Here is a 144,179-nt window from a genome sequence, read left to right on the forward strand (position 1 = left end):
AGGTATGGAGGTATGTTTATTGGGGGGTGGGGGGGTGGAGGACACATAAATGACATAGAAGTTTCCAGTTTGTAATTGTCTAGGATAATTTTGCTAGTTAAGAGATTATATTTTCAATCTTCACATTATTTTGCATTTTAAAATATTTTGCTATTTACAATAGTATCAAACTATACTATGATTCATAGCATATTGAATAAAGTTGGATACTTTGTATAAAGTTGGGTTTCTCTCTCTCTCTCTCTCTCTCTCTCTCTCTCTCTCTCTCTCTCTCTCTCTCTCTCTCTTTCTCTCTCTTTTTGCCATACAGATGATCAATCCTGGGGCCTTGCCCATGCTATGCAAGTGCCCTACCTTGAGCTATTCCCCTAGCCCTTGCTTTGCCATTTTTATGGTTAGACATAAGAAAACCTAAGAAGTTAAAAATCACTGATCCAAAAACAACAAAAAAGGATTTTACCCACTCAGACTTTAATTAAAGTCATAGACCAAAAAAATAATATCTTTATTTCTTGCTAATTTTTGTCCAGTAAGTTTCACATATTTTTGATTAATTTATTGGTGGCAAAATATTCCTTAGAACACTTACCATATGCACTCCCATTTTCCAACTATTATGATAAACAACAAACTAAACACACTTCACCAGAAATAATGAGAAGATGTTGATGAAACATCTATGAAGCATCAGTAGCTTTCAATGTGAACCAGAAAAAAAAATGCCCTATAGTGCTAAGTAAATGAGCTAAAAAATACACATATAAACAAACAAATAAGTAAACAGCAGGGACCAGGGCAGAAGAGAGTTACAATCGAGTTTTTCAGTGTCTTCAGTGTCTTCCGACCTTCTGAAGACCCCAGTTTTTACTGAAGAATCACTATCTTTGGTGTACCATTTCTTAGAGGTCAGGAAGGGTACATGGCTGGGGATTCAAATTGTACTTAATTGAAAAAATTATCTTTGTTTGGTTCAACTGCTATACTCATCATTTAAAAAATAATCCACATGCTCATAAAGCAATCATGACATTATTTTTACAGCACTCATTTTTTGATTTATTTTATTTATAATTTCTCTAAATATAATAATATAGTGATGCAGATGATAGTTTGTTGAGTACTTCCTATGAGCCAGGATCTAGCTAGTGCTTTTCATATGTAATCTCAATTAATTCTTACAACAACAATACTACAAAGTAGATACTATTATTTTCTTATTTGATGGAGGAGTAATTTGCCTCAGGCTTTCTGATTAGTGAGTGGCAGAATCAAACCGAGAATAGGACTCAAATCAGGCACAGTCTAACAAGGCCACTAAAAACTACTGCCTCCCTGAAAGAACTGTTCATATCCTATATACTTTTTGTTGGTGTGATTAGAACATGCCTTTCATAAAATAAAATAAAAGGAAAATACACAAATTATCAAAACCTTTGACATGTGACATTTAGAAAGAGTAGAAAAAGTATTGAATTCTTGCTAAATAAGGATATATATATATATATATATATATATTATATATAAATATACATATGTATATATGTGTATGTCTACATATGCACATATATCAATTGACGAGTTATCAAGTGGTTTTTCTTTAGTCTTGTACTTTATAATCTGCTGTCTTGTCTTGTTCTTTCTTTCTTTTTCTTTTTTTCTTTCTTTTTTTAAATGGGAATTGATTCCCGGGTGTTTTACCACAGAGCTACACCCCAGTCCTTTTTATTTTGAGACAGAATCTCACTAAGTTGCTGATTGTGATCTTGTTTAATCGTTGAGGCTGGCCTTGAACTTCCAATCCTGCTGCTTCAACCTCCTGAGTCACTGGAATTATAGGCATGTGCCATCTTTCCTGGCTCTGCTGTCCTTTGTCGCTTTCCCCCATCCCCACTGTCCCTTCTTAAATCTAGTTTAGATGTTAGCTCAGATATCCCTACTCTGGAAAAGTCCTCACTTATGCCCTGGCACTAGGTTAGGTCAACATGTCCTTCCTGTGCACTTCCCTATCAAAGCACATGATACATTTTCATGATCTTAAAACTTTTGAAGATTATAAGTAACTTTGTAGAATGTCTCAGTTTTTATTTTTCACACTATTTTCATATGATTAGATTCAGATTACATATCTTCTGTGATACTCAGGATATCATAGTGCATAGCAATGCTGTGCTCTTTGTACATCATGTCATGAGGCACCCAATGTCAATGTATCAATATTTGATGATGTTAATTAATTACTTAAGGTAATATCTGCTTCACTATTTTAATGTTTAAATGCTATTTTAAAGACTTATGTTTTTTTCCATTGTAATTGTATTTCATAAGCAACTGTATAGTGAGAAATTGAAACCTCTGCCAACAGCAATGTGAGCTTAGAATTCAGTTCTCCAGCTCTTCCAACAACTGCACTACACATCTACTTTCTGTATGCCAAAAGTTTTTGTCACTTTTCATTTATTACAGTTTTCTTCCTTTTTTGTATTTGAGGGGCTTATTCTGTTTTTCCCCCTTTGCATGCTTCTCTCCCCTCCCCCAACATTTTAATAGCATTTGGGGGAAAATCAAGATTAAATGAGTGTATTTGATTCATCACATTTTAACAGAAGTTCAAGGAGTGCATCTCATGTACAGAGCTGAAGTAGGAATGGGATAGGACTTAAAAGGGATAGGTGGTGTTTTATAGCCCCAAACATTTAAGACAGAGGAAATACAAGATAAATACTAAGTAGCAGAGAAGGACATTAATTTTTTTTTTTTCAGCATTGAGGACTGAGTCCAGGATGCTTTCTCTCTGAGCAATGTCCCAATCCTTTTTTTAAATTTTTTTTTTTTATTTTGAGACAGGGTCTTGCTAATTGTGCAGGCTGGCCTCAAACTTGCCATTTTTCTTCCTCAGCCTCCTGAGTCACTGGGATTTACCAGGCATGCACCACCATAGTTGACTATGAAAGACGTTTTATAGAAAATAAAAAGCAACTGAAAAAGACACCTTTATTTCATATTTAATAAATCCAATTCTGATTTTTAAAAGACATAATCTTGCTTTGCTGACCAGGCTGGTTTTGAACTCCTGGAACCAAGTGGTCTTCCTGTCTTGGCCTTCTGTGCAGCTGAGACTATAGGTTCACCGCCACCCCCCAAGCCTGGCTTATTCTAATTTTAAAAAATGCAATTTTATGAACACTTGCTTTGTCTGCCCAGCACCCTCCCTGCCCCTTTTTCTGTAAATAAAACTATCCTCCTGCTGAGGGAACTGCTCTTTTTTAACCCCAACTGTATTGCTCTAATGGAGGCTGCCCATCCTAGAGTGGGTCTCCATGTTCCCAAAACAAGGTACATGACCTCAGCTGGACTTTGGATCCTTCCCCACAAATTTTCCAATGAGAATTTAGAGAAGAGAAACAGTCCTATTCATGATAATGAGATGAGTTGTCAAAAGCCAGGTTCTCCAAGGCAGAAGACAGCAGCCTCTGATAAGACAGGAAGTTGACTCAGAGAAGCACAAATGAGAGCTCAAGAGAGAAGGTCCTGGTGATGGTCAGGTTACTAGGATCCTTCAGGTCCAATCAAACTTGTGCCCTTTCTGAGATCTTGCTAGTCAGTCTAGGTCAGTAATTTCCTGTTTTTGCTAACTTCATTCAAATTGGGTTTCTGCCACTTTTTTTTGACAAAAAAGAGTTCCTGCTTTGATAGACTAATGGCCTTTTCTGTGTCTACAGTCTTGTCCCCTGCAGAGCATAAGGAGGGACTTTTGAAGCCATAGTAGACACTTTTCATCTTCTAATGGCCCTGGGCTAACACTGCCTGGGAGGTGAGGCAGGTGAGGTGCTGAGGAAGGAGGATTGTGGGTACACAAACAAACACAAACATGCAAGTACACACACACCTGTTAAGATTTTTTTTTTTTTACCATCAAAATATTACTTACTGAAGGTCTATTATATTTCAGGTGCTTTCACAAACATCTGCTCTACATTAGTTCAGGACACTAGATTTCCAGACTGCTCTTAATTATAGATAACATTTTGAAGATAAAATATATTAAATACTAGTTGCTACAAAATGGGAAAATTGTGAGGAAAGATCTTGTGCAGCTTTCCTCACCTTCTCCAGGCTCGGCTTACCACCACTTGAGTTATCTCTTGCTTTTTTATGAAAAGATTATTCCAAGGAACTTGGAAACAGGACTTCAAATGCAAGTGTTATTTCAGCATTACTGTTTGACGGGTTTGTTTCTAAAGACATTTTTGGGAAAGATTATAAAAAAAGAACCCCAAATCTGAATCAAACTATAACTAAATAGCATGACTTGCCTTGAAATTCTAGCTTTATTCATGTAAGTTTGTGTCCTACAAAGCAGATTGAAACAAGTCAGCCCAAATCTATATAAACAGACTTAAGTTTTGGGAGAGCTGCTGTGTGAAAGTTTAATTCCAGCTTTTATTATTACTTTGAAACTTAGACAAATAACATTTGTCCAGTCATTTCTCACATATTTTTCCTCCATGATCTTCCTGAAGAAAAATGGTTACAACAGCTCAGAGTACTACTCCAAAGAAATAGCCACACTGGCAATGGTACCAACTTTTTCCTTTTGCAGTGGGTGGTCCAGCACAAAAATTCCCCAGTGGTTCAGAATCTTCTAGCAGCTTATGGGAACCTGCCTTGGCTTCCCATCAGCTGCTGTATTTAAACATCTTTATATGCAACTTAAGATGCAAACTGTTAGAATTAATAACAGGTAATTTAATTTTTCCCCTTAGTAAATTTTAAGGAATTCTCAGCATATTCTGCAGAGAGAAAATTATGTTAGAAGTCTGTGTTGAAAATTAAATTTCTTCTTGCTTACTTTTTTATTGTAATGTCTTGACTCTATACTTTGTTCTACCATTTTTATCCTTCCCTTATATATTTCCAATGTTAATTGTTAAACATGCATGTGTATTTAAAATGGAATTCAGAATTCATAATACAAGTTTTTAATAATTCATTTATTATTAAAAAAAGTGATGGAAAAATATTGCAAGACTCTGCTAGGCACAATAGAGGATGGGAAGATAATAATTACTTATTAAGATAAGTGTTTTATACAGAATATCTCATTTAATTATGACAACAAATCCATGAAATAGGCACTGCCATTTTCTTTGACTGATGAAGACCAAGGCTGATGAGATTAATTATTTGCCCAAGATCATCCAGCTAGAAACCAGTAATGCTGAATTAAAATCTGGAATTATTTGACCTCTAAAGGTTTTTCTTTTAACCACACTACCTACCATTCCTAAATCAAGGTATAATACCTACCTAACTTGTTCCACGTCTAAGCAAAGCAGATATGCTAACTGCTACACATGGAAAGATATGACGCATATTCTCAGGAAGCTTAAAATCTACAAGAAGAGATAAAGCATGCTGAATTCTCAGAACTCAGCAAATAACTCTGGAGTGCTACAAAGTACCATGGACTTTCAGCAAAGAATGAAAAGTCTTCCAACTGAGAGGATCAGGACATCATGTTTGTGATTCCCTTTGATTTTAACTCGAAAAGCTGGGCATGATGGTGAGCATGTCTGCAATCCCAGCTGTTTGGGAGACTGAGGTGAGAGGACTGAGAGTTCAAGACCAGTCTAGGCATTATAGAGAGAACTTGCCTCAAAAAAATTAAATCAATGCAACATAAAAATCAAGCAGGGTTTTAACAAAAAGCAGAGGGGGAAAAAAAGCATACTAGAGACCTGACTGTAGATGTGGGATGAATTTAATGAACCAAAAATAATGTGGCATGGGAAGGGAGTGAAAGATAAGTCTGGTAAGCTAAATTGTGGCTAGAATGTGGCAGACACTGAAAATATGATTAAGAAATTTGGAGTTCATCTTGTCGTCAGCGAGGGGACAGGACTGAAGCTTCCAAGCAGTGGAATGAGTGGATAGATTCTGTGCCTTAATGACTTAATGTGGAAAGGAGGTGTGGCCAGAAGTTGACCAAAGGCTTTCAATTGGGATTATGGCAGAGAGAAAATGGAACTAAGAAATATAGCTAAAAGTCTGTTGGACAAGAAGTTTCAGGGAAAATTCAGGCAAACTTCAAGTTTTTGTGACTGGCTGGATGATGGGGCACTAATGAAAGTAGGAAAATGCTATTCATTTGTTAGTAGCAACAACATTCAAATTGCTTAATAGCAATTTGAAAATGCTATTAAGTTTCCTAAATTGGGTGAACAAGAAAAAGAATAATCCATGACAAGACAGATCTAGAGAAATAGAATCCCAGCATCAGAAAGCCCAGATTTTCCTGGTAAAGAATTCATCAACTGACATGTTCATCATCCAAGAGTAGTCCTACTGAAAGGTTGACTAGATGGCAAATTCTCATGGTTTGTATGGACAAACAAATCCACCACAAGAAAATCCACCACACTAGATACACTAATATGAATTAAGGCCTTGGTAATAAATGACTCCTCAATTTTATTAAATTGTCTAACTTTGTCCTTTTCAAATGGTCAATTTTGATTGGATAGAAGGAGAATAAAAAAGAGTCTCATCTTAGAACTCTAGGAAGCAACTTAGGGTACCGATTAGTAGAAGGAATTGCATACCAAGAGACTAGTGAGGAGGAATTTCATAATACTTCAACAACTTATTAGCCAATTTAACAATTAAGAAAATAAGAAATTATTTGTTGGGTTGGGGCTGTAACTCAGTGGTAGAGGACTTGCCTAGCATATGTGAGGCCCCAGATTTAATCCCCAGCACCACCACCAACCAACCAACAAATAAATAAATAAAGTAGAGATCTTTTTAAGAATCCATAACACAGAGGTTCATGTGAAGTCCAATGGGAGAAGATAAGAAGACCAACAAAAACTTATAATTTAGTGGGCAAAAGGTAATGAAATTATTCTATCTTATAATTTTGAAGAGGTAATTCAGTTATGTTTCTGATTTCCAAGTTAGAAATTTTAACTTTCACTCTTATTATTAAGTTCTTGAGGGTTTTGTCAGTCTAATTCAGTTTTTCAAAAGTATATAAGAGTTCCTGAAGGAATTGTAGCTACCCAGTGCAGAGCATATTATGTTATCATGGAGCATGGTAGAATTGGACCCTGTTTATATCTGACAGAAAATGAAATAATGGTTATTTCATTCTACAATGATGCAGGTAAAGAGATGTGTCCTTATTTTATAAACTTTAAATGTGTACATGGCCCTAGAGACATAAATACTTAGTATGACTTTTAATCAATAAATTGAATTTCTAAAATTCCATTATTTTGCACACTTCACAATAATTCAAAGTTCAGGAGTATTGTTGATATGACAGAAATAAAACTCAAAATTATTTGAATAGGTTGGAATATGAAACTGAAATACAATCAGAATTCAATGATAGAAGCCTGGGATTGTGGCTCAATGGCAGAGGGCTGCTTGCCTCACACATATGAGGCACTAGGTTCAATCCTCAGCACCACATAAAAATACATAAAAGAAAAGTATTGTGTCCATCTAAAACTTAAAAAAAAAAAAAAAAAGAATTTAATGATGGAGGGTTCGGGATGTTGCTCAATAGTAGAAGAGCAATTGCCTAGCCTGTATAAAGCCCAGCACTGAAAATAAATAAATAAACAAACAATCTAATGATGGATATGGGTAAATTTTAGATTAAAAAAATCAACAAAAACCAGAAGGAATGAATCTAGCTTGGTAGAAGCACGTAAAAATCAAATTATCAGAGATTTTAGTGGGTGTGGTAGCCAGTCTCCATGATAGGCCCAGTGATTCCAGACTCTTATCATTCACATTGTCTTGCATCTCCCTCCTGCGATGAATAAGTTGATCTGTAACTAATAAGACATTGAGGATGGGCTGGGGATGTGGTAGAGTTTAGCATGTGGTAGGCCATGAATTAAACCACTAGGTTAAAACAAAGATATTGAAGAAATAATGATATGTCACTTCCCAGGCTAGGGCACAAATGATATGGCAACCTCTACCTTACTTTCTTTTGGATCAATCTCTGACAGTGGTGTGGGGAAGAACTTTCATGTCATGAGAACTCTCAACTAGCCCATGGAGAAGCCCATGTTGTTGAGGAGCTGAGGTTGTTGACAACCAGAATGACAATGTACTCAACCACACACAGAAGCATCCTAGTCTTTGATGGCTCAGCCTCAGCCAATATCTTATATCCAATCTCGTGAAAGGCCCTGAATTAGAACCACTTAGATAAGCTGCTTCCAAATACCTGACTCACAGAAACTGAACCCCCCCACACCCAGAGAGAGAGAGAAAGAGAGAGAGAGAGAGAGAGAGAGAGAGAGAGAGAAATAGATATAGTGGGGGAGGGGAAGGAATACGTGGGGATTGAAACCTGAGCCACATTCCCAGCTCCTTTTATTTTAATTTTGAGATGGAGTCTTGCTAAGTTACTGAGGGTCTTACTAAGTTGCGTAGCCTGGTCTTAAACTTTCAATCCTCCTGTTCTAAGCCTCCAAAGCACCATGTGTGAGCCACTGCATCCCTTGATAGTTAATTTTTTGTTGTAGTTTTGAACCACCAAGTTTTGTGGTAATTTACTGTAAGTTAAAAGATAACTGATATATCTGGAAGTGGGTTGCTGCTATTTTAACAAATTCTAAAAATGTGGGCGAGTCATCAGAATTAGGCAGTGGCAGAAACTGGATATTGAAGAGGGTGTTAGTTAAATTTGAAAATGTCTTTTTTTTCCCCTGTACTGGGGATTGAACACAGGGCCTCACACATGTTAGCCAAGTCCTCTACCACTGAGCTATACCCCCAATCCATTTTTTTTTTTTTTGAGAGAGGGTCTTGCTAAATTACCTAGGCTGGCCTGGAACTTGCAATCCTCCTGTTTCAGCCTCTTGAATAACTAGGATTACAAGCATATGCTGCCCCATCAGACTGTGAAAAATGTGTTGAACAGGCTGTTATTAACAGCCTTTGAAGAGGCTGCTGCTAAGAAAGCTTATTGGCAACTGGAAAAAAAATGGGGAGACATTTTAATATAGCGGCAGAAAGTTAAGCAACCTTGTCACCTGCAGTCATGTTGTATTGGAAATGGTATCTAATGGTTTAGGTAAGGAATTTCCAGTTAGAATTTTGAAGATGTTTGGTTCCTTCTTGTGCGTGGTTTCTTCTTGTTGTTTATAGTAAAACTGGAGAGGAGAAAGAATAATTAAAGGAAGGCCTCTTAAATCAAAAGAATCCAAGACTTGTTGACCTTGAAAATTGCCAGCCTGTCAGGATGGAAAACAGTGCTAAAATAAAGAAATGGTTTCTAGGAAAAGATCAAAACCAGCTACAGCCAGATAATCATGATATGAAAATGAAGGTGAGGACTTGGTTCTAAAATCCTTCGTTTAGACTTTAGAACTGGGGTGTGGGGCAAATCTGTAATCCCAGCTACTCAGGATGCTAAGATAGAAGGATCTCAAATTCAAGGCCAACCTGGCAACTTAGTGAGATCCTGACTCAAAATAAATAATTAAAGGACTAGAGATGTGCTCAGGGGTGAAATGCTCTGAGTTCCATCCCTAGTACTAAAAACTAAGTAAACTAAACAATACTAAAATAAAATAAAAAATGACCGGGGGTGGGGCGGCTGGGATTGTGGCTCAGTGGCAGAGCGCTTGCCTAGCATGGGTTTGATTCTCAGCACCATGTATCAATAAATAAAACAAAGGTCCATTGACAACTAAAAAAATATTTAAAAAATGACTGGGGATGTAGCTTAGTGGTACAAAGTTTCCAGTATGGAAAAGAAGAAGAAAGAAAGAAAGAGAGAGAGAGAGAGAGAGAGAGAGAGAGAGAGAGAGAGAGAGAGAGAGAGAGAGAAAGGAAGGGAAGGAGGGAGGAGGGAAGGGGGAGGGAGGGAGGAAAGAAAGAAAGAAAGAAAGAAAGAAAGAAAGAAAGAAAGAAACCCTTAGAAAGATCTAATATTGTGCCTAAGAGGACAAATAGTACAATTAGAAAGCTAAAGGTACTGCCCTTTAGTAATCTCAGCAGAAAACCTAAATACAGAAGGTCTTATCTCAAAAGATTTATAGGTGTGGCTTTTATATAATGGAATCAATTCCATTAAAATTAACTGGAGACTCACAACATTTTTAAGAATATTTAATTGTTAAAAACAGCAGCAGGGTGAACTGAAAGGAACAGAGATAGAACAAAAAAAGAAAAGAGGCTTTGGGGCCTCCAAATTTTTATAGGTAGGAACCAGACTGGAAAAAAAAAAATTACAGCTACAAACCTAAGCTGCTTTTCATGGGAAAAGAAGTAACTCAAGAAGGTAGAACCAAAAGTCAAACAAAACAAAACAAAACAAAACAAACAAAAAAATACAGAGCAAAGAAAAAACAGAGCAAAGAGTCATAGAAAACCATTCCAAAAGCAGTAGGAATGAATATTAGTGAAGAGCCTTTAATATTTACCTAGCTGGATTCCAGAATTGCAATGGATTCCTGACTCCTACACACTTCTGGTTTTCTACATTTTGAATAGGAATGTCTATATTGGTTATCCATTTCTGACCTACCATTGTATGTGTGTGGACAGGGAGAACATAATCTTATCTCTGTAGTTCTCAGTCTTTGGATCAAAGGAGCTGTACCCAAGAAGCCATACTGAAAAGGCCTCATCCACACCTATGCCTGGTTGGGATGCAGGATTCTGGACTTTGAAATGGTGCTGTTGGACTGGGGATATAGCTCAGTTGGTAGAGTGCTAGCCTTGCATGCACAAGGCCCTGGGTTTAATTCCCAGCACCACCAAAAAAAGTAAAAAAAGAAATGGTGCTGTAATAGGGTAATACTTTAGGATGGGGAGGAATCCTAAGATGGAAGTATGCTTTGTGTGGGGTAGGGAGGTCACTCCTTGGAGGATAGAGGATGGATTCCTGCACCAACCACTAAAATGGCCTCCAAGTAATCCCTCCCTCCTCTGATGTAGTCCCTTCCCACACTGGATAAAGCTGACCTGTGCAACCAATAGTGTCCTCTAAAAATGATAGTGAGTGTCTTTCAGTGCCAGAACCTAAAAGATATTGTGGCTTCTGCCCAGTTCTCTCTTTAGATCATTGACTCTGGAGAAAGGCAGCACTCATACCATGTCAGGAGGATGATGAAGCAGACCTCTGAAGTCCACGTGGTGAGGAACTGAGCTAGAATGAATCTGACAAGCATTTGAGTGAGCCATCTTAGAAACAGACCTCCAGCCCCCGACAAGCTTCCAAAGGATGGAAACCTCAGCTGAGATCTTAACTGCAATTTCATGAGATATACTGAACCAGAATCACCCAGCTAACCTTCTCCCAAATCCTGCACCACGGAAACCATGTGAGATAATAAATGTTTATTGTTGTTGACAGGCACTAAATTTGGGAGTCATTTTTTATGTACTTACAGGAACTATTTTAGTATGTCTTTTCACTGCTGTGGCCAAAACACCCAACAAGAACAATGTTAGTGGAGGAAACGTTTATTTGGAGACTCACAATTTCAGAGGTCTCAGTCCATAGATGACCAACTCCATTACTTAGGGCCCAAGATAAGGCAAAGTATTGGAAAAGTATTGTAGAGGAAAGCCACTCAGTACGTGGCCACCAGAAAGCAGAGACTAAGCTCAGCTTACAAAATATAAACCCCAAAGCCATGCCCCAAATAACTCACTTCCTCCAGCCACACCCTACCTGCCTTCAATTACCACTCAGTTAATCCTTATCAGGGGATTCATTCACTGATTGGGTTAAGATTCTCCCAACCCAATAATTTCACCTCTAAACTTTCTTGCGTTGTCTCACAAATGAGCTTTTGGAGGTTACCTCACATCTAAACCATAACAAGAACTAAGACAATGAACTACAATCTCAGTATCAGGCAATGATATGACATGCTGTCTTTAAAATACTCTCCATTTTTTGGCTACATCAATTGAACAAAGATTCTATATCAGCCATGGACTTGTCCCACTTTAGGATGCTGTATACAGTTTAACTTATAAACTTTGAAAGATATTGGTAAAGACATTGATTAAGGGATTCTCAGGAAGGTGAAGACATAACAAAACATAGAGGATCCCAACTTAATGTTTCACTTTCGATTTTTTTTACATTGTGATGGTGCCAAAGCAATACACATTCTCTTAGTTTTTAGTTTTGATATTTTTCCTGGGCTACTAATAGTTGCTACGTTGCTCTCTTATGATACTGGACAGCAGCCGGCCGTGAGCCACAGCTCCCTATCAGTCAGATGTTACAAGGGTAAACAATAGACACTCTATAAGCTATGATGATCAGTAGGCTAAGTGTATTAAATGCAATTTTTACTTTTATCTTCAACTTACAATGGGTTTATTGATGTGTAACCCCATCATAAGTTGAAGAACATGTGTATAACATGAGGTGTTCTTTTTTGAGGGAGCAGGTACTGGAGATTGAACTCAGGGCACTCAACCATTGAGCCTCATCCTCAGCCCTATTTTGTATTTTATTTAGAGGTAGGATCTCACTGAGTTGCTTAGAACCTCACTTTTGCTGAGTCTGGCTTTGAATTCATGGTCCTCCTGCCTCAGCCTCCTGAGCCACTGGGATTACAGGTGTGTGCCACTGAGCGTGGCTATGAGGAGTTTGAGACAAGAAGTGTTATTTAACTTTGAATAGATTTAAGAGTGACATGGAATCTGTACATATGTTTAAACCAGAAGTGCAAGGAAGATGTAATGGATATATCCTGCATATCCTGTGTTCCTGAAGATAAAAAGGCTAAAAGTTATTCAATGGTAGATTTCCGCTAAATGTAATAAACCATTTTTTGGTGTTTCAGATTTTCTAAAAAATAATAATTTTCTTATTGGAAGTGTTGGAATATAGGAAGGATTGCCACCTATAAGAAATGTAGTATAGGGCTGGGGATGTGGCTCAAGTGGTAGCGTGCTCGCCTGGCATGCGTGCGGTCCGGGTTCGATCCTCAGCACCACATACAAGCAAAGATGTTGTGTCTGCCGAAAACTAAAAAAAAATAAACATTAAAAAAATTCTCTCTCTCACTCTCTCTTTAAAAAAAAAAAAAAAAAAAAAAAAAAAAGAAATGTAGTATAGCCACGCATGGTGGCACAGGTTTATAATTCCAGCAGCTCAGGAGGCTGAGGCAGGAGGATCACAAGTTCAAAGCCAGTCTCAGCAACTTAGTGAAGCCCTACGCAACTTAGACCCTCTCTCAAAATAAAGAATAAAAAAAGATGGGAATGCGGCTAAGTGTTAGGTGCTCCTGGGTTAAATCTCTAGTGCAAAAAAAAAAGTAGTACAGAAAAATCCTCAACAAGAAGTAATATGGGATGTATTTTGCAAATTGGCCACAAGGTTGCCATTCAATCTGACCAAAGATAGATATGTTAAGTTATTTCCAACAAAGACCAAATTTATAAGAACTCCTTTACACAAACTTCCAAATTGTTATGGATGTGTATGTTGGGTGACAGAGTGGATGTTCTACAGAGTAGATGTTCTACAGATCCACAGAATACATTACTGTTTCCCTAGCTGCATGAACATCGAGAGATAAAGAAGAGAGACAATCACAGAAGAAAGATTCTTTCATTCTTCTTATTCTGTCTAAATATGAAGAAGGAGGAGGAGGAAGAAAAGGAGAAAGAGAGTAGGAAGAGAAGGCTTCTCTAAGATAGATGTATTTTCTGAAGCTAAGACTCAGATTCAGCTTTGGCTTCATCTTAAAACCAGAGCCTGTGGATTAAAGCAATTCACAAGATTTAAAATTAACTTGCATATCACAAGACACAAAGAAGGTAAGCAGAGGTCATTGTCTTCACTGGAATCATTTTATTATCCACTGTTTGGGGTTTATCCAGAGGGTTCATTATGTTCCATACATGTAAGTATCCAACTTTTAACTAGCCATATTGAGGATTTTAAATTCTCAATGTAATACTCATAATTTTGGAGTCTCTTAAAGGACATGGCTTTCTCTGAATAACAAAAAGTTAAGAAAATGCGTTTATGTTCTTATTCTTAAAAATAATTTAGGAATTATTGGTAGAATAATATTTATAATTGTAAGAACAATGATATACCTAAAGTACTTTATTAGATAATTTTGCCTAATGTGAAAATATTTTCTTGAAAACAAAAATGTAGTCTTTTAGCAATTGCCTCTAAAGTTAAGAATCTTTTCTAAGATTTACCATTTGTAAATTGGGATTAAATATTTATGTAGAATATATGTAAATGTTATACAAGCATTGATTTGTTATCTATTGTGTTTTGAAGATGAAAAGCCTGATAACTGTGAAAATTTTTTAAGTTTCATATTTAAAAGTAAGATTCTGATCAAATTTTCACTGAAATAATGTTTTTTAAATATCGACCTTAAGTCTCAAGTACATCTTTTCTTTTAGTTTTATTTTAAATAAATTAAAAAAAATTTTTTAGATGTTGATGGACGTTTATTTTATTCACTTATTTATATGCGGTGCTGAGAATCAAACCCAGTGCCTCACACATGCTAGGCAAGTGCTCTACAACTGAGCCACAACCCTAGCCCCTTTAAATAAATTTATTTATTTATTTTAATTAGGTATATATGACAGCAGAATGTATTTTCATTGCATTCAAATTTGTGATTGCAGCACAACTTTTCATTTCTCTGATTGTAATGATGTAGCATCGCACCATATGTGCAGTTTATACATGTACCTAGGGTAATCATGTCCATCTAATTCTGCCATCTTTCCTGCCCCCATGCCTCTTTCTTTCCTCCCCCTCCTCTTTGCCCAATCACAGTTCCTCCATTTTCCCCATGCTTCCCCATTATGCATCAGCATCCACTTATCAGAGAGAACATTCGGCCTTTGTTTTTGGGGGAATTGGCTTACTTTGCTTGGCATGATATTCTCCAAGTCCATCCATTTACCTACAAATGCCATATTTTATTCTCTTTTGATGCTGAGTAATATTCCATTGTGTATATAAACCACAGGAATTTTTTTTATTATAATGGAGTCCCAATGTTCTTCCCCCCAAAATATGGCCATGTAAAACACATCTTTAAAGTGCTGTCCTGAAAAAAAACATAGGGTGAAAACCCTTTCTTAACATTCCTTCCCCAGGCTGAGCCCTCCAAGTTATTTTCTCATCATCATTATTTTTGTTTTATAATATTAGTATAGGTTAAGTAGAAAAAATACACAAGTAAGGCAAATTACGCATAAATATATCAACCTTTAAAATCTTAGTTACTATGCCAAGATTCTTAGATTATATTTCAAAGTTATTAAATTCTTGGCATTATAATTGAGGGGAAATGTCTACTTTTTTTCACTTCAACAAAGCATTTTCCTGGCCTGTGAGCCTTGTCCACTCCCTGTGATCCACTGGGATTAACATTTATAAACTGCAAATACAAAGAAAGCCAAGGGCCAAGGATTTCTAAATAGGTACAAATACGTTTTTCTTGCAGTGGTAAATGAGGTAATCCTAATCATCACTAAGGAGAAAGGACATCTCTCATTTTCAATGTACATGGCAATTAAATTCAGTTTTCCTAAAAACTGGTCTCAATTTAGAATCCAAAAAATTTCTAAGAAAGTACATTGCCAACAATAATAGTAGTACTCACTTTTCATATCAAATGGTTATATATGACTTAATGTTAAATATTAAAAAATATGTAAAAATTAACATATTTAGTTCTGTTCTTTGAAAGGCTAAGGGCTTTTAATTTGAAAGCCATTGTTAAACTCTGTTTGAAAATTTAGTTTTAAGGACAATATAGCATAATCAAAGTAAAATATTACCAGAATGTCTTTGACTATGGAATGTAAATTTTATTACCATTAATAAAATAAAAAAATAAAAATAAAAAAATAAAAAAAAAATTTATTACCATATACTTATTTTCAATAATGAGAGCTACTCTTATAATTTTATTTATTTATTTTTTGCAATGCTGGGGTATTAAACCCAGGATTTTGTGCATGTTAAGCAAGCACAAAATATAACTCAACCTCTGAGTTGTATCCCCAGCCCTGAGAATAAATTTTAAAACGTAAGGTAATTGAATATCAATTTTTCAACTCTCCCTACAAATTAATGCCAATATTAAAATATCTTATTGTTATTGGCATCTAGAACATTTAGGTAACCCAGTATTTCTTTCCTTTAAACCATGTAGCTTAAAGTGAGTTTTCAGTGTTTGACAAAAGAAAATTAATCCATCTCCAACCTGTATAATCCTTCAGCCCTAATATATTTTAGTCATGGTTTTTCCTCTGTGGCTCTGAAAGTTACACTTTTAGTCATAGAATAAAAAAGATTTGAAGTGACACTGTGAGCACAACAAAGAATACACATCTCCATATTATGGAATGTAATTTCATTGACATTTTGATACATTTCTACAGTTCATAAAAGCCCATAGTTTACTCAATGTATTACAACTGTAGAACAATACAATATTTTAGAGGATATAATGAGGAAAGAAGAGAGATTTACCATGATATACACTATTATCACCAAAGCTCCTTTGTCCTCTTCATTCCTAAGTAAAAATCAGATCAAAGCCATCAGTGTGCTAGGCGAGGTGGCACGAGCCTGTAGTCCCCTCTGCTCAGTGGGAGGATCACTAGAGCCCAGGAGATGGAGACTAGGCTGGGCAAGATCCTGTCTCAGCAAAACAACTAAAAACCATCAATACAATAACACAAGTACTCAGATTACTTTTTTTAAAAACTGGCATTTTAGGGAAAAGAGTTACACAAACAAATAACAGTAGGAAATACTTGACTTGAGAATAAAAAGGAAAATACTTGAGTTGGAACTGAGTTGACAGTTTATATTCTAAACATGTCTCATATGGAAGACTATAGAACTTTCTGTAAACTCAGCCCTTATCATGATTTTCCAGTGATTTAAAAACAGAAGAAATACCATTCCCTTCAATAAGAAACTTGAGGAAGCTTGAAAATACATAGTTGAGTTTCTTTTCTTCACTTAATTATAATTGAATTATTGAAAAATAATTTAATTTTTTAATTTTAATTTTTTAAAATTTATTTACTTATTTATTCTAATTAGGTATGTATGACAGCTGAATGCTATTTTGATTCATTGTACACAATTGCAGCACAACTTTTCATTTCTCTGGTTGTACACGATGCAGCCTTGCACCATATGTGCAGTCATACATGTATTTAGGGTAATGATGCCCATCTCATTTCACCATCTTTCCTGCCCCCATCTTCCCTCCCTCTCCTTTGCCCAAAGTTCATTTTCCCCATGCTTCCCCCCATTATGGATCAGCATCCACTTATCAGCGAGAACATTTGGCCTTTGGTTTTTTAGGATTGACTTACTTCACTTAGCATGATATTCCCCAACTCCATCCAATTACCTGCAAATGCCACAAGAAATATAATTTCATTTTTAAAGGTCTAGTTGGATTATCTTTAAATGCTCAGATCCTAACAGTTTCCTGCATCAAGTACTAATTCACTACAAATATATTAAATACTCATTAGGTAAGAAAATAAAACAGTAATTTTTGAAAAGTTAGCATCATGTATATTATTAAATTTGGCATTAATTAAACAGTAATAATTCAAATTTTATTTTATTTTATTTTAAAATTTCTATTATTTTACAAGTAATCAAAACAATAAAATTAGGATAGTAAGAGTACTATTTATCAATTCCATATTAATTTTTGCTTAGAAAATGTTTTTCTGCCTCAAATCCAGAGTAATGAAGTGCATCAAATAGGACAACAATCTAAATCAATTGTTGAGGTTAAGTCACAAAGAGCTAAAAAAGAGGAACATATAGCAAAAGTGTGAATAGGTCTGAACATCTGTCATGCTGCTTTAGTCAATTAAATCTGAGTTTGTCTGCATTTATACCAGACACTTGGAAACTAGCTATTGTCACTGAGATTGTTATTGGATTAGATGCTGTGTCAATTTTAGTGGACAAGTAATTTTTTATCTAACAGTACAAATGTGAAAATTAAAATGGCAATGTTGACAGATATTCAACTGATCTATCACTACCTTGGACTTATTCTATCTTATATTCTCAAGCTCTTTTCTCCTCAGATGTTTTAAGAAAAACTAAAAAGGACTTTTGAAATGACAGTACATATTCACTAAGATCTCTCCTATGAACCGTGCATATTTTTATTCTCACATTATGTTAAATGACCAGATCTACTCTAGGATTACTAAATATATAGAGCTAAGTAATACCAATTTACTAAAAAGAATTGCTCCCTCTAGTGAATTCACAACATTACTTCATTTTCTGGCACTCCTACACTGAGTAATTTAATATGTTATATAAATGATGATGATTATTATGTTGATGATAGTGGTCTGGCCTACTTTTGTGATATTAAATTTTAATGTTTTCTGTGCTTGAATATAGAGAAGTTTCGCAATGATTGATTAGTGCTGCTTGCCAGGTCTTTTAGAACATTACATTTTAAAACCCTGTGTTGAAAAAATAATTTATTTCTAAAACTCTTGAGATTACTTTGAAACATAATTGGTACCATATAATTTTGAGGGCTGTATCCAAGTGGACATTAGTGAAGTAAAGAGGAGAATTGAAGCAATTGTCTTAAAAATTAAAAAAAGAGTGCTTTGATGGAAACAAGTTTAAATGGAAATCTAATTCTAGATGTGATGCCTATCTTTGTTCTGGTTAACATGCACCTCTGAAAAATTAGATATGTCAACTCTACTCCTGTCTACTAGCCAGCAATATTGTGTAAGGAATGGTTGATGTAAAAATATTTGAAATTATTTGGAGATGTATTTAAATTTAAAAATAGTAGGGTTCCTGTGAAAGGAAAATAAGTATTTAATTCTCACTTTGTTAATTCATACTTGGTCTTAAAATAATTCATTTTAAATTGCAGAAAATATAAATAAAAATTGAGAATTTATCCACTTAGACAATAAAATACTATAACAAGAATTGAGCAAAAACAAAATAAAATCAGGAGACTCACTTTTCCCCTCAAAGTAGGATTCCATTTCCTGGGGAATTTAAATTACTCAATAATTATTCCTGTACTTCACCACTTGGCCTGAATAGGCAAAGCTTTTGCACAATGTGATTTCAGTTAACAGCAGATGGCCCGGGTTACCAGTCCCATCAAGTTATTGTTTTTCTGCATCAATAATAATAGAGTGATTCCGCCAAGTTTTATGTAATTTTCACTTCCAAGTGCTTAGCAAATATTAATTCATCATTGCAGCACTCCTATGAGGAAGTAGCAATTTTTAATAAATAAAATATAATAAAACATAATCTAGATTAATTTATTTGAAAGCACGTGTAAGACCAGTAGAGAAACACCAAAAAAAAAAATTAAATTATAATATTAATTATTCCCAAGAAGGTAATGTTGTTTTATGGTTCACTCTCCCTCGAAGTAATTTTAGGAGGAACTCATGGGAGTAGAGGGCTAGTCAAGGTTTATTTATTTATTTTTCCAGCCCCCTTTCGCAAGTGAAGGAACCATAGGTCATATTCCAGGGAGTCAGAACTAAGTCCCAGGCAGGGTACAACCCTTGCCCCATACGTGGGCCTGGGACTGTCCCGCTGGGGGTTCACGGGACCCGGCAGAGCAGACGTGCCCTTCCCGCCGGCGGGGCGCGCTTCCCGCCTCCCGGAGCGAGGAACCAGCTGGAGCCAGTCGGGTTTGGGTATCAGTCCGCCCTGCCGGAGGCCTCCTCCTTCCCCTCCAACACCAAGCGCGCCATTTATTTTGAAAAGTCTAAGGCTTCGTCCTCGTCCTCCTGGTCTCCCACGCGCATCTCTCGCTGCTGGCTCGGAGGTGGGGGAGCCACGCTGGGAACTGGAGGAGGCACCGGCCCCAAAGAGGGGGCTGCAACCCTGCGGAAGAGGCGGGCCCCGAGGCCGCGGCGCGGTGGAGGCGGCTGCCGGCTCCGGTCCCCGGGGGCGGAGGCGCGGGTGTGCGCCGGGTCGCCCAGGGCGCGGGGCCTCGCCTGCGCTGCGCTGCGCTGCTCTGGTGGCGCGTCGCGACCCCAGCGGGCCACCCGAGCAAGGCTCGGAGAGGGCGATCCCCGAGGCTCCCGAGAACCGTGAGGGGTGCGCCAGGTCTGCAGCCTTCCCCATTTCTACTCCTTCCCAGACGGTGGAACCTGATTCAGAGAGGAGATAGTAGGTGAAGCTCCCCGGTGTCTCTCTGGAAGGCTTGTGTTTTCACTCTGAATCCCCAGTTGGCATCCCAGCTCTCAACGATTTCCCGCCACCTCCCCGCTCCTGTCCTTTGTAGAAACAAACAGCGTTGGCCCTGGATGTTCATGAGGCTTCATGGTGGTTTTGTGAGTGTGCGGGGGTAGGGAGTTTGCAACACAGTCCAGCTGCCATTAAGATCGGTTCTCACATCTAGCCCCCCTTGTTGCGTTCATCCAAGGTAACAACAGTTTCTATAGCAATAAGTGATGAGGAACATTTTATTTATTATTCATTTTTAATATCGCAATTGGCAAGAATCCAAGGGTTTGGATGATAGAGTTTAGAGGAAGGAGAAATGCAGCTATGGGGGCGGGGATCATTCATTATTTGATGAGTTCACACAGTTGGAGAAAGGCACTGCTTTGGAGGATATGGACCCAGGGCCTCTGCCTGCCTGGGAGGCAAGTGGTGAAGCGCTACTACCCATCCCTGTCTTCCAAAGGCGATCCCTTTGAAAAAATGGTGAAATTCAAAGAAGGTTGCTTCTCAGAAATTTCTATTTTCCTCAGAGTTATTTGATTACTCCTTAAATAAGGAGACAGAGAAGGCTTAGCGAGAGCCGGACTTAAGTTCATCAAACCTGTCTTTATGAAAGTTTCAGTCAATCGCTTGTTCCTTAAAATATTTCCTCACCCTACCCTATCATGATTCAGATCCTGGCCCATTTGGCTAATAGCCCATCTTTGTAAGCGAGATATTCAGAGTAGCTTTTACAACACATATAAAAAAAAGAGTACAAATAAAATATATGTATTAAAGACATTCAGGTGAAATTATACATAATCGCTAAAGTTGATTAGCTGTTCTGGCTCTGAGCTTGCTCAGAGCAAGTAGTAAAAGAAAGAAAAGGAAGGGATTTGGGTTTCTGCAGGGCCACTTATAAAATCCTTAATCTGCCACCAGAGGCTGCTCTTCTTAACGTGAGGACTAATCTAGTGAAAAAAGAGCTTTTATCCCACAGCCAGGAAGGAACTGGAAATTATTTTGGAAGCTGCATTACTTTGTTATTCACATTTCCATATTTTTTCCTCACAAATAGCCTGTTTTCTTCTTTGTCTTTCTTTTCATTTGTTTCTCTTCTTTTTTCTCCTTCCTTCCTTTCTCCCTTTCTTTTTTGGCTCTTACTAGTTGTTTTGATTTTTGTTGGGATCCAAATAGAAAATAAAGACACTCTTACTTTTAGCTTATATTTTTGTATTTCAAAATTAAGACAGTATATACACCTGGGGTGTATATAACTAAATTTCCTTTTTGCTGCTAGAAAGAAAACCCACTTTTTATTAAGGGACAAGTCATGACCAAATGCATTGAGTCTATCACTTTTCTTATTAACCATTATTGGGGCCCCAGCAAACTTCCAGCTGCCAGCACATTATAGTGAATTAAATGGTTGTTCACTTTTCCCCATTCCCTTTTTAATAAAATAAGGGATATTCAGAAAGGATTTTTCAAATAGGCAAGACATAATTAGATCTCAAATAAGCAAATACAGGATGAGTACAAGGTGAAGATTTATGAAAAGTTCTAATAGCTGATGGAGGCTTTATCTCCTATCAAGGCATATTGCATTAAAAATATTTTAATTTCTGACAAGCAATACCCACCCCTCAAGTGTCAGATGGCAAAGTATTAATCTACAACATGAGACTTAAAATAAACATTCAGTGTTTTTACATGATATAGAAGACCTGCCTTTTTTGACTTCCATATCTCATTGTAACTTGCAAATGGGATGGATTCTAACATTTATCAATCTCCTGCTATGAGTCTATTACTGTGATAGGTGTTTTATGTATTCAATAAAGATTTTACAAGTCTTACGAAGCAAATATTGTCAACTTCTTAAAATGAGGAAATGGTCTTACTGAAGTTAAAAGTAACTTGCTCAAGATCCAGGTGAAACTGAGATCAGATCTGGATCAGATCTTAATACCAAAGTCCAACCCATTTCTAAAGCATCCTATTAGATGAAATTTAGGAAAGGGGGTACTGTTAAGGAATCAATACTACATTTGGTAAGTTGTTATTGAATTTTATTTTTATTGGCTTAGGTTAATACTTTATTCAAAATTCCTTGGTTTTTGTTTTTGCAGTACTGGGAGTTAAACAAATTTTCTTTGTTTATATTTAATGTCCTTTTTATGTTCTAGGATCTCAACCAGACTATCACATTATGCTTAATCATTATGTGTCCTTAGTCTCTTTGTTGGAAAGAGATCATTTCTTTGTTTTGAGATGATCTTGACAATTTTGAAGAATGGTCAGGCATTTTATTTATTTATTTTTCAGGTTGCTTTTTTAAAAATATTTTTTATTGGTGCATCATAATGGTGGGATTTGTTGTTACATATTTGTACATACACATAACAATCTAATTTGGCCAATATCATCCCAAGTATTTTGGACAGATATTTTGTAGAATGTCTCTTAATTGTGATTTATTTGATGTTTTTCTTATGATTGGTTTGGGGTTTAAGGTTTTGGGGGGCTAGGTGGCCACAGAATTAAAGTGCCATCCTCACATGCCATATCAAGAGCATACATTATTGATATGATTTATCACTGTTGATGTTGACTGGGAACACCTGGCTGAGGTAGTGTTGGTCAGGTTGGCCACATTACAGTTGTCCCTTTTTTCCTTTTCAATACTGTATTCTTTGCAAGGAAATCACTATGCATAGTCTACACTTATAGATGGGGAATCTGTGTTCTACCTCCTTGAAAAAAGGAGTATCTACATTAATTCTATGGCCTTCTCAACAAGAGATTTGTGTCCTCCATTTGTTAATTTACTTAATCATTTATTTATATCAGTGTGGTTGATATTTAAATATGTCTCCCTAATTTCATGTGTTGGAAACTTAATCCCTAAATGCCAATATTAATGTTTTTAGAGGTGGGATGTTTGGGAAATGAGTCATGAAGGCTTTGCCCTTATTAATGGATGAATCCACTCAAGGAGTAATGGACTAATAAATTATTGAGGGAGTGGCTTTGTTCTAAAAGTGAGCTCTGGCTGGCATGCTTGCTCTGTCTTGCCATGTGATGCCCTCCGCCATGTCATGACACAGCAGGAGGGCTGTCTCCAGATGCCAGCACCATGCTGTCTGATTTCCCAGCCTCTGGACCATGAGCTAAATAAATGGTTCCTCCTTATAAATTCATCAGCCAATAGTATTCAGTTATGGCAACAGAACACAGACAAAACCAAGTGTGGGATCTTAAGTAATTATTTTGTACTTTGGGTTATAACTCAATACCAATTTATTTTCTTGCTCAATGTGGTCTGGTTTTGGCAACTTGGAGCTCTTTCAATGGGCTCCTCTGTCCCTCTAACTTATCCCTATGATTGTGAGGTGGTTTGTTTTGTTTTTGAGCATTTCCTTACTTTCTGGCATTCTCTGATGCTACAGGTTCATCTTGTATATTTCTTGCCCCAGTTCTAGAATTAGTCATTTTCCCAAGGGGTCATAGTTACTTTTATTGGAGAATGATATTAGAAACTGAGATATGGGTGCTACATGTACTCAGTACTACTACAGTATTATTGCTTCTAGTCTTTATCAAATGACAGACCAGGGACATACATGAGTGTGTACTGACCCCCTACATATACACATTTCTGTAAATAACTCTTTGTCACAATCAGAATCTATATTAAGTTAAACATGACTGCATGCTGATGCCTCAAACTCTAATCCATTACAATGTAGATCATTCTAGCCTCCTTCCCTGCTTATCTGTAACCTTCGACTCCAATAGTGCAAAACCTGGCTCCCAGCCATCTACCTTCTATTTGCTTAATTGTTCAATTCCACCATATGTGCATAGCAGTATCAAAATTCTTAGTCAGTATTTCTCTAAGGAATAATTGTGTCAACAAAAGTACAGAGCTTGTGTATAGTTTCTTTTTGTGCTTAATCTTTTTTTTTTAGTTGTAGTTAGACATAATGCCTTCATTTTATTTATTTTTATGTGATGTTGAGGATCAAACCCAGGGTCTCGCACGTGCTAGGCGAGCGTTCTGCCGCTGAGCCCCAGCCCCAGCCCTTGTGTCCTTAATCTTATAGAGTGTACTTATTTTCACAGATGCAGAGGATAGCACCTTCCCCCGGCCCCATTTAGTAAGGTTGTAAATATACCTGTAAATATAGTTAGAATTCTGGTCATTTTTTCTAATTGGTTTAAGTTCCCCTGACCTCTTAACTGGATATTATTTTCTACTTTATGCTTCTTAAGGTTATTCTCTGTGGTATAAAATTCTATACTTTTTGGAAAACACAATGTCATATACTTATCATTAACAATGTCATTCAGTGGAGTTTGAATGCTCTAAAAAGTTCTGTGTTCTTCACCTTTTTACCCCTCTCCCAGTCTTGAGCCCTTGGCAGTCACTGATATTTTTACTGTTTCTGTCTACAGTTGCTTTCCAAAATGTTGTATGATTAGAATAATGCACCATGTAGCCTTTCAAACTGACTTCTTTCATTTATTAATATACATTCAAGATTAATTCATGCCGTCTTGTGACATGAATGAACCTTGAATGTATATTAATAAGTGATAGCTAATAAATTTTGAATGTATATTAATAATTGATAGCTAAATTCTATTTATTACTGAATAATATTCCATTGTGTGGAGTATCATAGTTTGTTATTCCACTCACCTATTGAAGGACATTTGGTTGCTTTCAATTTTTTGTCCATTAAACACAAATATGCTATAGATAGGCATGTGCAGGTATGTATGGACATAACATTTTAAATCATCTGGGTAAATGCCTAAAAGTACTATTGCTGGATCATATGGTAAGATTGTGTTTAGCTTTGTTAGAAAATGCCAAATTGATTTCAGAGTGGCTATACCATTGGTATTCCTAACAACAATGAAATGAAGAGTTTCTGTTTTCTACATCCTCACCAGCAATTGATAGTGCCACTTTCTGAGTTCCAAACATTTTAATGGATTTGTACTGGTATCTCATTTTAATTTTCAATTCCTAATGACTAATGAAGTTGAATATCTTTTCATATGTCATCTATCTTCATAGGTAGACTATCTTTCAGATCTCCTTCGGTGAACTGTTTTTTTTTTTTAATTTTTTAACTTTAGTACATCAAGTTTTATTTTGGTATTCATGTTAAACATACATTGAGGTATGGCTGAAAGCTTTATTTCACATCATCATTGTTCTTACTTCTCAAACTGGTAGATGAAGCAGTCACTATCTATAACTTTGGAAGTGGCTATCCCAGAATAAAAAGAGAGCATGTTGAAGTTCTACTGACTCTTCAAGCTTTTGTTTAAGAATGGCATATGATACAGTTCCATGATGAAACAAAGTCTAACAGTAATGTCTTGTTCATTGACATGGGGTGATACAGTTTTACCATGGGTCCAGAAGAAGAGAAGGAACCAAAAACTTGTGAACAATCCTAGTAAATACTTGACATAGAATATGGTCATAGATATAAGGGTATATATAAATATTCTTATTTTTTCATTGTGGTAATACATGTGTGTGAACTTATACATACATACTTGTAGATGTCACAAACATCTTTTGCCATTTTTAATATAGGCTAGTTGGGGGTTGTTATTGTTCTCTTTATATAATCTTAAGAATTTGTGTTCTTCCTCCATTTGTTGCTGGAAACCTTACTCATGCTAGGCAAAGTACTATACCATGTCATTAACCCTCTTTGTATATTTTGAATTCTAGACTTTCATCAGATATGTATTTTGTAAGTTTTTTTCTCAATCTGTGGCTTGTATTTTTATTGCTTTAACAGTATCTTTTCATATCTAAAGAGCAGAAGTTTTAATTTTCAGTTAAGTACAACAAATTTTTTTTCATGCATTTTGCTTTGGTGTTGTACATAAAGACTCATCATCAAATTCAGTCTTCTTTATCTTCTTCTAGAAATTTTATAGCTTTGTCTTTTTCATTTTGGCCTATATTCTATTTTGAATTAACTTTTGTGAAAGATTAAAGTGTGGTTCATTTTTTTCCCCTGTACATTTGGAAGTCCAATTTTCCCAGCACCATTTCCTACAAAGGGACTATACTCTCTCCACTGAATCACCTTTGCTCTTTTGTCAAATATTGGTTGATTATATTTGTGCAGTTTATTTCTGGACTAGTTGTTCTTTTGACCTAGGTATCTATTATTTCACAAACAGCATGGTCTCTTGAATATGTCTTTATTTTAAGTTTTGAAATCAGGTAATATTGAATCCTCCAACTTTCTTATTCTACTTCACTATTGTGTTGGTTATTTTCTAGGCATTTTGCTTTTTGTATAATCTTTAGAATCAGTTTATTGGTACTTACAAAAGCTTGCTGGGATTTAATTGGGATTACATTAAATCAATAGATCAAGTGTTGGAAAGAATTGACATATTAGCAATATCGAGTCTTCTAATCTATGAACATGGAATTGCTTTCCATTATTTTTTTAATTTCACCAGAGTTTTGTGGTTTCAGTTATTGAATTTTTATTGTGTTCTAGGAACTGTGTAAATAAAGTGATACAAAGATGCAGCTGACAAAGGCTCTGACCTTAAGAAGCTGGCAGTTTAACACATTGGAGCAAGTAGTGGTAATGGCTATGATGAATGATGTTAGTCTTGTGGGAACAAAAGTATGGAGTTCCGTAGGGACAGAGAGCAAACATCATCACAGAAATGATACAAGTATTTGCCAAGTGATTAAATTTGGAGAAGGCATTCTGGGCAGTAAAAGTCAGCTCACTTTTTTATTTTTTCTAGAGTATCAGTTTTATTTAGAATATGCAAGTATAAAAATGAAAATTTTATATCTATGACCATTATGAAAAAGTTGAAGCTAGAATACAATGGCTTGGTTGTGAGAGGATAAATTTGGAGCGATGCAGATTCTGGAAGGTTTTGAGTGATAGGCTCAGTGCTTTGAATTATATTGATGTGAAGGAGAGGGACTATTAGAACCAAAGAGCAGCATGCTCAGATTTTCATCAAGAAAACCTCATCTGCTAATAGGGTAGCTGGGTGGAAAGAGGCCATTGTGATAGGTGTAGTGACTAATTAATTAGATATGGGATAAGTGAAGTTCAGAAGTTCCTAGAAGAGTGCTTATATCATTGTCAAGATCAGAAATACTGTAAGAGCAGATTTGTGTGTGTGGGTGGGGGTGGACAATAAGTTTCATTTTAGGCTGAAATCTGAAAAAGTTTGGGATGCTTGTGGGTTGTATGGAGATATTCATTTGGCTTTTGGAGATCCAGATCTCTTTATTGTCTCTTTTCAAAGAGGACTTCCCTGGCAGGGTGTGGTGGTGCACACCTGTAATCCCAGCGACTCAGAAGGCTGAAAAAGTTCAAAGTCAGCCTCAGTAACTTCTTGAGACCCTAAGCAATTTAGGGAGATGCTGTCTCAAAATAAAATATAAAAAAAGCTGGGGATGTGGTTTGATTTCCTGGAATTAAACCCTGGCACACACACACACACAAAAAAAAGCCTTTCCTGACCACCATGTCTAAAATAGCATTTATTTACTCTGTCCCCTTTATTTTGCTACATTGTTTGCCATTGTTATTGTTTATTATAGTTCATCATTCTCTGACTTTATATATTTATTAGATGTTGCCTCTCCTCCATGGGAAGGCTAGCCAACATGAGCAGGGATACTGTGTATGTTTCCCACTGTGTAGAATAATTTATAACTCACATAAACACTCAGTAAGTATGCACTGAATAAAAGAATGAATAAACAGATATATAAGTCTAGTCTATATAGGGCATAGGCTAAACATGAGGCCTCAAATACATATTTTGGAGGTTTACCTACACAGACAAGAGTTAGCACCATGAAGACATGGAGCGCAAGAGATAGCATGTGGAATAAAAATGGAAGAGTAAGAAGGAACATGGAATATGATGAAATATCAACATTTAAGGAGTAGGTGGAGGAAGATAATGCAGAAAAAGAGAATGAGACATGGTCAGATATATATATGAGAAAAAGCCACAAGGAAGCCCCAAGGAACTGTAAGGAATGGAAAATTTCAGGAAGGAGGATGCTAAGGGCTGAATTGTGTCCCCTAAAATTCATATATTGTAGCTGTAACTCTCAGTACCTCAGAATGTGATAATTTTGGAGATGGGGGTCTTTATATAGATGTAATCAAGTCAAAATGAGTTCATTAGGGTGGGATCCAGTTCAGTGAGTGATATCCTTATAAAAGGGGGACTCTGGACACAGCTATACATGCAGAGAGAATTCCATGTGGACATGAAGCCAGCCACCTACAAGCCAAGGAGAGAGACCTGGAATAAATCCTTCCCACACAGCCCTCAAAAGGAACCACCCCTGCCAACACTTCCAACTCTCTAGCCTGCAGAACTGTAGGGCAATAAATTTCTCTTGTTTAAGCCACTGAGTTTGTGATACTCTGTTACAGCAGCCCTAGATAACTAATGGGAGAGAGTGGTCAGTCATCCTGGTTGTTAATGATTGTCAAGGTTAGATAACAAATGAATAAAATGGTCATTGGGTTAGTGATTAATAGGTCAGTAGTACATTTGTAAGAATCATTTAAGATGCAGAAATCATGCTGTGGTGATTGAGGAGTGAACAATAGGAGATTCAGGTTTTGCTGTACCTAGGTGTGGCGAGGCATAGAAAGGAAGGCAATTTGTTTCCTCCTTTGACTTTCTGCTTACTAGTATTTATTTGATTCTCTTACCTCTTCGATGCAGCCTGCTTTTAAAAAAAATCAAATTAGTCCATCTAATTCTGTATTTTCTACATTATTTCTCTGTTTCAAAAACTTTAGTGGGTTCCTTAATTGCTACAAGATAGAGGCCTCAGTTTAGTTCTCAACACTTATTCTGGATATCACCATACCAATTCAGATGTACCATTATGCACTGTGCTCCATAACTGTCACTCTCTATATTGGTGTCAAATTTATGTAAAACTACAGCCTTTTTACCCCTTTGGAGTTTCTCTCTAACTATGTACTACTATCCTTCACGTTAAAGCTTAAGCCTTATGTACATTAGGACCTTGCCAACTCTTCTAATTACTGATTAAGGCCAACTTCTGTTATTAATATGTGAGCTTAAAGCTCACTATTTAGTTTTATTTACAAATATGCACTGACAGATATCTACAGGGGCAAATCGTGGAAAATTGGGACTGAGTAATGTTTGTCAAACTGTTACTGAGCTGGTTTCCTTCTTTTTTTCTTTTCCTGAAACAAAGATTTAAGCGGAAAGATAGAAAAAGCATGGAGTGTTTATTTAATGAAATGGAAGTAGGCCCTGAGGTGCAAGAATTGGCCACCTCCAACACGGGAAACATCATGGGATTTCCCACCTGGCGAGTTTTTATATTTGGCCTGGGAACCTCCCTCCTGGCATATTCTGTACTTGGGGCCGGTTAGTCTGGCTTCCCGTCATGGCTTAGTGCGCCTGTGCACATCTCGCCAAATTGGAAATTTCCAGCATAGCCGGTATCCATTTTCTCCAGATTGACAGGGAGTTGTCTGACTGCAAGAGGGCAGTCCCTGGGCATTGTAATAGCTGCAGCCCTAGGGCAGAGTCTGAATTTCCCTTCTCCATCTCCCTTGTTCACGTCAAGCTACCCACTCAAAACAATCCTACCTTTATCCAAAAATCCCACGTAGTACATTAGTTAGCAAAAGGGGATAAGCAAATATGGCTCTTTGCAGTCTTACATGGACCTCCATATTGGTGTGGTTTTCAGTGCATCAATAGTTTATATGCATCCTTTTCTACCCCTGTCCCCAAATGAATTTCTAGCCAATGGAGAGTTAAATAAAGAGTTATTACAGATAAAAAACCAGGTTGGATGCCGCAGTCTGGCTGGGCACACAATCACGAGCCACCACACAGCTTGTAGATTCAAACAGCAACTCTTTATTCCCGAACTCACACCAGCCGTCTACAATCACGTTCTGGGGAAATCCACGTTCTCTTCCCAAATCCACGTTCTCTGCCCAAATCCACCTCCACTGGGCTTCTATCTCCAAAATATACTGTCTAAATCCCGTGAGAACTCAAGGGGAACTCAGGCAGCAGGATACGCCCTATTCCCAGCAGGAATAATCTTAAACCTTAAACCTGGAACCTAAACCGGGAACGCCCTAAACACGATTATCTTAAAACCGGGAACACCCTAATCTGCCTTGGTCCTTGAGCAAGGTCACTTACATTCAATGTCACTGCAACATGTCAGCAACATGGGGTACGCTGGCAAGGAAATTGTCATACCTACTTGGCTAATGGCTCCCAGCAGTTGGAAGACATAGTCCAGGTGTGTGGCAATGATGATGAACACAAGAGTTGGGTGGATTTATCATCCTGCACAGCCTCCTCAGCCCATTCATTCCCACTTCTCCTACCACAGGGGGAGCCTTTGTTGCTAAGCAAGCTTCCTTGTTAAAAGCATATCAGGACACATACTATCTAGACAGGTGAGTCCCTAGAAGGAGAAGGAAGGGAAAGGTTGAGTTATGTGTGCCTGGTTCCTTCTCCTGAGGAGGAGAAGAGAAGTGAGTGAGCAGGAGACAAGAGACAGAACATTTGCCCAGTTGAAAGATGCCTCCACTTTAAAGGGCACATTCGAGTTGGCAGTAAGTTCACCCCTAACATCAGAGAAGTTTCCTGTGGACTCAGAGTATAGACTATCACTTTCTATTTAAAAGAGAAAAAGAAAATTTAAAAAGCATACCCTTTTATCCCCCAATTATAGATCTGTTAACTTACCAGACATTTAATCTACATTTTTATGGCTTTCTTCTTGATAAACTTGAAGTTTTGACTTTTCTGAAAACTTGGAACATAGATTCTTCTTCTTATGTCACAGATAAATCTTTTACAAAGTGTATACATTTATTTGAGCTTTCATTGATCCCTAAATCTAGACCTTTAACTCCTTGGATCAGAATCAGTTATACCACTCAGGCATTGTTATAATTTTGAAATAGATCCTTCCAATTAGATTACATGTTCAATTTATCTTGAAGTGTTAATTGAAAAGATACATTGATTAAACATATAGATTTTATACTATTTAATCAGAGTTGTTTTATTTATTTATTTTCCTCCAAGGGGAAATGGTTCAACAGTATTTTATTAAAACTTTTTACAGATTGAAAAAAAAAATGGAGTCACCTTCTATGTCCTATAATTCTGGGAATTTTAAAAAATGGTGTATGTGTTAGAACAGATGGATGTGGGAAAATCTTACCCTTGCACAACTTTTGGAGTGGATTCTATTGACACAGCTGTCTCAACTTCCATGAGAATTCACCAACGATTCCCTCAGTTCATCTGATTATTAAAGTAACAAGAGAGAACATCTATATTCAAAAATCCTTACTTCTGTTTTAATAAAAATTATCAAAACTCCATTGAAAATAGACTTTCTGAAGGATGTAATTCATTTGTCTAGTTATTCTAAAATTTAACATTACATTAAACCAATATCAGTAAGGTCTGTACCTATTTATTATTATTATTTATTTTCTGTGTGTTTGCTTTGAGAATTGACTAGTGGATTTAGAAAGCTGACTACAGCAAGGGAAGTTTTAGTGAAATAGTAGGGGTGAAAGCCTTATTAGAATGAGCTCAAGAATGAAATTTTAGATAAGTATAATAACTCTTCAGAGAGACTTTACAGTAAAGATGAGGAGAGACCAGAAAAGGGGACCTAGAGAGTTCTGCTTTTTTGCCTTTTGGGGAAATAATATCATTTATTCTGTATTGATGCAAAGAGAAAGAGAGAAGGAAAGGTTGCTGATATAATAGGAAGAAGGTAGATTTACAAGCGCAATGCTCTGTGAAGTGGAGTAAAGATGGCGCCTAGCACATAAGAAAACATGGCCTGGGCACTAAAGAGAACATGTACTGAACTGTGGCTGGGTGCAGGGCTCTGTGCTTGCCTGTTAATGGTGTTTTCTTTTAATAATTATCCTTTTTGATATAAGAAAAGAAGTACTAGACTAAGAAAAACAAAGAGAGCAACTCTGGTTGAGAGGAATACTGATTAGATATGTTAAATGTATAGAAAACAAAAGTTGTCAGTGTCCCTTAAAAGCTATGCTGCCCTCATCCTCACCTCTAAACCTTATCCAATCTTACGAGAATATTGTAAGGTCCTGTTCTAATTGGATGAGTCTGTACATTCCAGAAAAGGGTGAGGATTCAAGGATAGGCAAGGAGGCTTTGCAGTTGACAACCTTTTTCCTTCTCATGGAAAAGCAACATATTATAAAACAATTTTTTATTGGTAACTGTCATAATTAAAATGCTCTCTAGGCATTTTAAAACGCATAATTTAATATGAGACATGACTAAATTAACTATCCAGTATCCTTTAGGCCATATGCTTTATCTTGCTTCCTTTGTTTTTATTTTTTTCCTTCCTGTATTTACATCTTCTCTCCCCAGTACTGTTCTGTTTATTGGGGGAGGGGGAGGGAAGTTATTTTATTTGTTTTACATATAACAATGTAAATGTTTGGAATTTGAAGGACTGATTGCCTTTGTTTTAATGATAATGAATATAACCTTGGTCTCACTTGCTGGGGCTATTACTTTTCTGTTTTCAATGGAGAAAAAAAAATCTGCCTGTGGTTTTCCCTTTAGAAAATGAATTATTGCAAGACAAATGTAAAGATTCCTTCCTATTCACGTGCTGATATGTGGTGAAAATTGTGATTTATTATCTTCCTTTCATTTTCAATAAAAATACTCCCTTATTCTCTTCTTCTCTCATTTTTCTTTTCTATTCCCTCTTTCCTTCCCTCCATTCTTCCTTCTTGCCAATAACCCTATTAGCCTTAACAATTTCTTTTTCATAACATACTCCCCCAAGCAATATAAAATTTTCTTGAGAGAATATAATGGGACCTTGCACTGGGGGACTCTTTTCACTGAAAATAAGAGAAACCCAATTTAAAATACCTTAAAGGTAGAGATTTATAGGCTCATTAGATTCCAAGAACAAGGTGATGTCTATGCAGTATGGAAGCAGTTAGATCTAGGTGCTCAAAAAATGTGGCCAGGACTCTCCTTCCCTTCTTCGCTTGCTTCTTTCCACTTAGCCTCTCTCCCCGTGGTAGTAAGAAAGCCAACAACAACTCAAATCCTGATAATGGAGAATGCAATGTAAGAACTAGTTTCACCTTTGAATCAGAATATAAGAATCTTTTTGCAAAGTCTCAAATCTGGAGGTAAAAACAGTCTTAAAAAGAGACACACTTTGTAAACACCTTGGCAAAAGGAAAATTGTCACTGTCCATTGCAGGGAAGATAGGGCTTCCTCAGGAGCCACTGCTCCTCTGTAATTTAGTTTAGTGAAGCTCCAAGAGAAGAAAGGCAATTTTTAAAATAATAGCTTTATTGAGAGAGAATTCTTATACCATAAAATTCACCCTTTTAAAGTGTATAATTAAGTGTTTTTGGTACATTCAGAGTTGTACGTTCATTACCATTGTCTGATTTTAGAACATTTTTATCACCTCACAAAAAAAGCTTCAGCAGTCACTCACCATATTCCCTTCCCAGACCTTCAAACGCCTATCTCTTTTCTGTCTCTGTGGATGTGCCTAGTCAGGACGTTTCACAGAAACAGAATCATATGAAATGTGGCCCATTGTAATTAGTTTCTTTCACTTAGTATAATGCTGTCAAGGCTCATCCATATTAAAATGTGTCATTGTATCATTCCTTTTTAGGGCCAAATAATATTGTGCTTTATGGCTTATTTTCAAGTTTAATAGTTGATGGACATTTGGGCTATTTCTACTTTTTGACTCTTATGAGTAATGTCTCTATGAACACTCAGGTGTAAGTTCTTGTGTGGTCATCGTTTTTCACTTCCCTTGGGTATAGTCTTAGGAGTGGAGCTGCAATCGTGCCTTCTAATATGCGTATGTATCATAATACAAAAGTGAAACACCTTCCTTTACCATGGGGAGGAACCCGTATTTGAAGTGCTGGCCATCACAATTTTTCCTATATTCTGGCAATTAGTAGAGCCAGAGTGGACTTTCTGAGTCAGTCCATTTCATTAATTCACACCAAGCAAAGGACCCAGATTGAAGCTTTTTTGGGGGGGGTAGGTACTGGGGATTGAAGCCAGGGGAGCTTAACCACTAAGCCACTTTACCAGCCCTTTTCTAGATTTTATTTGGAGACAGGGTCTCACTAAGTTGCTTAGGGCCTCACTGAATTGCTGAGTCTGCCTTTGAACTCATGATCCTACTGCATCAGTTTCTTGAGCTGCTGGGATTACAGCAATGCACCACCATGCCTGGCCAGCTTTTATTTTTTATTTTTTATTTTTTTTGAATTTTTTAATATTTATTTTTTTTTAGTTTTCGGCAGACACAACAGCTTTGTTTGTATGTGGTGCTAAGGATCGAACCCAGGCCACACGCATGCCAGGCGAGCACGCTACTGCTTGAGCCACATCCCCAGCCCCATGGCCAGCTTTTGAAAAAAAAAAAAATATATATATATATACACACACACACACACACACATACAAGGGACAATAGGCAGGAAAGGATCATTGAGCATTGAGTTAAATGAAAATACAAAACAAACTGGGCTGGGGGTGTGGCTCAGTTGGTAGAGTGCTTGCTTAGCATGTGTGAGGCACTGGGTTCGATTCCCAGCACCACATATAAGTAAATAAATAAAGGTCAATCAACAACTAAAATAAATAAATAAAATATAAAAAAAATAAAATCTGCATTTTCATTCTATATCATTCAGAGGTCAGTTCAAGAAATATTCTAAGTATATTCTCCAAATATAGAAGGATTTTCTTGAGAGAGAAACTTATATGCTATTAAAAGGGCTTAAGGGGGTCTGGGGCTGTGGCTCAAAGGTAGAGTGCTTGCCAAGCATGCATGGGGCATTAGGTTAGACCCTCAGCACCACATAAAAATAAAATGAAAGTATTGTGTACACTTATAACTAAAAAAATAAATATATATTTTTTACAAAAGGACTAGAGAAATAGAAATGAGTCAGTGCCAAGCTGCTGGTTCCAAGGTGACATATCCTTGTCTTTCTGATCCAGAAACTGAAAACTTACTAATGTCACCCAGAAATGAGAAAGCTATGAGAGTCATATTAGAACTTCTGTGCTACACAGAGATGGTACATAGGGACATGGAGTGCAAAGGCTGCCAACTCATGCCTTCCCACACAACTGTCTTTCCCTGCACTGTCATGGAAAGAAGGTGGGTTCTGCCTCTTCTCTCATTTCCTTCCAAATCTCACGAAAGTTCACATCATTGGTGGGACCTCAAACATGTGAAGTGTGGGAAGTGCTGTGTTTGGCATTTCAGCCGTGCAATACAGAAGGATGGGACATAAAGAATGTAGAAATGTTGTCCCCTGCCAGCGGGCAATATCTAGCACACCTTTAAATCACATAATCTAAATTGCTGTTAGTTCACAACATTTGGCCTATATATGTAGCCATGTTAACGTTTAAAGGTTCTCCAGGAGGAATATCAGGACAAAACACAAATTGCTGGTTAGTTGACATTCTCTGCCCTATTTCTCCCATCCTCCTCCATTATCCTCTCAACTCATTTTCTTCCCACTTGTCTTTTAAATCCATTTCTAATTTAAGATGACCAGAACATAAAATGGGATTTCTTATATGACTGAAACTTTATAAATATTAGTTATGTGAATGAATGATTAAATGAATGAATGAATGAATGAAGACCATAAGGTCAACTGTGATTGTTAATTTTATGTGACAATTTGACTGGACTTCAGGGTGTTCAGATTAAGTATCATTTCTGGTTTGTCTGTGAGGGAGTTTTTAGAAGAAGTTGGCCTTTGAATCACTTCCTTGGTAGAGTAGATTGCCCTCTCCAAAGTGGTGGCTCTATCTAATGCCTTGGGATCCTGAATAGAACAAAAGATGGAAGAAAAGAAATATTCTACTTCCCCTTTTCTACCTGACTGCTTGACCTGAGACATCTCATCTCATCATTTCCTGTCTTTGAACTTGGATTAGCTCTTCTGGTTCTCAGACCTTCAGAGTCAAGCTGAATTATACCACTGACTTTCCCAGATGTCCTTGCAGATGGCTGATGGTAACTGGTCTGTCTCCATGATCACATGAGCCAATTCCTCACAATAAATATCCTGTGTGTGTGTGTGTGTGTGTATACTAAATGAATTTCCATTTACATATGTATATGTATTTATTTGATAAGTTGGAATCTGTTTTATTTACCATCTTCTTCAAACTTATATTTTCATTTAAAATTTTTATTTATTTCACAAAGCAGAAGGATAAACCATCTTACATCTTTATTTGTCCCTTAAAACAATACATGGACTTTAAGTGCTGGTTCTGATTGGTGCCAGAATTTGAAGTTAGGATGTTAATCCCCATGAGTTTATTGGGGTTTTCTTGATGATTTATAAGGTTAAGGTGTTTTTCATTCTGAACTAATTTACAATAATATTTATAAAAAATTTGTCTGGAAGTGTTTTATTTTGTATCATTTTTGTCTTCAGTCTGCATTTGAATTTGCTAGTTGAGCTGTGTGAATTGAGAAGTGATAAGAAACAGTGGTAGCAAAATTCACAGTTTGGAGTACATGATTAGTGCATATTGTTGTGTAAATAAAGTAATTACTAAGATTTTGACTGTATCCCTGTGCTTCAATTTTTATCAAGCCATTCCTGAATTGCCCTATACTTCCAAAGGTTACAAATAAATTTAGATTTGCTAGATATAGCACTTTGGGACACAGACATTTATCAAAAGATAAATGCCTGTTGGACTTACATTGTGGATCTACTAGGCATCGAGTGCCACATTAAACATATTCTGGCCACCAGCTTCTATGAAATTGATGTCTTTAATCAAGTCATGCATATAAATTTGATCAGTGCTATTCTGTATGGATTACGATCTAAGGATTTATATATAAAACTTAACTATAAGAAGATATATCCTCAGATATGCAGAGTCATGTTGGAGGTGTCCATGAGTTTCCCCATTTTCACACTTAGATTGCTAGGTGAGGTCAAAGCTAAATTCTAATTCCATTTAGTTTTATGGAATAATCCACCTTTTCTCTTTCCTGAACAGTTTCCAATTATTTAGCTTTTTTGCTCTAAAATCCATGGAGCACAGTTAAGCACTATGTTCCCTCTAATTTCATAGCATATTTGAAGGAGCTCTGTAAAGAATGGAGAAAGAAGAGAGAGTACCAAGCATGAAAAAAGGCAGGTTCCTGAATCATATTTGCAACTTGAAAAATTATTTGGGTAATGATGCTGACATGTTTACTCAAGAGTAAAATGACATCAAAAAACAATATTCTCTTCAAGGTAATAATTTAGATTTATTTCTAAAAAAGAAAGAAGAGTTCTCTTGTTGATTTTATAAGAGCAATGGCAACATTCAGCCATTTCTTTGGCTAATTCATGCAATCCTCGAGCAAAACTTAAGCCCAGGTTACTTTGGTAGGATTTAAAGTAGTAAGACATATGTGAATAAAATGATATTAGGTCTGTGTAACTCTGAATAATAAAATAAAGATTAAGATGGTAATATGTCCCTCAAGTACTGGTATTTAAACTTTAAAAATCAATCAAGAGAGAAGATTAAGTGGTGTTTCTTTGGTACTAAAAATGTAAAGCTAAGACCAAATTGTTCTATTTTCACAGATTTAAGATACAAAGAATGATATTTAAAGACATTAAAATGACTATTAAATTCTCTTCAGTTTGTAAAGAATCTCCTATGAAGTACACTTAGAAGAAATCCCTGAGTATATTAAATACTCTATTAGTATCTTCCTTCATAAACAAAGAGGAACAATTTAAAAGCTTTGCAAGACATCAACACAGTACTTAGCAAAAGCAGTATCCATTCATAAGGCTCTCTCCTTAGTGCTTCTAAATTTAGACCATCAAATGCTTAATAGAAAAAACAACAACTTCACAAATTAAAAAAATATGACATTTGAACATATTAACTGTTATTTGATAAGTTAAAAAACCATTCTTTTATGGTCTCTCTATTCTGTTTTAGCCACTCAATATTGTTTTTCACTGTTTCCACCACTTGTTCCCTAGGTTTTTCTCCTGCTCCAGCTTCTGGATATTTTTCAAAAAAGCTCTGCATCTAGAAAAGACAGGGAAATAATTAGGAATGTCATTTTAATCCCAATTATTCTTCAAGAATTTCATTCACAAACTGGGTGTGCTTCCTTCCTACCTGGCCACTCAGTATCATTGCAAGGCACTGAGATCCGCCTCTCCATTAGGAAGCATGACCTGCGGCTTTTGGACCCCTGCCAGCTTGCCAAGCCAAGAGGCTCTGACAGGGTGGGGAAGGATGGCAGCATGCCAGTGGTTGGCATGCCCATTTCTGCTCATGCTCACTTTTCTATTTTCTGTGCATTCTTCAGGAGTTACCTGGAAAAACTGGCCAGTGGAATGGCGGTTTTATCTAGTTTCTCACTTTGAGAGTTTGGAGTTTTTTTAATGTTCTTTCAGTTTATTTATTTCAGCTCAATCATAAAAAAAGATCTCTGTTCAGCTTGGTTCTATTCTCCATTCTGTCCTCCAAACTCTCCCCCAAACTCAGTCATAGTAGTATTTTCCGTTAAAAAAAATAATTTTGTTTCTTAACATAAGCAAGAATCTTCAAATCTAAATAACATCAAACGATCTTTCTTTGTCCAATATTAATGGACACTTTTCCTCCCTGGAAATTCAGAAATTGGGGATTAGTTTTGAAATTCCAAAACAATGAATTCTGAATTGAATCAAATCTTGATCAGAGTTATAATTACCAGGAAAGGGGAAGCACACTGTTCAGGCTTTGGTGAACCTAAGGCTTCATATTTCTCAACTTTTAAAGTTTGTTTTTTCAGTTTATAAAAAAAAATAGGTGTACATTTTATTATATACAAGCATTCTCTTTCTTGTTTTATTTGAATGGAGATAATACCACTTCTATTTGAGAAAAAAGATATAATTATATTCCTTTCTAGACAAGTAGAGAGGAATTTATCTTCATACCTGCCAGAGTTGTACTTCAGTGTTGAATGGCTCTGCTATAGTGACAATCCGGCCAAGGTTTCTGTTATTGAGTGTAAATCTGAAGAGAAAAGTAGAGGAATAAAAGGGAGTATAAGTGCCTGAGCTTTCAATCTTTTTCTAGAAATAAAGATCTCCTTTTTATTTTTTGTGTTTTTTTAAAGTAATTTTCAAAGTAAGTTAAACACAGTAAGAAAACACATTTAACTGAAAATAGTTCTATTCAGGAGAAATGCTTAGTAACTTTTGTGGGCTTTTGTTGTTGTTATTGTTTTGTTTTGTTTCTTTGTAGACAGATTCACACCACTTCCTTAGATATGGTGGACTATTTGCTTTATTCTCCAATTAGGCACTTTTTTTCCTGCACACAGAAGCACTCAGCTAATGACCACATTTCTCAGTCTTCCTTGCAGCTAGGTGTAGACACTGGGCCCAGTTCTTATCAATAGAGCAGAAACTCAGCTACTCCATGCATCTTCTTGTGGGAGCAGAACTTTGAACATAGGCCATTAACTCTGCTTCTGGAAAGCAGAAGCTTTAGTAGCTATCTGCATTTTGGGGGTTATGATCTGTATGTTTTCAAAGTAAGTTTCAAAGTAAGTTAAACAGTAAGAAAACAAATTAAAGTAAAAATAATTCTATTCAAGAGAAATTCTTAGTAATGTATTATAAATCTACATGATTTATAACAAGCTGGTTAAGCTAAGTACCAAAACAGAATTATAGAGATGATAGTCTATTCCTGTCATTTTTGCATAGTCTCTGGTTAAGAGCAAGATGCAGAAATTTTCTTACAGATCATCATATAAATAGGTATGACACAGGTACAGATATCACCATTAGTTACAGTGCAAGGAAAACAACCACAACATTCTGTATAAAGCTGGAGCACTGGAATGTTGGGAAGGATACAGGAAAATTTATCAACATACAAAATAGTAGGAGAAATTTTAATCTTTAAAAATTATCACCTAGCAAAAGCAAAATCTATGAAGACAAAAACTGGTAAAGTTTGTTTTACATAAATTTAAAAAAGAATCTGCCATGAACAAATTTAAAAGTAAAAAATGAACTAGGGAAAAATCATGTAACAGATACGATATAGAACAAATATTTTAATCATATAAAGAAACTTAGAAAGTGTAAGATGGTGAAATATGGTAATGTGACATTCGCAAAGGAATGAAAAGTTGCCCCTGGGAAAAAGTTGAAATAGTCTAGTATTCAATCATGATCTTTTGTACGTTAGGGCCAATGTGCACTCTTATTTACCATAGACACCACTGAATTTAATTCCATCACACATTTCATTCCTAATATCATCATCAGTCATGATCCAAAATGTGCCTGTGTCTCTTGAACCTTCTGCCTAGCATCTGGAACCATGTGGAACTGTCCCTTGGCTGGAAACACTATTTGTCAGTGAGATCCTGCTTATTTTCCCCCATCCTTTGTTGCAGCAGTTTGGAGAATGGAGTGCTCATGCTCCCCATAGCTGCTCCCAGACCATTATTCCTTCACTCCCTTTAAAGACTTCCCTCTGGTTACTTCCTCTCAAATACAATACACTTTGGCACTTGGCTCCTAGTCTGCTCCAGGCTATCCCATCATCGAGGTGGTTTTACCATGTTAGCTCCTTAGTTTCCTGACCTTATTTCCAATGATATATTCTCCACTCTATTTCAATCAACAAATTCCCATGATACCTTATGATCATCCATAAGTAATTTGCACCTGAAGTTATTAATTTATGCACCTTCTATGACATAATCTACCTTTCAGTTTCTACTATGACCATTCTTGGATTTCTGCCCCCTTGGCTATCTGCACCCCTACTTTCTCCTGGACCATTAGATCTTCTTTATTTTCAACTTATTTCTTTAGGTAGTTCAGATACCATGAGCTACCATTTTCAATAACATTTTTGCTGTATGCCCCCAACTCCCTTGAATTTGAATAACATGTCTGGAAAAACTCTAACTTCAGGTGAAATCAACTACCCATTTTCTCTGAGCTTCCATCAGGTGGTCAAGTTCTGTCAAGGAAAGTCACTGAACTTTCCCTATATTGTTTCATTATAAATTCATGAATTCAAACTTAACTTTTTTTTTTTTTTAAAGAGAGAGTGAAAGAGAGAGGGAAAGGGAGAGGGAGAGAGAGAGAGAATTTTTTTAACATTTATTCTTTAGATTTCGGCAGACACAACATCTTTGTTTGTATGTGGTGCTGAGGATCAAACCCCGGTCGCACGCATGCCGGGCGAGTGCGCTACTGCTTGAGCCACATCCCCAGCCCTCAAACTTAACTTAAATGGACTCTCACACTGATGATGCTTCTACATTACCCTAGCCAACTCATTCACTTTCTCTCTGCATTACCTTTTTCAAAGATTTTTCACTCTCCCAACCTCTAAACTCTGCTTCTTCCCTCCTAAAGATATCCTTGCCTCTGCTTCACAGAGAAACATACAAACACACTTTTCTTTTCATATCTAGGCATTACCCTTGTCCCCTCACTTTCATCTTCCGTTTCCAATCTACCACCAGGTTCTAAATGTTATTGTTGTCTCTTCATCGTTACCATTACATCCATAGTCCAATCTGTCACTGGCTTTTGCTGGGACTATCACAGCAGCTAACGGCTTTTCCCAAATCCCACTCTGGCCCCCATCTAGGTCTACCCTTCATCTTACCACCAGAGCTTCTTTTCAAAGTAAAATTCATCATTTCACTTTCTTACTTAAAAACCTTCAGTGACTCATCCTTGCTTAGAACACAAGTCCAACTTTTTACATGACTCTGCAAGTCTTGGTCTTTACTCTTCTCTCTACTGGTAGGTCTTCATCCAGAAATGCTTCACTTCCCATCTGCCTAATTCACTCCTGCACTTCCTCCGGCTCAACCATCATGTCCTTAGGGAAGCCCTTTCTTCCAACTTCTTTCCACTTGGTCTATTTGGTCTATAGCTATTTGCATTTTGCAAGTTATGATCTGTATGTTTTCAAAGTAATTTTCAAAGTAAATTAAACACAGTAAAAAAAAAAACAAATTAAACTGAAAGTAATTCTATTCAGGAGAAATTCTTAGTAGTGTAGTATAGATCTACATGATCTATAACAAGCTGGTTAACTAAGTACCAAAACAGAATTGTAGAGATGATATTCTATTTTCCCCTTTATATTGGCACACCCTGAACTACTTCTATTGGTAGTTGTTACAATTTTAAGTACACATGCATTTGTATGATTCTTCACATATTATTGGTGTCTGTTACTAAACTCTAAGCTCTATGAGGACAGAGAACGAGGTTTGCTTCTCCTAAATGTTCCATCCCCAATGCCAATCGTAATGCTTAGCACATGGAAGGTGCTCCACGTGACTTATTGGATGGAAGATTTATAGTTTAAAATGAGATATTAGTTCTTATTTATTCAGTTACCAAGAATACTTAAAAATATCAATATTGAATATTGGAAGGGTTGGAAAAATGGGCAATTGTTAGTGAAATTTTTCTGTATCATGATTCTACAATATTTATCAAAAACTCTAGAAATGGACACATGCTTTAACCCAGTAGTAATACTTCTAGCATTAACTGTATCCCAAAGTTATTGTCAGGGACATTTGAAAAGAACAATTAAACTCAGTTTCAAAGGTATTGTTCACAATACATTATTTATAGTAGTCAGGGAACAATGACATTGTCTAAAAGATGGCTAAGTAAACTAAAATATATTAAAATACTATTGGGTCCTTAAAAACAACATTCAAAAACCAACCTAAAGACATGAAGAGACATCTACAAGATAGAGTGATATGTATAAAAAATCAAATTATAAAGTCACATGTATAATTCCATTTCTATAAAATAAATAAATAACCATAGAAAATGACTAGAGGAAAAATAGTAATATGACAACAAAATTATTTCTAGGTTATATTGCACCATAAAAGGCATTATGAACAAGATAAGAATGCTTATCTACCTTTTGTAAAAAAAGAAAAAAAAATCAGTTCTCTAATAAGAGGGGATTTTAAGAAGAAAGACATAACTGAGTTCCTGAAATGAGATTCAAAGTCTGCTACAATGCAGGTAATAAGAATTTGTCGATGACCTACAATTTCCATAGTACCTTTCTGTTTTGTTCTTAGTGACTAAACAATCAAAGAAAATATTTGAGAGCTAGCAATAAATAGGTTAATAAAAATTACAAATACCTGTGTAAATCTAGAAATGAGAGAATCAAATATGTTTATCCCAAGAAACCAATATCATATCAAGAATAGAAAGTCAGGGGAAATATGCTGGGTATTTATCATATTGGTTATTTTTTAAACTAAAATAAGGATTTAATAATATTGTAAATAATTAGAAAATTATATAAAAATTATCTTCTTGGGCTTAATATTTATGTAAGTATTACTGTGTTACCCCTAAGAAATTATTTTGATGCACACAGAACTTTTAATTAAGTTCTTATTAAATTATGTTGTCTATGAGATAGTGTTTAGTTTCGGTCATGTTTGATTATGTTCTTTAAGCCAAAATTATTGACTTGATTTTTCATCTGTTGCCACAGACTGAAAACAGACTTTATTATACCATACTACTGACTTAGTGGGTTCTTTCAACTTCACAGTTTCACCTAAGAGTTTAGTAGAAGAAACAAAGAATAATTTCCAAGTATCTTTGGGACTTTGTGGTGAAGGCTCAACTGGCAAGGACATTAGTGGTCTGGTGATTAGTTGTCATAGAAATCACATGACAAAAGCTGTATTTTAAAATGTAGATTATTTTAGAATGACACTAAGTAGTTCAGAAATAGAAGCAGTAAAACTACTTATCTTAAAATTTTGAAAACACATTTGGAAAAAAATTTGGCTCATTTCTGCTTAATTTGTCATATAATTTTGCATGGGGAAATTCTATTATTCAAACCAAACATAATTAATATTGCTTTTTTGTGTAACTGTCAGACATGTGGTTATTATACAATTTTATGTTTGGGGCCATTTAAAATAATGCCTCATGAAAGATCATTAGATTGTGAAGAAATACTAAAAGCCTTGGGCAAGGGTTTTAGAAGGGTTCTGGAAATGGTTTATTAATTTATTTTCCCTAGGAAAAAATTCAGTTTATTAGGTCTAATACATTTATTCTAGGCTAGATGTTTATGACCTTTATGGCAGGTAAAACCTATTTTTTCTATTTCTTAATTTTTTAATTAAGAAATAATGAACTGGGCTGGGGTTGTGGCTTGCAGGTAGTGTCCTCGCGTAGCATGCTTGAGGTACTGGGTTTGATCCTCAGCACCACATAAAAATAAAATAAAGATATTGTGTCCACCTATAACTAAATAATAAATATTAAAAAAAGAAATAATTAAGCAATTTTTTTAAATGCAAAATGCAATATTTGAAATAAGTTAAACTAGAATTATTAAAATAAGCCGTGAAAAATACTATGTTTAATAAATAGTAAGGGAATGACCATTTTATTTTGTGAAATAAAACATTCTTTACTTGTCTTTTCGCAATAATTCAAAAGTAAATACTGTGTTTTATTTACATAGGTTCCTTATACCATACACCAAAGCAAAAATAAAAATAGTTTCATAGTATTTCAACTAAAACAAAATACACAGTGTGTGTCATTAGGTATTTCATTTTTGAAAGAAAAAATGAACAGGTTACCTTGCATGATATGAACATATGTTATAACATACATGGTTTTTTGTTTGTTTGTTTATTTTGTTTTTTGGTACCAGGGATCGAACCCAGGGTTGCTTAACCACTGAGTCACATCTCCAACCCTTTTTATTTTGGGACAAGGTCTAACTAAGTTGCTGAAGCTGATTTTGAACATGTGATCCTCCTGCCTAAACCTCCCCAGCTGTTAGGATTACAGGCCTGCACAACCATGCCCGGCAACAGCATGTTCTTAACAGGTAGATTTATTCATTCTAAACCAAATATTTCATTGAAAAAATTATAAACAAATGAACAATGCACATGAGCAACACAAACACACACATGTACATGCACATACATTCACCAGCCAATCTTTAGAGACAGATGAACAATTACACTCATTACTCACAAGAATAAAAAAGGTAAAAATCTTGTCATGAATAGGCAAAAGCAATGTGAAACACCTTAGTTGAGAGCTGGAGATACAATGTGGATCTCAGAAGGAAAAGAAATAAAATATCCACAATGCCACTAGTGAGTAGAACAGAAAAGAGAAAAGAAACAGCAGGATTGTTGTAGTTGGTATTTCTCACATGGCAGTCATTACCAAGTAGGTGGTGCCTCTGGATGACTTGAGAGAATGGAAATGGAAAACAGAAGCTGTTTCCTAAGGTGAGGACTACAGGTGGTAAATGTGCACCAATCTTTACACATTTATTTGTTTTGTTTTGTTTTGTTAGTATTGGGGATTGAACTCAGGGGTACTCAACCACTGAGCTACATCCCCAGCCCTATTTCGTATTTTATTTAGAGATGGGGTCTTACTGAGTTGCTTAGTGCTTTGCTTTTGCTGAGGCTGGCTTTGAATTCGTGATCCTCCTGCCTCAGCCTCCCAAGCTGTTAGGATTATAGGTAGGCGCCACTGCACCCAGCTACACATTTATTTGAGGCATGTATTTATTTTACATTTTAAAAAAATGCTTTTTTTTCATGAAAATTGCATTTAGAGGATCAGAACCAAGAATAGCAATATTTCTTCTGCATGGGGCTTAAGAAATTCTTAAGAAGTTTGGAAAAGCGTCTCTTTCACTGATTTTGCTCTTCTCTTGTCCCATTTTAGAACTGCTGTTGTCAGGCTAGGGGTGTAGTTTAGTGATAGAATGCGTGCTTTCCAAGCCTGAGGCCCTGGATTCAATTCCCACAACAAAAAATCCTCAAACTTTCCTTCACCACTCCCACCACCTCCCCAAAACCCTGCTAATAAATGTGAAGAACTATTCAGAACTCTTTAAGGAACTATATAGAATACAAGTGTAATTATCTGGTCAGAGGAGATATACATTATCACCCATATAACCTCAATAAGATACAAGGTTCTAAATTGAGCCCAGGTTCAGGAATTCTCGTTTAAGTTTCAAATATTGAGACCTAAATATGTGCCTAGCATTATCCTAGCAACTGGCACAATGAGAAGAATTATATTACCCAAACTATAAATAATGCAATTTAGCCATCTCTCCAGATCTCAGAATCGTATAGATCGTGTGGAAACAATAATTTCCAGGAAAAAAAATTGTGGTTAAAATTCATTAGTATGTTGCTTACTTGGAAGGTAAATACCATTTTCCTTTACCTCTGAGGATGTGTTATTTCAGATATTGTATAGATGTCAGTAGAAGTACACCAAAGAGAAAAAGGAAGGAACTTGTAAATAATATCAAACAAAGACAACCTAGACCATCATACCTGTTGACTAGGTACTCCCAGTTGAGCTGTATCCAATTCCATGCCATGCTCTTCCCATAGCTATTATAGGAGATATATTGAATGACTGTAAACACATCCTGAGTTTTAATAAGGTTTGGGTCCTTGAGCAAATCCAAATACCTAAGAGAAGTCAAACAAAAACAATTCAAAATGTTCACTGTTAGCTAAATGCCAATACAGTATAACTTTTGTTCCTGCAATTCAGTAGTGAGTTAAATATGATAAATGATGAAACACAATTTAAAAAGGTTCAATATTTTTAACTGTTTTTAAAGATTAGCCCATGATTTTGAGAATTTGAGAAATATGAACTATAGGAACATTAAAAAATTAAATTATTGCCAGGTGTAGTGGTGCACACCTGTAATTCTAGCAATTAGGGAGGTTGAGAGAGGAGGATTGTAAGTTCAAGGCCAGCTTCAACAACTGAGACAACTGAGTGAGAGGAGGACGGGGGGGAGAAAGAACTGAGGATATGGCTTAGTGGTAAAGCACCCCAGGTTCAATTCCTAGTGCCTCCCCCCACAAAAATTTAAATGGTTTTATAAATACTAAAAATAGAAAAAAACATAGTATTTTAATGATCAACCTTAAAAAATAAATGTATGGAGTTGAACATAAACACTTAACTCACTTATGTGTTATCCCACTAAATTTAAAAAAGAAGTTAGTAAATGAAGATAAAATATTTATGCTCTTTTTAAAAAATGGTTAATAGTTTATGCTCTTATTCACTGTAGGAAAACACAAAACTTGTTTACTTTTCCCTAGATTATAAGAAAAAATCTCCAAATGTAATCTATATGATTAGATTATTTGGCTCTAGTTATAACATGATGCAAATACATGAACATAAATGACCAAATGTATACTTTTATTAAATTTATGCAGTGGTTGTACCTAGAGTTGTATTTCTCCCTGAGGCTCTACATAAGGGCATATTGGTATTAGAAGAGTGTTTCCAAAGAAGATCAGCACATATTTTATTCACTATGATGACATCTGAAAAATAGATATCTATTGCTGATAAAATTTTCATATTCTTCTAGTGTTGGGTTTCCATAGCCTCTTACCAATTGGCATGATTCATTCACATCTTTAGGGAGATAAAAGATAATAGCTAAACCAAGGGCTGAGTGTTCAATTTGAGTTGTGAGAAAGTTTCAGTAATCAGCATATGTCAAAGAAAAAAGATAATTCTACATTTCTTTCATTTTTATTAGCATGTCAAGAAACAACATACTTGACCATAGATGTGTACCCTAATTGAGACTGGAGAAAACTCAGCCTTTAAAGGAAGTCCAAGTCACATGGGAAACTGAACAACATCACTCTCTCCAGTCCTCTGAGGGTGGGCCTGCAGTTGAGTACCTACCTTTGTGCTAAGTCCATTATGGTATAGGTGACTGTCAGTGAATGTAGGCAGAGTGAGGTGAACATGTTAATGGGTGTAAGGTGATGCTCCTGGTTCCCTTAACTTGTGAACTGTATAGGGGAACTTAGGAGATTCTTCAGTCTAATAATAAGATATAGGATTGCCCAAAGGGCTGCTGGGAAAACAAAAAGGCCACACAGCACAGGTACTTTATGAACAGAAGAAAATGACCAGGAACACAGCTTTAATGTCTGGAAAATGTACAGTGTTCCAAGCAGGTAAAACATGATCTATAAAAACCCAGCGGACTCTGGTCCATGACCAAAATAGGTCAACACCTTAGGGCAAAACCAGGAAGAACCAGAATTCTCTTTCTCCATCACAACAAGATGACTTATGCCTCCCTGTATAAGAGGAACATGTGGAAGAAAAGGAACTTGAGAAGACTGGACATTTGTTCCAAGAGACCATTTAAATTAGAATTGTAGCTTAACAAATGATTTAAAAACTAGACTGGCAGACAAAATTAGTATCAGCTGTTCCCCATCTTACTGGCTCATCACTCAACAGTGTACAAACTTTTGGAAATAATCAGAGAGCAAATAAAGATACTACCCTTTTTTGTACTTGCAGGAGGTAAACCTGTACTCATGAAATACAGCATATTTATCATATGTGTCAGATAAGAAAGGAATTCTAGGAAAGCTTTTACTATAGCCTGGATTTTTCAGAGAGCCTTCTTTTGTTCTGTCATCCTTAAAAACTGAAAGACTTTGTAGGTGGTTGAAGTGACACACTCAAATGTAGGACAAATGCCTTGATTTTTTTTTTTATATTTAGTTTTTAGTTGTAGGTGGACACACAATATCTTTATTTCATTTTTATGTGGTGCTGAGGATTGATACCAGTGCCTCATGCATGCTGGGCAGTGCTCTACCACTGAGTCACATCCCCAGCCTCCCCCCTCCCCCTCCCATTGTCTCAATTAAAAAAAAAAAAAAGTTTACTGGGCTGGCATTGTAGCTCAGTGATATAGAGAACTTGTCCAGCATGCACAAGGACCAGGATTTGATCCCCAGCACCACTTAAAAAAATAAAATAAAAGCGGCTTACTAAGTCCACTAAAATGATCTCTCTTTTTTTTTTTTTTTAAGGTAGTACAAGGTGTGGCAACTTGTCTTTTACCTTAAAAGGGATATCTCAACATGCACGGAACCATTGAACTTCCTGGAACTGCACTGAAGTGCTGGGCTCTTAAAGTTTTGCACAATTTATCCTCTACCACTTGGCCCACAAGAGTCTTACTACAGCATCTAAAGTACTTTCTAATATATCCTTAGTAGATATAATCAGCACAATGCTATGAAAGTCATGACAAGTATAATGTTTTGAGGGATGTTAGGATGATCAATTTCTTTTTAAATCTAAATTAAATTTTAACTGATACATTAAAAACACAAAATTGTACATATTATTGGGGTACCTGTGATGTTAAAATGACCAGGTTCCTAATGGGCTACCTTATAGCAGAGCGTTATATTTAAGGTAATGGAGGCATATTGCTGACCCTGCTAGGCAAAAGCAAACCTCTCTTGTAGTCTTTTCAAACTGTATTGTTCTGTAGTTTACTGTTTACATTCTGCCTATCCCAAGAAGCTGTGAGTTGCTGAAGGATAGACATTATGTTTTATTTACTTTTATTTCCATAATCTACATGTCTAGACCTACATAGAAGGGGCACTACAAATGGTGGTAAAATGAATGATAAGTAACTCATACCACAAATGAGAAAAAAAAAATGAATTAAGGCACAAGCCAGTCAATTTGGGGCACAGGTAAAGAGTGAGAAAAGATTCATAGATGGGCTTCAAGCAGTCTTTGTACCTTCTGGGTACAATGTAAATGTGTGTGTGTGTGTGTGTGTGTATGTGTGTTCATGCATGTGTATATACACATGTGGGTACACACTGTTGCAGAACTCCTCTTTCTCTGATGATAGAGCCTAGTTTGGGAATCTTTAGATATCTTTGGTTCCTAGGGAAGGCAGATCATTACCATAACCCCAAAGATTTATGATTGGCCCAAATCAATTCAAGTCCATCCTATTCAGCAAATGATCAAATGATAGACAGGGAGTGTGACCCACATTGATTGCATCTCAGTCTGTTCTGGATTATAAGGGGAGGTGAACACAACTGTTCTCTAAATTATAAAGACAGAACCTTGTGAAGATAAGTTCTTTCACTCCTTTCTTCCTCTACTGGACATCTTTGGTTATGACAACATGTTTGGAGCTTTGGAAGTCACAAGACATCCCACACCTTGAGCATGGCAGAACAGGAGCCTGGGTTCTGGATAAAAATATCACTGCACCCCACAGGAAACCTACCTCCAGAACATTTTCATATGGGACTACATTTCTTTATTCTTTTGCTCAATCACAAGATGGATATTTTGTTTCTTACATGAAAAATATTTTTAATGGATTTTTTTTGGGAAAAAGACATAATGCTTTCTTAATCAGTCTTAAAAGATTGTGACATATAAACTATTAATACCATATATAAATATATATAAATGAAATGAAATTCCAACTTGGACTAGGGGTTTTTCCTCAGTGGTTGAGCACTTTCCCGGAATATGTAAGGTCCTGGGTTTGATCCTTAGTGCCACAAACACCAAACCCTTAAAAAAAAAAAAAAAAGACACTTACCTTGCCAAAAGAGTAACATTTTTCACTGATGCTAATCCATAGAGCAGTTTTTCTTTTTCTTGAGCTAATGAAGTTTTCTGGTATTGCTCTAGAGTATAGTTCCATGAAGCTTCATTTCCAGAGTTCTGCATTCCATACCGATAACCCAAAAGCCGGAGATTTACAGGAATGCTAGACAAGGAAGCAAAGTTTCAGAGATGTCAGTGGCTCATTTCTCAGTTTAAAGTCTTCTAGAAATAAAAACAAGGTGAATAGTCACCTCTTGCCTGTCCTTATCCAGTCCTCAAATAACTGGGAAGCATTCTTCAAGGCTTCTGGTTCTCCCATCTTGCAGGCAAACCCTAACACAGAGGCACGGAGTAACCTTAGAACACAGGCAAACACAAAGCCAGGGTTTAAGCACTTCTCAACATGTCTTAAAACACACAAATAAATACTAAATGAAGATTAATTTTTAAAAGGTGAAAAATTACTTTGTGAGGTGGTCGCCAGTATCATCCCATCCCAGAGAATCTGCAATGGGCTTCACTTGATCTTGGAAGTATTTCTGAAATAAAAAACATCAGGTTATTACCATGAGTAATAATTTGCTACCTATCAACAGTCTCCCATTTATTGTAATCTGCAGTCCCTTGTTGTAAGAATTTTCCTATTAGTTTTGAAAACTCTGGGCCTGACTTTAGGAAAGGAATGTGTTCAGTTTTTTTTTTTTTTATCACATTACAATTTTGCTTCAATCATGGGGACATAAACCACCTTGGATATCTTTCTCTAATGTTTTACAAAACTTTGGGTAAGCCTTTTTTTTTTTTTTTGGACGAGGAATTGAACCCAGAGGTGCTTAACCACTGAGCAACATCTCCAGTGCTTTTTATTTTTTGTTTTAAGACAGGTTCTTGCTAAGTTGCTTAAGGCCTCACTAAATTGCTTAGGTCAGCCTTGAACTTGTGACCCTTTTGCCTTAGCCTCCCAAGTTACTATGATTACAGGTGTGTGCCACCATGCCCAGGTGTTTTCTTTTGTTTGGTACTGGAAATTTAACCCAGAGGTCATTTACAATTGAGCTACTTCTCCAGCTCTTTTTTATTTTATTTTTTTATTTTGAGACAGAGTCTTGCTAAGTTGCCCAGATGACCTCAAACTTGTGATCCTCTTGCCTCAGACTCCCAAGTTGCTGGTATTACAGGTATGCACTACTACACCTGGCTGAATAATCCCTTTTTAACCTCCATTTCTTAGTTATTATATGAAACAAGTAGAAAACACCTGACACAGTTCTAGCATTAAGAAAGTTGTTCAAGTATTGATGAAATAATAAAAATAACTGATATTTAGGATTTACAGAGAACTTTCATATAATTTGATCCTCACAAAGGCAAATGAGTGTTGATGTTCCTATTGTTCAAAAGGAAGCTAAGATTTACAAATATTAAATTAATTGCCCAACGTCTTTCATTTAGTAAGTGAAAGAGCTAGAAATTCAAATCCAGATTTGGTTTAAAATTACAAGTGAACTACCAAAGTGCCATAGACATAACAAAGCAATTTGGAATGACTATTTTACAACAAATCCTGATGTGGAAATAACAGCCTCAAGAATAAGGAAATATTATATTTGGGGAAGAATATTCATTTTAACAGAGATAAATCTATTTAAGGTAAGATCCAGTTAGTATTTACAGTTTAAAATATTATAAATTTTAAATAAAATATTTATTATTGTATTTATTCTAATACTCAGATTTATACCTTATGCAATATACAAAACTACACATACTGATATGCTTCAAATTGAAAAAGAATAGATAGCATCTCCTTAAGTTGAGTAGTCAAGATTGCACTTTGTTGTGTTTTCACTTGTGAGGTATCGATGATATGTCCCCTAGGGGCTTCTTCCCTCAGAAACCATCCTATTTTACTAATGACTAAACGTTTATATTTTTATTATAGCAGCAACATCACCTCAATCATGGGGTATAGCTCTTTATCATCTTCAAACATGCTAATGATGTAAGTTACAGCTGAAATGGCTCTCTGCCATGGTAAAAAGTTCTCTTCCATTTTGAGATACCGGGTCAAGTTCAGAGCCACATCATAACCCAGCAGTTGAGCTCTTAAAAAAACAAAACGAAACAAAACATGCACACATACATAACTAATTAGAAAACAGATTTTAGTTTATATTTGGCTAAAAGTACCAACATATGGGGGATCCCCAGTACTCCATATTAATGAGAATTCTTTTATTAATCAATTAAGAAATTGCACTTACTATTGAGGACCAATCCAAAGGTTTTTGTTCAAAATGATATATGAGTGCGATAATAGAATGAAGAAAACATAACATTAAGATGTACATTTTAAAAAAGTTACTATGGCAAAAATTCAGATGAAACCAAAGCCATTTTGATATGTGGTTAATAATGATGAATAAAAGCTTTTAAATTTTAAGTTCACAAACTGATTAGAATACATAAAGACTTCATTATAAGTGTATTTTATTGAAATTATTTACATTTAATATGAAGAAGAAACATGAAGGGTAGTACGAATCATGGATGCTTTAAACAAAGCATTAAAACTGAGCTTATATTTCCAGTTGTAACATCTCTTTTCTTATACATTTCCCAGTAATCTTCATAAATAAAAATGGACTTTTATCTTCCAAAAAATTTGAAGGTACTATTGACATTTCAAAGTTTAAAGAATCTAACTTCTCCTCTCCTCTAAGACATCTTAGAACCTTTTGAAATCAACATTCTCAGGACTTGTTACACCTTTTAATCTTAGCCTAGATTTCCAAAAGAACGTTAGATGGAAATTCTGTCTTTCCAAATCACATTTGGAAAGTTTAAACTAAAGGATGATTTTTTAAAATTATTGAATTTAGGAATATTGATGCATTGAGTGCTATTATGTTTGAGATCATTTTAAAAATAAACAATAGTGTAATTATGTATTGATTCCTCCCTTAAGAGTTTGCTTAGAGAATGTATGAGTATTGGAAAGATAGGAGTATAGTTTGTTTTCAGTTCAAAGATCCAATTCTTCTTCATATGTTCTCAGTTCCTGCTCTGATCTAGAAGGATTTCTATTCAAGAGCATTCAGCCTCCCTTAACAAAAGCATAAAGAATTTTGAGAAATGGAGTAGCTTATTATAAAGAATGTTTATTAACTAAAAAATTATAGAATTTTGTGTTGACATTTATGACTTGAGAGTTTTCTAATGTTAGTGATTCTATACTTTCTCAACTGGGTAGAGCAACATCTAGGCCTAATCAATATTTTCTTGGGAAACTTCTAAAGAATCATTGTCACTCTGAGGATCAAATTAGTGAAGTGGTTAAGAAAAAATTAGGAAGAATAATAGACTCTGGTCAGAAACCAAGTGGGCCACACATTTCTAGAAAGTGAAAAGATTCAGAGGAATGGGCCTTGGTTACAAAAGCCAAGAGAATTGTCTAACTGGGAAGAAGGAGGAAAACCAAGGATCTAAATACGATATATTCACGTTCTTTGAAAAATTAATATCCTAGTCTATTATTTTTTTTCCCAGTACACTTGATATGCAGTGGTTCTACTCTGGTATTGCTGATTTTCTTGATGTCTGAGTCACAGAACCAGAACACTGGACAGGGAGTGAATTGTTGCTGGTTGATAATAATTACATGGATAATACTTAAAGAATTAAAGTATTCATGGAATGCTATGATTGTGGCTCAGTGGTACAGCGCTTGCCTAGCACATGTAAGGTACTGGGTTTGATCCTCAGCACCACATAAAAATAAATAAATAAAATAAAGGTATTGTGTTCATCTGCAACTAAATATATATACATACATATATATGTATGTATGTATATATATTTAAAAGTATTAATTGAAGTTAAGCTTTGTCAGATTCCACTAGGAAACATTGAATTGTAGGGGAGTGAGTCCAGCTTAAGGGAAGTCCAGCTGGTTGGTCTTTTGTATTTCTGAATTGACAACCAACTTTTCATTTTCCTCAAAGCACCTTACTTTGAAGTTTCCATTTACTGAATCAGAAGAGCAGTATTATTTAGAGCCAGAATTCTCAAATTTAAGCACACACTAGCAACACCTGGAAGGCTTATTAAATACATAACTGTTTGGCCCCACTCCCAGAGTTTCTGATTCAGTAGTTTTTGGGTAGGGCCCAAGAATTTGCATTTCTCCTAAGTTCCCAGACAATGCTGATATGGCTTATTGGGAACAAGTGCTAAGAAGTTTTTTTTTTTAAATTTTAATTGGTGCATTATAATTATACATAATTGTGGGATTCATTATGCCATATTTGTACATATACATAATTTGATCAATCTCATTCCACAGTGCTTTCCCTTTCCCTCCTCTCCTCCCTCCCCCAATCTGCTTGCTCTACTCTAAAAATGGTTTTTAAGACAAAGACAGGCATGGTGGAGCATGCCTGTAATCCCAGCTGCCCGGGAGGCTGAGGCAGGAGGATCTCAAGTTCAAAGCCAGTCTGAGCAATTTAGGGAGGTCCTAAGCAATTTAGCAAGACCCCGTCCCAAAATAAAAAATAAAAAGGGCTGGAGATGGGCTCAGTGGTTAAGCACTCCTGGGTTCAATCCCTGATACCAAAAAAGAAAGAAAGAAAGACAAACACATTCGGAGGGCCTGCGCCAGATTCCTTCATGGTGATCTGTGGGTTCCTGGCTCTGCCTTCTCCAGAAAATAGCCCTTGGCCAAACACATCCATCTTGCCAAAGAAATTGTGCAACAGCCACCCATTTCCAAGGGTTGTCAATTCAGAAATACAAAAGGCCAAACAGCTTCCCTCAAGTTGAACTTGCTCCCCTACAATTCATAGCTTCCTGCTAGAATCTGGCAAAGCCAGACTTCAGATGAGAGGACATCTTGGGCCCCATTTTCCTCCTACCCTTTTCCTGCCCTCCTACCCCAAATCTCATGATTTGTAAAAGAACCTCCACTTCAGTCTCTCCTTCTATGGAACTCAACACCAGAAAACAGTCTTACTCAATGTTGGGTTTCAAACCACATTTGTTAAGTCAATAAAAAAAAAACTAGATTTGAAGGTCAGACTTGGTTGAGAATTTTCTTTCTTTTCCCCCTTCCCCCTTACTTCCTTCCCTCCTATATTCTTTCCTTCCCTCCTCCCCTCCTTTCTCCTTCCTTTCTTTCAGGATTGAACTTAGGGGCATTCTACCACTGAGCTACATCCCCAGCCCTTTTGTTTTTTTATTTTGAAATAGGATCTCACTAATTTGCTGAGGCTAGCCTGGAATTTTTGATCCTCCTACATTAGCTTCCAAAATTGCTGGGATTACAGGTGGGTACCCCACTGTGCCCAGCCTGATTATTAAACATAAAGTTAATTTTTTTAACACCTCAATAGACCTGTGTAAACTCTAATCCTTCCACAGGTACTTATCTGCTTAATTGCACATTTCTTCCCTCCTAAAGTTTCCGAGTGGAAAGGACACAGCTGTCACCAGCCTTGGTGGAGTCTGCTCCTCTCTTAATCGAGTTCTCTTCATATGTTGTAGAAGGAAACTGGGCCAGGTGTTAACTCAGGTATTTCCAGCTCTGCGGTGGTGTGATTCTACATATGGTTTGCTTTTTAAATTAGTTTCACTTTCTTCCTTCCCAAATTTCTTAAAAATTTTATGAGGTCATGGCTAAGGAGCTGAGAAATGCAAAAAAGGTCTTTTCTATAGTTTGAGCTATTTGCTTTATATCCAGTTCCTGAGAGAAGTATTCAAGAGCTGTTCCCTTCATCTCAGAACAAAAAGAGCAATCTGCATTGTGTTGTGATGGGAATTAAATGATAAAGATACTGCAATTCATTGTAATTCTAACAGAGGCTAAGTTTGGGAAAAGGTCATGGTACACAGTGCATCTGGAGAGTTTTCCAGAAAACAAAAAATTCTAAATAATTCTGTTATGTTTAAAAATCCTTATCAGTCATCTTCTTTTACTACTTAGTCTCCCAGGGTGTACACAGTGCTTTATACCTAGTAGGTACTCAATGCATATTCATTAAATGAGCAAATCGCATATTGTAATGAAATGAAAAAATTAATCTGTTACATATCTGGCAGATTAAACTTGAGAATTCACTAAAGAGCATCATATTCTACACCACCTATAAAGACTACAAATTCAGAATCACTTTTCTAAATGTATCTTATCTTTGCTGCTAATAATCAATAGTTTATGCATTTTGGTCAAGTAATACAATTTACTGAGCACTTTCTGCCAGAAAAGTCATATGATGGGTGATTTATGTCTATCTCATTTATTCCTCACAATAGCCTTATAAGTTCATCTCCATTTTACTAATAAGGAAATTGAACCAGAGAGAGGTTAGAAGACTTAAGTTTACATGAAATCAGGATTTTAATCAAGTTCAAAAGCCTGCTTTTTAACCGATTATTTCTTCCTTGAAAAATGCCAAGGTTTTCTGACTTCTAATATGCTGTTCAGGAAGTCCATGTAAAAAATACTTCTCCTCTGCCTTTTGCTGCTGTTATAGATCCTGCCAGCCATCTATACCAGCCATCCCTGTAGGCAATATTTATTGAGCATCAACTTTAACAGCCACATGCAGCCATGAGCTGGGTTTGGGTGCCTACCCTCATGAAACTTTTATTTCATGGGTGAAATGGACAACTAATAAATAATGTTGATTTAATACTGTGGGAGAAGAAGGTACCCAAAAGAGGAACACCCAACCCAGACAAAGGAGCCATGGGAGGCTACATAAGGAAGTCACATCTCATTCTCAATATCTTCCCCATATTTAGAGTGAAGTCACTGCAAAGTTAGAGAAATAAAATGGGCTGTGTCTCCAACTTCTGCAAAGTATTGGGAACTTAATAAATACTTGTTGAACAACCAACTAGTGTTCAACTATCTGAAAAAAATTTAGAGTTACCATGGTTAAGAATCCTCTCTTCCCTTAATTTGTGTTGATTGTATTTTTCTACATGCAGATTACCTTCAGATCATGAGAAATAAAAAATAGAGACAAATTTCTTAAATGGAATCTTAATTCTGATAAATCGTGGCACACCATGGCTCAATGACCTGAACAAGATTTGACAATTCTAGGCAAGTTTTACAATGAGCTTGGGGTCATGAAACCAAATTAATAAAACACATTGGTTACCTTTTTATTAAATCAAATTGTGAAGGTACACTTTTGAGCCTTTGCAAATATCACTCCTAATTAGCCCAAGGCCTCGGATCCAGAACAACCCATACTCAAAGTCAATAGGGTGTGTGGGTTTTTGTGTATAAGTGACAGGCTAATATCAGCAGTTTGGTTATGAGGAACACATAAACTTTTTTAAAAAGAGGGCCAATAAAAACAATGATGTTTAAAATGTTGGCTTGACTATTTTAAACTAAAATTGATTAATACTTAAATGTTGTAATTCATTTAAGCAAATATTTATGGGAAAACCCACAATATCTTAAATGATCCGATCTCATTATAAAACCTACCTTGCCAAGGCAAAAGCATCATCAATAAAACTTGCACGGTCAGCCGAAGAAAATTGCTGGGAAAAATGAGGGAAAAAAAAGAAGTAAAAAAAAGAAACATAGTTAAATGAAAATGTGTTGAGAAAAATTAATATCATTCATTAAAATGCTATTCTTAGAATAAAAATAAAACAATTCATAACCATTGCTGTCTCTTACCGAGTGGTTTAAGAGAAGCTCCTCAGTGATCCGGTCCCAAGTTAGTTTTTCATAATTTACACGATAAAACCCAATATGATCTGGATTTATTTTGAGAAAAGTATTTCCACTAGGATCATAAGGGTTCAAACTGATTCCTATGGTAGTAAATAAACACTAATGAGAAACATGTTTGCATATACTGTAAACCCAGAGAAATTAGACCCAGAGGGCAGAAAGAAAAGAAAATAAAAGAAATATTAGCTCAAGGAGTCAAGTTTTGATTTGGATCCAAAGCCCCAAAGCCTAATTCTTATTTAGTTGCCTAACTTTAGAATGTCACTGGGGTGAATAAGCTGAAAAAGAAATAAGTAATGTCAATAAGTGTCCTGTTGTTTGTGACTTACATTTCTTACTGGCAGAAGCTTGCCAAATGAATGAAATAATTCTATGCTGGCCAATCCTTTAATAAAATAAAACAACGCCTAAAGACAGAGAAGCCTATGCCTTCTGGGATAGTCCATATATTCCAAGTCACAATGGATTCATTACATGAAAAGTGTTTATTGTGGCTGCCTGGGGAGAGGATAAAAATGTAAACATTTGAAACCAACCATTGAAACTGATGAAAATGGCTATTGCTAAGAAAAATGATTTGAGAATCAGTAGTCCTCCTTTTTATTTTTTTCTCCTTTCTTTGCAGTGCTGGGCATTGAAACCAAGGCCTATGTTCTCTGGGCAAGTGCTCTACCAGTGAACTACATCCCTAGCCTTGGTAAAGCTTTTAAAGTGTCAAGAAGACCTGCAAATGAATTAGAATCCAAATGGAACATTCTTGATTTTTTAATACTTGTCATAATTTTTCTTTTAATTTTGTTTATCTTGGTAAGATCTTTTACCTCCTTATTATGATTATAACAACATTTTTTCATCATTGGATTCATCAAATTAACTTTCTAAAGTTACATCCAATATTTACAGAGGGTAAAGGAAGTCACATCTCATTCTCAATATCTTCCCCATATTTAGAGTGAAGTCACTACAAAGTTAGAGAAATAAAATGGGCTGTGAAGCCCAATACTAAAGCAATAGAGACTTATGTTTTAAATTAAGCATATACACTTAAAATCATAGCTATGTTCTGACATGACCAATATTTGTTAGCATAACTTTCCAATTCCTATGCTTTTTGTTTGCATGGACAATATCCAATTTAAATAATGACGTGAGGATGCTTAGTATATTTGAGGAATTTCAACTAGTTGAGTGTAATGACAATGGAGAAAATACTGGAAAACAGAAGATGAAGCTGGCAATGAAGATCATGCATGGAGAATTCACCTTCTGAGAGATGGAAAGATAAGGAAGGTTTTTAAGCAGGAAAATAACATGCTCAAGTCTGTTTTCTAGAAAGGTCATTTTATGGGAGATATTTTGGAGGACCTTCTAGAGAAAAGAAGACTCATTTAGAATCCATTGTTATAATGAAGGGCAAGAAAGGATGAGGCAGAGACGATGAAAACAGGAGGTGATTACAGGTAAGACCAACACAATCCTTCTTCTGACCTGATGTGGACAGTTGGAGGAAGGGAAAAGGGCTTGCATGATTGGATGAATAATGATGTTGCCATTAGAGAACAGAGAAAGGTAAGTCAGTTTGGGAGGAAAGATGATTGAACTTTTGGAAGTGTTTGCAAGGTCTGGAATGTATCCAGGACACAGTAGTTTTTCATAATATATGAGCAAGCTCTTCAACAAGACAATACGTTTCTTTAGGAACTTTCAGAGTAGGTACTTGACAAATTATAAACCCTTACCTCACTCATGTAGTATTAATCTTTCTTTGTCATTCTCCCATGGACAAGTTGTTGAAAGGAAGCTAATCTTTTGGCAACCTTATACTCTGAATGTTTGTATCAGGAGGAGAGTCTCTTGCTAAGCAGAAAGCCATATGTTACAGAAGAAAGAATATGAACTTTGGAGTCCGAAAGACTTAGGATGAAGTCTTTTCTCTGTGGCTTAGTAGCCCTGTCACTTTGGCCAGATCACTTGACTCCTGTGTCCCCATTCAATAGGAGTAAAACAGGGATAAAAATCCCCCAGGCCTGTTGCAAAGATTAAATAAGATAACATAGGTAAAGCGTTGGACACATAGTTATGTGTCCAACAGATGGTAGCTATCTCCATTATTATGAAAGGGGATAGGCTGCCAGTTCTATAAATAGCAAAGCAAATATAAATAACATTGAGAAGTTCCTGGCAATCCATCTAAATACTGCAGTATTTTAGTGTGCTTTATATGTCTCCAGTTAAGCCTGTCTAGAGTCACTGTGATTTTTCTCACTTTATAGATGAGGAAGCTGAGATCCAGGAAGTTAGTAGTTAAGGACTTTCCAAGTTCATGCTACTTTCAGAACAGTTGTCAGCAGCAAAATACTGTCTGGCGGTTTAGTTACATAATGAAGTAAGTAGGACTAAAATATTGAGCCTATTCCTGGTGACACAGAGAAGTACGGGTGTGTTTCTTTTTTTGTTTCTCCATTTACTTTTTATTAGTTTTTTTTTCTGACTATTAAGAGCAGTGTTGTTGTTTTTTATGGAGACTGATAATTACCTTTTCCAAAAGAGCATATACAATCATTCTTTAATGTTACTATTTTTTATAAATAATTATAACAAATTTTAGACAAGAAGACAGCTTGCAATAACCTGATATTCCTAAAGAATGAAATGTTTTTCTTTATAAAGGCTGTATTGCACTATTTCTTTGAGCAGATTAAATTTTAGCATGTAATGACAGAATTTACATCTTTTTAAATTTTGTGCATCACTTACTAGTAAAACGAAAGACTCAAGAGCAGTACTTTTTGACTCATGATACACAAAATAAACTTAAAGAGCTAAAAATTTCCAACAGGAATGCATTGTCCGTTTGTGGGGTCAAGGAAGAACATTTCAATCTCTGAAACTAAAGGTAACATGGTCCATTGTCAAATTGGATAATGTTTACAACAAAATGCCCAATCAAGAAAGTATTAATGATTATATCAGCAATAATTATAGGGTCTCTCCCAAATCTCACAAATAGTTTATTACAATCTTCCTAGAAAGAAAGGTGTAGTTTTAATATGAAACAAGCAGGAGTCTGAGAAAATGCCAATCTTCCTGTCATGGGGAAGGATTGTCAGTGGTGATGATTCTGGCAACTGGGAAGAAAAATTGCAAAAGAGTCTTAGTGAAGATCTGCCAGTGTCTGCCCAGGGAAGGGGCCCAACTGAGATGGCACAGGTGTTCCAGGCTTGTTGACAGTTCTGGTCCTATAGAGAACAGTGTATATGGCAGGGACTTGTTAGTGGCTCACCACACTGTTCCCTTTTCCTCCTGGGTACAGAGCTAAATTGTACGTCTTAGCCTCCTTGCAGTTAGGTAGAAGCACACATTGAGAACTGGTCATAATATGTGGGCAGAAGCAATAGATGCACTTCTAGGCCTAGTCTCTAAATTAACTTCCTCTGTTTCTGCCCAGATACAAAAGATCTAGCAAGGAATTCTAACATCCAAGAGGGGATGGATCAGAAGAAGGAAGAAAACAGGATTGTTATTTGATGGAGAGCCACCCAAGAGAGATGGCAAGTCAGAAATACCTTCTTTGGACTCTTGCACAAACAAGAAACTTTATTGCATCAGGCTACTATTGATAGTTTCTAAGTAAAATAATTACGGTCACCTAGAGGATGCAATATATCAGGCTATCACAGTTTGATGACATCTTAAAATAACTGATTTACCTTAACTCTGCCCTAATCCTTACTAAGTAAACTTTTCCCCTGGGAAGAGACACCAATTAGCTGACATGAGTATGCTGGTTTACTAGGCCAGGATATTTTATCTGTGGGTAAATTAACAAATTAGCATTCTTGGTTAATCTCTTGTATGTTTGGTTTGGGTGAATAAATCTTCCAAGACTTGGTTGACCAGGGCTGAAAAAACAAACTTGAGTTTCCAAACCACCAAAATGGTGTCCATAATCATCCAAAGTTTGCACATTCCATGAGGCTCAGGCTGAAAAAATGAAGACCTTTGCTTTTTGTCATTGTATATAAAATTACATGCTCACCATTATTTTGGTAATAAATATTTAAATATAGCCATTATTAATTTTTAGTAAACCCTGTTTTTATGATAATCAGAATGGTTATTAAAGTATCCAGTGATAGTTGAATCTGAAAGTTAGAGCTATAAAACCTGTCTATATCTCTCCTAGGCCTCAGATCCTATATATTTATGGATGCCTATTTAAAAATATTATGTTTTAGCAAGGTGATTACCCAAGATCACACTAAATATTAGAAAGAGGCAAATTAGAAGTAAAAAGGTCCATGTAACACTAAAGGTAGAAGCATTGACAATAGCGAAAATAGTATCTGATACTAAAGAAAGATAGGTTACAAAAACATACACTGGCGACAGTCCATTAAGCGAGGACTCACCAAACTCTCAGGATGTGCCTAGCACTAGTAATAAGAGTGGACAGGGGACAAAAAACATGAGGTGCAGTTTGTGTCTTCGGAAAGCTTAAAGGTTAATTGAAAAAGAAAAAAGAGAGCATAGGAAGCTTAAATGACAATGATTTTGTTGGAAACATAAAGGAACAATGACAAATGAAACGGCAGCATAAAATATACTACAGAGAAAGTCCTGAGAAGGACTATGTTTATAATAAAATCCCAACGAGGAAATAACAGCATTGAGGATAAAGAAACATATTATATTTTGGTAAGAATAAATTCATTTTAACAGAGATAAATTCATTTAAAAGAGGATCTAGTTAGTAACTATAGTTTAAAAGGAAAGGTTTTTAGGGCACCTTGGAATAGCCTGAACAGGTTTGTGATAGAGGTCCTCGATCATTCGTCTTTGGTTAGAGAGTACATGTTTAATTTTTTTCTAATGCTTAAAATAAGAATGTAAATAAAAAAGATCTGGGGTGGGAAGGGGGGATGTGCCACTATTGCCTGGGGAGTTTCTAACTGATGAATCATCAAAGAAACCAAGAGGAGGGCAGCAGGATTGGTAACATGAGCTGGTTACCCATTCAGTACACTCAGGACATGTTCGTCATCTGTGCTCTGAGCCGAGAGCTGAAGATGTTCTCAAACAGGAAACAGGAACTTATTGCATAGCCTAAAAATGGAGCAGGCACTTTGAAGTAGGAAGAGATGTCTAGTTTGTTTCTGGCTAAGTGGCCAGGAACAGCAACAACAGCAACAGATAAGGGATAAGTTTCTTTTCCTCAAGGAATACTCCATGGGAGGAGAGACAAAGATAAGTCAATAGTTACAGAAAAAAAAAAATGTGTTAAACATAATACTTCAAGGATAGAAAGGGGTTTGAGAGCTCCCTCTCTCTTTTCTATGCTAACACTCCCTGTTCAGAGTACAGGGACCCCAAAGACTCCATCAATCCTGTCATCCATTTATACTCTATCAGTAGCCCCTGAACTCTTGGCCTAGAAATCCTTTTCTTTAGTAATCTTCCCTGATCCCCCACATCTGGGCTGGTGCTTGTCCTGTGTGTTCCCTTCACTATTTTCAGTTACCACACCAGCCACTTAGGACAGTATTGTATCTACCTGCTGACCTAGCCCTGGACAACTGTCCACACAAGGGTAAGGGGTCATGCTTCTCCCCTACTCTCACATTATCTCCAGGCCTACCCCTGTATCTGGCATGTAAGTTAGCTTTAATAAATACTGGCTTGAAAGAAATAACTGATTAATTAAGGGATCAAATTCAACATTCCAAATCTATCTAATGAGTACACAATAAATATTAGAAGGTTGTTTATTCTGAACTCTTAAAATTTACTTATGAAGTATTAGAGTGAGCTTTAGTTATCTTGAAAATTCACTGCTATAGGATCCTAAGTCCATGAAAATGCTGGGTAAACTGTAAGGATAGATGAATTATTCATGCTTTTAAATTTGTAAACAGCAAATTAAGCTGCTTCCAAGACATTCTTGCAACCTTCATTAAACATAGTGACCACTGGGGGGAAAATGTGGTAAAAAGTTAAACCTCTCAATGAAATCCTAACCTTCTCTTATGTCTTTTACCAGGGCTGTTACATATTCTTTAGTGTGTTCTTTCTGTCTTTTCCATTTTCCTTTGGTAAATGTGCTTAGGAATCTGAAAATGGTGGGAAGACAGACCACAAGAGATATAGCTTAGTATTCAATCACAACCTAAATGAATACAAATACTGAGACAGAATGGTATTGATTTGGAAATTCAGAATGTTGACCACAATGCTATAATAATTGTTACCATAAATGATAAAGGGAAAGTTTCATTGTGATAGCAATTCCTGTCAAGAAGAGCCTAAAGAAGAGTCTTACTTCCATAATAGCAAAGCTGGTAGAGTTTATAGTAAATCTAAAAATCACAAAAGATTTTATAATACAAGTTTTTTTTAAAAAAAGTGGGAAAAAACCTAGGGAAGTTACAGAGAAACTTATACATAAATGATTATAGCAGCACTACTGACAAGAGATGAAGGTACAAATGATTCAAATATCTGTCAGTTGATAAATGTATAAAGAAAGGTCACATATCCATATAATGGAATATAATTTGGCAATAAAAATGAATGAAATGCTGATACATGCTACAACTAGGAAGAACCATGGAAACATTAAGCTAAATGAAAAAAGATTAAAAATGCTATTTATATATAAATTATATATAATTATATATATGTAATTTCATTTACATTAAATGTACAGAAGAGGTAAACCTATAGATGTAGAAAGTTGATTAGTGTTCAATTTGGGCTGAGGCATGGGAGGATGGAGAGATGATAGATAAAGGTAGGGTTTCTTTCTGAGGTAATAAAAATGCTCTAAATTGCCTGTGCTGATATGACTGTGAATATACAACAACAACAAAAAAAATTGGATTTTACTTTAAATGGATGAACTGTGGAGTGGGATGGAGCTTAGTGATAGAGTGTGTGCTGTGCATGTGTAAGGTCATGAGTTCAATCTCCAGCACTGTAAAATAAGAAAATAATGGGTAAATTTAAAGGTATGCAACTTATACCTCAATAAAGCTGATTTAAAAAAATCAACTAGAATAAAGAATAAAATTTACTTGCCAGATGAACTCAGACATAATTAACATTTTGGGATGTTATAGGCATATGCAGCTTTTTCACTGCTGTGACTAAAGGATCTGACCAGAGCAATTTTAAAGGAGGAAAAGTTTATTTGAGGGCTCATGGTTTCAGAGGTCTTAGTCCACAGAAGGCCAATTCTATTCCTGGGGGCTCTAAATGAGGCCCAACATCATGGCGGAAGAATATAGTAGAGGGAAGCAGCTAACATGACAAACAGAAAATGGAGAGACTTCCACTCTCCAGATACAAATATATACCCCAAAGCCACGCCCTAATTCCCACCTCCTCCAGCCACACCCTACCACTTCAGTTACCACTCAGTTAATCCCACTCAGGGGGATTAAGTCACTGATTGGGTTGAGACTTCAACTCAATCATTTCTCCTCTGAACCTTCCTGCGTTGTTTCACACATGAGCATTTGGGGAACAACTTATACCCAAACCATAACCACAGACAAATGATCTGCTTGGCCTTAAGAAGCCACAGGTGAAAGTGTATGCCCAGTGCTCTCCTGAGACCAAGTCCTGATGGAATGGAGCAAAGGACACAGTCTAGTTTGTCTTACGTAAGAATTGTTTTGAGTTGAGTGCAGTGACACATGCCTGTAAATCCAGAGACTCTGAAGGCTAAGACAGGAGAATCAGACGTTCAAGGCTAGCCTGAGGAATTTAGTGACAGCCCTGTCTCAAAATAATAAATAAAAAGGGCTGGGGATATAGTTTAGTGAAGGGCACTTGCCTAGCATGCAAGAGGCCCAGAGTTCAAACCCCAGGACTGCAAAATAAAAATAAAAGACAAGTTTTTAGACATAAAACAAGTACATCGGTAAAAGTATTAAAAGCAAGATTCTTCTGGGATTAGTGCTAAAACCTGTCTTATTTATTTATTTTTATTTTTTGGTGACGTGGAGGTCTATGATAATGTCTCCTTGTTTCTATATAACTTTAGAATTTTTCAAGTAAGAAAAAGACAAATCAATGGAGAGAACAAGAGATAAATTTTCAGAAAATGATTGGTCTAATTTAATGAGAACATTAAAAAAAAAACCCAAGCCTGCCACATAACATTTTAAGAAATTCAATGACTTACTTGTTTGATAAAAAGATAAAAATGGAAGAAAGGAAGAGAGAGAGAGAGGGAAAGATGAAGGGAAGGAAGCAAACTTATACTTTGATCTCCCAAGGCTGGGTATGTCAATCTCGGTAAATGATTAAAAAAAAAATCTCAAAGTAGAAAAGTCATTATTGCAGATAAAGATTTATAATCATCAATAAATTATTTAAGAGGTTTCTTTAAGCTAAAATTTATTTGATTTTCAGCTTATGGGTAACTCTCCACACTTAATTTAATGTAGAACACCAATTCAAAGAATAAATCAATCAATTGATAATATTTACCTTCTTTTTCTGACCTATTGTAGAAGGCACTGAGTGGTACATCATTTTCAGTCAATTTAATTGGAATATTCCATGTGTAACTAAAATTTTTAAAAGAGAAAAATTTAACTTTATTACTAAACGATAAAAAATCAAAAATAAAAATCAAGACAAACATGTTTTCCTTATATGATCATCCAATGTATAGTATGCAACCAATACAGTTAATAAATCATACTTTAGTAATAAAAATAGTTCAGGTAACTGCTCTCAATGTCTATAAATTTATGAACTGTGGAAATTTGCATCAAAAAATTATCCAAGAATGAAGATTATTATTCAATGAAGTGCTTTGAGGCTTTGAAATAAAGAAATTGCAGAAATTGTAGAAATATAACATATAATATTGAGCATCTGAATACATGATTATGTACACTTTATATTTGATGGCTTCTGTTAAGGAGCACAAAACATTGTTAAAATTCAAAAGGCAGTCTGTAAAATTCTGTTAAAGAAATACATTTTAGAAGTTAGATTGAAATTGTACCACCACCATAACCCGCCCCCCCCTTCAAAGTTTCATGCTCTTTTCTAAGTATCTCTTAGCTAGAATCATGAGAACACATGTGCTCTAAAGGGAAAAATTATCAGATGTTTCAGGGGTTTCCAATTGTTTTCCTTAGCTACTTGGTATGCAGAGGTAGCTTGTATTTGGATATAATATATTCCCAATATTTTAGTCTTGAAATATCAAAAAACAGATCATCAATGCCATTTGATTGTTCTCCTCTCAATCACAAATGCATCATCTCATGTATCTAGAGAGAATATGAATCTAGGTACCAATAGCTGGTTTGAATTGCTACTCAAAGTTGGTTTCTCTGTCAACATTCAATTCCTTAACAGAGAATTTGGATTTACATTTCTCCCATTTAGGATATAATAAAATTTGTCATTCAAGAATAGATTTTTGCTATCTATGTGAAAAAAGTAATCCTCTGCTTTATGTTATTGAAGTGTTTTAAAGGACTTTTTACTGGGTCCTTTGGAGTATTTTATTGCAGTGGAATTTTTGGCTATAAGTTTCATAAAACCAGTACATAAATTATTTCTGGGGTCCTATTGTGGACACAGCTTGATGCTTATCCCCTAGAAACCCAGATTCCAATGTGCTTTCTCTGGAAGCAACCAAAACCTATGTCTCTCTGTTAGAGGACTGTCCTCAAACTGCCTCAGCAGGAAAAACAGAAATTCCTGGGAATTTGCATTCTTCTGGAGCCACCCTTAGTTAACAATGACTGATTGGTATGGGTTGAAAGTTGAGAACCTTTCTTACCCCATCCATCAGGAACACGCTGGAACACTCTGAAGTGTTCTGCACAGGTTCCAGAAATTCTCTGCAGGACTGAGCCAGTTACTCTCCACAGGACTACTTCATACAGCACCTCTGCTGGACTGCCTTCCCTTCCTCTCCCTTCCCTGTCCCATGCCCACTGTGACCATCCTTCCTAGAGACACTTCCTAAGGAGTCATTTTCACTCACATGATCATCTCAGGGTTTGCTTTTATGGAAGCCATCCTAAGAGCCCTTGCAGCCTCTCAGAAGACAGGCATTGTTAAATAACCACATCCTACATATTTTGCTCTGTCGTTGCTCTGTTAATTTGATGCTGCCACGCAAACAAATATTTCTTCATCTTTCTCCAGTGCCAAACGTAACGGAAGTAACAGAGGATGCTGTGTTGGGATGTGCACAATGTGACTTCACATCTTGGCTATCACCCTAAAACATGGTCAGTAGGACTACACCATGCCTAAAACTGGACAGAAGCTATACTACCAAGGTCACGTATAAAAATATTTCCCTGGGCTGGGGTTGTGGCTCAGTGTAATGCACTCGCCTAGTACATGCGAGGTGCTGGGCTTGATCTTCAGCACCACATACAAATAAACAAATAAAATAAAGGTATTGTGTCCAACTACAACTAAAAAATAAAAAAAAAATATTGCCCTGAGGATTTTAAGATTATCCTAAGACAAAAATGAATACAATTTGGTAATTTTTAGTATCACACAATCTAACCTAATCTAAACTGAATAAAATAAGAGATTTGGGAATACAAAATGTCAAGAAATGAAAATTATATCATCTAAAATTTATGAGTATCAAGATTTGTTTTTTAAGTGTGTGATTAAGGTACCATGAAATGGGCTCCATCAATACTAAAAGTGGCCAATCTAGTTTTCTCCAAGGAAACTGACTTTAATTGCCCCCCCGAAAGACACACCCTTCTTCTGCCTGTTTACAATGGATGGACTTTCAAGGCAAGAAAACTTGTCAGGGCTGGGGTTGTAGCTCAGGGATAGAGAGCTTGCCTGGCATGTGTGAGGCCCTGGGTTCCATCCCTAGCACCGTATAAAACTAAATAAACAAAATAAAGTGTATAAAAAAAAAAGAAAGAAAGAAAACTTGCCTGCTGGAGACGTGGTAAGTGGCCCATTTGTAAGAGAAGGTTGCCGCCATAATGTTAAAGCAAAAGCCTACACATGGGTGGACCCTTTGAATTATAAAAGGTTCTGTTCAGTAAAAACTTTCCTCATTCTGGATTACTTAAATAGTGAGAAGCATACTTAGAAGAGGCCATTCATCTCACAGATCACCCAACAGGAACACATCTGACCAGAGAGAAGATGAACCTTGGGGTTGGAGAAAGGTACCATTTCTTTCTGGGTACATGATTTGATTTAAAAAAATAAATAAATAAAGTGAAAAAACAGTATTCTTATTTCTCAGGAGCTACTGATGATTTTTAACAAATATTCTCAACAGGGAAAAACCTATTTTCTAAGTTTCTTTTCCTATTCATGTATAACATCCCCTTGCTTTTGTTTTACAAAACTGGGACAAGTATGTTGATTTTTGATAAATAGTCACCAAAAATCATGCTTCTATGAATCCAAATGAAATAAAAATAGTATCTGAGAGTAGGAATTCAAGACAAATATTAGAGAAAAATGGGTTAAGATAGTTTCATACTCTTAAGTTTCATGAATAAAATTCAAGGATATATTGTAATTTATTGTAAAAAGTGATTTTATTCCTGATATATTTGGCTCACTTGGTAATAATTTTTTTGTTTTGTTTTGTTTTTGTGAAGAGGAATTTATAGCCAAAGAGTAGTTAAAATCCAATCAACACTGGTTGACTGTCTTTAGTTTAACAAGTCAGTGGACACGTGACAGGAGGAAACAATTATTGAGGAACTTTCACAATGGAACTTATTTTGCAAGAGAGAATGTTTTGTTTTTTGGTTTTTTTCCAGTGCAAGGGATCGAACCCAGGGCCTCACCCATGTTAGGCAAATGCTCTACCACTGAGTTTCATCTCCAGCCCAACAAGTTTTTCTTTCTTTCTTTTTTTTTCCCAAATATCCAAAGACTGTAGAAGTATTTAATATGACTAATCTAATTTACTAGAACATAAAACAGTAACTACAAAAGAAATAGTTCATAGTTTACAGAACCATCACAGAAACTGTTTTGTTGACTTTTGTCATTGAATTATCACCTGAAACTAAGTCAAATCTACATTTCAATCATGTATCATGAAGAGGAAAGAGTGAAAAATAAAGAGGTTTTCTCAATTTTAATCTTTCCCTTTTGAAATAAAAAGTAAAGAAGTGTACACATACACTCCCTCAGCGTCTTCATATTGGTGTAGGGTCTGGTATTTTCCTTGTGCTGGTGTGAACTATTGATTTTCAGAATTTGTGTTACAGTAAGACACCCAGCTTCTTGGAACCACGTTGTCTGTGACAGAGCTGAGCTCCTGTGGTTCCCGCACAGACTGATAATGGCCTACCAGGTGAGTGCCTCAGGCTTTTCCAGCCAGCACCTTAGAAATAGTTAATTTCATAATTCTGAGTGCTCTCCATTCTCTCATACCTTGGACAATTTTTGGCAATTTTAATTTTTTTAAATACCCGAGTGTGCTGTTAGTGTGACAATTCTCAAAGTCCCGAATTAAAAACAGAAAACAGGTTGTGGTATATGGATCGTAAAATGTGTCTATAAAGATCATTCATTCAGTTCTGTAGAAATGTGGCTATGACCATTGTCCTACAGGATGAGCACAATAGTCTAAAAAGAAGTTGTTCTCTGCAAATTCATCTGATTAAGTCACTTGCATATTATTTGTTTATTTACTGTAGTACTAGGGATTGAACTCAGGAGCGCTCACCACTGAAGGACACCCTCAGTCCTTTTAATTTTTTTTTTAATTTTGGGACGGGGTCTCTCTTGCACACTTGTGAGCCTCCTGCCTCAGTTGGAAATTATAGGTGTGCACCACTGTATCCGGCTGTTGTTTATTTTTTAATTGAAAATGTTGAACTGAAATCTTTGGAATATCTGCTACAACTTTCAGCCACAGCCACCCTCCTATAGGGTCTGGGCTCATCAATCCCAGTTGTCACATGAGTCATTCACTGCAATGTCATCTTATTTGGTCTCCCTGATTCCACTCATGTCCCCATAATGTAGCGAGAGAGGAACTTGGAAAAATGCAAATCTTGCCAATTGTCTCCTTAAAATCCTTGAATCTTCACACTGTTGTCCAAAATCTTTCATGTGGCCTGCATACCTGTCCCTGCCTTTCTCCCCACCTTCGTCTCCCACCACTTTTCCAGTTGCTGTGCTTCCAGTCTCTTGGAGCCAGACTGCCTTCTGTTCCGATCAAGGCGCTATCATTAACTTATTCAAGGTTATACACACGCGCAGTAAATGATAGCGCCTTGATCTCTGCTTCATTGTCCTCAACTGTTCTCATCAAACACATCTAAAGTGCTTAAAATAGTGCTGGCTACTTAGTCAAGGCTTAGTAAATGTTACACATTGTATTCACAAAGCTCCTTTTAAAACCTTTGAGGACTTCCTCCATATTATAGTTTATTTTACTCCCTTTGCACCAATTTGCTCACCTTCAATATTTCATCCTGGTAAAAAGATGTTTTCTGTGACCCCACCCTGGCCATCTCCATCCCTCTCTCCCAATTAATTCAGGCTCAGCCAATCAGTGGGCATGTACGACAAGAGAGAATAATTACCAAGAAACTTTCCCAAAGAAATCTTGTTTCACAAGAGAGAAATATTTTTAAATTTTAATATCAAACAGCTCCAACACTATTATAAATTTAGTAAATGTAATTTGCTAGAACATAAAATAGTAACTATGAAGGAACTGGTTCATAGTTATTAAACACTTTCCAAAATACTTTCTTCATAGCTTAAGATTCTCTCATTCTTCATGTTATTCTAATTGCTACTAACTAATTGAGCTCACCAAATGACTTATACAGGAATTATAAAATAATGCCAATGAAATCATTAAGAAAGAGAGCAGGAGGACGATTCTCTTCAGTGAGAATCAGGCAATGGAGATTGCAGGCCACCTGGGTGAGCATGAATTCAAATCCTCTTTACCCCAAGCAAATATTTCAAAGTTGCAAGAAGGGACAATAAAAATTAGAACTAGATGAAACCGGAACAATGTCCAGGGACCAGTGATAGGCTATGCAGCTCCTGTTCACCTAGTAACCTACCTAGGAGGGACTCAGCATGTTGAGCTGGCCAGGATGATATCCCCAAAATATTGTATACAGTTTGGGTGTCCTGAGAGTCTGATTTTTACCTTTCATTTGGAGGGGTGCTTGGCACCCCAGAAATGTATACAAAATAAGTTATGCAGAAATGCTCATATCATCAAGACTTTACAAGTTGAACTTGTGCAAATGGAATGAGTTTTGAGATCACTGGCTGTGAGGTACATGCTCTATCAACTTTTACACTCTTTGGAACATTTTTAAAAACCTAGCACATCAGAGAAAACAACACATTGGATTTGTAATATTAATTAAAATACTTAGAAATCCTGAACTCAGTATCCATGTTTCAATTGTCTAGAAAAATCTTGCTTGGTAAAGTTGAGGGTTTGATTTTTAACATGATGAAGAAATGTCACTCTAATTTGATAAACTGTATTTGTATTTTAAATTGTTAATTTCTAAAAATATATCAAATAATTTCAAAAAAGATCTATAAACCTTTAGGTGTTTGTATTTGGAAATTAGAAAATAATTTAATGAAACTGTAACTGGTAGTGTTTAGAAGAATTTGATTCTAAGTTTTTACACATGCTATACGCAAGAGAATTTGATTAAGTTTCTAAATGCTGCTTAAATGCTCAGAGAATTTGATTTGTGAAATTTGTACATAAACTCATTATTAATCACAAACTAGGAAACTGTTGAATAACCACAGTTTGCTTTCCATCCTCCCCACCCTGGCCTGCACCTTACTCAGGGTCTCCTTTTTTATTTTTATTTTTTAAAATATTTATTCTTTAGTTGTAGGTGGACACAATACCTTTATTTAATTTTTATGTGGTGCGAGGATCAAACTCAGTGCCCCACACATGCTAGGCGAGTGCTTTTCCTCTGAGCCACCACACCAGCCCCTAGCATCTCTCCTTTTAAGTGCTTCTGGTTTTAGTTCTGCATCCTAACTTTATTTATTTATTTTTGTTTAAACAATATGTATTAACTCATCCACTGGAGGGTGACTTGGTGCACTTATATTACTTTCTTTTCCATTCTCTTTTTAAAACTTAACAAAAAAAGTAAAATAAAATAAAATGGTTTTTAGTTTTCTATAGGTTACAATGTACCGCTAAATAATATACTCACTCCACCACTCTTGCTTCGTGAAGTTTTTGTTTTTACCACTTTCCTAACTGTTAAGCGAGGACAGCCCCTGGAGTGCTCTTGCTTAACAATCAGCTCTCAGAGGACAAAAGAGTATTTGCCCTTTTTCACATGATGCTCCCACTGTTTCCAGGGTTGAGCTACCAGAACAGCATCATGGACAACATGGGAAGAGACCTGCCACTACTGAGTAAGTAGCCCACACTCTCTTTCACTTTTTCTCCCTTTTCCACCTCCTCTCTTCTGTCAGGTATTTTTTCTGATTATAATGATAAGATAGGTTATATTTCCAATGTATTCTGCCACCATAACAACACTGTTACATGTTATCCATTGGTTGATTATAAAAGTTGAAAGCCAATAAATTACACTTATGAATCAATGCTATAGTCTGGGAGTCCTAATGAAATGGAAATGCTTAGCTCCACTGTTTTGGTTTACTTCTTTAGTAAACAGCCCTCTGCATTCTTGCCCTGGGGTCACAACCAGATTTCTTAGAGTTCCTTATAGAGAAAAGACTAGTAGTGGATGGAGAAAGTGGAGCGGCACAAGTCCTACTTCTAGATGTCATAAAAATTGTCCTACTTTCAGCTTGGCTTCTCACTCCTGCTGTGCATTCTTCATGCTGACACTGAGCCCAGACCCTGACTAGGGACAAGGAGATCCCTTTACTATCATCTAGCTGCATTTTCCTCAGTTGGTTTTCTGTCAGTATTTCTCCTTCTGCTTTTATTTCATAAAATTCTATGACGAATGTAGTCCCACCCATTTATTTTCCTTACTCTTAAGGGTTTATTGATTTTAAGTATATTCATTCCTCCATTCACTCATACCTTGGGAAGAGCAACATGTGCTCAGTCTACCATTTTGAACCTGGAGACCACCTGGCTATTTGAACACATTGAACATGTACTGGAGAGCAGTATCTAAGTAAATGACAAGTATTTCTGCCAAATTTCTACTTTTTTTCTGAAATGAATTACCCAAAATCTGAAGGTGGCTGGGAAGGATCAGCTCTTGAGTCCAACAGAAAACGCTTCTGTGTGACGCTTGTTTTATTCACATTTAGCACAGGATAACCCATCTGTCTAGTCCAGGTGTCCATTACCTCTCTCACCGGCTTCTCACTTGCCTAAGATAAAAAAAAAATAGAGAGAGATTAATTAATTTACAAACAAGGGAAGATAAAAAATAGAACAGTCAGGTAAAGAAATGATTAGTAAATCTTCTGTAAGTCAGAACAAGAAATACTTAGGGGTGTACTCCTCCTTACCTCTTCCAGTGCTTCCCAAAAATCTGAAGTCTTTGCATTCCTGAATTGGAATCTTTCCAAGTAAATCTGTATGTAAAAGATAACAAGTACTTTGGAAGTCAGTGCTGCCTTTTCGAGATTCTATAACATGATTTGAAGCCCTCCTCACAACTGCTCAATTCTGCCTCTATAACAAAAGCAACCACAGGCCATGTATAAATGAATGAGCATAGCTGTTCTCCAAAAAACACATATATGCACACTTATATTTGAATTCTATGTAATTTTCATGTTATGAAATATTCTATTTTGATTTTTTTAACCATTCTCAAATGTAGAAAGCCTTTTTACTTCACAAAACTTACAAAGTTGGGTGGTAGCCTGGATTTGAACAGTAGTTTGCTGACCTCTGCTCTAAGGAAATAAATGTATAGTCTTTTTAACAATAACAATAATAATGATGATGGATGGAGTGAGGAAATTATTAAATTTAAAGAATAAATCTTTATTCTTCAAATATTAACAAAATATGAATCTTTAAATAGAAGGTTCCCTCTTTGGGCTGTTCTGTTCACAAAACCTTTTCTGTATATGAATTTTCAGATCTAATGTGATAGAGCCCCAAAGAAAATTCCCAGTCTTCTCATCCCATATCTGGACACTGCTTGAGGTTCTGCAGGAAACTTTCTGAAGTTTCTTCTGTCCTGCTGCATCACTCCTTTACTTTTTTGAATTATTTCCCATTTAAAATGCAGATGTCTAAGCCTGACATGGTAGTTGCATGCTTGTACTCCCAGAGACTTGGAAGGCCAAGGCAGGAGGATCGCAAGTTTGAGGACAGCCTTACAATTTACTAAAATCCTGAGCAACTTAGTGAGACCCTGTTTCAAATAAAGAAAAAGAAAGAATGGAAGAAAGGAAGGGTTGGGAATATGACTCAGTGGTTAAGCACACTGGGTTTAATCCCCAATACCACTCCCTCCCCCCCCAAAAAAAACCCTAAAATGAAGAAATCTTAGATATAAATAGAAACTTCTTTAAAAAAAATTTTTTTTTTCCAAAGCTGGGATTGAACCCAGGGTGCTCTATCACTGAACCACATCCTCAGCCCTTTTTATTTTTTATTTTGAAACAGGGTCTCTCTAAGTTGCCTAGAATGGCCTCAAATTCAGGATCCTCTTGCCTCCGCTTCCTGAGTCTCTGGGATTACAGGTGGGTGCCACAGAATCTCTGGCTCCTTAGATGTTCTTCATGGTTAACTTGGTGCATATCATTTTCCCTCTTAAGTTGCTGTAAATTTTCAGTAGGTGCTGTACCTAAGTCACATTATCTTCTAAACTCCTCTTCAATCCAAGGACAGAGAAATTAAACAAGATTAGTAGGACCCCAGGAAGCCTGGGGGAGCACTAAGGCCCATTTGGAACATTGACTCCATTTAAATTCTTTTGATTAATTCACTTCTCAGCACTACCACCAGAGGGCAGGCAAAGGAAGAGAGAAGAAACTATCATTTTTAGGTATTGATTCCAGAGTATTGCACTAATCATTCATTATATCTTAAAAAAAATTGAATATTTGGTATACTACTATTTGGTATGTCTATGTGTTAATGACAATTTATATTGACGAGTATCTTTTTTAAATTAATTTAGGTTTTATTTGTATACTCACAAGGTCTTGAGCTTAGAAACAGGAAATCTTGGATCTAGAAGGGACTTTAAATATTACTTAGTACATTGCCCACATTTTTTAGATGAAGAAAACCACTCTGTTTAACTACCTGAGTGCCTAAAAAGGTGAAGAGATTTGCCTAAGATTACTATGAAGAGAATTCTGAATCATGGATCAGCATGTGTGGATTTTATCATGGTGGTTGTTATTTTTTTAATTGCAATTTATTGCTTCTCTAGAACTAGAGGCTGAATGAAAATTTATATAACACTATATGAAAAGGTATTAATTTTTATTTTGTTTTGATGACCACTTTTGAATATTCTGGTTGAAGAACTTTCCTTCTTCACCACAAATATTCACAATGTAGTCATTCCAGCTAAAGTTATGCAACAACCTAGGTCACAGTCCCTCATAAGATGACATTCGTGAGCACAGAAGGAAAGGAACAGTGTTTCTATTGCTAGTATTCCCAGAAGGAAAAGCACATGAGCACATTTTCCAGCTCAGCATTCTTGTCTTACCAGGGATACTATTAATACTACAAGAAAAATAAAGGACATAGTATCTTTCATTTTTTTTCCATAACCACATATTGTTACTAATGACCCATGATCTATTATTTTTAATAGACAAATTTTAATGATTTATCTATCAAAAATAATGAATGACTTTGCTTTTATTCCCCACACCATCTAAATATTTTGTTTCCTGAGGTTGGATTTGGGGGGCATGATAAGCTTGAAAGAGAACAGATATCTGCCATTCCCAGATTCATCACCACCAGGTTAACTAATGCAGCCACTTCTGACAGAGAATCAGTATCTGTAAGGAAAAGAGCAGTAACTCCAGTCTGACAGACTGTGGGACTTCCGGGCAACAATCATAGTGTGGTGATTGCAATTCAAGGAGTCTATTTTTCAGGTGCCTGAACTATGTGAAAGAATGTCCCAGCTGGTCTGAGAGCTTACTCAATGTGGAATATATTGATCATATGCTATTTTTAGATATTAGCTAGTATTTGAGAGAAAAAGATAAATATTTTAGTGGTTCTTTTTATAAATTCATTTCATAGCACTATAATGGTATGAAAAATTAATATCTATTCATGCCAGTTAGGTTTTAGCACTACATATGATCATAGTTAAGTTAAAGGAAGATTTTAACTTGAGAAATGTTAGTTTGGGACAACTTTTTAAATTAATGATAATAGATATTAGGTTAAAGGAAATGTGTATTATTGAATTATTAGTTTAGCTATTTGTTTTTAAGGACTTTTTTTTGGCCCTTCTCTAAATAAGTGAATAAGAAAGATCAGCTCTAAAGTCAGTCTTTGAAGTCAGATCTGAAGATGTGTGAATGTGTGATTTATTAGTGAAAAAATGTGTGGTTTATTAGTGAAAATTTAGAATGAAATTTTAAATTTTAAATGAAAATGATTTAGAATGAAAGCTCTGCAAATGGAATTTTAACACCATTTTTGAAAATGAAATTTCTTTTTTATTTCTGTGCTCTACAATGTTATTTATTATAGACTATTCACTCATTCATTCAACAAACATCTTCTGGATCACCTAGTATGTGTAACATTTTCTACTAGGCATTGGAGAATATGCAAAGATGTTGAAGAGAGAGTTCCTCTATAGGGTGCTCACAATGAGGGAAGATGAGATGAAATTTGAGTCTGAGCCAGGTGTGGTGGTGCACACCTGTAATCCCAGCAGTTCAGGAGGCTGAGGCAGGAGAATTGCAAGTTCAAAGCCAGCCTCAGCAATTTAGTGAGGCCCTAAACAACTTAGCAAGACCCTGTTACATAATTAAAAAATAAAAAGGCCCAGGGATATGGCTCAGTGATTAAAAGCCCCCCACCCCCAGGTTAAAAAAAAATTGAGTTTGATGGAAAAGTTACAAGATGTTCTCATGTGCATGTAAGCTCACACGTACAGCTTCTCCCTTTGCATCTCACGTCCACACAGAATATTTTATTAATGAACAAAACTACTAAAAAAATACAGTAGTGCACTCCCTAAATATTTCCTAAATCTTAGTCTTATTTGTTACTTTAATAGTCACTTGAGAATCTTAATATTGGTCTGGAGGGGCTTGCTTCCTTTTGAGTATCATAGGATTAAGTTCCATGTGAGAAGAGATGGCCATAGTGAGAGCTTTAGGAATGGAGGCATTGTCCTGGGGAATCACATCCCCAAAAGGAACTGGTCCTCCATGTGAGAGTTAGTGGGGGCTCTGCTCCAACCTGTCTTCTATTTCTGCTTTATGGGTTGGATGTCCACACTGTTCCCTGTAACTACCTGGGTTATCACAGTAGGGAGTTTGGAGAAGGAAGAGGTAGGAACAGTTTTCCTTTTCTAGGCTGGGAGGGGACCAATCTGTAGATAGGGCAATTATGGGGACACATTATAATGACTTTAATGATACATATTATAAAACACCAACCATGAGACAATTGGATAAAAGTCTGCAAGAAAAACAAAACTGAAACCAGATCATCCACTGGAAAATATGCTTAAGTGGGATGTGTGAAAAATTTAAATTTAGAAAGATTTTTAAAATTTCCCTTTCTGAAAGGAAGCTGGTCTTCTTTATTTATTGATTCCATCATAAAAAAATGATATTTTGGGCTGGGGATGTAGCTCAATCAGTAACGTGCTTGCCTGGCATGCACAGGGCGCTGGGTTAGATCCTCAGCACCACATAAAAATAAAGATGTTGTGTCCACTGAAAACTAAAAAATAAATAAATATTTAAAAAATTCTCTCTCTCTATTTCTTTAAAAAAAAAGATATTTTAATTAATTACTTTCCAATCCAATCATAAGGAAAAAGTCTTATACTCACTGTAAAGGGAAGACCCTTACAGATAGATTTAAATTTTCATATCATATTACTATTGAATGACTGTGTTCCCCTGAAATTCGTATGCTGAACCCAATTCTCAATGTGATGGTATTTAGAAGCAGGGCCTTTGTAAGGTATTCCTATTTAGATGAGGTACTGAGGGTGAGACCCTATTGATGATATTATTGTTCTTACAAAAGACACCACAGTGCTTCTTCTTTGTCATGTAAGGCCACTGCAAGAAGGTGGCCATCTGCAAGACAGGAAGAGGACCCTCACCAGAATTAAATTGGCCAGCATCTTGATTCTTGGACTTTCATTCTCCAATACTGAGAGAAAATAAATTTCTTTTGTTTGAGCCATCAAGACTAATTTGCTATGGAATCGAGAGCTGGCTAGAGCACATGTAAAGTGTATCAAAGATAACTAAGCTGTTTAAACTTCTCCATGAAACTTCTGGAACTTGATAATTTAGATACAATATAGGCATTTAACTGGATGTAAAATAACCTTTTATCTTTTGCCATACTGTCTATCCCTGAGTAAGGAAAATGAAAAAGGAATTATCATTAATGAGCAACATTTCTTAACATTCATCAGTCACAGATCAGTGTAGCTTACTTTCAATACCACTTAAAGTAATAAATCATACCTGACATCCTCTTTGAAATTTATCTGGTGTTATCCAGTCTTCAAGCATTCTAAGAATAGAAGCTCCCTATGATGGGAAAAGAAGTGACAAATAAAACTAATAAAGATTATATAGAGAAATATCAGTTATCACTACTGTGGCTGGTATTTCAACATCATATTTGTGAGATTATTTATTGAAGATGATTCTATTAAATTATATGGTTCTAGATTTTAGGATAAAATTCCATTTTGTACACCCTAGTATCTATGTTTCTAAAATAACCAAAAGGTAAAGAAATTGCTAAAATGGCCCTCACTTCAGTGACTTACCGTTCCAATGATTATTGCACTTCTCCAAATGAACCAGCAGATGGAGCTTTGTAAATGAAAGAAACTGTCTAAAGATCAGGGTCTTTGATGAATGAAGAAAGAGTTCAGTGTAAAATTCTCACAAATTATAAAATGTATCTCCATGCAGGAAAAAATATATTGTATTTATCAGAGGGACGTAGAGAGTTGAAGATTTATCTGATCAATTTAATATGAATAGTATATAATTTAGATTTAAAAAATCTTCCTCTGTAAAAGTAGTTTATCTATGTGGTTTTCTTTTGTCTGAATAATCTGATGAATACCTGTTTTCTACTTTCCTTTCACATGTTATAAGATTTATATTAAGATACACTATTTATAAGATTTTTAAATAAATTTTTGAGTAATTGACCAGAAAAACATTGCCTCCCCTACTTAGTAATTTTTACCATACTTTAGCAAGCATTTTAAATTGTTTTCAGACATAGTGAAAAAGCTATTATGTCATAGAAACATATTTATTTATTTTTGCCCTAATATCTTAAGTCCTGGGTATACTTATGACTCTGGGTGTTTGAAACTTGTTCTAACGTCTCCCATGGGAGTTAATGAAATAGACTGTTAAGTAAATAAGAAATTTTCATTTTAACAGAAAGATAAAAAGAATCATTGATAATATGAAGGAAAAAGAATTAAAGAAGACTAAAAAAGACACCATAGGAATAATATGAGAAGGAAAGCCAAAACATATGATGCTATAAATTTCAAATACTAAAACATAGTTTTTTTTCACTTAAGTCAAGTTTAATAAGTATTTATTTCAATAATTATGATATAAATAAATAAAACTATATTTTAGGCATCACTTAAAATAACAAATGCTGGTCATGATGATGCATGCTTACAATCCCAGTGGCTCAGGAGGCTGAGGCAGGAGGATAGTGAGTTCAAAGCCAGACTCAGCAATTTATCAAGGTCCTACGCAACTTAGTGAGACCCAATCTCAAAATAAAACATAAAAAGGTCTTGGGGGGCTGGGGTTTTGGCTCAGTGGTAGAGCTCTCTCCTAGCATGTGCAAGCGCTAGGTTTGATCCTTAGCACCACATAAAAATAAATAAAATAAAGGTATTGTGCCCAACTACAACTAAAAATACATATATATATATATATATATATATATATATATATATATATGTGTGTGTGTGTGTGTGTGTGTGTGTGTGTGTGTATTTTTAAAGGTCTTGGATGTGACTCAGTGGTTCAGCACCCCTGAGTTCAGTCCTTGGTACAAAAAATCAATGCCCCCCCCAAAAAAAAAACCCAAACCAAACTGTATTACTTTGCAGTAGTTTTTGAGTAACTTAATGTAGTGGGTAAACCATAAGAAACCAGAGTGGAAAATTACAAAAATAAAGTTTTAAATGATGTGACATATAGGAATGGGATATGTCTGAAGGAGAAACTGCAGGAGCTATTGTGGGAGAGAACAGGTAGCACAAAACTTTGGCTTATAGATTTTCAGCAGTGTTTCATACAAGTTTTATTGGATAAGAATTCCTCATTTATAAAATGCTACAAGTCATCTTTAAATTTTATCTAAAAATGGATAAGAATATTTCCTTCTAACTGATTTAGATTTAAGTTTACTGGGAGCATTAAAGGATTCTACTAGAAAAAGTGCCCACATATATGGGATTCCTCACTGACAGACCACATAGCAGAAAAGTAAGATATACTGCCTTTAAAACAATTTTAAATTTGATGTTTAAAGACTAAATATTTGGGACTGGGATTGTGGCTCAGTGCTAGAGCACTCGCCTATGATGCATGGGGCACTGGGTTTGATCCTGAGCACCACATAAATGTAAAATATTGTGTCCACCTAAAACTAAAAAATAAATATTTTTTAAAAAAGACTAAATGTTTGCTGGGCATGGTGGCACATGCCTGTAATCCCAGAGGCTCAGGAGGCTGAGGCAGAAGAATCGTGAGTTCAAAGCCAGCCTCAGCAACTTAGCAAAACCCTATCTAAAAATCAAATATAAAAAAGGGCTGAGGTGGGCTGGGGTTGTGGCTCAGAGGTAGAGAGCTCGCCTAGTATATGTGAGGCACTGGGTTTGATCCTCAGCACCACATAAGGTAAAATAGACATTGTGTTCACCTATTACTAAAAAATAAATATTTTTTTTTAAAAAAGGCTGAGGATGTCTCTCAGTGGTTAAGTGTCCCTAGATTCAATTCCTGATACAAAAAAAAAAAAAAAGACTAAATGTTCAATTATCAGAATGAAAGCAGGAAGCAGGTACAAGCACAAATGAAAAGAGAAAAATTCAAACACTGAATTCAAAAATCCTGAGGCAATGCCCAGTTATCATTATCTTGATCTTTAAGCAACCAGATTATAAAATGTAACTGTTAAATTACTATTAGTTATAAAAATCAGAGCCCACTTGGTATACTACCATTCTTACCATTTTTAGCCTCTACTTGAAAGAAAAGTCAGTAAACAGGAAGATTTCAAAGCAATGCCACAGTTCCCCACCTTGCTATAGGATATTCCATCAAAAACAGATGTTATTTCATCAGGGGTTGTCACGGTGACGACTATTGGGTGTGAAGACATTAAAGAATCTTCCTCTTGTACAGGTAATACATCTTCAAGTAATATCTGGTCACGCTGAAATGACAGAACGAGCCAAAGAAATAGAGCACTTCCTTTAGACTGGTGCACATTTTGTAATACCATATGTAATAAAAGTTGAGAGAAAATTAATATAAATTACTCAAATTATTTGAAACAAACAGTAGGCCTTCAAATTAGTCATATTTTGCACTGATTGATCTGTACTGATTTAATTTCCTTCTTCTATTTATAACTGCTTTGACTTCATTCTCCTATAAACAGGCCAAAAAGACAAAAATGGGTATGATTTCTGTTTTACCACTTCTGTGTGACTTTTGGACTATTCCAAACTTTTTAAGCCCCATAGCCACATCTGTGCAATGGGAGCAGTGACATCATTTCATGAGTTTGTTCTGAGAATTAAGTAAAGTAGCATGTCAATCTGCTGAAGCTGAGGTTCAGTTTTTATTTCCTGTGAATTTGTCCTTGGAATTTGGATAACTTATAATTAATAAAAAACAACTAGCTTATTCTTCAGTTCTTATAATCACTTCTCATTTTGTGTTTCTCAGCAAAACAGAGTGGTCGAGAGGCCTAAAAGTATAGCCCAACTTCACTGGTTCTAAGCTATCTTTAAGCAAGTTCCCTCCCTCACTAGACAGGGGTAATAATGGCATCTTCTTTGTGGACTTGTGCACAGGATTGAAGATATAATTCATGGTAAGCACTTGACATAGATCCTGGCATGAAAGGAAAACTAACACCTTAGCTGCTATTATGATTTTATTTCTTAAAGAATAAGAATCTGAACTTTAACTTTGTTAAGTCATTAGTAATTTAAAAATCAGAAACTTTATTGAGCCTACTTAATTTAAAATATTTCCCAAAGGGGAGCATGGCATATTTGTTGACATTTTCCAATTTTATGGTGTCTATTTATAATAGGCAAGGTACTGCTGTCAAATGATGACTGCTAGTTAAGTTTAATTTTGACTTGGATTTTGATTTTTGTACATATAGGCAGTTTGCATAGAAAGAATCCTGTTCTCAGTATCTGGAAATTGGACTGCAGTCTTAGCTTCAATATCTATTGTCTATGTGAAAGCTCATGTGAACTTCCTAGCCCTCAGAGTTTTTTCACTGATGAAAGGAGGTTCTACAATGCAACTCAAGACTACACTGAGCTTTCATCTCACTCCAGTCAGAATGGCAGTCAAGAATACAAACAAAAACAAAAATACGAACAACAGTAAATTCTGGAGAGGATATGGAGAAAACGGAACACTTTTATGCTGTTGGTGGGATTGTAAAAAGTATAACCACTATGGAAATCAGTATGGAGGTTTCTCAAAAGACTAGGCATGGAACCACCATAGACCCAGATACAGCACTCCACAGTATTCATTCCAAAGAACTGAAGTCATCGTACTATAGTGATACATGCAAACTCATGTTTACAGCAGCACAATTTACAATAGCCAAGTATCATGAAATCAGCCTCAGTATCCATCAACAGATGACTGGTTAAAGAAAATGTGGTATATATACACAAGGAAGTTTATTCAGCTATACAGAATGAAAGTATGTCATCTACACAAATATGAAGGAAACCTGAGAACATTGTGTTAAATGAAAAAAGCCAAATTCAGAAGGTCAAGGGTCACATGTCTTCTCTCATATGTGTAAATTAGAGGGGAAAAAGGAAAGGAAATGTGGAAGGGTTGCGGTTCAAGAAATTTGAAGGGAAATCAGTAGAGTAGAGGAAAGGGATTGGTAGAGGAAGGAGGGAGGGAAAGGGGAAATATTGGGGAACAATATTGGCCAAATTACACTGTTACATTGTGTACATGTACGAATATATAACAATGAATCCCACGATTATGTACAACTATAATGAACCAATAAAAATATGGAAAACAAAGAAAAAGAAAGCTTAGATTAAAAAAAAAACAAAGAAATAAGGCTTAACTATTGTGATACTATAAAGTTCTCTCACAAAACATTTCTCTTTATCTGACCCCTTCACCAATAAGACTTTGAATTAGGAACTCATTAAGGGCTTAGAATACATTTTGTTTATTTTTGGGTCCTCTCTAGTTTTCCTAAATGAAGAATAAATGAATGGATGAAGGAACAGATAAACTGTGAATATATTATACAGTATGATTAAATTTTTTTTGAAATTTCAAGATCTGAATACCAAATCTTTCTGGAATTTTATCAGTGTTCTTGAAACAAACATTGAAACTAAAATATCAGACACTATTCAAACATAATTTTTTTACAACAGTTTGATATAAGAAGGGCATTGGATTCCTTTGAAAGAAGGCTGAAATGATTTTCTATTTATGTAGTTTATTTTCAATAAATTATAAAATCATACATTTTCAGTGTAGATGAGTGGTTCTCATCTACTCCAGGAAATTTTTTGTCCTCAGGTGCCATTTGGAAGTATATGAGGACATTTTTTGGTTGTCACAACTGGGGCAAGATGGGTACAAGAATTATCTTGTCCCTGATGTCAACAGTTCCATGGATAAAAAATCATGATATAGATTAAAAATTTTAAAAAGCAATAATTGCCAATTAGATTTTTTACTTTTTTAAAGCAGATTAGGGAAATGGCAAGGGTTTCAGGCATTTATATTTTTAGTTCTTCCCAGTAGAGGGCAGTATTCTACATCAAACACAATCTCCTAATTCTACTCCCACATTTACATCTCTGTGGACACACACATTCATAGGTACAATCAGATAAGAATACTAACACCATCTAAATATAAATACAAAGTACAGCTAAGTTTTCTAAAACAAACAAACAAAAAATCTATAGAGTTTACATGGGTATTTTTTTTCCAGGTCCCTCAGGGGTACACTTTAGGTTAATAGTCAATATATGTATATTCTGGAAGCTTTTAAAGCTTCTAAGATAGAAAACAATGTGCTTATTGAACACTGAAGAGAGAACTAAGGAGAGCTTATGTAACTTGCTCAAGGTCACATTTCTGTCATGAATCTAAGAAATGATGTGTCTGAGATTTGAACTTGTAGCTAACTACTAAGTTTATTCTTTTATCTCTTCACCACACTATTAGAGCACCCTGTCTAAGGTAAATAGTTTGCAAAATAAGACAGACATTTTTCAAAGGGCTAGCACGTAGATACTTCTTGAACATAGGGTGGCCATTTTCTATGCTGGCTGTCTTTTTATTCATTTTTTCCTGCCTCAACATGTATTTTTAAGTGATTCTCTCAAAGATATACTCAAGGATATCTCTCAGGGATATCTGATGTGGTGGTCAGTTGCCTTGTAGGGACCAGGCATTGGCTTTAAGCATAGTTCTCTGGAAGCCAGCTGGCTCCACCCTATTCTCACAATGAACTTCCCAAGCACATTACCCTTGGATCCCAACACTGGCCCATTATCGTGCTTTGCATAATGAGAAGAAGAGATCTGGAATGCATGTGCTCTGGGCTCACCATTTGCCACTCTTTTTCTGCATGGTCTACTCCCAGGAATTCAAAGAAAGAAGCAAATCCTTCATTCAGCCACAAGTCTTCCCACCAGTCCATGGTTACAATATTTCCAAACCACTGAAATGATAAGCAATAGAGTTCAATTCTTCTTATGGTAGAAGAGACTAGAAAAATTCAAAACAGTTAGTTATCCATCTAAATTTTGACACCGTGACAGAGAAGTGGCAAGCACTGTATTTATTTCCTGCTTTACTTATCCGGATCTTTAAATGATATTAAATTCTCCTTGCCTTATTACCTTTATTTAGATATTACTGAGAATCTATAAAGTTATAGGAAGGCCTGTGCATTTACCAATGGCAAAATACTTTTTTTAAAGTTTCTTTATGGTTAAATACGTATTAGCACTAAGAATGGTCTTCATGCAGGATTTTCTGAATCAGCTATTTTTTATTTGCTAAGTCATAGATAATTTGAATTAGTCCTATGGTTTTAAGTCTGTTTCAAAAGCAAGTTGAGCCACATGTGGTGGCGCATGCCTATAATCCCAGCAGCTTGGGAAGCCGAGACAGGAGGATTGTGGGTTCAAAGCAAGCCTCAGCAATGGCGAGGCGCTAAGCAACTCAGTAAGACCCTGTCTCTAAATAAAACACAAAACAGGGCTGGGCTGGGAATGTGGCTCAGTGGTTGAGTGCCCCTGACTTCAATCCCTAGTAACCGAAAAAAAAAAAAAAAAAAAAAAGAAAGTTGACTTGATGCCAATATCCCATGCACACCTGATGCACAAGTTCGTGGGAAATCACAGTGGCCACCCTCTGTTGGTTGGATGAGGCTGATTCCTGAGGATCATAAAGCAGGTTTGTTTCTCTGTAAGTGACAAGTCCCCAGTTCTCCATGGCACCAGTGCCGAAGTCTGGAATAGCGATTTTATCTATGGAAAAAAAAAGACTCCAGTGAGAAATGCATTCTTTCCATTTGTTCATAGCATTTCTTACCAAATTCAGTTCTTTGGATGAATGTTTTGTAAAAATCTAAAAATAATTTCTTAGAGTGAGAAACAGTAATGGTTTATTCAAACATTTTGGTCTTAAAGCTTCCAGGGAGTTTTTCCTTTTGGCTCTAAGATAGCAACGTGTCTTTTTTTTTTTTTTTCCTAAAAAGAAGAATACTCATGACTTCTTTTTTCAAGGCTTTATAATTTTATGTCTTTTGTCACTCTCTATATGTACTTTCTTTATATTAGGTTTCTCCCCCCTCCATGATTTTCACTTATTTTATGAAAAGCATCTGTTTTGAGGATAAGCTGTGAAGAGAAAGAGAATAGAGAGTCTTCAAATCAGGACTGAGAAATAAAGAGTGGCTAAGGGCACAGAAATAAATCTCTAACCAAGAATAGAGAATAATAGAGAATACGAAACTTCCTTTCCCCTTTAACTCTATACAGTTTGAGGTCCACCTGATTCTCCATCAATCTAATAGCTTACTATCTACTTAGGTGTATTAAATAAGTTGGAGAATCATGGAATTGGTTATATTCTCTCTTCCTTCTCTTCCAGGTCTAAAGTGTCGGATTTTGTGAGGAGTTCCTATTCTTTATGTTTGCTGAGGCTGATAATAGACCTAATACCTGGAAAAAGGAGGAAGCCTCAAGCAGCTAAATCCCCAAATAGAAAATGCTCAGTTGATTAGTGGAAAATACAGATTCCCTGGTCAATGAACCATAATCAGCATGTAATTTTTCATTACATAGAATTTAAATGAGGGACAAAAGTGGAAATAAACTGAAGTTTTCATCTAATATGTAAGAAAAGCCCTTTCTTGTTATATTGTATAAAGGTGCAGATATGATGGCGAATCTCACTGTTATGTATGATTATGGTGCACCAATAAAAAGATCCTGAAAAACAAACAAGACAAAGAAAAGCCCTTTATTTCTGGTTAAAATAAAGATTTCTGAAGCATAAAGCTTTTCAAAAAGGGATATATCTTAAGTGGAGGTCAAGATACAGTAATAGTTTTCTTTACTTTTTAGGTTTTATTGTTTTGTCATAAGATTATCCCTGGGGGAGGAAGAGCATGAGAAGAAGATTAACATTAAACAGGGACGAGAGGTGGGAGGGAAAGGGAGAGAGAAGGGAAATTGCATGGAAATGGAAGGAGACCCTCATGGTTATACAAAATTACATACAAGAGGAAGTGAGGGGAAAGGGAAAAAAAAAAAAAACAAGGGGGAGAAATGAATTACAGTAGATGGGGTAGAGAGAGAAGATGGGAGGGGAGGGGAGGGGAGGGGGGATAGTAGAGGATAGGAAAGGCAGCAGAATACAACAGACACTAGTATGGCAATATGTAAAAAAGTGGATGTGTAACCGTTGTGATTCTGCAATCTGTATACGGGGTAAAAATGGGAGTTCATAACCCACTTGAATCAAAGTGTGAAGTATGATATGTCAAGAACTATGTAATGTTTTGAACAACCAACAATAAAAATTAAAAAAAAAAGAATATCCCTGAAAGGATGGAGCAGTATCTCTACCAAGTGCTGATATTTTTCAAAATATTGTGAAGTGTAATTTGCATGTTATCACTGAATAAAATTTTTTGGTAATATCATGTCTGGTTGAGTATTGGAATTATAATTAAATAACACTATAATTATAATTAAATAGCACAAGTATGTTTAACTTTTGGAGTGTAATGAGTGTAGAAGTTACTTCTATGATGCTGTTAATTCTGAAAGGGTTAAAAATGTTCATAAAAGATTATAAAGAAGGAACAAGAGAAGGAGGAAGAAAGGAGAAGAGCCAGAGAAATTCACCAGAGTTCCACTTCCCAGGTTACATCTGGGCAGTACAAGTGAGATAAAGGGTGTGTGTGTGTGGGGGGGGGGGGAATCCTTTGAATTCAGGTGCTTCATATTTTATTAATTATTCTTCTGACTTGGATGAAAATTTGCTTCTCTTTTTGTCTTCTTCTGTAATCACTGTTAAGCAATAAAAAAAAAATGGGAACTGTTTCCACTGGAAAAAAAAAATACAAACTTGCTCCCAGCCATAGCTATTCTCATGTAGGAAATTTGTCATTCGAGTTGTTTTGCATTGATAATTTATTAAGGAAGGGCAGACAGAAGAGCAAGGAAGCCGATTGTTGGCTGGTTTCTTTTTTTACCGCCTTTCATTTCATCACTACAAGCAACTCTATGGATCTTAAATTTAAAGTTCTGCCAACACCACTCAAGTTTATTAATAAGGTATTTCTGCTATTTATAGAAATGTCATACCTACACTATTCTGTTTACAGTCTGACTTTTGTTTTAAAAGGAAAACATGCCTCCCTCCATATCAGGAAAAAAAAAAAAAAAAGATGTTTCTGGAAGGAGCACCAGCATTTCATTTTAACTGCTGGAGAATCTAGAATTAGTCTTGCACAACAATGGGAAGATTGGAAGCACATGGAACTCTTGCGACATCAATTACCCCTTTTCTTTTCCAGCCCACAGATGTTGGGAAGGCATGTACACTATTGGGATGGATGCTGGTTATTTAAGCTAATCTGGTTTGCTGTTTCTGTTCCATCATTAATAAGCTCTGCAGTTCAATGCACATACTTTTATTTTTGATCATTTTTATTTGTAAATAAACACTGTACATAGATCCAAACAGAGTACATACATTATTTTTGGAAGAATCCAGAATGGATGTCTCAACATCTAATTAATCTCACACACACATATAGAACGCATATAAGAAAAGGACTTAGGGATGATAGTTAATTAGATGCAATGAATCAACTCAGGTAAAAACAAAGGCAATATTAAAAATAGGAAAAAATAATTCTTACCTAATTTAGGAAGAGAATAATTGATAGCAAAGTAGTCTTCAAAATAATCAAATATAATTTTAGTTATGTTTGCAGCATACTCAGCTGTGTGCTTTTGCTCTGGCTGGACATAAATAGTGAGCTAACAAAATACAAAAAAAATCAGTGATAATTATACATTTGATAAAACACAAATAAACTATAGTATGTAATATAGTCAAAAGGGCTTTGGAGTCAGATAAATCTAATTTGAATCCCAGTTCTGTTTCATACTAGCTGTGTGATTGTGGACAAATCACTTCACCAGTGTGTGAAAGGTCCACATAAATTGTATCACTCATTGAGCAACTTTAGTGACTGGAAATAGTGTAAGACACCACATGCATGGTGGCACATGCCTATAATCCCAGTGGCTCTGGAGGCTGAGGCAGGAAGATCGAGAGTTCAAAGCTGGTCTCAGCAACTTACGGAGGCCCTAAGCAACTAAGTGAGACCCTGTCTCTAAATAAAATACAAAAAAGGGCTAGGAATGTGGCTCAGTGGTTAAGTGCCCCTAAGTTCAATCCCTGGTACTCAAAACAAAAAAGTGTAAGATGCAATGGTTCAAAACATTAAAAGATGTTATTACTTTTTCTATCTATAAATATATTTTCTTCTTAAATTCTATGCATCTATTCAACCTCAAACCACCCACTAATCTGTCTTCTGTCTCTGCTTTTGTCTGCATATGTGTAGATTGTCTTTCACGAAATGAATTCCTGTGATTTTTATTCTCATCTAAAAAGCCCCTAAACACATGTTTCTCCTTGTGCTATTCTATCCAGCTTTTCCACATCATCTTTTCTTTATTTCAACTATTCTGTTCCCAGAGCCTAAAATATAATGATCCAAAATTTTCCTGAAAGGGAGTCATCTTCAAAAGCTACATCAACTCTCTAATTTGCTAGGGTATTACTTCTTGCTGCTATGACAAGATTTATCAATCAAACCAAGCATAATTTCCCCCAATTCTAAGTTTGTATGATTTTTTAAAAAAAATCAAGAATCTTCTTAATCATAATGTTATGCAAGTAGATGTGGTTCCTAGATATCAGGTTTATGTGCAAGAATATCACAGGTGTTCAGAGTTTCTCTGTATGCAAAAAAGAAAAAGGTGCTTCAGACAGAGTCTGAAGTCTCTAGCTAAAGTCAGCTAGAATCGGCTGAAGGTTTGTGAGAAGTTCAAGTGAAATATGCATACTCACCCCAAGGCCTGATCAAAAACCCTCAGGGAAAGCAAAAGATATACCTAGTAAATTCAAAGCCACTGACCTAACCAGAACAGATGACTCAAGGTTTAACAAAAGAATAAAAGAAAAAAAAAAGATGCCTATTCTCTTCTTTTACTATTTATAGAAAATTGCTGGTTTTGGTGTTCATGACAGCACACATCTTTAATCATCTTTCCTCAGCAGTGAAGAACAGTAGAAAGATCCAATGAGATAAAGGACAAATTCTTAAATCATCAGCACTGGCTCATGATTCTCATATGCACCAGGTGACATTCTTGCCTGATTTGGAAAAATAAATATATGCTCAAGAACAACACAACTCATCTCAACATTCTTTGATGTTTTTTTAACTTTTCAAAAATGATGAGTAACCCATTTTCTCCCTGCCCTTCTGTCCTTTCAGTGAATAGTGACATGAGTTTTCCAAGCAGTTATGTGAAACTGAGGATCCAATGGTGCTCACTGAATGAAACAAAGGTAATAGGGCAACCGACCATATGAAACTAAAGCCAGCGGGATCACACAGGATTGCCACGTTGTCCATCTAGAGTCTCACAGTCTTCTCTCTGTGAACCAACTAGTGTGATCAAACTTTCTCAGATTTTCTGCCGTGTCTATTCTCTACCATTAAACACATAAGAAGGTAGCAGGTCCTCTTGATTCACTCCATCACACACACTATGTGCTTCTGTGGTGTGCACAATGATGGGGAGTTAAAGAGGGTTGACAAAGAGGAGGAATGGACAACCATGAGGCCTCCTGCCCTAGGCGACTGGAAGAGAGACTCCATGTGTTCTTAGAGGTCATGTTTTCTCATTTCCCACAATGGTTCATGGGCTCCTTTGAAGTAGCACGCTTCTGAAACAATAAAATTCACTTTTTCTTCCTCTATATTTTTTCCAGTATTGATGGTGACAGGAGAAGAAATGAGGTTTCTTTAGATAAGATTGGTATCGATGTAGAGTCAATCCAAATCAAAGCAGGTCCTTTCTCTTCTGTTTCTGAGAAACCCTGCCCCACAGAAGAATGCTCCCTCTTTGCAGCCAAACCAGTCTGCAGATTATCTGTGATCTATGACCTTTCAAAGCGAGGCTGTAGATCATACTTTATGACCACTGTTAGAGCGACTGAACTGCGCAATCACAGGTTATATAGATATGGCCCATTAATTTTGTAATGAGCCAACACTGTCTGTCACTTGAAGCTCCCAAATAGCGTGTGTTGGGGGAGGAGCGTTGAACTGCAGAATCTCTGTGATTTCTGGATTTGGGGCGTTAGAAAGCATCTACCCTCCTCTGCCAACACCTTTGCTCCCCCTCTGTGTGCTTTTCCTGCTCTCTGACCTTGTCTTCAACATAAACTCCATTCACATCCCTCTCTCCTTTCTCTGGCCCTTGGTAAAGGTGTTAACTCTCTATCATCTGCTAAGTCTCAGCATTCTGTGCAGGACAAAGTGCAGTAAATAACCTCTGAATCGTCATCACTTTTCAATAATAATTTCCCTCTTTCTAATCCACATATTTGCTTTACCGAGATGACATTTTCAAAAGTGAATGACTAGGGCTGGGGTTGTAGCTCAGTGGTAGAGTGCTTGTCTAGTAAGTGTGAGGCCCTGGGCTCCATCCTCAGCACCACAAAAATATAAATAAATAAAATAAAGGTAGAGTATCTATCTACAACTTAAAAAATATATATATTTTGAAAAAAGTGTATGACTAGCCATGCCTTTATTATTCAAGGTCTTTATTAAAGGTTAAATATAAAGTTTGCAACCTTTATATATAAATATGAACATAAGGTTTGTAAACTTCATACATAAATGTAAGATTTATAAGGCTTTAAGGACCTAACTTTTATGCGCGTATTTAATTTTTAAAAAAGAGTAAGATTTCTAAGCAAATTATACTACCTGGATATACCTCCACCAGAAACTATTAGTCATATCTCAAAACACTGAATCCATTGCACAAATGTTAGTGGTGAAAGTCTGGGCTTTCTAAAGTCTAGATTCAGTTGATTCTTTTTTGGGGAGGCACCATGCACTGGCTTTGCAATTATTGTTGTGCTTTTCCTTTAACCTATTGGAACTTATTATAAAGTAGGCTTTTAGAGTTTTTAATATTATCTGTTTCATTCAAATGTGTCCAGTAGTTTCAGAGATGGGACGTGAGTCCTGATTGATTCCTGGTTGATCATTGTCACTCCCTTTATGTGTCCCTTGAGGTCAACTTTTCTTAGAACAATGTAATAAGACCACGTGCCATCTTTACAGTCAGTGATGATTATTTATGTCTCTGCCACCAAAATCAAGTACAAAGCTTAACAATGGAACTATTATGATTTCTTGCTAGTCTTATTTAGCACCTAAATTGTTTTAGGTACTGTGAAAAGCATTTCCCATGCAATGTTTCTTTCATCAATTCTATGAATCTGGTCCTGTTAATGATAATGGAACATAATGTTTTATATCATCCATGCTCACTTCCCTCAGTCCTTTCTCAGGTTCACAATTCCTTAGCCATGACCTTAAAACACAGAGCTCTGAAAACCAAAAGCTTTTGTTGTCTTTAAACAAATTAATATGGAGTTTTAAAAAAAATTTTATTTGTTCCTTTTAGTTCTACATGACAATAGAATGTATTTTGACATCATACATACATGGAGTATAATTTCTCATTTCCATGGCTGAACAGGATGTGGAGGTACCGTGGTGTGTATTCATATATGAACATAGAAAAGTGTTGTCCAATTCATTCTATTGTCTTTTCCTAGGATTTTTTTTTTTTTTTTTTTAACGATCTTTATTTTTTTTCCTGCTATTAAAATACAGGCAGAAACATCACTGTGTGCTTATAAGATGCTACCCCAGATGCCACTGCAGTGACAGTATTTGAACATATAATTTTACACAAATCCAAAAACTTAGGAATTCCAACACACAACTGGTTGTAAGGGTTTAGATAAGGATTGTAAGCCTCTATTTAAATTTTCAGGGTTTGAAGGAGATTTAAAAATACACTTCCTGGGCTGGGGATGTGGCCCAAGCGGTAATGCGCTCGCCTGGCATGTGCGGGGCGCTGGGTTCGATCCTCAGCACCACATAAAATAAAGATGTTGTGTCCACCGAAAACTGAAAAATGAATATTAAAAAATTCTCTCTCTCTCTCTCTCTCTCTCTCTCTCTCTCTCTTTCCCTCTCTTAAAAAAAAATACACTTCCTAACAGGTTTGGTGGTGCACGCCTGTAATCCCTCTGGCTTGGGAGGCTGAGGCAGGAGGATTGCAAGTTTAAAGCTAGCCTCAGCAACTTAGCAAGGTCCTAAGCAACTTAGTGAAATCCTGTTTCAAAATAAAAAATAAAGGCCTGGAGATGTGGCTCAGTGTTTAAGCACCCCTGGGTTCAATCCTTGGTACCAAATAAATGAACAGATAATAAATAAAAGTAAACTTCCTCATTGTATGCATGGAGAAAATGAAGTCCAAAGCACACTGACATTAGAATTCAGAACAAGGTTCATTTTTCTACATCATACTTTCTCACTACTCATCAGATTGAAATCTAACTCTCCTGGCTACAAAATAGAGATAGTAATGATAATAGTGTCATAGAAATATTGCAAGGATTAAATAAGATAATGCAAACACAGCAATTGACACATAATGATTCTAAAAATATGTCCATAAACAGTGTTAATATCACTAAAGATAACACACTGAATTATTGGCCTTTGTGATTTTCTTGTCTGCACTTCCTTATATGTGAGTGATCTCACAGGGTACCCACATTGCCAATGGCACTGCCACAGAATGGAGGGCGGAAAGGCAAAACTTACTTTTTGGACATCCAAAGTAGGTTCTTGGTGCTCACACTATAAATTTTGAAGCGAAACCTTTTGATTTGCAAGAACCTTGTTTGGAAAAGTTTTTAGCAATAAAAACTGAAAGCCAGAAAAAAAAATAAACCAGAGTTTTTGCTGTAATCATAGATTGGAGAGAGAATGGAGAGACATTGAGATTCTACTGTCTTAAAAGACTAGATGAAATTTACCTGGGTCAGGGAGAGGAAGAAAGGCTGGTGGAGCAAGACTCTGGAAGGTTGTGTTGAGGTCTGAGATGAGGTCCTTAAACTTGGAAAGACCACATGAAAGAATCCATTTTGCAAGCCTCTACTGCTGCCATAACCGGGGACAGAAGCCAGGCCTGCAGGGTTCTAGCTGGGAGCACTGCAGGTCAGTTGTGCCCTGTCTTTATTGTTCTTGTCTATTGATCATCTTCTGATAAGAGTGGGGATGTGGCTCAATGGTTAAGCACCCCTGGGTTCAATCCCTGGTAACAAATAAAATAAAAATGGTGTGTGCAACAACTATCTAGCTACAACTTAACTTTTTAAACTTATTTTTTTTAACAGAAAAAGTAATGACCTCAGGTCAAGATGATGCAGTAAAAATTAATGCTTTGATGGATCCCCTCTGCTCCTAGCACTCAGAAATGATTGGTAAGTTATAAAAATCGGAACCCCACCAGACCTATCAGGACTTGCAACAATATGAATACCTGTATGGAGTCAATATAAATACAAAAAAGTGGGCAGAATGAAATTATGGGCTTATTAGGCTCTGATGTTGAATGAATTGATCACCTGGTAGGGGTGGGGGTGGGACAAAGGTCATGTTTTGGAAATCATGTTTTTAAACTCTAATTACTATTTCTGATTGTTTCTGCATCACTTTTTGTATTTATTTTAAAATGAGCACATCTTCTTGAATCTTTGAACTTACTAATTAAAGGTTACAGGTGTATGAATACTTAATTGTTATGGCTTTTAAAAAATTCTCTCTTATTTCTCCAATTATTGCAATTCACTCCCACTATGTTTCTATTTGTCTCAGACTTTCTCTTTCCTGTTGCTTGTTTTCATATACTGTGTGTCTTAGGCTGTCTGTTCAGCTCTAAAAATGTAGGACCATGCACCTGGTGTGGGTTTCCTCTGATGTTACATTTCAGTAGATTTAAGTAGGTTGATTTTCCTGTAATTCTCTCTGAAGTAGGAAATCATACTGAGAGCATTTTGTTCTGTGATGTCAACTATTAGATTTTAGTTTAGAGTGAGTGGGTAGGGAGCCAGGGGAGAACCTCCAGATGCCAAGGAAGAGGAATTTACTCTGAAGCACTAACATTCACACTGGAGGCTTCAAACTTCTCCCTTGAACTTTTGTTCAACTGTTGAAGGGCACAGTCCCACAGATTTTTGCAGGAGAGAACATTCTGGTTGCTTGTCTTTGATTGGAAGGGGTAGAGGGCTGGAAATGTGCTTTCAGTGAGAGCATCTGCCTAGCGTGCATGAGGCCCTAGGTTTGACCCCCAGCCCTGAGAAAAGAGGTGGGTAGGTGTGGTGGAAGAAAGAGAAAGGGGTACCTAGTGGCTTTAGTTTTACATTTTAATTTTCTTGGAATTCTGACTCAGAGCATCTGGGAAGTTTCAAAAGGAAGTTTGGCTTCTATTACTCTCTTGTTAAATTAATGATGAGAAAGTAATATATCATGACAATATTAGCATTGTTCCTCTTCCAAACGATGAAAAGCTTCACTGATTTACGACAGAATGCTATGCTCTCACTTATCATAGAACCATTTAAGAAAGATTTACTACTTACAGGACTTTCGGGGATCTTTCACCAAATTCTATTTTCCAATTATGCACTCTAAATCTTTTGTGTAAAATCCATCCTTAGAACCCAGCTAGCTGAATGGTACAGGTTCAATGACTCACTCAACTAGTAGAGCTACCTTACAAGGAAACATCCTTGGTCAGAGTGATATTGGAAATTCAAGCTCAACGACATTATTAGAAAATAACTTCAAGACACTGAGGCCCAGAGATCGGGAGGAAAGTCCTGTCCCGCACCCAGAGACACAGAGATATGTGGTGAGCCTCCCTGCACTGGGGTTCATTATTCAGCAAAGCGTGGCTCCACAGCCCAACATCAGGGTACATATAGGCTTGCGGCTGCCACCACCACTGGGAGGGACATCACCGCTTGTATCAAGGGACAACAATAAGGACCTGGTAAGATATCACCAAGATCCCTGTGGGCCTGGCTGCACCAAAGGTATCTCTACTAGGGGTGCTAATAATTATCCTGTTGCTGAGGTAACAGGGAGTCTTGCATGGGGTTGCCTCTCTCTTGTTCCTCCTACTAACAGCCACCTTTTTATGATTACCCTCTCATTAGTCATACAATTTAATATCTCCATATTCTAACATTCTACCTCATAAACATCTCAGCCAACCACCCAGGCCCCCTTCTATCATTAGAAACTGTAAACCGTTATGCAAACCTATTGACTATAAGGTAGAAGATAACCGAACTCATCATTTCTAATTATAGTGACAAAACTGTAATGTAAAAATAGAAGCTAACCAATATATGGCTGCTCGTTGGGTACATTGAGTGCTGTAATATTGATCTCTCCCTTAAAAGTGAGGTATTGGTAACCTATAGGCATACTATAAGACAATAGGGCAGAAGCTGTAATACCTCAAATCCATACTCAAGTGAGGAAGACACATAGACATCATGAAAAAACAAGGGAGGAAAGTGCCCCAAACAAACCAAGACACTACAACAATAGAGTCCATAGATAGTGCAGTAGGTGAAATGTCAGAGAAAGAGTTCAGAATATACATAACTAAAATGATTTGGGAATTGAAGAACGACCTAAGTGAGTAGATGCAGGCAAAAGTTGATCACTCCAACAAAGAGATAAGAGAACAAATTCAAGTTGCAGGAGATTACTTAAAGAAAGAGATAGAGATACTGAAAAAAAAAAAAAAACAGAAATCCTCAAAATGAAAGAAACAATAAGCCAATTTAAAAAACTCCATAATTTATAGCATCACCAACAGACTAGATCACTTGGAAGTCAGGAACTTAGACAATGAAGACAAAACATACAATTTTGAAAATAAAGTTGACCTCACAGTGAAGATAGTAAGAAAACATGAACAAAATATCCAAGAATTATGAGATACCATTAAAAGACCAAATTTAAGATTGATTGGGATAGAGGAAGGTTCCAAGATTCAAACCAAAGGAATGCACAATCTCTTCAATGAAATAATAGCAGAAAATTTCCCAAGCATGAAGAATGAACTGGAAAATCAAATACAAGAGGCCTACAGGACACCAAATGTACAAAATTACAACAGTTCTACACCAAGACACTGTTAGAGTCTGTAAACAAGTCAGGATGGTGCCTGGCATTTTGCCAGAGGGAGTGGTTTGTGAAATAACGCCAGCGAGCCATTAAGTGTGGAGATTCCTTATTGGTTGACTGCTGTATCTAGTTTTGTTAATTAAGATAAGCTGTGTGGAATGTATATATACCCCTCCTGTCCTACAATAAACGGCTCCCACTCCTGCTGTATCAATGTACACAAGTTGTTCGTCACCCCCCGGTTATTTTGCTGCAGCCGGACTGCGGCAAGACACATTATAATGAAAATGCCTAGCCTACAGAATAAGGATAGAATTTTAAAGCCTGCAAGAGAGAAAAATCAGATTACCTATAAGGGAAGACCAATTTGTATCTCAGCAGATTTTTCAACCCAGACTCTCAAAGCCAGGAGAGCCTGGAACAACATATACCAAGCTATGAAAGAAAATGGATGCCAACCAACAATCTTATATCCAGCAAAATTAAACTTCAAATTTAATGATGAAATAAAAATCTTCCATGATAAACAAAAGCTAAAAGAATTTACAGCAAGAAAGTCTGCACTACAGAACATTCTTGGCAAAATATTCCATGAGGAGGAAATAAAAAACAACAATGAAAATCTGCAAAGGGAAGAACTACAATAAGGGAAAAGCCAACCAAAGGAGAAACCAAGTCAAGCTAAATATAAAAAATTTAAAAAATGAGCTGTAATATGATTCATGTCTCTTAATAACTATAATATCATCTAATTTTTAAGCTTTTGTTTATTTCATATTATTTTGTTTTCCATTTCTCTTCACAAAGTTACACAAATATGTTCTTTAAAAGTTTTAGCATTGTATACATTATATTTTAACATATAATTAATTTGGTATGTGAATTCCCTGTGATATGAGATGAGGTATATTTTACTCTCTTATAATTAAAAATCATTATTCAAGATTCAAGCATGAAAAAGCTTAATCAGAGTAAAAATTGTTTAATAAGGTATTTATAAAGGTAAGGGAGAGGTTTAGAGAAACTAACAAATTTTGTGAAGCACCTTTCCTTTTGTAAAATTGGAAAGGTGAGAGGTGAAATAAGAGAGAGCCATTATGAAAAATTTGTAGGAGAAGGTGACTTAACTGAAGTTATTCCCACCAAAGCATGTAGAAAACAATTTACAGTCTAATAGAGTCTTATAGGGAGGAATAAAACTCCTTGCTCTACTCTTGTATATTTTAAGTACATCTCTTTGGTGTCCCTTTCTGATGGAACTCAACAAGAAACCACATAACAAGAGGACTTATCATGCAGCCTACAGCATATGTCTCACCAAAAGGTGAAAGATGAAGAAAGGAGCCAATATGGCAGTCATTGGTTACATGAGGCTACTGAGATTTGAAATGTGTCTAGTCTGAATTGAGGTGTGCTATGTGTTAAATACACATTAGATTCCAAAGACTTACTGGAACAAAGAAAATGAACATGAAATACTTTACTTATCTTACTAACAATTATTTTCTTTGCAAATTATGTTGGTAATCCATTGGTTTATTTTTTATTTTTTTTTACATATATTATTTATTTATTTTGAGAAAGTGAAAATAAGTTGTTTTTTTTTTTCACAACAAAACCTAAAATAACTCTAGAAGGACTAAAGATTCAAATTTATATCAGAGAAAATATTCGGCATTTGTTTTTTTTTTTTTGGATTGGCTAACTTCACTTATGAAAATGTATTAAAATTAATTTCTCTATTTGCTTAAAAAAAAGAAATAAAGGAGCACAAGCTAACATATTCTGTATCTTGACAGTAGTACTATATATCCATATATATGTTGTCATTTTTTATATTTGTGTTATCAAAATTCATATAACTATAAAACTAAACAGGATAAATTTACCATATATAAATTATATCTCAACAAACATGATTTTAAAAAGAAATCTAGTTCATGAAGTATTTTAACAGTATTGGGCACATACTAACCACCTGATAATAATGGTTGTTATTATGATTCATTAAAACAACCAGCATCAAGATGTTTCATAGTGGGGTAGAGAGGGAGAGCATGGGAGGAATAGAAAAACTCTAGATAGGGCAAAAGGTGGCATGGGAAGGGAGGGGGCAGGGGGTTAGAACTGATGGTGGAATGTGATGGTCATCATTATCCAAAGTACATATATGAAGACACAAATGGTGTGAATATACTTGTACATAATCAGAGATATGAAAAGTTGTGCTCTATATATGTAATATGAATTGTAATACATTTTCCATTGTCATATATAACAAATAAGAATAAAAAATAAAATAAATAAATAAAAAAGAAAAGAAAGGAACTTCAAGAATAATATCATCTGCTGATTGGCTGTTGCATTATTATTATTATTATTATTATTATTATTATTATTATTATTTGGTACTGGAGATTGAAATCAGGGGTGCTTAACCACCGTCGAGCCATTCCCTAGCCCTTTTTTTGTGTTTATTTAGAGATAGGGTCTCACTGAGTTGCTTAGTGCATCGCTCTTACCCAGGCGAGCTTTGAACTGGTGATCCTCCTGAGTCGCTGGGATTACAGGTGTGTGCCATGGTGCCCAGCTGCATTGTTCTCATTTATGAAATTATATGATTAGTAGAACCTACTGGAATCTTTTCTACTTTGGCTTGGTGTTTCTACCCAAAATAGAAAAACTTGCCTAGAAGTAATTGTAATTTTAAAAAAATTGGTGTGAGAAACACCTGCACCGCATAAAAAACAATGATGCAATTGAATTGTGGGGTATGAGGAAAGCACATTCAGACAAAATTCCATGTTTGCTATGAGATTGAAAGGGGGGGCGGAGCTTGATGGATGTACTCAACTCTGCCTTTAACAAGAGGAATGCATTGACTGTACTCATTTCAACCTAGAAAAAACAACTTCCTCTTTCTGATGCCATTTTTTTCCATATCTAATATTATCTGTTTGCCACTGGTAGTCCCCTTCACCATGACTGAAGTTCACATCGAAGCAACATATATGGCAAGGAAAACACAAAGATGAATGAGTCATGATGTGTAGCCCCTCTGAAAGGTCTTTGGACATTCCGTACTCACTGAAATATGGATAGAGTACAGGTAGCCATCTGGAAACCCAGGTTTGGCATATGTCAATGTCCATCCTTCTATACCAAAATAAAGTTAAATTTCCCCAGGAGCTAATTTCACAGGAAATAAAGGACCTATCTCTTCCCTTCCAATGACTGGTGAAAAGGTAAGATATTTTTAGAACATTACATCTCAGAAGGCTCATCAGGATACAGTATTTGGGGTAAAAAATGGAATTTGAGTCTCTGACACTTATCAGTTGAATCATGAACAAATTACTTGCACTCATTAAGCTTTAGTTTCCCATCCGTATAATGGGGTGGTGGTCCTCCCTTTTTAAATAATACTGCAAATATTTCATAAGTTCATACGCACACGTATAAAACCGATGGCACAAAATTGGGTTAACGTGCTTTGTAGAGGAAGTAAGTGTTCAGAGCATAAGCCAAATGGGGGCCTCCAAAATGAGAAAAAAATGGGTAAAATTATTTGATTTTTCAAAAGGAAATTATTAAAGTAGATATCCTCATTAAAAAAAAAAAGATTGCTTATGTTTTCTCACACTTTTAAAAAGTATGTTTGACACTTTGGTGCTGTCCTATTTTAAGTCACACATGTAGAAATGGCCCCAGCTTCTCAGTGCTTGGTTACTGGAAGGACAGTTGGCTCTCTCTTTTCTCTTCCTCTCTCCCTGGAGTCTCTCTTCCTGGGACCTCACCCAGGGGGCACTAAGCCATTTTATTAAATTGAATATGCACAGATATTTAAATACATTTATGCTGGTGTACTTGGGATCCAGATTTTGATTCATTGTGAATTTTCCCCTTAACATAATTCAAGGCCATACATATCTGTGTCTCTCCTATTTGTTTACTTTCTGTCTGTGGCTTTTCAGCTTATATTTTTCTATATTGCTTGATATATTTTCAAGTTCACAGACCCTGATGTCTGATGGAGTTTTCTGGCCTATTATGCAGAAAACAAACCAATATCTATTCAAAAATGTAGAAAACTAACTACAAATTCACAGGTGGTAAATATTTAAAATATAATGGAACTCACAGGTTTTCCACTTTCTGACATTTTTGTTATGGAGGCAAATTGATGTACAGCAAAGCACACCAGGTAAGTGCTCATGGGAACAGACTTCTGAAAAGTTGTTCGCATCCATTGGTCATCCACTGACTCTGTTATCTATAGAATACAAAAGATAATTTTTCATTTATCAAGAGATCAATCATGTCCAAGACAAACAAATGGTGACCACCCCCAGCTCTTCTCTCTACTCAGGAGCTTGCCAAAGCTCAGAAGTAAAAATTTTTGTGGTGATGTTGAAAAGACTAAAGGAAAATTTACATTATTTTAAGTATTGTGAAAGAGTAACTGAATTATATGCCATATTGGGTTTCTCTAGGAAAAACAGAATTTGGACTATGATGTCAATTGGATGAGAGTTTATCTTTCTACACTAAACAACAATCCTCACCATAATATTTTAGGGGGTATTTTGATCTGTTAATAAAGGATAGGCCAGTGTTTAATATTGTCAGGGAGAAAGAACTTAGTAAATGTTTGCTGACTTGAGTACATGCAGGAGGGGAATCACTCTATCAAGAATAAATGAATGGTGGCTTCTCTTCTCCACTTCTAGTTGTCTACATAGAAGACCCAAGGTATAGCCTCTAAAGTCAGTGCCTTGGTTACCATGGACAGAGAGAAGGATTCCAGTGCTTGACATACTCCTTCTCTGTCTGGGTTTTTTTTTCCACACCAGCTCTGCAGTCCTCCCTGTCAATCATGAATCCTAATACTTCAACAATGAATGCTTTCTCAATTCTTGGTACCATTGTTTAAATGCTTCCACTTCCTCTTATAGCTTCTATCTAAGTGGGAAGCTTTACAAAGAGATTAAATGAGGGAGGCTGAACTAGAATTGATATATGATTGACATTACGTGTATGTGCTTATATAAAAGTGCTGGGGTTCCAGTAAGGTAGTTACTCCACGATGAAAGACTAATAGTATTAGTGTTGATCTCCTAATGACCTGAAAATTTTCCCTTTTCCAGCTCTATTGTCTGGATCTAGAAGAAGGTCAAGAAATATAACTCTGTGAAATGAAAGGTAATGTGGGGAGACTGTGAGCAGAGACTGGTAAGTTTGCTTTCCCCCTCCCATACTCTTCCCTCATTCATGCCAAGACATTCTGATGATGCTGTACCCTGAACCCATCTTCTGGGTCAATGTGTCACACTTTAACTTTATTCTTTCCTCTCTCTTCTCCAACCAAAACTTAATTTCTCATGTGCCTGATACCAAAAGAAATCAAGTTTAGAAGCTAGTTCACATGGAGGCATGGATGGCTGACGACAGTTTACATTTTAACTCTCTAATGTTTTTGTTTTGTGTTTGTCTTTTCAAGGGATATTTTATTATCAAAAGAGAAGAATTTCAGTGATGACATTTCAGGCAGTGAATCAGAAAGATCAGAGGTATAATTTCAGCCTCAGTGTCCTTCTGGTACTAAATAAATGATAATTATACCTAAAGATGAGACCTACTCTTTGACATGTCAAAGGTATAAAGTATGTTGAACTTCAACTTTGAGGTAATGATATTCTAGTTAACTACATTACCAATTATAGAGGAAAGAGTCTTATGTTAATTAATGATTACACAGGCAGAAATTAGTGTAGCCTGTTATTTATCCAACAGTTGACAAACATTTCCTGTTCTCAAAAAAAATCTACAGGCATGGTCTTTGCTGGAGTTGGCTTCTACAACCCAGTATTTAAGTAAAGATTTTTCACAGTAGTTTTTCGGTGTTTAAAAACTGGGTTTATATTCAGCTGAAAATAAAACTACTGAGTTTTATTTTAGGCCCAGAAATATTTCTAAGCCTGTAATTCCATTAGTTTGTCATGAATTCATCATTATTAGGGGATTTTGTGAGTCGAGCAAAGTCCCAGCCAATGGATGTCTACTGTTTTCTCTCCTGCACAGAAACATGGAGGTGACTTCTTTTCTGGACTGTGATTACTAGAACTCAAAGCAAAAGCGAGTGTTAAAATGTATTCTGAATCTTCTAAACCTACAATGAGTGCACATTTAGTTCTAGAATTTAATGGTTTCTCTTCCATGGCAAATCAGGTATTTTAGCTGATATTATACACACAGACTATCTGCATAAACAGAACATTAAGAAATACTCACCTCCATGGGCATATTTGAAAGTGCCTGATAGTCTTTGGGGTGGATGATGGATATGGTGTAAGTCGCCTTTTTGTTGGGCTCATCAAAACATGGGAAGGATTTCCTGGCATCTGTTGGTTCATGGTCAGTGGCCGCTATGCTCCTTAGAAATAAACACATAGACAGAATACATGCTGCCTCTTTTGACAGACCCTATGTTCTTATTCCTATACAAAAAAAATGATTATAACTATTAAATTTCTTAACACAAGGTTCCATCTAGGAAAATGATCAAATAACTGTCAAAGTCTGTCCTGGAATTTTTAGATTGGCAAATCCATGAAAATCCAGAGACAAACAATTTCCTGTATTTTATTTGAATATTTACACATTTTACAAATCTGTTCAGTGGGCCAAAATAAAATATAATTATGAATCATGACTCTCTCTATCCCAAACTCATTGAGCAACAAAGAGATAAATACAAAGCTAAACTCAAAGGCCTGTTTCTAACTGTCCTAGAGGTAGTGAGCAGCTGTATTCTGTCACAGAGCAGAGGAGTATCTTCCAGCATCTCCAGGTCCAATCCGAATGGCACATTCTGTCTTATTTATGTTATACCACAGACAGAAATCCAGTTTCATTTTCATGCAGAGGCAGTGCTGAGCAATTCCCCAGGTAAAGTAAACTTTGGCCTGATTTAAAACAAATCCACCTATGAGGGCCAGGGATGTAGCTCAGTGGTAGACAGGTGCTTAGCATGAGCAAGGCCATGAGTTCAATCCCCAGCAATTTTTTTTTTAATTTTTAAAAACCCACTTTTGAAAAGATACAGCAACATTCTCTTGTGACTCTAGGCATTTGCCTGTATTCACTAAAATGTTAATGTTTAATATTTCTAGAATTTCAAAATGAAAATATTTTTTTTTGCTGAAAAATCTGCTCAAAATCAATTAAATATACATTTTATACCTGTAAACATATTAAAATAAGGCAACAGTGTTGTGTATTTGCTCACTGGAAAACTAAACAAAGTAAAAAGTATAAAAGAAAGGAAAAGTAAAGCAATGTTGATTTATATTCATTAATAATTTGTAAAAGGAAAATATTTTGTTCTTCAGGATTTTCAGAAGCTAAGGAAAGCCTATCATAAAGAGTACCAATTTAAGTTATCAATCATTCATTTGTCCCACAAATAGGTGTTGTCCCTACACACACACACACACACAAACACATACACATACACATTATTCTAGGTGCTGAGGAAACAACAAAGACTTTATAGATAAGGTCCCTGATATCTTATGAAAAGATAGATACCCAAACAACTCAGTAATTTAGAAGAGCAATGAGAGTTAAACAGAAATAAACCAGGGGAGATGGCCGACAGTGACCCAGGAAAAGTGATGAGCAATTTCTGGTAGAATAATCAAAGGGGAGCTCTTGGAATGAATGATGATGTGCTGAGGTCTGGATAATCACCAAAAAACCAGATAGGTGAAGAATAAGGAAAATGTGTTCTAGCTCAGTGAACAGTGAGTGCCAAGTCCTTCTAGTAAAAAAAGAACCTGGTGCAGTTGAGGAACTGAGAGGTGGTCAGCTGAAACCCAGTGAACCAGGTAATTGGGGCAAAAGAAGAGTTCAGCACAGTCAGATGAGGAGAACAGGCCATGGGAACCCTCTGCATTTTTATTTTGGTTCAAGGATTTATTATATACACTAATTTACCTAAAAAGTAATATGCCATAGGTCAACATCCATCTAGGTAAAATTATAATATTTTTGAATTTTTTCCAAAAGCTATCTGGATCTAAAAAAAATTTCTTGTTAAAAACTTGGCCAAGAAAACTAATCTATACTAAAAATAAATAAAACCAGAAGACTGGCTATCTTTCAGAAGAGTGTTGACTGAAAAAAGGGACTTTTTCAGATGAGTGGACAACTTTGTTTTCATCATAGAGATATAGATAGCAAAGATGGGCATATTTGTCAAAGTTCCTTGAATCGTAATCATTAGATTTGTACATTTCAATGTATTTTATCTAAAATAAGTGTAAATAAATGTTGAACACGATGAAGTACATTTGTATTTTTGCAATGGTATGTGTTAGCAATTTGGAAAACATCCTTCTCCATTTCCTAAGCATGGCAAATGAAAAAAAAAATTTAAGATAATCTTTATGATAGGGCTTCCTTAGCTTCCTTAGCTTAGTAGATTCCTCACTGTTGGGTAAGGGAGTTATATATTTGTAAAGGGAACACTAAACTGCACTCTGTGGGGCTGAATTGTAATTACATGTTTCATTGTGATTTCAATGATTTTAAATACAAGTAAAAAAGGCAGATGATACAGAAATACAGACACATATATGTCCTTGCTTTATCTACTGAGCAAGACTGGAAACAATGACAGGCTTGAAGTAATGAGCACAATTAGTTCCCAGATGACTTTAAAATATCATTCTCTACTGAAAGAAACCAGGGCTCCTTGGAGAAATGGCTTATTCTCGTGCTGGGTCAGGAAAATTCCAAGATGATCTTGGAATATCTAACTGTGCCAAAAAGCCAGGAAATATTCAAAGAATCATGGGAACAAGTTGAAAGGACACAAGAGCCTGCTTGACGTGAGCACCACTGGAAAAACTTGGGAGAATTCGAACATCAAAATAAATAAGGGAATTCATGAATCCATGAATCCTTATTCTGATTTTCAAAACAAATAAATAATTAGGGAGGAAGGAAAGCTCTTTCTTAGTTTGCAAACTCATAATTTTAGTAGGAATAAGGGTCTTACAAAATCGTCAGTGGTAAATTTCATCTCACTCCAGTCAGAATGGCAGTCAACAAGAATACAAATAATAATAAAATGCTGGTAAGGAGGCAGAGAAAAAGGAACACTTTTATACTATTTTGGGGTCATAAAAATAGTACAACCATATGGAAATCAGCATGGGAGTTCTTCAAAAGACTAGGCATGGAACCACGGTATGACACAGCTATAGTATTCCTTGGTATTTACCCTGAAGAAGTAAAGTCATCATACTATAGTGACATGTGCATGTCCATGTTTACAACAGCACAATTCATAAGACCCAAACTACAGAACCATTCTAGGTGTTCATCAATGGATGAATGAATAAAGTAAATGTACACAATGGAGTTTTATTCAGCCATAAAGAAAAATGAAATTATGTGATTATGTAATTTGTAAGAAAATGGATGGAACTTGAGACCATTATGTTAAGTAAAAGAAGCCAAACTCATAAGGTCAAAGATTATATGGTTTCTCTTATATGTGGAAACTGGAGAGGAAAAAGGAAAAAAAGAAGTGATGTTGTGGAAGGTGTTTTGAAAATCAAAGGGAGATCAGTAAAGGAAAGTGACCCCAGGGAGGGAGGGGATGCAGGGAATACTGGGGAATGATATTGGCCAAATTATATTGTCATGTTGTGTGCACGTACATATATGTAACAACAAATTCCACCATTATATACAACTACAATGCACCAGTAAAAAAAAAAAAAAAGAAAACATGGAAAGAGAAGAAAATAAAATCATCAGTGGATGTTCAAACAAGTGGGTAAAAGTTTGATGAGGGATATTTGCATAGTTTCAAAGAATCTTCAGAAAAATTCTTATCAAGGAGGAACTGTCACTTTACAACAGACTCCAGTCAGAATGGCAGTCATCACTGTTGGATTCCATCTTGAGCAAGTGATTAAAGTTAGCATCACAAATAATAGTACAATCAACAGTCTCCTGATGCAATTTCCTGAGAATACAGTGATATTCCTGATGTGTTTAACTCGAATTTTTAAATCCTAAGAGTCAGACGATCTAAAATTAAGTGATATTCTCCAAACAACTCCTATGCTCTTCAAAAATATTGACACTGAGAAAGATAAAGAAGGACTAAGGGACTGTCCTGATTTCCAGGAGTACAAACAGGCATGATGCTAAATGCAATGCATGAGTCAAGGCTGCATTCTGGACCAGAAAAAAAAAATCAATTGGAACATAACTGGGTGGAAATTTGATTATGGACCATGGATTAGATAATTGTATTGTATCAATGTTAAATTTCCTGATTTTGATAACTGTACTGTGATAATGTTAGAGGATGCCACTGTACTTAAGAAATATACAGATATTAAAAGAGAAAGGGAGAGAGCTCTCACTGTATTCTCCAAAGGGCGAGCAGGTGGACAGACAGAGAAAGGGAGGGAGGGAACAGAGGAGGGAAAGTGGGGAAGGAAGAAGAGGGAGATGAAAGGAGAGAGAGAAAAGAAAAGGGACAAGATGTAAATGATTGCTGAATCTGAGTTAAATTATTTATTCTGCAGTAGAATAATTATTGATGAGTTGTGTGGTGTTAACAGTTTGGTAAACTGAAGTTCCTAACATCTTATAGATCATATTGAGTGCAAATGCATCAGAATAAAAACTTGAACACTTTCCCAGAGTGTTAAGTTGTATACAGTGATCCACCAAGCTCCAACCCTATGATAAGTCAGTTGCTTTTTTCTTCTGAATTCTGGAATCTGATTTTTTTTTTTCCAGAAGCAGAGGAAAAGGAAAAGTCACTCCCTGTAAAAATGCTTCAGCTTAATCAATAAGTGAGCTAACTAATTTGGGAAAGGGTGGGGGACTTCATGTGGCAGGGAAAGTGAGGAGGGAGTGGATCATTTTCCAAATAATAGCCATTGTGCAGGTTTCCAAATACTCTATTTTGCCCTTGGGTAGATGCTAGATAAACTCCTAAGGACCTAAGAGAGAGAAGGCTTCTCAGTCCTTTAGTGTTCTCTCTTTAAAGGAGGTTCTGCTTGATAATAGGCAAAATCTGCCTTCTGAAATCAGAGTACTCCTGAGCTTGCACATGGACCTGGGGCAGATCTGGCTTGGTTTATCTTGGTGGTCTTCCCAGCAAATCACAGCAAGTCCAACTCCTTCACAGTGACCTGGATTTACATCAGAGCAGGCAAAGTGACATTCATCAACCAGCAGGGCCACAAAATGGGTATTTTTTTTTCTTTGTTAAAGTGCAGGATCATGTGATTTTAGGGTAAAGCTCTCTTCTAAAACTAAAAATTCTTAAATTCTAATCTTACTTTGATCCCTTAAGTGTGATTCTTAAGCAAGTCACAAAACCTTCCAACTCTTAGTGTCCTGAAACTGTAAAACCTAGTCACCAGAGCATGTCTAGCCTCTTCACAAGGTTAGGGGGACATAGGAGGGGGAAGATCATAGGTAGTAATATATTTGAAACTCCCTTGAAATTTACATGATAGGTTTAGGACACGCCTCATTGTATTTCCTATAAATCTAGAAAGCTAACTATGCTTACTGATATAGCACTTTACATAATCTAAAGTATTTATAATTTATTCATTTGACTAGAATATATATTAGAACAAAATAACTTTATGTGTAAATACTATAGGTGATAAACCATTTTTTAAAATGGCAATCACTTATTTTTCTCATGGATGACTGAATAACCTAAAAGCCTCTATTAATATAGTCAAATTCAATAAACATGACTAAATTTTTAAAAATATTATGCAAACTTGAAGGCAAGGTATATGAGATAGCAATGTAAAGCAACTGTAGATTACAACTTCTCTGGGGAGGTTTGATTCAGTGATTCAAATTTCTTCTTTTAAAAATCTAATGAACTATTTTACAAATTAATGGAAAAGTCTGACTAATAGCACAACACATTTGGAAGTGACTCTTGGGTATGTCCTGAATAGCTATCATGCCAGTCCAATGTGCTGCTGTGAAACCCTTCTCCATAGGGGCCTCTCTGTGTCACATTAAGTCAATTGATAGACCTAGCATGTTAAAAAGAAATTCCTTGTAACTTATTAATTCATCCACAGGAAGAACATCCTTCTGACTTTTCAAAGCACATTAGATCAAGGTAACTCTGGAGAAAGCTGAGGAATAGATCCAAGTCACAGCCTAATTCACTCTGAATCAACTTTAAAAAACAAAACAAAACCAAAAAACTACCTGATCATCTCATAAATCACTTTTTATGAGGAAAAAACCCACTTTTTCCAGTGAACACTCTCAGGCTATGTTCAGCAATTTAATAACTTGAACTAGCAAAATAACTACCAAATCCAGATGAAATCCTTAAGCAAAGGGCTTCTGATGCCAAATGTCTATGCAGACTAAGTAAAGGGTTCCAGAATTGTGTAGGAAACCTCATCAGTCAGTGCAGGATGGCTCATATAGATTTCAGACTTTAGTGTAGCTTTATGGTGATCTGAATAAACCAGTTAATAATTTAATTTCCAATTGCTTGGTTTTTTTTTATTGCTTGACCTTGGATATTCAAGGTCAAGTAAAAATCTTTTTCTGTTATTTCCTCACTTCCAAAAGGAAATTATGAAACCTCTTTAAACAAGTAAACAAAACCTCTCCCCAAGTCTAATTCTTTACTGATAATGGGCAGACTGATAGCATGACATCAGTCTAAGAATATAAGAATAAGCTGAGTACAGTGAAAATTTTAAGATCGAAACTACACATGCTTGAGTATACACCTCTGTACATGAGAATATACCACCTGCCCCACACACTTGACTGTGAGCATCTCACTGATGCTTCCACTCGGAGCCTAAATCTCATTACAAACTTCAGATATATTTATTCAAGTGCTCACTAGTCGTATCTTCTCAGATGTCTGACAGGTCTCCAGCAGGCCTAACACTGAAGTTGGCCTTCCTTCCTAAACCAGTTCTTTTTTCTTCCATTTGCAATATCAACTAAAGACAAGAGCCATCACTCAGATCACATACCTCGGGCATCTGAGACCCATAACATTAGCCCTTCTCCACAGTCAGTTGATCTGGGAATCTTGACTACCTTCCCTCTACTTTCTCCATTGTGTCCTCTTCTCTCTATCCTAAAACCAATATCTGATTGATGCTCATCTCTTTTCAGTACTTCCCAAATACTTAGATGTTGATTTATCTCTTTCCTTCTCCATCTACATCCAAAGAGTCACCAGTTAATTCCTCCTTCACAGTTTCTGTCATAGCTAGCCTTCTTTTTCTTCCCTGCGTGTTTCCCAGAGTTATCTCTAGCTAGCTTCTTCCAATGAGAGACCACAAACTAATGTTCTTACCACCGTTATGAGTTTCTGACTTGGCATCCACCTGCTTTTATCTTCTCATCTCCTTCTGCCTATTAAAATCCCATTTATCAAAACTCAGTTGAAATCCTCCCAATGTTATGAAGGACACCTTGAAAAATCCAAATTAGAAATGACCTGCTCCTCTTTTAAATTCTTCTTGTACTTACTGTCAATTCTAATGATTCTCAGTCACAAAAGTATAAAGATTGCATTCCAAAGTCAAACAAAGATTTGACAAACTGCTCTTCCATTCCATAGCAGGGGAGAAAAGGAGCCAAGGCTAATTTTCCACCCTAAGTGAGAAAATTTCACCAGTGAAAGTGGAACTCATTAATGGGAAATGGGCTGCAGCTTTGTCAATTTCAATTTCAAAGTCTTGGCATATGTAGGGGAACACCAGTCACATGGGGACCTGAATGAAAACGTTCCCATGTAGTCATTCAATAACATTTGAGCGTTCGCTGTGTACTAGGTGGGAAACAGGAGAACCACTGTCTCTTCTCAGGAACTCCACTGGAGATTCCACACAGTGTGGGAACTGTGTACTATGGCAGTCTGTCAAAGATTCATAACGGATATTATCAAATAAAAGTTTCCAAAAAGTCCCACGATTAAAAAACAAACCAAATTATGTATGCAATATTATTTCTTTGGTTGATTTGGCCACAGAATCCCTCCCTTGATTCTTTTCTGGCAATATCTACTAAGATTCCTTACAACCAGAATGCTATAGAATAAACCTTGGGAAATTCTGTGCAAGGGTAATTCAAATACTGAGAAGGAAATGCTGAGCGTTTGGGGGAAGAAAATACATACTTTGGAGATTTAAGTAGAGGGAAACTTTTTGGGAAGAAGACAACAGGAAACCCTATATAACACAGTGAGTACAAGTGGAGGGGAAGAATGTAGGGAGGAAAACATTCCAAAGGTTACAGTTAAGTGGTATTTCTTAGACTCTTAAGTAACAGTCTAGAGAGTAGGAAGAGGTGGGTAAGAAAGGAAAAATGATGCAACGTTTCTCAGCCTCTCTGTTACTATTAAGATAATGTGGATATTATTATTATTACTAAGGAATTCTACAGTGGCTCCACTTATTTTTTTCCACTTCTCAATCTTGAGAAAAAGAATCATGGATTGTTGTCTCATCTCCTCTTTGTGAAATTCAGGTCCTGGTTGTGTTTGCAGAAATCAAGTAATTTTGGTTACTACTGAGTGCAATCATGCTTAGAATGCATTGAGACTGTCACAGATTGATATCCCAAACTGATACTCAACCCCAGAATTAAATTTTATGTGAAGGTAGAAAGGTCAGGAAATAGAATTTGGAAATGAAATTGATATGTCAAAGGGATATCTGTACTTCTACATTAATTGAAGCATTAGTCACAATAGCCAAAACATGGAATCAACCTGAGTATCCATCAACTGATGAATGGCAAAGAAAACATGATATACATACATAACAGAATACTATTCACCCGCAAAAGGATGAAATCCTGTCATTTGAGGCAACGTGATTGAAACCGAGGACATTATGTGAAGTGACAGGCACAGAAAGTCAAATTCAGGAGGATCTCACTCATATGTGGAATCTAAAAAACTTCTCCTAGACGTTGAGGGTAGAATGGTAGTTACCAGAGGCTGTGATGGTAGTTGAGAGAGCTGGGATGCAAAAAAGCTGGTTATGGTACTAAGCTACAGTTATACAGGAGCAAGACGTTCCAGGACACTATTGCCCAATATGGTAACTATAGATTATGTATAATACAGTTCATAAAAGCTGGATGAAAGGATTTTGAATGTTTTCACCACTATAAAATGATAAATGGTTGAAGAGACAGATTGCTCACCCTTATGGGAACATTACACAATGAATATATGTATCAAAAACACACCATAAACATGTCCAATTTTTATGTATTGAATAAATAAATAAAATATACTTTGACTGCATACTTAAAATGAAACAGTATGGTAATATTTAAAATTGTATGAACATCACATAAGACAAAGCTCACTGAAGAGTATGACAGAATGGTGCTTCCCTGTGACCTTACCTTGGCAACCCTTATATGGACTCAGGGGATGAGAACCACTAGGGACTAACTACATTGTCAAGATGTTACTCACAGGCTTGAAAAAAACAAAACAAACAAAACAAAACATAAATGAACTTTTCTCAAGTGCCTGAAATATTTCATCATAAGAAAAACAAAAAAGTATTCCATTTAGCCTAAATGAGATTATTGAGTAGATGCCAGAATGCCTCCAGAGCTGTGTGTGCAATACGGAACTGGCAGCATCTGTGTAATGTGAGAGTTTCAACTGCAACTGCTACTAATGAAAACAGGCAAACTCAAGAGACCAAGCCTCCTCGAGAATCTAGCCAAGCCCTGTCCTTCCTCATCTAGGATTTGCCAACCAAAAACTAAGTCAGCTGAGTTTCAGAGTGAGCAGCTCTCGAGTATATCTACTTTGGTAAAATTAACTGGTACAGAAAAATAACACAAAGAGCCAGAGTGAAAATCACATTTGAGTATAAAATGCTTTTTTAAACATAAATTATGTGACAGAAATTTATTAAATGGAAACTTGTTCCATATTTTGAACCTTTCTTATATGAAATTCTATCTTATTTATTCTATAAATATTTTGATGGCTTCCCTCAGATAAAATTTCTATTATCTTCACAACTTTTTAAACTAAAAAGCAGTTTAAAAAGTTTAGTGATAATGATTTAAAAGTTTTGGCTTCTTTTTACTTTACACTAATGAAGTTTTACAATCTCTATAAAGTGGATATTCTTCAGAATATTAAGCCTTTTCCTCTATGAAATTGGCAAACAAGTAAAAAACCATCATATTGTTGGTGAGGTTCATAGAAAAAGACCTGTTCACATATCACTGATGAGAATGTAATTTGGGACATTATTTTGGTCGATTTCCTAGGAATTTTTAATAGAAATATTAGAAAATGTTTATATATAATTTACTAACTGTTCATTGTGTTAAATAGGAGCAGCTTACACACATTTAGTAGAAAAGTTGAAAAATTACATTAGTATTATCCAATGGCCTATCAAATATTCCATTTGTGGATGAATACAAATGACATATTAAAGTATTGATGATATAGTGAAAAATCATGTTACACAATACCACCATGCAATACAATAACATCATGTTTATCTGTGTGCAGAAAAAAGACTCAGAGTATCTGGCTAAAGGCTAACAATGGCTATACTTGGGTGATTTACTTAGGTATACTTGGGTGATATACGGGGAATGTTTATTTTTTTCTTATAATTTTCTCTGTTTTACAAGTTCTCTGTAATGAATTTGTATTATTTATTTAATGAATAAACTAAGTATTACAAGTTTCTTGACATATTTGTACCCTTTGGCCTACTACTACTTTTATTTTTAGGATAATATCCTAACCTAAGGAAATAAACAGATATATACATAAAAATATATGTATACCTATGCCCTTTTCTAACTTTTTTGAAATAATAAAGTACTAGAAGCAACTCAAATACCCAACATCAGGGAATTAGGGGAAAGTTTCTGTTCCTTCATACAACAGGATATTACACAATCTTTAAAATCTAATTCCTGTAAATATTTAAGAATGAGAAGCCCGGCCGGTAGTGCACGTACAGACGTAGTGTACATCCCAGCCTCTGGGGAGGCTAAAGCAAGAGGATCTCAAGTTCAAAGCCAGCCTCAGCAACTTAGCAAGACCTTGTCTCAAAATAAAAAAATAAATAAATAAATAAAAAGGGCTGGGGAAATGGCTCAGTGGTTAAGTACCTCTGGGTTCAATCCCTGGTACCAAAAATAAATAAATAAATAAATATAAAAGTACAATTCTGGCCATAGGACACAAGAAAGACATGATCCTTCTTTCCTTCCTTTCTAGATGAAGATATAAAAAACAATTCTGTGGATCTCATGCAGTTTTTCAATGTCTCTCTTTGATATAATGGACAGAATAATCATTGACATTTACTGATTGCTCACTTAGATACATGAAGGATGGGGAATAGCATCAGGTTGTAGTGTAACATCACTTTAAAAGCTTAGTATAAAATCACTGCCCAATGGCCCAAGAATATCACTAGTGAAATTCACTGAACTCCTAAACTTTAAAATCTGAAAGTAGTTTGTGTAAATATAAAGGATGGGATGCAGTATATCATGATTCCTCCTGGTTGAATGAAGGACTCACTGTTACTGCTTTTCTCCCCCTCCAGGCATTTCATTCACTACAATTAAATTTTATGATAGGTTTTTAAAATACGGCAGGGCAAGAATTTTTGCTTCTCAGAGTTAACAGGGAGAACTGGAAAATTAAAACCGACGACGGCAGATAAAGATCAGACCAATAAAATAATTAAAACGTAGAATGCGAAAAAAGAGAAGAACTAGAAAGGAGATCTGTGGGCTCAGGGGAAGTAAAGCGAAACTTAATATTTACTTGACTTGCCCGTTCTCCACGTAGGTGGTTCTGTAAAACCCCACCAGGGAGCCGTTCAGCCAGCCAGCGAACTCCATGGTCAGGAGGTAGGGACCTTTGTCACCGACGGGGGCCAGCTCTTCTTCGGCCTCCACCACCACATACTCTTGCTTTTTATACTCGAAGCACCTCCTGAGCTTCACCTGCTCCCCCGAGGGCTTCTTGAGCTCGGGGAGCCGGGTGATCCAGGTGTCCCGCAGGTGCAGCCACAGGTAATGCGTGGGTGCGCTCACGTTGATGGAGATGGTCACTCTGCCGGTGTACATGTCCTGCTCCATCATGGGCTTCACCTCCAGGTCGTAGTGTACGGGGTTGACGGTGTCCGGCAGTCTGAAATGTTTCCAATCTCCACTGTCATCTTCACTGGCAGGACAGGCTCTGGGGTCCTGGGGAGGGACGTCTGAAGGTCTGGCCGTGGGAGGAAGGGCTGAAGGGCTAGTCCCGGGAGGAAGGTGGGATGGCGCCGGAGCTGTGCCGTCGGTGGAGTCACACGATCGGGTCAAGCCCACGGAAAGTCCTACTATTAACCCCACACCCACCACCACCGCACAGATAATAGCCACATGTTTGGTTTGAATGCAGTATCTCTTAGAGCCCTCTTCCTCTGCAAAGTTCATTTTTTTGTTTCCGAAGTCAAACGTTACACATAAGAGGGATGTTAAATTTAACTAACGTCAGCTGACTTCCTTCTTAAATTGGAGAGAGTCCCCTGGTTTGGCAGCCTGTTTTCACTTTCACCACACCTCTTCCTCCGGCTTTCTTGCTTTCTTGCGTCTTTTCCACTCCCTTCAAGTTCCCACCAGCCGCTCAGCTCAAGGGTGAGGGCGGAAACGAGGGGGGTGGGATGGGGACTCGAGAAGAGGAGCTGAATCCCAGACAGGGAATGACACGAACATGGCCCCAGCTCCCTTTATAAATACCGCATCCCCACCCCTACCCCTCCCACACTGGAGCAAGTTAAACATAAAACAGGACCTGGCTTATCAGCCAAAGGAGAATGATATATTTTTTTTTCCCCCAAAGCTCTGTCAGCAGCTTTCAAGAGAGAAAGCCTCTGGGTAAGAGGTGTGCTTAGAGAGAAAAACTCAACCTTTGCCACTAGGTCTTCTTCCTGTTGTGTTCACATTCTCTCTCTTAATTGAAGGGCTTCTTGAATTTCACTATTTTATCAGGTCGCTTGCCAAAGAAACTGTTTCCATTCTTTTTCTTCCTATTATATAAACATTCAAATTCTGCCCTCTGGACAATCCTTAGAGTTGGGTGCTTGGAGTTAATTCATAAATCCAAGGACCACTTCTCCAAGCTGCAAGGCAAACCTATTGCATCTGGATGACAGAGGGTTCGAGCAAGTCACAATGACTTCCATATTTAGGGGTAGCTGTACATGTAGGCACCCAAGGCCTTTGGAATAGTAACAATACAAAAATAATAATACAAATCTTGACAACTTTTTATATGTCAGGCACTATGCAAAGTAATTTATAGAAGTTGTTGAAATTTTTCCAATAACTCTATGAGATTGGTGCTATTTGGATGACCATTTTTAGAGATGGTAAAACTGACATCTTAAGAGGTGGTCATTGCTGAAGGTAGCACAATTGGTAAACAGCAAATTGGGGTTGGAACCCAGGTGGTGTGTATCTAAAGTCTGTACACTTAATTACCACATTACACTGCTTCTGTTCTGTAAAGAGGAGAAATATTCAAAGGTTAAGTACCTGGGAGAAACTCAATTATTTCCCAAAGTACAATCTATGAGTATTAATAGATATGCTGGCAGGACAGGGATTGCTGACCAAGAGAGTAAGTTAAAATCTTCTTTGCTGTCCTCCATTCTTTCAGAGTCTCCAGATTGTGACACACATTGTGAGACTCTGAGAGGAAACACTATGAGGGTAATTTCCACATTTAGTTAACACAAGAGCTTTTTTTGTTTGTTTGTATTTTTGTTTTTTGGTGAGGGAACACCAAGGAATACACTCTGAGAAATGTTGCTTTAAACTATTCTGTTACAAACTAAACAAACGAATGAATCGGGGTGCGGGGGACCTCTTTAAGGCAAAATAGTCTACTGTATTCTGATATTTGCATTTTCTCATGAAATACTACTAAGAGGAAAAGAATTAATAGAAGGAGGAGATATGGTTTTCTAAATTATAGATCTATCTTGTATTCACCAATTTCACATTCTGAAGCAATTCTAAACTTTTTGAAATCACAGTATGTTTAAACTCAGCAAATCAACTTCATGAATGTTAGCCCTTCAAGTGCCCCCCCTTTTTTTACTTTTTAAAATTTATATATGACAGCAAAATGCATTATAATTCTTATTACACATATAGAGCACAATTTTTCATTTCTCTGGTTGTATACATAGTATATTCACACCAATTCGTGTCTTCATACATGTAGTTTGGATAATAATGTTCATCACATTCCACCATCATTAATTACCCCATGCCCCCTCCCTTCCCCTCCAACCCCTCTGCCCTACCTAGAGTTCGTCTATTCCTCCCATGCTCCCACTCCCTATTCCACTATGAATCAGCCTCCTTATATGAAAGAACACATTCGGCATTTGGTTTTTTGGAATTGGCTAACTTTACTCAGCATTATCTTCTCTAACTCCATCAATTTACCTGCAGATGCTATGATTTTATTCTCACTTATTGCTGAGTAATATTCCATTGTGTATATATGCCACATTTTTTTTTATCCATTAATGTATTGAAGGGCATCTAGGTTGGTTCCACAGTTTAGCCACTGTGAATTGTGCTGCTATAAACATTAATGTGGCTGTGTCCTGTAGTACTGTTTTTAAGTCCTTTGGGTATAGACCAAGGAGAGGGACAGCTCAAACCCCCTTTTTGTTGATAAGATTGACATTTCACTAAATGTTTGATGGGTCAGATATTTTTGGACCCATCAGCTCCCTGGCAAGCGGCTGGAAATCATATGTGTGTCTCAAAAATAAAAGGCAAAATCAAATTTATCTCAACATAATGTAAGAAAAATGAAGAGAAAAACTGTTTGGAAGAAGGTACATATAAAGTTATATTAAACTAGAAGCATTTTTTAGAATGATCAGATAAGCAAACATATACAAACTCCACCTCATCTAGAAAAACAGTAATATGAGACTATGCATAGACTGGGCAGAGAAGAAAATAGACCTTTTGGGGTAGAATACACTTAATGATGACTGAGAATGGCTACTTGCTATAAAACATCCCTCCTACTCTTCCTGGAATTCCATCATAAAAGAGTCAGTATTTAAATGCAGTTTTTGCTAGAAGAAATAAAATACATTAAATACATGTAAGTAATGTGTGTGTGTGTGTGTGTGTGTAAATTTAGAGTCTAACACCTAGTTCCAGCCACAATATCTTAGTACCTGTCTGTGAAAGCTGACTGCATTCAGTGAGGGGCACCGCAACCTAACTGGATCAGCATACTAAGGTTGCTAAATGTGATAGAGATAAGACACACAGCCAGACAGGTGGGGCAGGAGGGTGGCAGAGCCAGGAGTATCCTAAACCTATCTGTGGTCAACATGTTAGGATCTACTAAATATAAACTCACCTAGCTTTTATAATTCAATACTTGTTCTCATTGCAGCAGTACCTACTGTCCTTCATGTCACTGACACTGGAAGGCAGAGTCTGTGGCAGCAATCCTCTTGACCTTGAAAACCCTCATTCCATGCTCAATCCACAGTGACCATCAAGGCAGCTACTGAGGAAAGAGAGAGAAGCTATTCCTACAAGGAGACCAATGAACCATCACACAAGCCCTTCTAGATGAAATAGTTTATGTTGGATAAAGTTATGTTGAATGAATTTATATCAGATAAAAGTAATTTGAAATATTTCCTTTTTTTTTTTTTTTTTTTTGGTGCTGAGGAGGAATTTAACCCAGGACCTTGCCTGTATTAGGCAAGTGTTCTACGACAGAGTTCCATACTCTAGCCTGATAAAAGTAATTTGGAAAGGCTACTCCTGATCAGTTTTCACTAATTAGGTCCAGGCCAGTGATGGCTGTTCACTGCAGATTCTAGATCACAGCTCTCAAAGCTTTTGACAATGTACATCATCATCTTCTATTTAAAATACAAGTCCGATATTCGTTCTCCATTTGACGCAATAAATGTTTATTGATGGCTTATGAATAAACAAATGAATGGATAAATGAACAAGAAGGAGAAAGGAGGGCTGAAGTTGTAGCTCAGTGGCAGAGTGCTCACCTAGCACATGTGAGGCACTGGGTTCAATCTTCAACACCACATTAAAAAAAAATTAAAAAATAAAGAAAGGAAAAGAAGGGGAAAGGACACCAAGAATCCAGAATAGAAAGCATTCATGGACATAGTATACCAGAAATGTTGAGTTAAAATAGAATCAATTGCAACAAATAAAAATAAATAAATAAAATAAAATAACTTAAAATTCCAGGAACACCTGGAAAGACATACCTTGGAGGCAAGGAGATCATATCGGGTCTTGAGTAGCAGAGGTACTTCTTAACCAATTCCTTCCCACAACAGGTAGACTAATGTTGGAATCACCATAACACTGAAACACCTAGAGTGCGCCTCTTTCTCTCTCTTTTTATTTTTTCACCTGAAGCTTCAGTTTAAAGCTGTGAAGTCCAGAGAGTACACATTCGCACCGAGGCTACCTGGCCATCTGTATACATGATGTGCCTTAGGCTCACCTGAGCACCAGAACCATCTCCAGAAGTGTTGTCAAAAACTAACACTACAGTGTGATTACTTGGCTGGTTCTTTATTTCTCTCAGTTGATCTGAGGTAAACCCCATGGTTAACCAACAAACAAAAGTGGCAAGCTGGATTCACAACGTTGGAAGAAGCAGAATCTGCCACTATTTAGTTGTATTTTTTAGGGAAGTTAACAACCAGTTCCTCTCCATCTTGCTATAGGGCCACTTTTATCACGCATGTAAATCCTACATAATTCCATGGTTAATACAGACATTTTAAAACTTAAAGGCTTAGAATGGAAGCAGGGAGACATTTTCTATGACTCTGCTAACTATGAATTATGAATCCATATTGGCGATGTTCTTTGTGATCCTGTCTAATCATTTGATGTTTTCAATGCCTGTATTTTATTCATCATCTTTTATTAGGATTCAGCAACTGTTTGAAAAGATTCAGTTCCCATTTAAACTAAGTGGACTAAATAAACTTTAAGAGCTGAAAGTGATTGCAGCTGTTAGGAGTAGTTTTCAGATGGAAAATGCTCGGCACACTGCAACTTATTTTTGTGGGTAGTTTTCAGATGGAAAATGCTCGGCATACTACAACTTATTTTTTGTGGGTTGGTAAATGATGAATTGGTCCAATGATTGACACAATATGGGCAAATACACACTAGGGAAAACGAAAAGGAGGAGAATGTGAAGGAAGGATAGATGATAAAGACAAGAGAAAGGAAGAAGGAAGATTTTCAAAGATGAAGGGGAAAATTATTCAATAAAAAGTAAAAATCAATGAAACAATAAGTTTTCTCTTTTCTTTGTTTCCAAGACTGATTGTCCTGCAGGATTTTCTGGGATCTACAGACTGATGGTCTAAATCTTTCCCACATCCATCTTCCATGGATGCCAGGGCTTCTCAGTTCATAAGTGTGAATCTTGTTCTGGTCACTCATTTGGATTCCTCTGAAGAGAATCAGTTTGCCACTCTCCTGGTAAGTGTCTCTAGGTCACCATTCATTCATTCATTTGTTCACTCCACAAATATTTATTGACTCAATAAATATTCACTTTTCAAAGAACATATATTAGGCAAGAAATTTTAGAACAAATTTTAAAATGTGAACATTAAAAGAAATATTAGTAAATACTCTTAAAGGCATGTATGTAAACCTCTGCTTTGTTCTCAGCACGTAGATGTCTTGAAAATATTCAGAACAGCAAATAAAACAAAAGGAAAGAGTTTATTACTCCTATAATTTTGAACTGCTTTTATAGTGAGTTCCTTAATGTGCATTATATTGGGAGAAAGCAGGTAGGTAAAGAAACAGCAGGAGAAAAATAATAGTGATAATATAGTCTAGATTTCTGTTGTTCCAGGAATTTCAAAATTATCTTTATATTTTTTTTCACAGTGCACTAAATAATAGTTTCATATTTCAAGAGAACTTTTAAACTTCCTGAAGTGCTTAATTTACTCAGCATTTCCTTTCAGCCTTTGTAGTGTCCAAATTCTTGGCAACGTTTTCTCTCTTCTCTTGCATCTGCAGAAGTCAGCAAAATTAATGTTGGTGTAGGGAAACTATATCACTGAATGTTCTTTTATTTCATACAGAGTCCAAGTGAATTACACTAGCAAAGAAGGCTTTGGATCAAGTTCTCCATAAACATTCTAATGGACCTATTCTTCCCCTTAGGTGATATTAATTATTTCTTTCAGAAGAAAGGCCAGTACTTTTCCAATTATTATTTATTAGTGCTAGCTGTTTAGTTTGAATTTTCTTCATTACCAAACTAACTTTTTTTTTTTTTTAAGTATTAGGGATTGAACCCAGGAGTGCTTAACCACTGAACCACACCCCAGTCCTTTTTATTTTTTAGACAAGACTTTGCCTAAGTTGCTTGGCCCTCACTAAGTTGTTGAGGCTGGACTTGAACTCATGATCCTCCTTCTTCAGCCTACCAAGTCACTGGGATTATAGGTGTGGGCCACCATATCCAGCTCCACACTGATTTTAACTAATAAAGTTGTGTTCAGTTTCTGCTTCCCTTGGAAGTAAAGGCTTTAACTGCTTTTTTATTGTTCTTTAAGAACATTTTTGTCTTAAACCAGAAAATGCCCTCCAACTCCCCCCAGGGGTCAAGGTCCTAATCTCAGGCACTTATGAATGTTGTCTTATATGGTTTAAAAAACAATGAAGAGAAGGGGTGGTTCTTTGTAGATGTAATTTAATTAAGGATCCTGAGATGGGAATTATCCTAGATTATTGGGGCAAATCCTAAACACAATCTTACACTCCCTTCTGAAAGGAGAGAGAGAGATTGCAAACACAGAGGCAGTGTGAAGGCAGAGGAAAGAGAGAATTGAAGATGTAGGTCTTAAAGGTGGGAGCCATGTGACCACAAGCCAAGAAGTGCTGACAGTCACCAGCAGCTGGAAGAAGCAAGGAACAGAATGTCCTCTACAACTCCCACAGTGGGTATGGCCCTGCTGACACCTTGATTTGGGTCAAGCTGAATTCATTTTGAATTTCTGGTGTCCCAAAATGTGGAAGAATAAATTTTTGTTATTTTAAGTGAATACAATGGATTTTATATATTCATTCAGCACACGTTTAGTGAGAGGCAGAATATGTTAGGTATTTAAGTTGGTAAAAAGACACCGAGTATAAACAAATGAAAACATCATTTTTCAAGACAATGGTTCTTCTTAAGTGAAAGAGGGTCAGGATAAGGTAGAATATTATTTTTTTTGCCAAAACATATCTTCTTTAATTTGTTTCTGATTTTCTGAAGGTACTCTTCAGAATTTTCTTTTTGTTCTTTGGGACATAATAGCTTTTGCTCAAGGTTTCAAAGTACTTTTATGACTTTTCTTTGTAATTACCTTCACTATGGAATATTTGTTAACAGGGTCCATCAATTATTTGTTCAGTGACTAGGATGCTTGTAGTTCCACATAAATAATATGACTCCACTGATTTTACTTGAATCCTTCCTTAAGTTGATGTCTGGGAAAATTTTATATTCACTTCTGATTTCTGAGGGTTTTATTCTAGAATTTGTTTTGGTTAATGTTATTAAAAGTTCAAGGCAAATGACACTATTTTTAGAAGTCATTTCCTTCTGTCTTCTGAATGCTTGGCCTCATTTATTTTTATTCTTGTTGTCAACAGCTAACCTGGAAAATTATTTGACTTAAAACATTTGGATTCTTTTCTTTGAAGCCATGCTTTCCTTTAGCATTTAACGGGGTTTCAGGTAGTGAACTCATTCTTGCTTTATCTGGTCTCTTTTGAATATAGGCCTAAGATATTTATAAGGGTCTTAGCTTGACTGCTTACAATCTCTTTACTTAAGATTCAGATATTTTTCCATGTGTGAAATTATCAGGCACAGTCAATAATGGATTGGAACATATGAGAATTTCAGATTCCTTTTGAGAAAAAATTTGTTTATTTATTTCTGGTATTGAAGATTGAACCCAGTGATGTTTTACTGTGGAACAATATCCCTAGCCCTTTATAGTTTTTATTTTGAGACATAGTCTTGCTAAGTTGTTCAGGACCTCCCTAAGTTCCTGAGGCTAACCTTGAACTTGTGATCCTCCTGTCTGGGCACCCCCACCCCAAGTTTCTGGGATTACAGGTTTGTGTCCCAGTGCTTGACTGAGAAAGAACTTATTTTGAAGTTCATAAATTAAGATACTTTTCATTCCATAGCTTGACTATTGTGAATTGAGCTGCTATAAACACTGATGTGTCCGAGTCACTGTAGTATGCTGATTTTTAGTCCTTTGGGTATAGACCAAGGAGTGGGATAACTGGATTGAATGGTTTATGGAATCAACCTAGGTGTCCTTCAATAGATGAATGGATAAAGAAAATGTGATGTATATACACAGAATGGAATATTACTCAGCCTTAAACAAAAATGAAATTATATCTTTTGCCAGTAAATGGATGGAACTGGAGAATATTATGCTAAGTGAAACAAGCCAGTCCCAAAAAACCAAAGGCAGAATGTTTTCTCTGATATGTTGATACTAACCTACAAGAAGGGTGTGGAAGAATAGAAGTCTATTGTTTTAGACAAAGGGGAATGAAGGGAAGGGAAGGTGAAGGGGAATAGGAAAGACAGTAGAATTAATCTGACAAAACTTTCCTATGCTCGTATATGTATACATTACCAGTGAAACTTCACATCATGTACAACCACAATAATAGTATCCTAATTGGAATACGTTATAACAAGAAATCTGGGGGCTGGGATTGTGGCTCAGCAGTGGGGCGCTCACCTCACATGTGAGAGACCCTGGGTTCGATCCTCGCACCACGTTAAAAAAAAATAAGTGAAATAAAGGTATTGTGTCTAACTACAACTAAAAAATAAATAAATTAAAAAAAAAAGAAATCTAGAGTTACAGAGCTTCAGTGTGCTCTTAGCAGCTCAGTCATATCAAGAAATTAATCTCTGCCTGTTTTTCCCCTCTACCATCTATATAGTGTGGTCTCAAACTGGTTGCCACAGCTCTCACTATCACAATCAAACTAAAAAAACAGAAGTAGAGAGGGGGAAAGATGAAGACACATTTTTTCCTTAAGTGCTTTTTTCCTTTTATCACTGCATAAAAAATTCCCGGTGCCGCATTCCTTGATACCTCCTTGGCCAGGTCTGGTTTGCTTATGCCTTCGGTAGCTCCTACTGGTAAAGAGGAATATAACAGAAACAACAACTTGAATAACCCAAGTTAATCTCCAGAACACACTTCACTGACACAGTCCTTCACACGTACACTCTCTTTACACATATAGAAGAACTTTGGCCACACCCTCATAGCCTGCACTTATTTCCTATCATGGATATTTACTGCAGCTTGATCTTTCAGGAGCAGGTTTGTTTTACTTTGAGGGGGAAATGTACAAGGTGATTTACCCTGGGCCCCACACTGCTTCTAGAGATGGCTTAGGAACAGCAGCTCCCAATTCTATTTTCCTAAAGATCATTTTATTTGCATTTCAGAATACCATAGAAACAAATGTGGGCAAAGATATAAGGTCCTTGCTTAGCATCTGGACGGCCATCTTAAGTGACAGCCCCATTTTAAGGAAAAAGTTCTGCTTTCCCCACCCCAGGGCATTTCTGAGAAAGCTCACCACTCCCTCATATGAACCCAACTCTTAACCACCCTCATTAGGATCCACTCCGCTCTGATTCCCGAGCCTGCCCTATTAAAAAATCCCAGAACCCAAGCCTATTTTGCCTCTCTCTCTCTTATAGAGAGATGGCCTTTATTTGTCAGCCCTGACAAATAAACTCTCGTGTGTATCTCTGCATGGTCTGTGTCTTTCATTTCTCACTTACCCGTCTCTCATTCCTCGCCTCCCCTTCAAAATGTAATTGCATTCAGGTGGAAGAAGAGAGTGAAACAGAGCCAGCCTTCTTGGTGCATACTTGGGACCAGATGTCTTTTATTTGCTGTCTTTTTAGTACATTTCAACAATGCTATGAGTTAGTTATTATGAGCCCCAGCTGCCACTTATCACACCAGGCTGACTCCAAATCAAATAGAAGAAATTTGGTACTATTTATGACCCACTCCAGACCTCTCCATGAATAATTTTATGGTTTTGCTATGTTATGGCCTACATAGACCTTTGCAGATAGCCTAGCTAACAAATAGCATGTATAATAGTTTCTAAAGAAGAATTTACTACCAGATCTAACATATAAGACAGATATCTGGATATCAAGTCTTTCAGGACCCCCTCCCATGACATGTACTGAGCTGGGCTAGACATTGCATTACTCTTTATCCTCCAATGGTGTCCCATCTCCCTGGGATATTCAGAAAGTAGTCTTGTAACCTAGGTAGTGTGTCACCTAGCTTATTAGTACATGATGACAAATGTTAGCCTAGTCAACAGACAAGAGACTAAGACTAGAAACTTATCATGCACAAATTTATAAAGCAAGTTGATTGTTATTCTGTTTTTCAAATAAGTCAGTGATTTGAGAAGTTGAGTGAGTTATTTCAGATTATTTTTAAAAAGGCTATTTCATTTTCTTGGTGGTTGATTTTTCATGTGTTTCAACTACAGCATTATAAGTATGACAGAACTTTACCCATATCTATGTCCAAGGGGTAGACCTGGTCATTTTTCTGTGTTGATTCTGGCAATGAGTTCAAGTTCTGAACCAATCTTGTGACTTCAGTCTTAACACTTAATCATTCTGCCATGAAGGCCAACATGGCTAATTTCTCCCCGTTGCTAATGAAGCAATGCATAATGAGTGTTTTCTTTGTTTTTTTTTTTTTTTTTTTCGCTTTTTAGCAACTGAAACTCAATATTTCTGACTCTAAAGCAACATTGTCTACATAACAATAAATACATAAAGATTCATCTATAATTTTATTAATTTTATTTATATAGAGACAATTGAATTTGATAATAAAGACAAAATTTCATTTGAGATACAAGGTGACTATTGGCTTATTGGTAGTAACTGGGTAATTGTTCATGAAACACATTTGCTCTCCTCTCAGACTCACAGATGGACAATTCTCAGCCTTTCTTTTCTCCCCTGTGGAAATGTGACTCCATTTTGGCTAATGGAATGTGAAGAAAAGTAATAGTTTCTTCCAGATTTGGTCCACAGGAGCCACCTCTGTAATTCTATGCTCTCTCTTACACTGCCTGCCAGCTATATGTTGATACCCAGGAAAATCACAACAGGCAAATAGTGAAGAGGAAAGACTCACAAGATGGAAGGAGTCTGGGTTTCTGTTTCTATCTCCTCCTCCTCCTCCTCCTCCCCCACCTCCTCCTCTTCCTCCTCCTCCTCCTCCTCCTCCCTACCTCCCTTCTTCTTCTTCCTCCTCCTCTTTCTCTTCCTCTCCCCTACTCCCCCTTCATCTCCTCCTCCTCCTCCTCATTCTGGGTTTTTGAACAAATACAGCCCCTTCCAACTCCACACACTAACTGATCCTTACATAAGCAATAAATAAACTCCACAGTTTTAAGTTACTTCGAGTCAAAGGAATTATCTGCTAGCATGACTTTTAATATTCTTTACCATACATATTAGTTTTATTCAATCACTGAAGTTTACTTTAGGCCAGTTCATTAAAGGTAACTGTCATCTTCCCGGTTGGCAATATCCAGAGACATTTTGATTATTATGACTGGGGTAGGGGTGGATTTCTGTTGGCATTTAGAGGGCAAAGGCCCTCAATGCTGATAAATACCCTACAATGTACAAGACAGCCTCTCCATTGGTTATCTAATCCAAATGTCAATGGTGCTAAAGTTGAGATACAGCCTAAAGCAGAGTTTCCTGTCTGATTAATTTAGGCTCTTGTTTTGGTAATGTTATAGCTTTGGTCATTTGTCTTTTTGTGCAAAGCTCAATGATCTGTAGATTTTTCTTTCTACTTTCATCCACAACTATCCTTAACCAGTCATCTACCTCTTATCTATTTTCCAAACCATATATTTATCATTGTATCTCCATAAGTTCTTGTAATACCCGGCATAGAGTAGGTATTTAATAAATGCTTATGGAATGAAGAGTGAAATAATATCATTCTCTTGTCCCCGCTTTGATTCTTCTTACCCCATTCTGTCTCCGTTCTGTCTGCTCCAATGTCCTTACCTCTTGTCCACTAAATGTTCTTCCACAAGTCAGATGCTTTCTCTTCCTTCTTTCTAAACTTTCCATAACTTCATCTTATGACTTCAATCATTTGTTCAAAGAATGTAAAATTTCATCACTAATCCAAATTTTCTCCTGAGATTCAAGGTCAAAACTCTGCTTGGCCATATCCACTTGTGTAGTTCACCATTACCTGCAAGTTCCATGGTCTAAAGTTAAATAGTATCATTCCCCAGAAAACATTGTATCTTTCTACACCTTGCCATGTTTCATTTTTCCATTTAACAATCATTATTCCTTGACATTGACCAAGACTTACCTTTTCTTCACAGACTGCTGAGTATATTACACTGAGAGTTTGTAGCTTCTCTTTCTCATCTCTTGCCCCTACCCCACACTGTGCTAGGAACTGAATCCAGGGCCTTGTGCATGCCAAGCAAGTTCTCTATCCCTGAGATATGTCCACCCTCTTGGCACTATATATAGGTTATCTTGTATAGCTTTAATCTGTTGTTTTCTTGTTTGGATTTTAAAAACCCAGAGCAGTATCAACCAATAGAAATATAGTATGAGCCATATGTTTATCTTTAAAAATTTTTAAAATTTTTTGTTTGTTCTAATTAATTATACATGACAGAAGATGCATTTTGATTCATTGTAAACCATATATTTATCTTTGAGTTTTCTAGTAGTCACATTAAAAAACAAAACAAAACAAAAGAAACAGATGGAATTAATTCTAGCAATATAGTTAGACCAGTATGTCCAAAATATTATCATGTTGTAGACACAAAACAAAATTTTGAATATATTAATATAAAAATTAATGTTTTAGGTATACACACACACACACTACCTAAACTTAGTGTGTGCCAGGCACACTTGTAATCCCAGCAACTCTGGAGGGTGGAGGTAGGAAGATTACAAGTTCAAAGGTAACCTCAGTAACTTAGCGTTGTCCTAAGCAACTTAGAGAGACCCTGTCTCAAAATAAAAAATAAAAATGACTGGAGATGTGGCTCAGTGGTTGTTACGGTTTGGGTGTGAGGTATCCCCCAAAAGTTCATGTCTGAGACAATGCAAGAATGTTCAGAGGAGAAATGATTGGGTTGTGAGAGTCTTAACTCAGTGAATTAATCCTATGATAGGGATCAACTGAGTGGTAACTGAAATGGTAGGGTGTAGCTGGAGGAGGTGGGAATGGGGTGTGACTTTGAGGTATACATTTGTATATGGTCATTGGAGTCTCTCTCTGCTTTCTGATCATCATGTGAGCTGCTAACCTCTGCCACACTCTTCCACCATGATGTTCTGCCTTACCTTGAAAGCCAAGGAATGGACTTCTATGGCTTGAGACCTCTGAAACTGTGAGCCCTCAAATACACTATTCTTCCTCTACAATTGTTCTGGTCAGATCTTTTAGTCACAGCAGTGAAAAAGCTGACCAAAATAGTGGTTAAGTGTCCCTGGGTTCAATCCCTGTGAACAAAAAACAAACAAACAAACAACAACAACAACAAAAAAAACCCAACAACCAACCAACCAAAAACAAACAAACAAACAAAAGCCTAGTGTGTTTTGTGTTAAGATGACAACCTGACCCGTACTTTCAAGTACTAACATAGCTAGCAGCTATCCTAGCTGGCAGCACAGCTGCAGAGGTCTAGGTTGGCCTCATGCTAGTTTGTGTTCATGATATCTGACACAGCATCTGGCACACACATGTGTTCAGCCAAAGAAACTAACCTCTTTTCCTTGGAATCATTTTCTCTTTGTAATGTTCTACAGAATAACATTCTATAGAATTTTTGTATATAGTGTCTCAAACTTATTTGATACTTTAAATTTGTTTCCTATTTTTTTTGGCATATTATGTATCTTCTTTCTCCCCATACAGTATTTTGAGATCAGAGTCATTCACTTGGTTTTGTAATGTCTTCATTATCCCCCACTCTGCATTGAATGATGCCAATTTAATAGAAAATATTATACAGGTGGAATGAGTGGATAACATGAGGGCCAGATAAAATCTAACTTGAAAGAAAAACACTTTTTCCTAGTTTTGCTATAAATTTAGAATTTTAACACCATATGTAAAATTTTAACAATGTCATACATAGTTCATGCAACAGCATTTAAACAGCTTTTTTCTAAAGCATATTAACCAATTTTCAATGTGATGCTGTATTTAACTGTTTTAACTACTAACTAAATGTAGGCTTATTGTTTAGAAAGAAAATATAAATATATAATATATATAATAAAATGATAAAAACAAACAAAATGATATGTACTATGTGAAATTGCTGTTGTAAAAAATATGTAGTTTTAAAAAACAGAAAAACATAAAAAAAGTTAAAAACTGGTTTTCTTTGGTGCCTTATACAATTATGGACATTCTTTTGTAGTTTTATGTTATCACCTTTACTTTCCTTTGATTTAGAGACCTTTTTCTCTAAATATACCTGAAGATATATTTCTTTAGTTTTCCACGTAAATAAACACACACATACACATATATCTTTGTGAAGTTCTTCTGGGAAAATCTAGCATTTTTCTGGGAAAATTAGCATTTGTCACTTTCCTATAATGTAACAATAACCCTCCTCCAAATCTTGATCAATTAAATAAGTTAAGAAGAGAGATTTATGCCATTTCTAAATAAAATATAAATCCATTTTCCATCATTATCTTATACTTTTCATTTGTTAAGGGAAATTTAATTCTATATCTGTGCTGCCCAGCCTTTGCAATTTTCCATGTTTTTTAAGGTCTTTTTTTTTTTTTTTTTTTTTTTAATAAAAATCAGCTTTGAGTGATGGACGTCACCTGCAATTTGTTTGCTCTTACGAAGGCTATAAGGCTTCCTGGAACCAGGAGAACCTGGTACTGAGATTCCCATTTCAGAAGTATCTATTCCCCTCTGATTATCTTTCTCACTCCCTCCTCCCTCCTGGGTGTCAGGCGTTATTTATTGCCTATTACTCCTTCTTGGGGAAATTTCTTTTACTGCATGGATTACAGGTCAGTCAACAAACATGCCTGATCAATCCTTTATTAAAGATGCCTGACATTCAGACACACCTGCAGGTCAAGCAACTCTTTTATACTTTTAAATCTGAGTTTTTTTAATTAAAGAAATGCTTTATGAAAACAATATACAGAGCAGCCATAGTAGTTTTTTAAAACTAACACAGCAAAGTTTCACTTAGGTGCTGACAGGAAATTTTCCAATTCGGTGAAATCAGCGCAGGCGCACTGAGCCACCGAGACAAGGGTAAGCATCCTCCAAGCACAAAATACATGAGGAGGGAGGTTTCTAGACCAAATATTAAAACCTGCAGTGTAGAAAACCTATAGCGGGCCACTTTCTCTCATCTGGAGTGTATTTTTACTTCGCTTAATAAACCTTTATGCTTATCCTGAGAAACTGATGTTTTCAACCATTTTTGAAAAACCAGCCTATACCTCAGAGCAGGGCCTGTCCAAAGTGGGAGAGGGCTGACCCTTGTCCTTGGAAAACACATTCCCAGGCACATAGCTACCCTGTTGAGTCATTTGTCCTACCAGATGTCCTTGACTCAGCAAATGCAAGTTCCAAAAAATGCTTGAGGCCTAATTCGGACCATAGCAACAACCAGTTAGAGTGAGACAGGGAAGATACCTGAAATGCCAGGTGACCACCCTAGTAGTTTTGGTGACTGATAACATGTTAGGAAACCAAGTAGTTCAGCATGTACACCCCCTCTCGGCTTAAACCACAATCAGTTCTAACCAATCACCCTTACCCAACTTGTTCCCGCCAATGAATATGCTAATCAATGTTAAGAGTTGTTGTTTGACTTTCCCACTGTGTGAAATGATTTGCTGTGTGATGTTGTGACACATAGAGTATCCCCCCAAAAAACCAATAAATCCTCACTGAACTAAGTGTTGGGGCTCACTCGTCTGGACAACTGCGTCGAGAACGGTTGTGAATCCAGGCTGGAGCTTGCAATAAAGACTCTTGTGTGATTGCATCGGATTCGGCTCCTGGAGGTTTATTGGGGTCCCACAAATTTGGCATTACATCCCATGTCTTGCAAATCTTTCTTTGGATTAGACAAGAACCAAGGAACCCAATACTAGGCTACAGCTTCCCAATGCAGTTGGAGCAACATTGAAACCCTGCATGTTCCTCCGAGGTCCTTTTTTTATTCCTAGGCCAGGCTCTAATCCCTCCAATTTTCCTTCTGTACCTTGAACACTCCAGAATCCCATCTCCAATTCTGCTTGCTTAAGACACATTTCCCCAACATCATTGCAAAGAGGGATCCTCATATTCACACCTCATCTCAAATGTCACCTCCTCAGGGAGGACCTTGTAGACTCCATTAGCTTTCTCATTACTGCCCATTCTCCCTCCTCTTTAGCTAGCTAGCTTGCTTGCTTCCTTATTTATTTATTTATTTATTTACTTGCTTACTTACTTACTTGACTCTGTTGCTCAAGCTAGTCTTGAGCTCAAGTGATCCTCCTGCCTCAGCCTCCCAACTAAGTCCTGGGACTACAGGAATGTGCCATGGCTCCTGACTCTCTTTAGCACCTTCTATCATATTAACCTATTTTGTATTTTGCAGACAGAGCCCTCTTCTCATCCAAAGTTATTTCATCTATTCTTTCCTTAATGTGTATTATCTGTCTCCCCAACTAGAATGTAAATTCCACCAAATGAGGACTCTTCTTGTATCCCCATTGTCTGGAAGTGTGCCAAGTATACAGTAGGCACATAAAAACGGGGGGGGGTAAATAAAAATTAACTTTGAGGATGCACATCACCTACATCTGATCCTCCTAAATTGCGTGTACCACCACACCTGGCTTGATCCTCCTCTAAAGGCTACCTGGCTTCAGGAATAAGAAGCCTCCCTCCTCCTTTGAGTTGAGAAAGCCCTTCCTGCCAGTTCTTTCAGTTTCTCTTTGTCATTATTCTCAAGCTCTTAGTGTCTTTTCAGGCCATGGGCAGTTCCAACCCTGCCTTCCAACATTCGCCAGATTTTTGCAAAGATTCCTACCAGCTCCTGTAATCAGAAATCAGCCTACTCAATGAATCTTTGTATTGACCTTCAGTCTACACAGGTGAAATGGCCATGTTATCAGCAATTTGTGCATTTAGGGGAATTGTCTCTTATCTAGCCAAGTTCCATTCACACTCCTTCCCACACCCATGCCCTGACCTTGAATCAGTATTTATTGGCAAGTTAATAGGACTGGGGATACTATCTGGTTTAGAATTTGGGCCAAATGGAAATTCAGAGCATCTTTAGTAATATAATGACTTACCGATTTTTAAATTCATATTAAAAATGTATTCAACCATAACACCTAAACTTGCACTGAGTTAAAAATAAAGAGAAGTTGATCTTTCATAAGAACATGGCATATAGAACTGCAATGCAATTTAGATATAATCTAGTAAACAGGTAAGACAACTAAACCCAGGGTGAGTCTAAAGAACCTTCCAAAGGTCACAGAGAGCCCAGTTTAGTTAACCAGACCAGGGTTCTTTTCATTACATCTAATGAAATTGAGTGTTTATTAGTTACAGGCTTAGCTATTTTTCAATATTAGTATTTTCTTCTGTGTCACAGCACCTGACACATAAAAGGCAGTCAATTGACAATTGACGAATCAACACTTTATAAAAGATTTTAAAAACTTATGTAAGTTTAGGAGTTTGGCTTTGGTTGCAGTGATGGTTATAGAGTCATGGTGCTTTTTTAAAGCAAATGAAAGAGAACATGAAAAGAAAAAGACAGGGAGACAGACCTCGACGGATCAGTGATGCTGTATTAAGCAGTGGAGGGGCACATATTCTAGAGGGAAAATGGTGACAGGCTACAACAAGGGTCTGGGTTTTATGACGTTTAGCAGGGCCACATCATGGGAGAAGATTGTGGCTGGTGGTAAAGCTCACTTAGGACAGGGTAGGAGGGTGGGTAGGGAACAGTTGTAGATAAGGGAAGTTCTCTGGGGACTATTTCAATATCCTTTGCTTTTCGTTAATCTTTGACTTTTGAGGACTTTTGAGGATGTAAAACACAAGCACGACTATCCTACACAGTGACTTAAACAATTTTAATTTGTATGGTTATCTGCCTCTCTATGCTTCTTAGTCACCTCTGCCTAATGAATGCACCCTGAAGTGAGTATCCAACTTGGTAAATGCAAAGTAAACAACTCCACTACTGATATGATAATGCAGTAAAGTGATTTTATTTGTTGATTGAACCCAGGGGCACTCTACCACTGAGCCACATTCCCAACCCTTTTGATATTTTACTTAGAGACAGGATCTCTCTAAGTTGCTGAGGCTGGCTTTAAATTTGTGATCCTCCTGCCTCAGCCTCCCTAGCCGCTGGCATTACAGGCATGCACCACCACACCCAGATGTTGGTTGTTATCTTTAAATGGAAATGTTAAATAAAAATTATAGAATTTTAAATGTTATTTTATTATTTATTTATTTTTACAATGCTGTGGGAGGATGGAACCCAAGGGCACTCGATCACCAAACTACATCCACAGACATTTTTGTTTTCTATTTTGAAAAGGGGTCTTGCTAGGTTACTCAGGCTGGCTTCGAACTTGGGGTAATCCTCTTGCCTCAGCCTCAGAGACACTGGGATAACAGGCACGTACTCTGCTCACATAAGAAAACATGTTTTTGAACTAAGGTTCTGCACTGGCCCTAATTGAATGGGCTAAATATGAAAAGAGAGTCACTTGTGCTAAAGTTCTATGTCATCAACCTGAAACTAAGCTGTTTATCTGGCTTTCCTAGATATCAGGATTAGAGAGATAACAGCCAAATTTTCTAAACAGGCCAGTTTCAACCAGCATAATAGTGAATTTATCTTTACCTTAACCTTAATCTTTACACAAAACTGGTAACCTTATGTTAACCAGGTGGTTATTTTTCTATTGTTTTGTCTCCCTATCCCCCACCTTACAAGGAAAATAAGTTTGAAATGACAAAGCCACTTTAAAAAAATATGTATATATATATAATATATATATATTTATATTTATATATTATATATTATATATATATAAATTTATATATTATATATTATATATATTATATACCTTTTCTGTGTATGAAACCAACCTCTCTGCTTGGCTCATTGAAACATTTATTCTACTTTCTGAAAGGAAGTGTTGCCTGATTCTAAAACAGCAAAATAAAGTCAATTAGATCTTTAAAACTAAATTGCAATTCTATCCTTTGACAAAAAATAAATTAAGTTGAAATTCTTACATTTAATTAGTAATCCTTCAGGGAGGCAGAATGGTGTTCTCTTGTAACCACAGTGATTTAAATAACTAAGACAGAGATCACAGGTTCAAGGCCAGCCTCAGCTGGCCTTTTATTTTGTCTCAAAATAAAAAATATATATATATATATAGGGCTGGGAATTCAGCTCAGTAGTCAAGCACTCCAGGGTTCCATCCCATTATAAAAAAATGAACAACCCTTATTCTTCAAGTAGAAATATTTAAACATTTTTGACGAGTAGTGGAGAATAAAAAACAAAGATCTTGGCACCATACCCACCCACCCCAAATTTTTTTGAGTTCTTTCCTTATATGATAATAGTATTTGAAAATTTTTATGATAAATTCACAGGGTGATGGGAATAGAGTTAAGATTGACATTAAGTTCAAGGTATAATAGGAAGTAGGAAATAAAATAAAGATTTCCTGATCTTTGAAGGGTAATTATAATAGTACCTATAATTTTGTAAAATAAAACACCAAATTATCTGAGATTTTGAAATTCATGCTTTCTATTTTGAATGACACAAGGAAATCAGGAAATGGTCATGGGGAATGCTTTTCTTTCATTTATTAACCATGAAATGGAGGGTTCCATACTAGATTTTTAAATTTTTTTTTTTCTTTTTTGTAGATGTAGATGGACAGAATGCCTTTATTTTCTTTATTTTTATGTGGTACTGAGGCTCAAACACAGTGCCTCACCCATGCTAGGCAAGCGCTCTGCCACTGAGCTACAGCCCCAGCCCCAGATACTAGTTCTAACTGCAATGACCACTGGCCCTGACTCCCACTTCACTGGGAGTATATACCTTTCTCTTAACTTGCCTTGATTTCAGAGCAAAGGTGCTCTGAAAAAGTACACAGCATTGTCTTTCCCCTCTTTATGGGTTTAATTTTTCTTTGTTTGTCCAATCCCATGAGTCTTCAACTTCACCAACTGTTCTCTTGATACAGGCAGGATCATTGCTCTTCTGTGTCCTTGCAGGGGTCAACATCATTCTTCCTCTTCTTCCTTGGCAAGCAATTCCAGATTCAGCAGTTTTCTTAGCATCAGTCTATAAGCTACTCCTACAGAGGCAGCAGGAAAATGATGTTGCAGGAACACACGCAGCAGTACTGAAACAGCTTTATCTCTTACCCATTCATCATGTTCACTGAAGCAGGTAATGATAAGATGATGGGCAATTCCTTGCACTATTATGTGCTCAATGAACCAATGCCTGACTTATGAGCAATGACCCTCCCTTCCTCCCCTTCTTGAAGAGGTAAGAATTTAGAAGCAGTTTTGTGCCACTATCCCAGCTGGAGAGCCCAGGAGCAGTGGGGTGTCAGCTGACTCTAGGATGTAAAGTTTTAGAGTTCCTGTCCTGGGGAATGTTGAACTTTACACTTGTTGCCACCTTACTTTTCATGAAACTTTAGCTCTGCAAGTATTGCCATGAAGTGAAAGTTATATGGGAATAAGTCCCCATGAGTCTTGGCCACCCCAAGACTATTCTCATTGAAATCCCATCAAGCACAACAGGATCCCCACAAGTTTCATGGGGCATTTTAAGGCCACCCCAGCCTAGTGATTATATATTTCTCTGATCTCTCTGAACTTAAATATTATGATTTTCTCGTGTGTGTGTGTGTGTGTGCGTGTGTCTGTCTGTCTGTCTGTGTTGTACTGGGGTTTGAACCCAGGATGCTCTACTGCTGAGCTATACCCCAGCCCTTTTTAATTTTTATTTTGAAACCAGACTCACTAAGTCGCTGAGGCTGGCCTTGAACTTGTGATCCTCCTGCCTCAGCCTCCCAAGTTGCTGTGACTACCAGCATGCCCCACTACGCTCAGCAAAATTTTGTGATTTTTTTTCCTTACCATTATTTGCTAACTCTGTGACCTTTCTTCTGTTGACACTCTATATTGTGACTTACTCCTTCCCTTGTGTTACTTTGAATAAAGGCATGACTTATTTCCCCACTAGATCACAGTGTCACTCCCATTTCAGACACTCTCTGTTTCTTTCAGCATCTAAAGCTGTCACTTTTATAAAGTTATTTTAAAAATTAAAAGTTGAATTTATTTCCATGTGGGTGACTATAGGTTTTTGAGAAATCTGATCTCTACTTTGGAGGTTACTAGAAATACTAGCCTCTGTTAAAACTTAGAAAGGGAACAGGGATTTCTTGGATCAGTCTCTCCACACATATGCAAGGACAGATAAGTTCTCTATCTTTCTCTGATGGTTCCCATAACCCTTTCCTGGAGAATCACCCAGGCTTCATAGGTATGTGCCAGGCTGCTTTGTATCCACTTGATATATGGATAGTGCAATAAATCTGGCAAGTATGACCACTTATCAATCATCCATGGGGTGTGACTGTTAGCTTTATCTCACTCCTGCTCTATGTCAGACTGTTCCCTTCTGTATTCCATCCCAGATCCACACATAAGGAGCCAGACTATGTGAGTTCCAGAGCAGAAGGATCTGCTGTCACTATTATTTTTAAATATTCTACCAAATATTCTCTTTCCCATGAGTTAAAAAGTTGAGGAGGATGGGTAGAAATTGAATTGTGTGGGTAGAAACTTTTCAAATAGGGAAGCTGGGCAAGGTGGTACACATCTGTGATCCCAGCAACCGAGGAAGCTGAGGTAGGAGGATCACAAGTTCCCAGTCAGCCTGGGCAATTTGGATGCTATCTCAAAATGAAAAATAAAAGGGCTGGGGACACAGCTCAGTGGTAAAGAACCCCTGGTTCAATGCCCACACACATGCCCACAAAAGAAACTTCAAACATGGTATTTGAACATGTTAAAAAGATTTAGGAGAATTTTGTACAAGAATTCCAAGAGTTTCTTTGACAGGAAAGAGATTAAGACCCCAATCCAATAGCAGCTTCAGGGGTAGGTTTGGTTTTCTCCCCATAGTCTTTCTCATTGTTTGATATAATGTCTGTTTTTCTCAATATTTTGTGAAGTGTTATGCAAAACAGCTGTATGTTATTTATTTCAGTAAATTACCATCCATAAATCTCTCTTATTTACATATTCTCAAAGTACTACTTCCCCTAATTCCTCTTTCCAAAATAGAACATTATTGATTTGAATGGCTTTGGGTAGACTTACATGTCTCATCAAGGAGTAACACAGACTTGATTTATCCTTCCATCTGCAATACCCCCATCCCCCAAAAAAGGAAAAAAATTATGAAATATGTCGTGGATGCCAGACATAAGGCAACAACTGACAGATAGTCTCAAAATACAGAAAAACATGTTGGATGAGCCCTATATTTGTCCATTTTGTCCTGTTGAGCATGTTTCCAAGCTATGGTACAAAGAAGTACAACATAAGAGTTGCTGGCAGACTCCTTGAGTTGAATAGATGGGGCTGGGAATCCAGGGAGACCAAGTGGCTAGAGTTCATAGCACAGAATACCAAAGAGGAAAAAACTGCACTGAAAAAGGAACCCAGAGATCTATAAGGTGTCTCCCTGACGATGCAGCAGAATACTCCATGCACATGAGGAATTTATCAGAGATCAGAGAACCACCCAATCAGCTTAGAGGGGAGACTCTGAGCACTTAAACAGGACTGAGTAGGTTCCTGTTCCTACCAGCCATGTTGGAGAACCTCATCATTCACAGGGCATTTGATGGAGTGCTCAGAAGGGTTTAGCTTCAGTGGTGGGGAATAATTATAGCTGGAGAATAAACATGACTCTGATCTCACCTAATAAATCTTTAAAAATAAGACCACAAGGGATCAAACTGTTTCCTATTAGCTTAACTGTATCCCAGAGTAATGTTCAAGAATATTTATAGGAATACAGCAATACCCAGCATCCAACAAAATAAAATCACAATGTCTCATATGCAATCAAAATTTAGCAGGCATTCAAAGAAATCGATGCCTTAAACAGGAGAAAAAATCAATCAGTTGAGCCAGAATTGCCTCATATGCTAGAATTAGCAGACAAAATTACCCAAACAATTTTTACAGCTATATTTTGTGTTCAAGAAGTTAAGTAATTGTGTATAATCTCAGTTACTTGAGGGCTGTGGGCTGTGGCAGAAGAATCACAAGTTCAAGATCCAACCTGAACAACTTAGTGAGACCTTGTTTTAAAATAAAGTAAAAACAGAAGGTCTGGGAACATAGATTAGAGGTAGAATGCTCCTGGGTACAATCACCAGTACCTAAATAAATAAATAAACAAATAAATAGGGCTGGGGGTGTAACTAACTCCATCTCCAGTAACCCCCCCCCCCAATTTAAGTGGACATGGAAGAAATTCTTAATTTTTTTTTGCTTTTTTTTTTTTTAAGAGCCAAATTGAACTTCTAGAGATGAAAGCTACAGTGGCTGAGCTGAAAGTTACACTGAATGGGAATAATGGAAGTAAAGAGTAGTAAATTTGAAGGCACAACAATAGAAACTATCCAAAACTGATGGACCCATGTACCCTGATTAAGTCAAGGCAGGTCTCTGAAGCTAAGCTTCTTGGAGAAAAGTTTCCACGAGGGTGGAAGAGAGAATTTGTGAGCTGCCCTTTGCTCTCAGTGTGTGGCCAGGGAAACTGTGAGTTCCAGTTTATGAAGTGGTAGAGAGACATTAGAATCCATCCCAAACTAGTCATCCACCTTGGTGGAGTGGGCATGAGGGGGTCTTTGTATCTTGAGAGTGGAGGTTTGAGTGACACTAAGGACTGTCACTTGGGAAGCTTGGCCCAGTTTTGATTCTGACATTCTTTGTGGTGGTAACAACTTTCCTGTACCTTGCAGTACCATTGCTGATTGCAGCAACCACCTCCAAGTAGGGCACAGAGACATGACGCCATGCCAGCTGTGGGAATGGAGAACTTCCTCACGCTATCTAGGTTTTGTCTGCAAAAACAAGCAGAAGCAGTGTAGCATGCCAGGACACCCAGCTCCTCATAAAGTTCTCATAGAATGATGGAGTTAGTCATTTTCAGAGAGAGCATGAGCTGAATTTTGGTTTTAGCGGTGAGCCAAAAGCAGACATGGGTGGTCCTACATAATGAGTAAGCATTCTGGGGCATAGCAAGTGAGAGAGATTTGCTTCCTGCTAATATGGGCTTGAGCTGGGATGTAGCTCAGTTGTACTGTGCTTGCCTGACACACACAAAGTCCTGGGTGCAATCCCCAGTACCATTAAAAAAAAAAAAAAAAAAAAAATATATATATATATATATATATATATATATATATATATTTGAGGGTTATACTTTTTTTCATTGTTTAGAGATGCTTTATTAATTTCTGTAATCAAACCCTTACATATTTAATACAGGATATTAACCCCTGTACAAATGAAAAAAAATTAAATTTAGCATTTATAGATTGATATCATTTTGTTTTGTTAATTTTTGGGTTTTTTGTTTTGTTTTGTTTTTGGTTTTGTTTTTGTTTTTTTGTACCAGGAATTGAACCCAGGGGATTCAATTTACCACTGATCTATATCCTCAGTCCTTTTTATTTATTTATTTTTTATTTTGAGACAAGTTCTCTCTAAGTTGCTAAGGGCCTTGCTTAATTGCTGAGGCTGGCCCAGAACTTGTAATCCTCCTGCCTCAGCCTCCTGAGCCGCTGGGATTTCGGTGTGCACTGTCACACCTATCCAATGTGGTTGTTAATTGCTGTATGATGCCAAATAAAGATGATAAACTTGGATACTTTTTCCAAGGAGGAAAGCACAGCTAAAGTTTCCAAAAATTCGATATATACATATAAGTGTGTGAGTGTGTTTATATTTATATAAAAAGACCAAAAGTAGCGGTATGTTATGTATCAATAGCAGCAACAGTTTTTCCAGGTTCTGCAGTCAGAGGATTATATTTTGGATTGTTCCAGGGTATAGAGTTCTGCTAAATTGATGCAGGGATACACCAGTTACATAGGGGAAGTCACAGGTATTTTCTTTTCTCTTTTTCCACTAAAATGTTTCTAAAAGTAAATAACAAAATAAAACAAGAACAAACAGTATTAATAAAGACTTTTAGAGGTTACTCCCAATTTAAACATCCCCTTCAAATCCCACTAACCTCACTTCTTGACATCTTGCTGCACTATGACACAGAGGGATTATTGGGATGAATATGTTACTATTATCTAACTCGACAACCATTTTATCTATTATGTTATTTTTGTCTATTCTTCCCATATTCTGAATGGCCAAAGGTAATACACACATGGATTTAGTATGTGCCAAATAATATTCTACATAACAATTTAACTCATTAAGTGTAGCTTACTCAACAAGTCTCAAGCTGGGCATGGTGGCACGTGGCTGTAATCCAAGTTCTTGGGAGGCTGAGGCAGGAGGATTGCAAGTTTGAGGCCAGTCTCAGTTATTCAGCAAGACTTGTCTCAAAATAAAATAGAAACAGAAGGGCTGTGAATGCTGCTCAGAGGTAGCCTGTTCCTGGGTTCAATCCCCAGTACCAAAATAAATAAATAAGTAAGTAAGTTTAAAAGGCTGGGAGTGTAGCTCAGTGGTATAGAGCTAGGTCTTAGGTTCAATCCTCAGGGGTGTAAAAAAGAAAAAAAAAAAGACACTGATGGAACTTTATTTGGATTGACTTTTGCAAAACCCTAATCATTCAGACACATAGACAAGCTTACACTTGAATGCTATGACTTAGAACCTGTTAGACAAAGTTGTTTTAACTGGATGTGAATCCATGCAAAACATTAGCTCCATGAAAATGCTTTCCCCTAAATACACATGACAGAAATGAGACTAAGAAGGAGCAGTGTTGGTAGGACAGGATTGCCCCTTTGAATAGAACTGTTCAAGCATGCAAATCTCAGGAAGAATCCCAACGGTTTTTGATTTTGAAATAAATCTTCTTTCTGACTTTTAGTCTCTTCTGCCTCAGTACAACGGAGATTGTTTCTAACCGTTTTGCAAATTCAAAAAAAATTCCCTACTCCCTAATTATCCTATTGTCACAAAGCAAAAATGCCAACTTCATTTTCCTTTTAGCTATTTTTTAAATATGTAATTCTTTATGTTTCCATTATACTCAAAGAATAGATTTCTACGTGAATAATCTCAAAAGCAAGAGAATTAAAAGAACAATAACTTAGCAAACATACTAATTCTTGGAGGGAGGAGGAGGATTTCCAATTCTTTTGAGGGGGTAGGCTTTAAAATTGTTTTAATTTTTCTAGAGAAACATCATGGGAAAGAACAAAGTGTTTCATAATCTACGGTATGTTTAAAAGCCCTTGCTGTCATAGTTGAATGTTTGAAAACAGTTTTACTTTAAGAAACACATCTCTAAGAGCCAAGGGGAGCTCTGGATAATTGATCGGTAGTTTTTGTTTGGCTCTGGAGAGGATTTCCAATTCTGAAGATAGTAGTTTTCTGTCTTTAGCTCAGCTTGCCCACTTTGACTTTTGCCTGGACCTGTGGGGCAGCAGAGGGAGCAGGGACGCCTGGCTCCAGTTA

The 144,179-nt window shown here is 36.4% G+C and overlaps 1 protein-coding gene and 2 long non-coding RNA genes across 5 annotated transcripts; 2 read left to right on the forward strand and 1 right to left on the reverse strand.

Annotated features, from left to right (window-relative positions):
- Positions 1–33,690: 33,690 nt before the first annotated feature.
- On the reverse strand, positions 33,691–117,919 carry Enpep (glutamyl aminopeptidase). The gene is made up of 20 exons (XM_046458947.2): positions 116,984–117,919; positions 105,379–105,520; positions 103,229–103,360; positions 90,622–90,742; positions 87,558–87,712; positions 86,785–86,898; positions 83,224–83,358; positions 80,388–80,453; positions 75,231–75,296; positions 74,941–75,089; positions 67,218–67,297; positions 58,665–58,801; positions 58,467–58,522; positions 52,917–53,067; positions 51,428–51,501; positions 51,214–51,318; positions 50,955–51,125; positions 46,846–46,986; positions 39,392–39,470; positions 33,691–38,489 (listed from the first exon to the last, which is right to left on the reverse strand). Exons 1-20 carry the CDS (start codon positions 117,637–117,639, stop codon positions 38,337–38,339), a joined length of 2,883 nt encoding a protein of 960 aa, XP_046314903.1. The 5' UTR covers positions 117,640–117,919; the 3' UTR covers positions 33,691–38,336.
- LOC124102546 (uncharacterized) lies at positions 44,886–50,958 on the forward strand. Its single transcript, XR_006854893.2, has 3 exons — positions 44,886–45,356; positions 48,090–48,228; positions 49,396–50,958. It is a non-coding gene; the product is annotated as an uncharacterized LOC124102546 (long non-coding RNA).
- Positions 68,140–88,934, forward strand: LOC124102545 (uncharacterized). 3 transcript variants are annotated; one of them, XR_006854891.2, is made up of 7 exons: positions 68,140–69,040; positions 69,816–69,910; positions 70,976–71,061; positions 74,091–74,147; positions 76,345–76,421; positions 83,877–84,024; positions 88,338–88,932. It is a non-coding gene; the product is annotated as an uncharacterized LOC124102545 (long non-coding RNA). The 3 variants fall into 3 exon arrangements; XR_006854892.2 differs by having other exon boundaries at positions 68,140–68,989; XR_009228139.1 differs by lacking the exon at positions 83,877–84,024 and having other exon boundaries at positions 88,338–88,934.
- Positions 117,920–144,179: the final 26,260 nt, after the last annotated feature.

The sequence above is a fragment of the Marmota monax genome, unplaced genomic scaffold (genome assembly GCF_021218885.2).
Source record: "Marmota monax isolate L192 unplaced genomic scaffold, Marmota_monax_Labrador192_F-V1.1 WCK01_AAM20220418_F8-fsc00002, whole genome shotgun sequence".
In the NCBI taxonomy this organism is placed as follows: domain Eukaryota; kingdom Metazoa; phylum Chordata; class Mammalia; order Rodentia; family Sciuridae; genus Marmota; species Marmota monax.

Bases quoted from the DNA above. Each gene is read 5' to 3' on its own strand.
- Enpep (XM_046458947.2), bottom strand. From the start codon at position 117,639: ATGAACTTTGCAGAGGAAGAGGGCTCTAAGAGATACTGCATTCAAACC. The intron at 75,297-80,387 runs GTATGATTTATT...TTTTACATACAG, and splicing joins AATTTCAAAGAGGATGTCAG to ATTTACTTGGAAAGATTCCA. The intron at 39,471-46,845 runs GTATGATGGTCT...TTTTCTCTTCAG, and splicing joins TGGGAGTACCTAGTCAACAG to ATTTACACTCAATAACAGAA.